A 144,179-nucleotide genomic window follows, 5' to 3' on the forward strand; every position below is an offset into this window, starting at 1 on the left:
TGGTTACATTAAGAATTCACCTTATTTGTATGGAAATATGTTAATATAAATGTTTCAGACATTACATGAAATTTCTAAAAATCTTATATGTTCTGGTACAATGTTATAAGTCATAATTCTAGTTATCACTTTAAAATGTATATCTCAGAAATAACTAAATTTCCTTGTCAATTGCATTATTATGAACTTTCATCAAATCTTTAACCGTGGTCATTTTTAAGTCTTTTGTCATTTACAGACAGTTCTGGGTGTACTCGGATGCTTTTACAAAACTGTTCCTATAAAAGGGTTTCATCTTCAAGGAATTCATGGAAAAGACTCTGACACGTACAGGTTTCTGGTAACTGACTACACTGCTGAACTGAATGAATCAGCATTTTCAGAACTCTAATGGAAGACTGATGAATTCATAAAAGATCAAGATAAAAAAAATTAATTACATGGGACTGAGTGAACCGATGAGGATGATTATAGTTTTTGTGACTTTCTGTTTGAATAAAAAAAAAAAAAATCCCACAGGGACTCAGAGGCAAAAATATACAAATCAATTTTCACTGCAAAGTAAAGGAGCCGTTACAGTGGAGGATTCCTGGACTGAATGTCAATATCATGACCTAGTATGAGTGTGTTCCGTGTTTGGTAATTGCAATCACTGTTGCTTTTGTTGTGGTCATGCATTTACAATCCTTGGTGTCAGTTGATTTATCTCTTGTAAAAATAAAATACAGTGTGTGTGTGTGGAAAAAAAAAAATTCACCTAATGAATTTTGCTGTGAGAACACTAAAGGAAGAAGAAAGTGGATACATTAAGGACTTAAAAATATTTTAAACAGGAGTTTAAGGAAAGAAGCAAGCAGGGAGGGAGAGAAAGAGGAAGAAATAGGGAAGGTGGGAGGGTCAGAGGAAGCAAGAAAGAAAACCAGAATCTAAAATGTAAAGAAGGATTGATTAAATCAAGCATGGTGCACGCACCCAGTGAAATCTATACACTATTTGAAATTCTGTCTCTGAAGACAGAGTGGTAGTACCCAGACGGGCATGGCGGAGCTTCGGCACCACCACATCTACAGCGTCTTCTCAAACCACCCCAGACAAACGCGCTCCATAAGTAATGACGGTGTGCTTGCTAGGAAGTGGCTCCCGAAGCAGCCAGCTTCCTCCTCCAGCCAGCTGCAGCCCCGACCCCTGCCTGCCAAGAAAGGATGACGCCACCTCTGTGAAGATCATGACAGCCCTTGTGATATACTATGAAATCAAAAATAATAAAGAGAATTCCTGGCGGTCCAGTGGTTAGGACTCAGCGCTTTCACTGCCATCGCCTGGGTTTGGTCCCTCGTCGGGGAACTAAGATCCTGCAAGCTGTGTGGCGCAGCCAAAACAAAAGGTTTTTGAAGTACAGAATTAAAAAAAAAGATTGAAGGAACAGTGTGATTATAGCTATGCATTAAGAAAATAATTTATTCCAAAAGACAGAAAAACTGGAAGAAAAGACATAGCATGAATAGCGTGATTGTGGTTTGTATTTTTCCTATTTTCAAATGTCTACAACTGCACTTTTTAAAAATATGTATTAGGGCTTCCCTGGTGGCGCAGTGGTTGAGAGTCCGCTTGCCGATGCAGGGGACGCGGGTTCGTGCCCCGGTCCGGGAAGGTTCCACGTGCCGCGGAGCGGCTGGGCCCGTGAGCCATGGCCGCTGAGCCTGCGCGTCCGGAGCCCGTGCTCTGCAACGGGAGAGGCCGCAGCAGTGAGAGGCCCGCGTACCGCAAAAAGAAAGTATTATAAAACATACAAAAATTGTATTTTAAATGTCAAATCAATTATATTTGAATCAAAATTATACCTGTATACAGGGGAGCACTCATCTGACGCACATCATCCGTTTCTCTCCCGCAGGATGTGCTGGGTGGCATCCTGATCACCGCCATCCTCATCGTCCTCACCTACCCCGCCTGGACCCTTATCGATCGCCTGGACTCGGCCAGCCCCCTCTTCCCTGTGTGTGTCCTGGTGGTGCCATTCTTCCTGTGTTACAATTACCCCGTGTCTGATTACTACAGCCCGACCAGAGCGGACACCACCACCATCATGGCTGCCGGGGCTGGGGTGACCATAGGATTCTGGATCAACCATTTTTTCCAGCTCGTGTCCAAGCCCACGGAATCCCTCCCTGTTATTCAGAACATCCCACCGCTCACCAGCGACCTGTTGCTTTTGGGTCTGACCAAATTTACTGTGGGAATTGTGCTGATTCTCCTGGTTCGTCAACTTGTACAAAATCTCTCGCTCCAAGTGTTGTACTCCTGGTTCAAGGTGGTCACCAGAAACAAGGAGGCCAGGCAGAGGCTGGAGATCGAAGTGCCTTACAAGTTTGTCACCTACACGTCAGTTGGCATCTGTGCTACCACCTTCGTGCCAATGCTACACAGGTTTCTGGGATTACTGTGAGCCTCAAGTGGTCGGAAATTAGCTCACTGGACATGAGAGCAAGACACCAAAAAGCTGTTGAGTGGGGAAGTTTTGACAACACATTTTTCTTTAAAAAAAAAAAAATTCCCTAAGTCACATGTTTGTTTTGCTGATACCTGAGATAAATGTTGCTGCTTTACGGAAGGAAAAATGGTCTCACGGTGACCACTAGCCTTTAAGCGTCATGTTGCAGATGAAGCCAGGCAAACCCACAGCTGAGTTCTTTAAGGCGCCCCACCCTGTCCATTACTTGGACTTTGAACCAGTCCTGGGCTGGCAGGAGTTGTGGTCTGGCTTAGGAATGGCCACAAGCCCCCCCTGGGTTCTGGAGAGCCTAAAGAGACGGGCATGATCCAGGAGGCTGGACGTCGGGCGTTCCTTTTCAGCTGTGACCTTGCCCGGCACTGAGTCTCATTTCCAAAACTGGAATGTTGGTCCAAGAGAAAGGGTGGCGCCACGTGAAACTGCGTTCCTTGGACAGGGCGACTTTCTGGTCATGAAGATCACATTAGACAGTGCCTGCTTGGGGGGAAAGAGCAATGTGAACCTCGCTGGGAAGCATGAAAGGCGGGGGCAAAGCTGGCGAGGTCACAGGCATCAGCCTGCTTTCCTTATGCATCCTGGTCTCTGTCAGGTGCATACTGGACAGGGATCCTCTCCTCCTCATTTATACACTTTGCAAGATTCCAGGCACCATTTCTATCCTCTTCTGACCCATGAACCCAACTGGCTGCTCCCTTCTCACCTCATCTGGGTTCCTCTGAGTGTCCTGCTCTGTCCTGCATCAGAGTGACTTGGGACAAGCCCTCTGCTTCAGCTTTTTTGCTTCCTTACAAACTGGGAAGACAGTGTTGTCTGTCCGTGAAAGTGGATCAATAGGAGAACAGATGAACATAATCCTTCCTGGGCCCTGACAGAGGGAATAGGCCTCCCTCCCTGACACTGTTCCTCCACTTAGTTTCCTAAATCTATTTGCTCATCTGAATAGAACCAGTGGCTCCCTTTCCATCTTCCCACCTCTTTCTTACCTCTTGGCAATTTTAAGGGGAATTAATGCAAGAACCACATCAGCCTCTCTTAGGAAAACAAGCCAACAAAATACAACACCCTTTAAATCTCGGGAGAGGCCTTAGACTTAGGAAGGTGGTCATTATGCAGACAACCCCCTGCAGGGGCTCCTCTTCAGTTCTTAAGAATGAGGAGGAACAGGTATCAACAATGTTCTTAAAAGTATCAACATGTAATTAACAACGTGTCTTTTGCGTGTAGTGCCTGAGCTGCTGAAGCCAACGATTTATAACCCTCTTGCATCCTCACCATGCACACACTTCGGGGGAAAATTAGCCTGCCCGGAGAGTCAGGCCCTTACCTCTGCATCCAGTGTGAAAGCTGAACACCCGTCTCTCCTGATTGTGAATACGCACCCTGGCCTTTTGGTTGTGATGATCCTTAGTATTTGACTTAATGCTCCAGTTTATTGAAAAGAATAGTTGTAAGACATCCTGTTTTTCCTTCAAATTCTTCTGACATTTTTCACAGTTAGAAGGCAGGGGTCAAAATGACCTGCCATTTGCCTGTTTTTAGATCATACTCTGACCAGTATTTGTGGCACCGTGATGGGGAGATGCCCCAGCTCACGGGCACCCCTGCCCTAGGCCGCCCCACAATGCAGTGCATGGGGCACTTCCCTGTACCTCCATCCCCACAGGCTGCCAAACCCGAGGTCACAGTGCTAGCTAATATTTACGCGAAATGATTTTAGTTGATTTCTCTGAAGCCAGCTAGCAAAAAGATCAGCCTTTTCCACTTGTATCTTTTGAGAAGGGCCATAATTACTGTCACAGCAGTGGGTGTGGGTGATTCATTTGTGTGTGTGTAAATTTTACTGATGTCCTTTCGTTTTAAGTCCCAACAATAGGATTGCGATCAGCTGTATTATATATTTAAGGCTGTATTTACACAATTTGGATTGAGGATGAATATGTTAGCCACAGCTCGTTAAAGAAAGACCCATGGATTTGTCATGGTTGGTCGCTTTTCAGAGTCTCTTGACATAGCATCTGAAGAATAAAATGTTCATGTTGGTGAGGCCAAGCTTAGTTTTTGAGCACTACAGCTGTGGCTTAGAAACTGATTCAAACTGCAGCTCGGCCAGCCCTCTTCATTCACTTCACACAGCGCTTCACTCTGTTAGACCCTCACACCCTCTCAGTCTCTCCTTCACGCACGCACGCACACGCGCGCGCGCACACACACACACGCACGCCCCTTCAAAGACAATGCCTTCTGTCTCTGACCTTTGGATTTTCTCTCTGGGGAAAGACTGCCCCCTGCTGGCTTGCGTCAGGCTTGGTCCAGAGCCTCTCTCTTGAACGGGAGTCCTGGAGATGAAGAGTTTCAGAATCCAGCTCACCGTGATGTATCCAATCTAAGCTTAGGACCTGCGGTCTGGCCACTCCTGAACTTGGAAATGGTGACAGCAGAGCCCTCGGGGTCGTTGGCCCCTCCAGGAAGAACACACGCCCTGTTCCTGGCGGTCCTCATCCCGCCCGCAGCCCACCACCTTTCTGGACCAGGACATCACCCTGTGACTGTCATTTTAAACAGCCATCATCTCAGGCCAGCTTTGCTCGGACTTGCACCATAACAGAATATGCAAAAGAAAACGTAGACGAGACCATGAACTAAAAACCCTAAACAGCTGAAATCGCCCCTCCACGTGCCTGCAGATCACAATGTAGCACAGGATTTTCTTGCCCAAATAGGCGACTCATGCTTCCCGAGTGTAACCAAAGCATGTGGTGTCTCGGGGCCATAGGCTCCGGGTTTCTATTTTGGAAACTTTCAGCTGTCTTGCTTATGTACCGTATGTAAATTTATTCTTTTTAAAATAAAATCATTTTTCTTTGATTAAGATTTTTTAAATGCTTTAAAAGCCCAGTGTTCTACCACCTTGGAATTTTTTTTTTCCTAGATCTTTTTCCCCCAGATCCTCAGGGTTCATGCGACCTGAGTTGAGAAGAGGCGACAAAAAATAAACAGGAGGCTGTACAATTCTCTATCGCTGTCACGATTCAGTCACGTGCAAATGTTGGTGAGCGTCATAGATAGCAGCCACAGGTGTGATGAACAGGAAGTAAGTGGTAAGATTGCATGCTTAATTACCCTCCTTCAACTCCTTGATACTAAAGAGCATCCTTTTAACCATACGTAGAGATAAATGTCTCTATGTATTGAAAGGTAAGTGTTAAAGGTGAGGCTGGTAAAGGTAAGTAAAACAGATGAGTGTTTTACAGATGAGTATGTTGTCTGCTGAACAAAATGGACATGACCGCATTTCACATTCACATCATTGCAACGATATGCTCTGCCTTTAAGCGTCCCTTGCTACTTGAAATGGTGCCAAAGGCTGATGACACTCTTCTTTGCAAGGCTGAGGCTAGGACCTATTTGTACCTTGAATGCTGTGTATTTCATTAATACCTAATATATTAGCTGCATGCTTGAGGCCGGATGAGACCTCATCTGCCCTGTGGAGTTCTCTCCAGAGAGAGGAGACTCAGGCTCAGAAAATTACAATCCGAGACCCAAAGTGTTAAGGCTGTAGGGAAAAGATAACTTTGTAGTGTGAATTGAGAAGAGGGAGAGAGGAATTCCAGCTTTGAGGTCTGTGACTCAAGGGAGGCTCGTGGGAAAAGTAGTGTGTGAGCCAGGCTTAAAGAACAGATGGGTTTGCACAGGGATGTGATGCACAGTAGGTATGAGATGGTACTCCATGGTGAGGGCACAGCTTGCCAGAGACACTTCTCCAAAAACCTCCAGCTCCAACAAAGAGAAGACAGGCCACACCCGTGCTGGTGAGTGTGTGTGGGAATAACAGTGGTGGCAGGGGTGGGATAAACGGTGAGCAAGGGGCTTTGGTGTTACAGAACCGAATCACAAGAACAGGAAGGAAGCAGAAGCAGCTCTTTAGTCCGTTTCCTTGCCTCCACGTGGGACCATCCAGAGGAGTTGACATCTACAGGCGATTAGTCTCCTTTCATTGTTCTTCATTCGTATATTTACCCGTGGGTGCCTTCCCTTTCTGCAGTCTCTGAACCTGTCATTCCCACGTCCTCTTGTTCGTCTCTCAGCAGACGGGACGGCAGCGAGGGACTCAGTCTGCGCCCTTGGCGCCCGTGCCTCTTCCCTCTTCTCTTTCTTTGCTCAGCTCCCTGAAGCAGTCCCATGAAACTTCATCTTAAAAACATTTTACCATGATCCTGGCTCTTTCCAGGGCCTGTAAATACTCCGCGTTGCTCTTTGATGATCAAGAACCAAGCCCTGTTTCTCTAGTAAGAGAGGTTAACCAGAAACAAGTGGGATGTGAGTATAGACGTATCTCGTTTTATGGGATAGATGTTTTCCTAAAAGCTGCCTGTGTTTTGATTGTTTAAATGTGAATTTTAAGTGCAGTGAGGGATTTGCTGTTTAAAAGTCATATGGCAGTTCTTCATTTCTGTAAACATAAGGCTCCTTAATGGATTATTTGGGACACACCACGCACGCATTTTTTTCTTCAAGTGGGGCACACCTGTAGTGCAGACTTGACTACTTACAGGATGCATACTAAGAAGAATGAGAGCTGAATGTTAAATTCTTAAAACTGTAGCCTCATGAGACAAGGGAAATCTATACGAAGCCAAAATCCTTCTTCCTCTTCCATGCCTGTCTGTATAGCAAGCAAAAGCCAGCAAGACAAGCAGGGATGTAGCTGGAGTTCCGGCTGGGACGCTTCTTCCCTGCACACACTCAACACACCTGCTGGCACCTGTAGCTGGCACTCTCTCGCTATGACATCAGGGTCCCCTTGGTTGGAGCACAAGCCAGATTCTTTCTCAATGGAGAGGTTCAAAGAATGTCAATGCCTCTTCAATACACACAAAGCCAGCCTTAGAGCACTGCGGGTGGGGCAGGGTGACAGTTGGTACTGCCATCATGCCATCTACCTGCATGCGTGAGCCTAAATAGGAGCCAGGATCTCCTGGGCTTCCGGTCTGCAGTGTCATGTGGGAACCAGGTGGATGACCCTGTGACAGGGGAAACTGTGCAGGGCACCCTAAACACAGACCATTTTAGCCATCTTAATTAGGTACTGATAAAAATATTTGGCTGGAAAACTAGTTTTGCTGTGGGGGAATAAAACCACAGCTTAACGTAAATCTTCATGAAGTGAGTCAATCAGTTCTGCTATTAAATAGGTAATAGTATTTTCATCAGGGTGTCCCTTTCTACTTTATCTCCAACATCATAGTTTTTTCATTGATAGAAATTCAAAATATCCACCTTCCACGTCTCGACTTGTTCAATCTTCGCTCTGGCTTCTTAAAGATGTGGGATAGAGTTATAATATCCTTGTCTATTAATTTGATCAGCTACGTAATTTTTCAGTCTGTTTTTTATTCATTTTTCCCCTTCCTATTGGTTGTATTTGCCACTTTCTTTGCCTGATACTTTTTTTTATTGGATGCCAGATACTGTGAAGTTTACAGTGTTGGGTGCTGGGTATTTTTTTTTATCACTATACATATTCTTTGTTCTAGGATGCAGTTCATTCCTTGGAAGTAGTTTGATTCTTCTGGACCTTACTTTTAAGCTTTATTGGTTGAACCAGAGTAACGCTTAGTCTCGAGTTGGTCTCCCCACAACGGAGGCAAAGCCCTTCTGGGTACTCTCCCCATGGTTTCTGCTGTTTGCTAGCTCCGGCCCACCTCGTGTGGGCTCCCAGGGCGGTTCCCTCACGTCTGTGGATGTTCCAGGCGGTCTCCTCTTACCGAGCAGTTCCCTCACATGCACGCACTGCCAGTGCTCAACTTACGACTCAAGGACGGGGCCTCTGCCTCTCTCTCCTCGGCTCTTTCCACTTCCCTGCCAACTCTAGCCGCTTCGGCCTCTGTGGACTCCCAGCTCCGTCTCCTCAACTCCTGGAGACCTCCGACCTCCACCTGGGTCCCCACCGCTGCACCAGAGCCTGGACTCTCTCCAGGCCGTAAGCTGGAGAATCACAGGGCTTTTCTCTTTTCTATCTCTTTTCTATTGTTTCTTTTCTATCTCTCGGGGAATCACTGGCCTTTGTTGCCTGGTGTCTAATGTGTTGATAAACCATTGCCTTAACGTATTTCATTTGGATTTGTTAGATGGGTAAGCAAAGGAGGAAAATGTTCCTTGGGAAGAAGGAAGTAAAGACTACATGTATGGATCAACTAGGATGCAAGATGCTGAACTAACTTGAAGACTGGAGAGGAGGTCAGTCAGGTCCAGCCGATCCATGCTTGTTTTCATTATGCTCCAGAACAAACCCTGTCCAGGGCTTCCCCGTGACAGTGGTGCTCTGTGTTTCCCACAGGTTGTCTCACCTACACGATCTCTCTCCTCCCTACAGCATGGTTTGCTATTGGGGCACCTTTCCGTCTGCCTTATTTTGCTTCATTTGCTGCAGGCTCACTGCCAGTGCTCTGGGTTTAAACGTTGTGCCCGAAAATCACAGCTAAGAGATCTCCAGTGAATCCCGTCCGTCTCTGAGTAGCCTTTCAGCACCAGTGTGGATGTCTACACGGGTTTGCCTCTGTTACAACTGGTTTCTTGCTGGCCCTAAGTAGGTATGCATTTTAGGGGTGGGTGGAATGTAGGAAATTTCTTTTTCTACCAGGTTTGGAACCAAGCAGGCACATTTCCTCAACATCCTCACTTTTCTGTCTTAAAGAAAGGGCAGATTTGCTTTGCATGTCTGACAAGTGCCTCCTAACAACTGGGAGGGGTGGGGGAGGGCTTTTTCAAAATGTGTTCTAATGCAGAACATGTCATGTTCCTGATTTCCTTAAACAGAGACAATCAAGCCCAAACCTATGGATGAGGAGTGAAGAACTTGAGTGTGGGCCTCAAGTATATTTTTACTGCACTGCATGGGTCACATGAGGGAGAAGAAACAGGGCTTTAGCCATACATAATTCAATTAAACCCTCTGCTGGAGGTGTTTGTTCAACCCACGGTCTACATGTTTACAGTCATCCTTTCTGTTTACTAGAAAGTTGAAGGTGGGCAGGAAACCTGAAAACAAAGCAGGCGGTAGTGGAAATGAAAATCACCCGGACTGTCGTCAAGTACTTGCCACGTGGCTCCTCTGCCTTTGTCCAAGGAGGCCGATTGCCCCACATGGACTGTGGTCAGGGGCCTTAGGGAGCTGCTCACAGATTGTCCCAGAGGTGAGCCCTGCCTTGAATCTGATTATGTATGCCATCCTCTACTTTTTTTTTTTTAAGTTTTTTGCTTGTTTTATCTATTTCTTTTTGGCTGCATGGGGTCTTTGTTGCTGTACGCGGGCTTTCTCTAGTTGCAGCGAGCGGGGGCTGCTCTTCGTTGTGGCGCGTGGGCTTCTCATCGTGGTAGCTTCTCTTGTTGCGGAGCACGGACTCTAGGTGCGTGGGCTTCAGTAGTTGTGGTGCACGGGCTTAGTTGCTCTGTTGCATGTGGGATCTTCCCAGACCAGGGCTCGAACCCATGTCTGCTGCATTAGCAGGCGGATTCTTTTTTTTTTTTTTGCTGTACACGGGCCTCTCACTGCTGCGGCCTCTCCCGCTGCGGAGCACAGGCTCCGGACGCGCAGGCTCAGGGGGCCGTGGATCACGGGCCCAGCCGCTCCGCGGCATGTGGGATCTTCCCGGACCGGGGCACGAACCTGCGTGCCCTGCATCGGCAGGCAGACTCTCAACCACTGCGCCACCAGGGAAGCCCTACAGGCGGATTCTTAACCACTGCACCACCAGGGAAGCCCAATCCTCTACTTTTTAAAAAAATTATATACATAAAATTATTCAAGCTCCTTACATAGTAAGTCACAACTCAGAAGATCAGATGTCAAATGCTTTTCTTATTTAGAGGAAATATTTTGCTGAAGGCAGTTGTATTGCTTTAAGGCCACCTGTTTGCTTTTGGATGAAACAGACAAAAGAGCCAAGTCAGTGCCAAGCACTGGGGTCAGTGACATTTACAGGAAACACCAAGCACAGAGGCTAACACCCAGACGAAAGATTGTGTGTGATGAGCCCATCACTACTGAGGGCAGAAGCAGTGGCTAGGCGAGCTAGTTCCTAGTTAGGCTACTCCTATGTAAAAGGTAATAGCAGAATTTCATGTGCCCTGCATTGAGAAATCGAACGTACTGAGATTATATACAGCTCAAGAACAGAAGTCACATCTAAGAAATTCCAGTGTGGTATTCAAATATCTAAGACAATACCAAATGTGGATAGTTATAGTCTTGCATCTTTAGGGATGGTTTTTCATGGTCCCTAAGCCAGTGCTATTTTAGGGGGAGGCATATGGAAGTCCACTGGAGCACTCTTTGTAATTGCAGAGTTGGCAACAACAGAAGGTTCACCAGCAGAGGAAGAGCTGAACAAATTATGGACATCCATGCCATAGGACTTTGTATCATTTAAAAGGTAGGTAGGTCTAAAGGTACTGGCCTGGAAAAATGGGACATATTAAGTGAAATGTCATGATATACACTATAGAAAACAGAAACCAGTAAGTAAAGCATGACCCCAAAACTGAGCATGTGTGTGGGTCTGACTGTCTAAGGAAAATGTCAGAAACAACGTGAACTGTTAACAATGGTTAGTTACTTTAGAGGATTGCGGGAGGAAGGGTAAATTAGGTTGGGATGGTCTTACTTTTTACAGTTTTTTAAAGTAGTGAAGTTTTAATTTTTTGTTTTTTAGTATTTTATATATAAAAAACAAAACTGGTAAAAAAAAGAAAACCTCAACATTTGGGTAAGTAGGTAAATGATGCCAAACATTGAGTGATCCATGGGCTCTATGTCACTCTTACTAGGTGTCACAAACCCACTTTTTAGCCATGTGACATCTGGGCACATTATTAATCTCTGTCAATTGTTCTCATCCTATAAGTCAGGGAGAATCCCTATTCTAACTCCCTCCTACAATTGTTAAACCAAGAAATTAAAATGTTGAGACAAAATCGCATGTGAAAATACTTTATAAACTGAAGAGTAATGCAAGAATGTCAGGCTGTAGAAGTTAATCTGTAAGCTAGAACAGGACTCAATTATATCTAATTCCTCTTTTAACACGAGGGCTCCCAGTTTTTACTACGTAGGTGTGTCTTCTCCAGTAAAAGCTTTCTGGCAGGCAGTGCCCACAGACTGCTCTGGCTCCAGTTCAAATGCCTCACCGGGGCGAGTGTAAGACGATCTGGCTGTGGAGCCTCCACTCATAAGCCGAAGATTCGTTTCTTCTTCTCATGTACCCGATATTGTTATTCTTCCTGCTGTCTCCTGCTTCAGAGGGCAGAAACCTCCACATGACGGATGGAGTTGATCTTACCCCCTTCATGCTGGGATATACAGTTAGGTATCACTGGGTTTTTCATTACAAGTTGTTTCTGACCATCCAAAAATTATGCAGGTGGCTGGCTGCTAACAGAACTAATGGCTCCACCCACTTCAACAATGGCTATCACATGACTCACAGACCCTGATTTCAATCATAGCGAACTTGAAACTGGGGGAGGATGTCTCACTAATGGTAGTGGACCAGTAAGCCATCATGCGCAGACATGCCGATTCTAAAATTCATGCTCTTTTACCCTTTGTGTGCATCTGCTGGTGTTCGTATTAAAATACAACATGTTGCATTAATTTTTCTCTCCCAGCTTTACTGAGGTATAACCTACATTTTAACTACCTCCTTAATTAAGGTATAGATACTTCCATCACCCCAAAGAGTTTCCTCTTAACTCCCTGCAGTCAATTTCCCTTCCACAGGCTCTAGCCAATCAATCAATCTGCCTTTGACTTTTCTAGAACTTCATATAAATGGAATCACTTGTAGTCTTGTGTCCGGCTTCTTTGACTTAGTGTAGTGTTTTTGAGATTCATTCATGTTGTTCTGAGTATCAGTCGTCTTTTTTTTTTTTGGCTAAGAAGCATTCCATAGTATAGATATACTATAATTTGTTTATCCATTCATCTGTTTGAATAACACTGCTGTGAACATTTGCATAAAAATCTTTGTATGGCCATATGAGTAGAGTAAACCTAGGAGCAGAATGGCTAGATGGCAGATGTATGTTTCATGACTTAACATATTGCAAAACTATTTTCCAAAGTGGCCGTTATCCCTTTACATTCCCACCAGCCACACATGAAAGTTCCAGTCTCGCCAACACTTGGCATAGTCGGTCTTTTTAATTTTAGCCATCTTAATTCGTATTTATTTTTTTCTTTGCATTTCCCTGATGACTAATGATGTTGAGCATCTTTTCATGTGCTTATTTCATTTATCTTCTTTTGGGAAATGTCTGTTCACATCTTTTGTCCGTTTTTTAAAAACTGGGTTGTCTTAAGTGATAAGGAATCTTTATGAATGCTGGACACAAACCTTTTGACGAGCATTATTTTTAATGGGCGTATCTCACTTCATTACTGAAATGTAAGGATCAGCTCACAATGGGATTAGGAAGGAGGAGATGGCTGTATGTTCACAAATCTTGCTAAGCTGGACATTGCTGCCCTGATTCAAGGTAGTAATATAGTATTAGGTGCAGCAAAAGCTCCATAAACAAAATTCTTGTCTATCCTTATTAGCTATTTCTACAGGGACTTACTCTGAAATTGTTTTACAGTTCATTGTGTTTCATATCGTCTCAACAGTAACTGAGAACTTTTCTCAAACATTACACCCAGCTTTTTTCAATACGTGGTACCTACTGGAGGATTCTAGATCAAAGTATTAAAGTAAATTAGGAGGTTAAGACAAGGCAGACTGGCAGAAGCTTAGCTTCAGAGAAGGAGAGACCTAATACCTCCGTATAAAATAAGACAGAAACTAGCAGCTCTATTAATTATTTAAAGCCATGATTTTATAACACTGACAACAATAAAATGTATGGCCTAAGTTCTTCATTGTTTCCTAACGTTCATGGTGCACTGGTACCAGTGTGTCCCTTTTAACTCTTCTAGCAAGTAGCCAATACCGATGCACCCTCAAATATTTTGAATATATGTGCATTTTTCTTTCACTTTAAGATGACTTCAAAGGCTGTAACTATTACACCATCACTAATTCTTAAAAGTTTTCTAAAAATGCCGTTATTGTTTCCCAGCGATGAGCATGCATCAAACACAGAAAATAAGAACTAAAAATTCGTAGTTAATCTCGTACGTGTGCTCTAATCAGCTATCTCATTTCATCAGGGAAAAGAACAGGATTCTGTCCTGCAGACGTGATGGTGAGAGGCTCTGATGTGTGGAGAGCTTCTCTGTTTCTCAGAACAGCTCCTGGGCTCTCATGTACAAGCTGGCCTGATGCGGGGATGGCAGTACCACCCACGGAGCCAGACACTGCTTTCTACTTTATTCAACATTAATGCACAAGCACAAGTGGACTGACTTACTGTGGGGACAACTGAAGGGCACCTAGGAGGAGAGAGGGACCCTCGGGGCGAGAACCACACAACAGAGACCCATCTTCACAAAAACGGCTCAATGTTGATTTCCACGCAGGAGCAGGGCATGGTCAGCTCGAATTTGGTGATAACATCAGGATGAAGGACCCCCAGCTTCCCGATGCTCTGACCCCGGGCAAAGATCTCAGCACATCGCCCGGGGAAGAATGCAGGGCCTGAAAAACAGGGAGAGAAAAATCAACGTTTCTCCTGGAAAAAACGTCAATAGACATTTAACATTGAAAGCTCACTAGTCTACTTTGAAAAATAACTATTCTTCTTTAAACCACTGGCCATGAAATAAGAGTGCTCCCTCACACTTTCTGGTCTTAAAAAAGAAGCATTTGAGACAGCTAGTGGGAAGCAGCCGCATAGCACAGGGAGATCAGCTCGGTGCTTGTGACCACCTAGAGGGGTGGGAGGGAGGGACACGCAAGAGGGAAGAGCTATGGGAACATATGTATATGTATAGCTGATTCACTTTGTTATAAAGCAAGAAACTAACACACCACTGTAAAGCAATTATACTCCAATAAAGATGTTAAAAAGAAGCAGCATTTTATAAGGAAAGAAAAGGTTAGGGGCAAATATGAAAATCAGGCCCTGTGTTTTTTTTATCACAGCAGTCCGGGAAGGATGAAGAAAAGGAGGCTGAAGGAGCAGAGGCGGGAGAAGACTTGGGAAGTATGCAGACGTGGGACTGCTCTACAGAGGACAAAGGGAAAAATGAAATGTAAAACCAACGACTTTGCCTGGGAAGAACCTGTTTTGAAACAGGTTTTTCCATAGTAATACTTGCTGGATTAAAAGCCTACACTGAATTCATGTACTATTCAAAACATCACTCTTTTCTACCTCATTCCATAGAGAAACGCGAGCTGCCCTGTCATCGGCAGGCGTAGGCCTTGTACCAGAAATGTGACCCACATTCCTGTGGGAAAGAGAACTTCCTAAGCAGTTCTGGCACATCTACTGTAAACCCGCAGCAGAGGCTAGCCCCAGAGCAAGGCTGGCTGGGTTGGCCTCTGATTTACTCAAGACAGGCAGAAGGTTCCCTTGCCATCTGGGTGCCAAGGCACGGATACGGCTTACCAACCCAGTAACAGTTCTTGAGGTTTAAACAGCTAAAAACAAGCGAGCAGACAAACGTACAGGCCCACTGCATAGTCACTAAGTTACCAGTGCCACAGGGATGCATCAACGCTCCATACTCTACTGAGGTTAAAACCAATGCTGACTCATTTCTCTCATCACCAACTTGTAAAGGGATTAGGTCCACAGCTCCTGACTGATTCAACCAAAATATCTACTGGCATGAACTATAAAATGCTGAGCCACAAGCCTCCAGCCCGCCATTTCAGAGCGAGTGCATTATTTATGAAAGAGTAAACTTCTGAGTCTCTACTAATGGTTCCAAGGTCAGCATAAGGGAGAAACACAGAACTGGTGGGGTGTGTGTGTGGGTGCTACCATTAAGTCAGCACCAGTCACACCACAGAGACACAGGACGACTATGCAGAAGGATGTTTTCCTGAAAAATATTTTTAACTGTCATTCTTAAATAACCCCAAAGCAACCTGGTTGAATTATAAGGTGGCCTTGTTTCTCACATGCCCCCAAACTAAATAATTCTGCTTCACTATTAAAGCAAAAATTTCAATGAACTGCATTTGAAGTTCATAATTGTTTGGCTACGTGCATTAATCCACACTTGGAAAGAGGGATCAAATAAAATAATACAGAAACCATACTGCATCGATAATGTACAGCCTAAGAGAGAGACAAATGTTGCTAAATCTGACAAAGATGGCATGTTTTAATTCTGTCAAAATAAAAAACCTAACTTAAAAGATAAAACCAGGCCAAAAATAAAACACATAAGTTGTACTCCCTGGCGGTCCAGTGGTTAAGACTCCATGGTCCCAATGCAGGGGGCATGGGTTCAATGCCTGGTCGGGGAACTAAGATCCTGCATGCCATACAGTGTGGGCCCCCCCCCCAAAAAAGACCACCCCCCCTCTCCCACCAAATAAATATTCACATGACAAGTCTGTAAAAGTGCTGGTGGTAAGTGGTATAACCAAGAATCAGAGCTGAAAGGCCTGCCCCAAAGTCATTTATTCTATCACCCCTGGCACCCCTTATACAGAATTACATCTGAATAAACTACACTATCTGAAAAAGATACCAGATTATTTTTTTCTTTTTCCAGATTATTTTTAAAGGCCATTCAGAGAGGAAGTTTTCGAGAACTTCCCTGATAACCTTGCTATGTTTAATCCTCACTGTACCCAAATCCTTCCTTTTAATCTATCTTCAAATTCCAGTGTGACTGGATTCATTTTAACTGAAGCATAAAACCAAACTATTTTAGAATCTAAGCCAGATGTGCTAGCTCTGACAGTGTTAGCAAAATAAAGCCTCAGAGATAAGAACTTAGAATTTTTACGTCATAAAGCAACTTTCTGAATCAGAGCTTTTTAAGCAAAATTCAGTCACGTTCTTCTTCAGCTGGCAAGCATGATAAGCCAGCTGGACCTCTCTCTCTCCAGAAGTTTGCACCAAACTGCTGAAGCTCACTAACCAGCTAAATACTTGGTCAAACAAAAGAACATTCATATCATTAAATAGAATTTTCCCCCTGTCCAAAGAAAAGCAAAAAGAACTGAAATTCATATTATGCATTATTTAAAACATATCCAGGTGTGGGAACATTCTAAATGGCACATATCAAAAGCTCTCAGCCCAGCACGGACCCGTCCCAGTCACCTCAGCATCCTAAACTGTCCCGGGTCAGAGGCCCTCCCCACAGAGGAGCTGCTTCGCAGTGAAGCAGGCACCAAAGGGGTCCTCTGCCCTCCCATCCAATGCTAATGCTCCCCTTCCTATCCACATGTGAAAATTAAGCCCAATGATGCGATTTCTGTATAAACTCCACTTTGCCGAAAACTGCACATTTTAACCTGTGATGACAATTTTAACTTTCTTGCCATTTTTCATTTCTACAAGGTCTTAAGATTTGCTGATTGATGCCTCTGTTGAGTTACAGCAAGGCTAAAGGTCTCTTCTTCAGACAAACTGAGAGGCACACAGAAGTGCCTTCAAGTTTGTAAGGGGTACAGAGAGAAACTGTACCACTTGACTGATGTATGTGAACTAGAAATACTGAGACAATTTTAAGTTACTAGAGCATAAGCATTTCTCAGTGCTTTTAAAAAATCTTTATGGTTCAAACCAATCTTTGCAGACAGAAGTGAATGGCTTCAAAGAAGGGCAGATGAAAAAGAGAATTGCTTCACTAACAAAAAAAAGGGAACACACCCCACTAAGGCAGCAATTAGGCCCGAGTTCAAAGATGAGAGCATCTCCTCCATCAGCAGGAGGGGAGCTCAGCGGATCGATGTGATCACAATGCTCTAGTTAGGACCAAGGCAACTTAAATCAGAGTCTTTCCAGAAGTAAAAGAAGTCACATCTGAATGGAACCTAAATATGGGTCTAGGCTTAGGAAAAATCAGACCTGGATGGTAGCCAGAGGCTACTTTGATCTCATTAGCAAACAAAAGTATTTCTGGAGAAGAGCAGCCTGCTGTGTCCAGAGTCAGAAAGCTGCCAATTCAAGGGAAATCATGTTGCCTTGTGAATGGGAATTCTGAAATTCAAATTCTACAAAGTACCTTCTTTTTCTTTTAATCACCCATTTAGGCCCAAACAGAGTTCTGGTTTACTGTTGTACCAAGGTACATAAATACTACAATTTTCAACCTGTGCCCAAAACACTCTCCAGCAAAAAGCCTCTCGGCCCACTTTTCTACCTAGTTCCTTATACCGTTTAAACCTTCAGCTTTGCTGGTATCCATCACAGCAAAATGGCTTCGAACGGAAAACAGACATGGGAAAAATAGTGTCCTCTGTTGAAGTACATGTGGAAACCCAGACAAAAGAAACATCAGTTAAGCACAAACAAGAATTTAATTTCCAGAACTTAGTGGGGTGTAAGTAAGTCCCTTAATGAAAGCTTTTGTAGCATCTCCTCAAGGTCTATAATTGTCTCTCTGTGCTCAAACGGCAGGACCACTTTGAGGACCTTGGGGGCAATTCTTGGGCCAGTAATCAGCACAGCACCCAGTCTTCAGCACATTTTCTGGCTAATTGACCTTCAAAGAGTTTGTGAGCTCCCTCTCTTGCTCGTTGCCAAACACCTTTCACAGTTTCTTTTTGCCCCCGTCTTTCTTTTGGAGTAATATTATAGGCCCAAAGTTTGGATAAGCTTTACACATAGAGTTATTCCTATAATTTTGTGAAGCATCGGAAGTAGAAGCTTAAGGCGGTAACTGAGCAGACCCTTAATCTGAAAGCTCCATGGTGTTATCAAGCATGAGGCTTAATTCCTTAATCTTTAAAACCCCTGCCATTGGCTGTTTTCAACTAATTCATCTGGTATTTTATATAATCCATCTCTAAAAATCATCCACTCATACAATTTTACTTTTCCCTTTCTTCACATTACTAATACATACTTTGGGGTTCGAATCCATATACTGTAACTGCCTTCAATCTGGTACTTTATCAAATTTTCCATAATAAAAAGAACAAAATTAAAAGGAGGGTGGGGAACACTGGTAAAGGAATGTCAGTGTATCCCATACACCACAGCCAATAATAGAAGCTATCATCACGAGCTTTAATAAAAGTAACCACACATAAGTCCCCAAATTCAGGGACGAAACACAAAATGCAGAATTATATAAATATAGTAAGCCACTGGGCCAACAGAATGTGTTTTAAATCTGTTCTAAATAACTGATGATGTATTATGGGGTGGGAGCAAGGAATAATCACTTAATAGGCTGACTCTAGGGCTGGCATCTACCCAAACCCTATCCTTTCCTCCCCCGAGGCCCTAATTCTAATACAATTAGATACATATAAAATTATCCATTCCACCGACCAGTAACCCATCCTAGGAAATCATACAAAGGGAAAAAAATAAAATAAAACCCAGTGTTCCATTCTGGAGTGAAACTGACAGAGTAGGTGGCCGGCCAAGAGTAGAATGGCGCTGCAATTATAATTTCCCACGCAGGACTTTCTTCTGGTCTCCTACCACTTTCTGAATATGTAGTAACCATAACTAACTATGCCACCAGCACATCAACCTCACTTTCCTTTTCTAAATAATGTTAATTTAAAGGAAAAAACAAAACAAAATATAAGGCTTAAAAAAACCCCCCAAAAACCCGACCACACACTTATAACATGTGAGCAGGGTATCATTCTTAAGGGTGGTTGTTCTCTAAGTTTTAGAACCAGGAGTTTTGGAGTGCCTCAGTGGAATGAGGGAGCACCCAGGGCGGAAAAGGCACAATGAAGATAAGACACGAACTTATAAAAAGAAAAGGTTTAGGAATATGAGGAGGAAAAATTGGCATAACTACCACGATATAAACACACACAGTTTTTTCAGATCTTAGTACACTCCAGGTTGGAAGAGAAGTTCTCTGCAAAGACCATTTAATTTGTAAATGGAGACTGAATAATTTCCAACTGGTAATATAAAACACCCATTTTCCCCCAGATATATACAAGTCTTCACCTTATATCTGAAGTGAAATATTTATGGTACCTAAAGTCTTTAAAGAGAGGGGACCTAATCCCTTGAGTTTAATGGCTATCTTTCATCCCTTTCTAAAGATCAAAAGAAAGAAAAACCCCTTACACAACTTTACAGTGCTAATCCCAACACACCTGCAGACTTCGTTAACCCTTAACGCGGAGGCAACTGGACGGGAGAGGAGCACTGGGCCCACCTACACCCACAACACGGACGCAGAGCGGGAGCCTGCGCTCACAGGAGGAAGCCCTTAGGATCTAGTTTAAAGTCTGATCTTAACTATCTGTCTCTCATACACACGTACTCATATTTCATAACTTGAAGAGGGTCAAGAATGTTAGGAGAGGGGCTTCCCTGGTGGTGCAGTGGCTAAGAATCCGCCTGCCAATGCAGGGGACACGGGTTCGAGCCCTGGTCCGGGAAGATCCCACATGCCGCGGAGCAACTAAGCCCATGCGCCACAACTACTGAGCCTGTGCTCTAGAGCCCGCGAGCCACAACTACTGAGCCCGCACTCCTAGAGTCGGTGCTCCGCAACAAGAGAAGCCACCGCAATGAGAAGCCTGCGCACCACAGTGAAGAGCAGCCCCCGCTCGCCGCCACTAGAGAAAGCCCACGCAGCAACAAAGACCCAACACGGCCAAAAATAAAAACAAATAAATAAATAAATAAATTTATTAAAAAGAAGCAATATAAGCCCTGAAAATTTATATTAAAAAAAAAGTTAGGAGAACTTAAACGTGATACATCTAGTTGCAATTTTAAATCCGTCTCAATTTTAATTTGTGTAAAACCAAAGGATTTTTAACTCTAGGTTAACAAGTGCCCTGTCTATTGGCTTGTTTTGTAAAGTCCTATTCCAAAATAATGCCATCATATCCTACATTTGTCTGGCATTTGAATCATTTCCTCCCAAATTTTCACATTTCTTAAATGTTCATAGGACAGATACAGAATAACAACTCAAAACTAAAAGGTATGGAGCATCATCCTGCCTTCCTGGGTCAATAAAATGGGTCTTTCCCAGTCTTTCATCTGATAAAAACCTTTAAAGGACAATTTCTCCAACCAAATATGAGCAATGTATTATCAATACTTTCTCCACAGTTATAGTAAAATAATAAAACAACAACAATAGAGAGACTGTTCTAGGGCTAATTAAAGGAAAGAATGGAAATGTGGAGTGTTTGAGACTGCATCTGTAATTTCACAATTAGTTAACCTACTCAATTGAGACCTTTGGCCAGCACAGAATAAACATAACCTCAAACATGTCATTATCATAGATGTGCTGCAGTTTCAGAATTAAACTTCAGCAGACAAGTAGGGAGTGTAGAAGAAAAAGAGAATAATGAGATTGTGAAAACAAAGTACGCTGCGTTCTACTCATCTCCTTCCATCCCCAGTAAAGGGAGTGACTTGGTCCCAGTGCAGCCCTGGCCAAGCCCCAAGGACAGGCAAGTTACAGATGGAAAAAGTGAAGCACAAGGAGATTAGGGGACTTGCCTGAGGCAAGCAATAGCATAGGCCAGAGAGTGAGCACCTCTGTGTGTGGCCCCAAGGCACAGAAGGCCTAGGGAATAGTGTTTTCAAACTTGCAGTCAAGCTGTCCATTTCATGTTTGCAAACCTCCTCTGGTTTAAAATTAAATAAACAAAACCTTTAAAAAAAAAAGACTGACAACCTCTAGCCTTAGGGCATAACCAAGTATGCTCTACAATATTGTTAACACACCATGATATAGACAAAACCTAGAGCTTTCCAGGGAAGACAGAACTACATTTTTAAAAATCCCATATAACACAGGCATCCTTAAAGAATAAGTTCCAGATTCCTGAAACAAGACTGGAATAATTTAAACAGATAAATAAGCACCACAGTGACACCATCTAAAACGGCGAAGAAAAAGAGCTGCTACATTAGACCCTGCAGCAGAGGCTGCTCCTGAACCATTTAAACTCCTGCAGAATCTTAAAACTAGAAATGACCCTGGCAGTGATGTTGTCCATGCCTTTATTTCTAATATGAGAAAATGGATACCAAAGAGGTTAAGAAAACCATACAGCCAGGTAACAGCAGAGCTGAGAACCCAGTTCCTGATTGAACCCCAGTCTGTGACTCTTTTATATAATGCTGATTTTCTGAAGGGCAGACCTAGTATGTACCCAGAGGGTACTCTGGAGAGTGATCACCCATTCCAAAATGCTGTCCCAACTTCTTATATCTGCCTCTCCCAACAACCCTGTGGTACAGACAGGACAGACATTATCATTCCCATTTTACAGATGAAGAAACTGGCATAAAGGGATTAAGTCCTAAATCACATGGGCTAACACAACAGAAGGACCTGACCCAACACACAAGAGTTACGGTTACCGTATCACAGTTGATCATGCCTCCTAGGGCTCAACAAAATGTATTCTTCCTTTTTTTTTTTTTTTTTTTTTTGCGTTATGCAGGCCTCTCACCGCTGTGGCCTCTCCTGCTGCGGAGCACAGGCTCCAGACGTGAAGGCTCAGTGGCCATGGCTCACGGGCCCAGCCACTCCGCGGCATGTGGGATCCTCCCGGACCAGGGCACGAACCCGCATCCCCTTCATCGGCAGGCGGACTCCCAACCACTACGCCACCAGGGAAGCCCCTCCCTATCATTTTAATCAACTTAGTTTATAATTCATGTTTATCATATGCCATTATATTTATATGTAGTAGTCTGCCAAATTGTTCTTGAAGTATTTTATGTTGGAGTTGTTTCCAATTATCCACTGTTACAAACAGGGCTCCTGTAACATATATGTTACTTGTTGCTCTTTTTTGGTTTCTTCCTTTTGCCAAAGGTAGACCACACAAGTAAAACAATGCCAATTATTGTATAGTTCAATGACATACCAAAATGTTAAACAGTGGACTTCTAGCAATGGTAGTACCAACAAACCACAAACTTAATATAAGATTATACTGATCTTATTTTGTACAGCACTGATTTTAAAAAAATTTTCCCTTGCATAGTACCCACTACTTACTACCTTTTTTTTCAGTTCCACTGGTGGGGGGAAAAAAAAAAAAAGCATCAAAGCAGCTCAGGAAAATAATTCCAAGAGGAGATCTTTGTTCAGAGAATGCAATTCACAAACAAGCTAGGGGCCTTTAGGGATTAAGAGAATAAGCAGAAACCCTTCCCTTCTGGAAGAAGAGTGTCAAAGTGTAGTGGCTGCGAAAACAACATTGATAAAATATTTTAACAGCTACTGATGAATACTGGACACATCAAAACAGGTCTCACAGAACAGACAACAGGAAGTTCTGGAGACATTTAGAGCAAGGCATTTAATCTGATATTTCTGCTCAACTGTTTACTCTTTAGGGCTGGCTTCAACATCATTCAAAAGAAATAAAATTATTGTAACTACAGTCACACGGTTTATTGTTTAAAGAAAGGCAGGTAATTAATGTCTGCCTATTTGCTAATATACTGGGCCATGCTGCTGTTTCCCACGTTTCTTCTTTCACCTCTTCCAAACATGCTCTTTTCACATAAGGAAGTGTGTGTGTGTGGCTGTCAGCTGGGTGTGGTTTCAGAAGATGGAGAGGTTTTTCTATTCCACTAAATTTGCCCCACCCTTTTTAAAGCTAATAACCTGACATTTTCATAAAGGGACCAAATTTTTCTCCTTTCACAATGAGAAAGAATGCCAAAAATTAAAGCATCTCTTAAGTTCACACTAATATGTATCAACTGAACTTCAAGTCAGATGCTTTCCTGAAAAGAAAATTTTTTTAAAAAGGGCAAAATGGGAACAATGAGAGTACAGGGTCATGAAGAGGGAGGAGTGGAGGAAGGAACAACTAAGACGCAAGGCTGCAAAGATGCAAGTGTGGAGGGCTGGTGTCTGAAGGCGAGCTGCCGGCCTTGTATGTGGCCTATTTGGCCTAGAAGAACCCTCGGCAGGAAGACAACGTTCCTGACCCACGACCCACCAGGACCAGCAGGTGCTCAGAGGTATTTCCAGGAGGGGGATGGGTTGCCCACGTCACCCAAGTGACTATTGGCATTTATTTCTCAAGCAGGTGGAGATTAGGCCAAGCTATTGAACACTAATGTAAAGCAAAATAATCCATCAAGATCAAAACCACAACTGGGACCTCAGTGAAGTCCGATGGTCTGCCTATCATTTATGTAAAAGTAGCAGGAATGCTTTAAATGAATGTCAATCTGTGGGATTCCCGCAATGTTGTAATATACTGAAGACTGTCTCTCTAAAGGCAGCATAACGGGGAGGGAAGAGATGTGCTGGCAGATGAAAGAAACTCCAGAGAAGACAGATACCTAACGGGTGTTCGGTTAAGGTTCTCCCTCCCCACTGACCCAAAGTCCACAGTAAAGTATGCATTTCTAATCTTTAAACAAAGCAGACTGTGAATTAATATAATATTTTTAAAAATCAGTGCAAGCCTTAGTTATTTAAGGCTTCTACAGTCTTGCCTGATAAAAAGAAATACTGGGAATATGTTGGTCAAAATGTACTTTATTTTGTAGAATATTTTCTAAGTACAAAAATAACTGAAGACAAAGCTTAAACTGTTTCTAACAATCATGTTATTAGCAATAATACTGATATTTTGAAACAAAGATGGATAAATAGGTAATAATGTAAATTAATTAGGAACCAAGATTGTCAATGTAAAGAAAAAGAGCTAACTATAAAGACAAACGTATTAAGTAAAAATCCTCTAATCCTGAATATAAATTGGAACTACCCATATGAACTCAAGGCTTTTTCTTTAAAAAAAAAAAAAAAAACTTTTTTTAAAAAGGTTTTCCTCTGCGTACTAAAAAGTCCTAGAAACAATGACTCACTCAGTAGCAACGAGCAACCTTAGCACCTAATTGTGATCTAAATTTGATTTCTCACTAAAAAGAACCAGGGCCACTTGGCAATATAGCTGATTCCAGGTCTGAGGCAGAAACTATATAAGATGAGCCCAGAAATATATTTCCTATATTATCACCCACATCCAAAAAAGCATCACCATATACAACTATTTTCTCCCTTTCATTTTATTAAGAACCTCCCTACCAATAAAAGCTTCTCAAGACTTAAAGCCTTCTCCTTCCCTTCCAGAATAATCCAGCCCTAAAGGGGCTGAGGAAGGAAGAAATCCTCTCACTCAAGTGTGGGCACTGGGTGTCAGAGCTAAAGGGGGCAGGGAGAGCATGCACAGGTGAGAGGGGAACAGCCCCGAGAGGGCAGTCAGAGGCTGAGAGTGAGTGATGGGCAGGGCAGACACACAGGGGACAAGATGGAGTTTAGCTACCAACAGGAGCAATGAGCAAGTAAGTGAATAAATTATGAACCATGGGAACCAGGTTTCTCACTGTTGGAGGAGGTACAAATACAGAAGGGGAGAAAACTGGAACGAACCCTAAGGTGTTGGACTGGAATGGAGGTATTGCTGTGGGCTTATGGTCTTTAAAATATGTATAGATATAGGAGTTAGTATATGTATGTGTCTGTGTGCAACTAGAACCCTACATCTGGACTTGTAGACACTATTCCCCACTAAAAGGAACCAGGATGGAGAAATGGGACAATGGAAAGATCAAGATAAGCCTTGAATATCTTCTTGTGCCCAAAGCAAGAGAGTGCTAATAATAATAAAGAATAATAGGAACATGTTAAAAAGGATACAGAAGCCAGCTTGAAGGGACTCCCACTGGCCAAAGTGAGGACAACGTGAGAATCAGAATAATGGATTAAGATACACTGAATAAAACAGGAAATAATGAATCCATACTAAGATATATAAACAAATAGGAAGACTGATTAGGAACAGAACATTTACATAATTTCAAAGTTCCTCTCCACAAAATGTTTATTGATGATAATGGAGAAAGGAGTAACTTGACAGTAAAGAAGCCTAGCAGACACTAGTCCGATCAGGTGATTAAGTGAACATTATTCAGCTATAAGTGGAAATCGGGTGCCACTGATAGGATGCATTGAGAAGAGAGCGTTACTTCTGCAACATTCCTCCAAAGTTGCCTAACTTGAATCTAGAAAACCCCAAATTGAGGAACACACTACAAAATAACTGGCCTATAATCTCCAAAAGTGTTAGGGTCATGAAAGTCAAGGAGAGACTATTCTAGAATTTTCCAGAAGGAGGCTAATGAGACATGACAGCTAAAGGCAATAAGTGATTCTTTGATATAAAGGATAATTGATAAAACTCACCCAGGGTAAAAGGATTAGATGGGGTCAACATTAACGTGAATAATATTTTCCTGGTTTTGACGATTATATTTTGGTTATGTAGGACAATGTCCTTGTTTGTAAGAAATACACACTAATGTATTAAGGGGTACAGGTTGGCAATTTATTCTCAAACAGTTCAGGCAAGTTTTTTGTCCTGCACCTGTTTTAATAAGCTTGTAACTGTTTCAAAATTTTAAAGTTAATAAAATGGGGTTTACATTATAGGAGTTTCTTCCATCAATTCTCAAAAAAAAGGGGAGGGGGTAAAAATTATTGCCCTCATCCTACACCTTTAAAGAAAAGGAAATATTAAATGTGAATACCTCAAGGGGAAAAGCACATTTTTCAGACAGAAGCACTTATTTATCAACCCTACCTAGAAATGTATTCAATATGTGTACCTCTTTTTCTCTCCACCCATCCATACTTTTAATCCTTCTGGATTAAAGCTGAATTGAATGTTTAGAGGGTTAATATCTGTACCAGAACACATCATTCTCTAGAAATTCAGAGGAGAGCGGTCGGTGCAGCGCACCAGTGTGCCAAAACCAGGGTGCTGCCAGCGTGTAAAGCTGCTCCTCCCTGAGGAAAACCAAACTTACATACCTAAGATCAGAACTGAGTAGTGCATTCAGACAATAACACAAAGCTACAGTAAATAAAACAGCGTGGTGCTGGCACAAAAACAGACATATGGATCAATGGAACAGCACAGAGACCCCAGAAATAAACTCACACACCTATGGTCAATTAATCTTTAATAAAGGAGGCAAGGGCTTCCCTGGTGGCACAGTGGTTGAAAGTCTGCCTGCTGATGCGGGGGATGCAGGTTCGTGCCCCGGTCCGGGAAGATCCCACATGCTGCGGAGCGGCTGGGCCCGTGAGCCATGGCCGCTGAGCCTGCGTGTCCGGAGCCTGTGCTCCGCAACGGGAGAGGCCACAGCAGTGAGAGGCCCGCATACCGCAAAAATAAATAAATAAATAAATAAACAAACATAAATAAAGGAGGCAAAAACATACAATGGAGAAAAGACAGTCTCTTCAATAAGTGACACTGAGAAAACTGGATAGCTACGTTAAAACAATTAAATTAGAACACTCTCTAACACCATATACAAAAATAAACTCAAAATGGATTAAAGACCTAAATGTAAGACTGGATACTATAAAACTCCTAGAGGAAAACATAGGCAGAACACTCTGACATAAATCCCAGCAGGATTTTTTGGATCCATCTCCTACAGTAATGGAAACAAAAGCAAAAATAAACAAATGGGACCTAATCGAACTTAGAAGCCTTTGCACAGCAAAGGAAACCATAGACAAAATGAAAAGACAACCTACGGACTGGGAGAAAATATTTGCAAACAATGCGACTGACAAGGGATTAATTTCCAATATATACAAAAAGCTCATGCAACTCAATAACAACAAAAACAAAAAAAATGAATAACCCAAACAAAAAATGGGCAGAAGACCTAAATAGACACTTCTCCAAGGAAGACACACAGATGGCCAACAGGAACATGAAAAGATGCTCAACACTGCTAATTAGCAGAGAAATGCAAATCAAAACTACAATGAGGTATCACCTCACACCGGTCAGAATGGCCATCATCAAAAGGTCTACAAATGGGGCTTCCCTGGTGGCGCAGTGGTTGAGAGTCTGCCTGCTGATGCAGGGGACACGGGTTCGTGCCCCGGTCCAGGAGGATCCCACATGCCACGGAGCAGCATGGCCGCTGGGCCTGCGCAACCAGAGCCTGTGCTCCGCAACGGGAGAGGCCACAACAGTGAGAGGCCCGCGTACCGCAGAGAAAAAAGAAGTCTACAAATAATGTTGGAGAGAGTGTGTAGAAAAGGGAACCCTCCTACACTGTTATACTGTGGGAATATAAATTGGTGCAGCCGCTATGGAAAACAGTATGGAGGTTTCTTAAAAAACTAAAAATAGAATTACCACATAATCCAGCAATCCCACTCTTAGGCATATATCCAGAAAAGATGAAAGCTCTAATTTGAAAAGATACATGCACCCCAATGTTCACAGCAGCACTATTTACAATAGCCAAGGCATGGAAGCAACCTACATGTCCATCAACAGATGAATGGATAAAGAAGATGTGACATATAAATTCAGTGGACTACTACTCAGCCATAAAAAGAATGAAATAATGCCATTTGCAGCAACACGGATGGACCTAAAGAACACTAAGGGCTTCCCTGGTGGCGCAGTGGTTGGGAGTCCGCCTGCCGATGCAGGGGATGCGGGTTTGTGCCCTGGTCCGGGAGGATCCCACATGCCGCGGAGTGGCTGGGCCCGTGAGCCATGGCCGCTGAGCCTGCGCGTCCAGAGCCCGTGCGCATCTGGAGCCTATGCTCCGCAACGGGAGAGGCCACAACAGTGAGAGGCCCGCATAACACAAAAAAAAAAATAAATAAATAAAGAGATGCATGCTACCATATATAAAATAGACAAACAACAAGGATTAACTGTATAGCACGGGGAACTATTTTCAGTATCTTGTAATAAACTATAATGGAAAAGAATCGGGGGGAAAAAACCTGAGCAGTACAAATCACCCTAAAAATCCTCTCAACTTTCAGGATTTGGGTCCTTGAAACTGGAAATGAACTTCTTTTGCATCTCTTTTTATTTGGGCCATAGCCTTTTCTGTAGAATAGTGGAAGCCAACGTCTAGTTTGGAAGCAGGAAAAAAAGGAGTACAAGGTGTTAAATAAAAATACCTTTCTCTCTCTCTCTCTTTTGCCCAGCACATACAGTTAAATTGAAACAACTCCTAAGTATGCATTAAGTCACAGCATACATTCTCAAAGCGGAATGAAAACTGGTTCTTGGCTGGGGAGAGGGGGTATGAAAAAAAATCTTATATTACAGTGGTTTGGAGCCCTCCAAAGATGAACCCTACTTAACAAAACTGTACTCCTCAGTGTTCAGTTCGTCTCACTGGGCTGTCTTGGGCTTCACAGAAGCAGCACTGAAATGGAAAACATAGCAAATGTATGCAAGATCAGTGCTCCACAACTGTGGCGACAGATAGCTCTGATCCGGTGACTGGAAGACTTTGTATCAAGCGCTCAATTGCAAGGTCACGTTAAGAGTGACCTGCATGTGCCAGGAATCACCACTGGCTGCCCTGTGGACTCTGTTTATGTGTGCTCTTGAGAGCTTCCCTGCATAGTTCAGGCTTTGAGAACTAAATAAAAAGTTTCTAATTTAAAAGGTTATTATTCAACACATCATTAACTACATCAAGTGCTGGAAAGAAAAATGATCAGCAATATCTGACAACCAGCTAATTAAAAGTTATCTTCTCTTATCAAGGAAAAGTTAAATTCACTAAAAATGATTTTAAGAAATTAATTTTTCAATTGTTTTACTTCTGCTGGAAAAGTGGCTTTTGAATGGTTTTAAAAAATTTTTGGTTACAGTTATATATTTAAATTGCCAATTGGCATATATAATGATGCACTACAATTTATATAAGTATGTAACATTAAAAGCTATGCAGTAGATACAAAGTTAAACGTTAGTAGTTTTTTGATTTAACTCTCTCTTTTTTTTTCTGTCTGCACCACTAGGCTTGTAGGATCTCAGTTCCTCGACTAGGGACTGAACTTGGGCCACAGCAGTGAAAGTCTGGAATCCTAACCACTAGGCCACCAGAACTCCCTAATTTAACTCTTAACTTAAAAATGTTTACTTATTCGTAACCCTGAATTGAATTTTAAAAATAAGGTTTATACTTTTTATGTATAAAGCAAAGCTATACATAATAAATATGTAGTATACCAGTGGTATTAACATTTTACGGAGGGGCAATTAGGAAAAAAGTCTAAAACCTTCTTTAAGGGAGAGATAATAAAAAGAAGCTGAGGGGTTTCCCTGGTGGCGCAGTGTTTGAGAGTCCGCCTGCCGATGCAGGGGACACAGGTTCATGCCCCGGTCTGGGAAGATCCCACATGCCGTGGAGCGGCTGGGCCCGTGAGCCATGGCCACTAAGCCTGCGCGTCCGGAGCCTGTGCTCCGCAACGGGAGAGGCCACAACAGTGAGAGGGCCGCGTACCGCAAAAAAAAAAAAAAAAAAAAGAAGAAGTTGAGAAATACTGTGTTACAAGACCTATCAGATGGGAAAGTGAGCTAAGTCATTCAAGTGGGACGTGCTGTGGAACACGCACTCCAACACTGAGTACTGAAACGTCAAGTGGGTACCAAGGCACATCAAAAGCACGAGGTGGTGAGCATGAGTGGAGAGAACTTTGTCTCATACATATAAGAGAGAGTGAGGCAAGGAAATAAAACACACTCGAGAACAACACAGGGCTACGCGAATCATGATAGCTGCTGAGGCTTTAATGGGCACTGTGGCCCCACGTCATCCCGCTGTTTTGACGTATGGTGATCACTGCAGATGTGTTTAACATTGCTCTTAATAAAGCCTTCAAAGAAGGTAACAAAAATTGTAGTATTTGAAAGCTTGCCTCAAACACCGAAAAAAACCAGAGAATCAGGGGATTAAGGACATTTTTTACACAGTATAGTAAGGTCAGAAGCTTATTAACTTCCAAACTTTTTTTCTTTTCAATGTGGTGCCTTAACAGAGTCATGTCTTTGCTGATGGTAACTAAAAATGTGGAGACACTATACAGATCCCCCTTTTTTCCAGCCTAGACTTTTTGTGTATATCAGACCATAAACGGCTCCTGTACTCCAGCAAGCTGTTCAATACTTATTCTTCTCATATATTTCCAAGCTCATGTTACACTAAACACCAGTGTGAAGGCTGGGGAGACATCACAATTTCACCCGTACTTTTTAGCATCTGAAATCTTTCACAGGTGTCCTGAAAGAGGAAAAAGGTCATGACCTACAGGTCAAGTCAATGATCATTAGGTGATGCTGTAACAGAAGGTATCTAAGTAACCTCTGTGGGTACATATGGTGCAGGATTAAATGTGCCTATTACTTACAAGGTTATTTTTCATTTCACAAAATGAATTTTGAGCAGCATGAAAATTAGAATTGTCAAAACTAAAAGTACTAAAACTTCTGTTTTTCCATCAGGAATCTTGTCTCAGGTTAAACTGACATTTTCCATAGATTTGTGAATAAACAAAACTGAAATAGTAACAAATTCAAGGGGAAAAAATACACACTCAAGTCAGTGCAGCCAATCGCACACAAAGCCTACTACCTTCCCTAAGAAATTATTTTCGCCACTGATTTGCCCAGGAACCACATAACTGTTCTAAACACAAAAATGTTGCAAATTTTCCTTGCCCAGAAGTGGTTTTGAAAAGGATAAATGCATTTTAACATACATAATTTAGTTTGCAACAAACCACAAAAACAAAGGGAAAGAAGTCTGAAAAAAAGCACATACATATGCTGTAATGATCCGATCAAATGCCACTAAAACATGATGAGTTGTTCCAAGTGTTCAAAACGCTCTACAGTCTGTTAAAAAGTTAAAGGTTCTTCTTTCTTTTTTCTACTCAACGACTGCCCTTATTCTATCAGCAGTTTGGCATTCTAGCTCACCTTGTGTTCTTAATTGCAAGGGCGCTCAGCAAATAAAAACTCTGTGAGACTAAGTGACCATGGCTTCTAATTGTGGCTGCAGTCACAGGACTTGGGAGTGCTTCTCAGAGATCCACAGGCTGCAGAGGGCTGCTGTCTGCATGAGAAGCCAGGTTACATGCCAATGTCAACAGAACTCCCTGAGATCAATGTGATGATCAATGAGATGAGTTTCCAGGTTTCTCTCACAGTGGACAGGGCCAAGTTTCTCAAAAGGGAATCAAGTTCTGTTCCACTCTCTACCACCAAACAAAGCGGCACAAAACGAAGTCAGTGGTGTTCATCAGAAAGGACAGAGAGAGATTAGGTATATCTGCCAATGAACTGACATTAGCAAGACTCTCTGGTGAACAGACTTAGCTCAATTATAATGGCAAAGCCACCACGGACTTTTAACTATTAAAAGGTAAACCATATGCCAGAGTAATAGAAGACAACTCAGTAATTAAGAATGACAGGAAATGGTAGCTCTTAATCTGTTTCTTCTTGACTTTTTTGATACTCTGAAGACCTTTTATTGAAGCAGAAAAAGCTTTATGCAAAATAATAAAATATGCAAAATAACAATAAATCTGAGGAAACGATGTAGCTAAACACGCCCTAGCAACCAAATTCCTGTGTAGGGATTTACTTAGGAGATATATATATATATATATATATATATATTTATATATATACATATTATATATCTATTAAATTTTAGATGAAGAACTTATACCAACTTTACTGCTGACTTATTTTGACAAGCCACTTCTTTAGGTCTTGGTTTCTTTAACCATTTAAAAAAAGGTAATCATATTTGTCATTATGTAATCAAAACAGATAATTAAAATATAACATTACAATATTCTATTATGAGAGCCAAAGTAAATTCAAAAGTAAACACAAGATGGCCCCTGTCCTCATACAAAATCAAACACCAGTAACAATTTGGCCTAAAAAACTGAACATGAAGACCTACAACCACATCGTAAGTGGTTACAGTTTATGAATGTATTTTCTAATTTGAAAACACACACACACACACACACACACACACACACACACGCACTCCAAGCCAAAATGATAGACATTTACATATTAGGGATATTAAGTACTAAGTATTATATTGTTTTGGTGCTAAAATATAAAATGATTAAAATTATAATATCATAGGTTTAGAATGATGAAAATAGAACTTAAAAAAAAGATCAACACATATGAGCTGTATCATAAAAGGTTCCGAGTGGCACAAACGGTTCCAAGTGGAACTTTTCCAAATGCTGAATGCTGTAGCTTCTACCTTCATAAAGTTTCTTAAATCAGTCTTCTCCTCGGTATAGCCTTGGCCAACATTCAAAGTCAAGCCCTTATTCTCACTATAACACCTTTCAACCATTCTCTTCCCCTCTACTCTCCATGCCGCCCAACCTACATAATGCTGCCAGATTAATTCCTTCAAAGTACAGATCTAATCACATCACTCACTTAAGAAAAAAAAAAAAGCAGCAGCAGCTTCAATATTTTCCAGCTAATTAGCTACAACTCCTTATTCTAGCACTCAGGACTCTAAATGTAGTCCCAAGCTTCTTCCTCACCCTGTAGTCAAACCGAACTGCACTAGGCTATGTTTCCCATCATTTTTTGCCTTTGCTCTGGTGGTCTGCCTTGCTTCCCACCTATTCCTTCGAAGGCCTATGTCACTTTTCAGAAACTCACTAACGCTTTCCCATATGCTCTTAAGAAACCGCACCATCTCCCTCTTTGGAAACTTCAAGGCACTCGCCAAGCTGGTATGCAGTGGTCATTCCCCCTGTAGGTTCCTTGACAGCAGGATCTGTGTCCTACTTATTCTGTCTTCTTGAAGCCTGTCTCATGACAGGGGAACTTAGAGGCTTCTGAGAAATATGTCTAAGGAACTTACTGAGGCAGGAGAGTCATTATATTAAGACACTGGTCTATGGCTTCTAGAAACATCATTAATATAAAAGTTACATATAAAAGTATCATATCCACAACAAATTATGCTCCAATTTACCATTTCAGCTCTCTGCAACCTTTCAAGTAAGAAAAAAAATTATATCTCATATATATGACATAATCTGTTTCAGGAAACAGAGTTTTATTCAGCTAATCTCTATATGAAGTAAAATTTCTGAGAAAAGACTCTGTATAGAAGGTTAAAAAAAATGTGTCACATCAGCTTTCAGGCTGCCATTAACTTGGATGACCAGATCTTAAAGCAGAAATTCTAGAATAGTCAACTGGTGAATGAGTAATGTAAAGCCACTATAAAGACAGGCAACTTGGTCTTGTGGAAAGAACAGTGGGAGGCAGGCGCCCTGGGGTCCCCATGTGTGACCCAGCCCAACTCACTTGGCTTGCCTATCCTTGGCTTCTTCACTTGTCAAATCAGGGAACTGGACTTGATGAACTCTAAGACCCAGTTCCAACACTCTAAAATTCTATAAGCATCACACATATCTTCACTGAATGATTACTAATGAGAGATGTGGTAGAAAATGATAACTCCCTGCAATATTTAATCTTTCAATTTTATAAAAAAAAGATAACTCCACAAATCTTCAACCTAAAAAGGCCATATATTTAGGGTTACTGCATTTTCAAAGAACTTTCCAAATTAAAAAAAAAAATTGAAACAATAATAAAAAACCATCTCTGAGGACCAAGAAAAATACAACTAGGGGAAAACAAAAATATGTCCCCCCAAACCTCACACCAGTATAAGTACTGCTAAATAACACTTTGAAAAAAGTGAACGTTCCAATAGAAATTTAAGATGCCAGATAAAGTTATAAAATTGTCAGGTAAACAGTGGAAATAAAGTGGTAAAATGTTTCTTTCAAGTTGTCTGTGGATCTCTTATCTAATACTGATTCAAGCCATAGGGATATGAAAAGCAAAAATTTCAGGATTCCTCAAACAAGAAACTAGCATTTTAGGAGTATATATACAATTTAGTTAGCCTAACTTCCAATGTCTCTCTTTTTTCCTCTTTTGCCTTAAAGGCTTCAGGCAGGAGGCTCTGAGCACAAGTCATGAGTTCTGGTTCTCTCAGCTTCCAGTTTGGATTGTGGGTTGACCATGACTTGATGGTGCCAGTAACTAGGGGTTACCAGCACTCAGCTGGAACAAAAGTATAATGTGTGGCACTACAAGAGCTCTGAAAAGCATCTTCTCAAAATACTGGAGGGAAAAAGGATATTTCTAGAAAATACTGACAATTAATTGATATGAAGCTCTATCTCCCACCTCCCCCCTAAATCAAAACCAAAAACACTTTATCACAAATAGGGCTTCGCCTCTTCATTATGGGATCATTGACTCTTGACTCAGCTGATCTGTCTCACCTTCTGATGCTCTGATCACATATCCTCCCTTCTTTTCGCCAGGAGGCACATCAAGTAGCTGCATGATTCTGTCCAGAAGCCCATGGATTATCTCAAACCCAGGATTCTTGTTGTAATAAACAGCACAGAGATGCCTGTAGTTTCTTGCACCTACATCTGAAAAAAAATAAAAGAATTGGTCACAAGGCTACACTGACCATCACTTAAGAAGCTGATTTACCCCAAAACATAAACTCAAGCAAAATCAACAAAAAGGGAAACCAATTAGGAAACATAGACCCAATCAAACTCAGAAAGACAAGATAAGATGGTTTTTCAACCATTAAATTCCCTGAGGTGTTTTTACTTGGGGGAGATGCAGAAAACCCTCAATGCTGGGCCAGGAACAGTAAGGCTTCATTGTGGTACGAACTGGTAAAAAATTTAGCAACATTTTTCAGAACCTTAAAATTTCATACTCTTTTATTTACAATACTATCCAAAAGAAATAATTCTAAATACAAGAATGGATTCATGTAGAAAGATATTACTTCTACACAAAGCGTTATTTCCAACAGTGAAAATCAGAAACAACCCAAATTGGGAAATGGCTACGTAAAGTACAGCACAATCACTCAGCCGAATACTAGGCAGCTAAAAGGCATCTTTATGAAGATTCATCATAATAGAGCTAGCTTACGACAGTAAACATAACAAAAAAGGAGGCCACAAAGTTCAAAAAGAGTCAAAACTAAACTATATCGTCTAAAGAATATCCACAGGTTGGACAACTATGAAGCAAAGAAGAGAATGACTATCACAAAGGTTAGCATAGTGATTGCTCTGTGTAAGGGAAGGTAGTTTTGATGGGGAAGGGGCTTAACGTGGATGGTTACACTAGTGTTTGCTTTATAATCTTTTTAAACTGTTTATGTCATATATACACATCACAATTAAAACAGGGAAAAAAAAGCAATTTATGAAGAATCACAGCTATGTAAATATAACCACAAGCCAAAAAACTCCATGCACAGGAAAAAGAATGTAAAGAAATATACCCGAATGTTAATAGAGGTTCTGTTTGGGCAGGAATATTTTTTTCCCCATTTTTCCTTGATTAGTATATTTTTTCTACTTTGAAAATCAGGACAAACTTACACAATGTAATATTTTTTTTTAAATAATTGCAATAATCCAAGTGAACTCTAATAGGTGACTAGATAAACTGGTTCACCCATACAATGGAATACTACTCAGCAATAAGGGAGACTTGATAACTTTGAGGAATCTCAAGGACATGAAGCTGGATGAAAGAAGCCAGTCTTAAAAGGCAATATAAGTGGACAATATAAGTCCATTTATATGACATTCTGGAAAAAACAAAAGTATACCAACAGAGAACAAGATAGCGGTCATCTGGGGTTAGATGTGGGGGAAAAAATGTGACAACGTGGGACATGTGGGTTTTGGGGGTAACAGAACTGTTCTGTATCCGCAGTGATGGTTACAAAAATTTAAAACTCATTTTAAAAAAAATATCCTTATTGGAGTATAATTGCTTTACAATGTTGTTAGTTTCTGCTGTATAACAAAGTGAATCAGCTATACATATACCTATATCCCCATATCCCCTCCCTCTTGTGTCTCCCTCCCACCACCCTCCCTACCCCACCCCTCTAGGTGGTCACAAAGCACTGAGCTGATCTCCCTGTGCTATGCCACTGCTTCCCACTAGCTATCTATTTTACATTTGGGAGTGCATATGTGTCCATGCCACTCTCTCACTTCGTCCCAGCTTACCCTTCCCCCTCCCCGGGTCCTCAAGTCCATTCTCTACATCTGCATCTTTATTCCTGTCCTGCCCGTAGGTTAGTCAGAACCATTTTTTTTTTTGAGATTCCATACATATGTGTCAGCATACAGTATTTGTTTTTCTCTTTCTGACTTACTTCACTCTGTATGACAGACTCTAGGTCCATCCACCTCACTACAAATAACTCAATTTCATTCCTTTTTATGGCTGAGTAATATTCCATTGTATATATGTACCACATCTTCTTTAACCATTCATCTGTCGATGGACACTTAGGTTTCTTCCATGTCCTGGCTATTGTAAACAGTGCTGCAATGAACATTGTGGTACATGACTCTTTTTTGAATTATGGTTTTCTCAGGGTATATGCCCAGTGGTGGGACTGCTGGGTCTTACGGCAGTTCTATTTTTAGCAAAACTCATTTTTAAAGAAAGATATGCATAGCGTATGAAGACAGACTCAAATTCAGTGGAGATCATTTAACTTTTTAACAGGTAGATACACTTGTGGCCCTTTAATAAATTCTGGAGGAGACCACTGCTCTACACAAACAATGAATGAATGTTGGCTTCGTTTTGCCTTTCAAATCAGGAGAAGAGAAAGAACAAACTAATGTCTATCTGGGAGAACAAACTGAAAATAAAAAGCTGCTTCATATTAGCATGTATTGAGCAAAAGTTCTTCCACAGACTTATTCCCATACTATAATTTGCACAAAATATAGAATGTCTTTTGCCTTCCAGATATCCAAATAAACAAATGAGTATTTTAAAACACTGTACTTTACTGCTAGTAATATAAAAGTTAGCCAATAAATGGGGTAAAAGGAAAGGGAAACTTAGTATCCAGAACTTAGTATCTTTCTATCAACCTATCTGTCACCTTAATTCTCAAGACACTCATGTAAGCTAGGTTTTATTGTATCTATAAAGTGGATAGGGAAAATAAGATGGGGAAAGAAAAGTTCAGAAAGGTTTTGCCCAAAGTCAAGCTAACTGCCTGGAGAGAACTGTAATTAATTACACAGCTAGTAAGTTACAAAACCAGGATTTGACCAGGACTGTCTAACTCTAAAATCCATGCCCTCTCTACTATACAGTAGTAATCTCTAACTCTCTAAAGGATTTAGATGAGATCTCTAAATCTCGAAGGGATTTAGATGAAAATAAACAATATAAGGGCAAGCTTATGTATGAATATATTCTTAGTATAGTCGAAGATGTGCATTCTTGAAATGTTTTTGATATGATACACAGATGTTTTCATTTTCAAAAGTTTTCATATTTAAGAATTGTAGTCAAGCAACTGAAATAAATTATTTTTAGAAGTCAGTTAACTAAAGTTTCTAGCCATCAACAGTACTGTAACTCATGGGAAGTACATTCTGAGTTAAACTTTGGACTGAACATACATAGAGAAATAACTGTTCTTGCCATGTAACATTTCTTAGCACCCACTATGTTCAAAGCACTCCACTAGAGGTCAAAGCCAGCATACAGCCTGCACAGACTAAACCCTCAACAATTATTTTCTGAATAAATGAATAAAGCCTGGAAAGGAAGCTAAGCATACACCAAAAAATCATTAAACAAGGCCAGGACAAGACAGTGGCCACATTCTAAGTCAGCACAAGAGCCAGCTGGTGTCAGAAAGTGAGTACTGTGCCACTGTCACTCTCCATCATTTCCATGTGCAAGAATAAAGTAATCTGGTAACTAAAAGCTATGATCGGAGGTGTCGGAATAAAGATTAATACTAAAACCAGGCAGGCATCAAACATCACTAAATCAACCACATGCATTAACTAAAATGAGGGGCCTGATTGCTCTGTAGGAACACACACACACACACACACACACACACATACACACACTCTCTCTCTCTCTCCTCCTCTCCCCCTCCCTCCCTGCTCAACCCCTCTCCCCAGCCCCCTTCCCTCGAAGGGAAAAAAATGAAATGAAACAAAACTAACTTATCCCTTTCACATTACGGACTTGCTCCTGGGCACCCCTGCCATGTGGTACCCATTTGTTAGTGCCACATGCTTCCACTTTAACACACAGACACGTACTGAAACCACTTTGTAGTCCCATTTTTGCTGTGAGAGAAGAGTCCAACAGAAATGCCATCATTCAGAGAGCTTAGCAACACAAACTGGAAGCTCTATTTTGGTAACCTTTGCCTTGGAATACTTCTGTCCTGATCTCCAAATTATGTAAAACCTGCCTTTCTGATTAAGAGGAGCAACATCTGGTTTAAAGACTTAGAATTAAAAAAAAAAAATTAAGTGATTTTGATGATCAGAATAATGAAGTTACAATAAAAAATACAAGACTTAAAAAAATTATACTCCATTCAAGAAAGGTTTCAGGATGTTGACAGCACACGCATATACAATAATGAGCTATATATTTTTAAACTCAATTTTGCAGTATTTTAAGGAAAGGCCACTGACTTTTAGGGCTTTATACTAAACCCACCATAAGAATTAGATTAAATACATTATTTAGGTGCCCCTCCCAGCTCCCACCACTGATTGGCTGGTTTTTCACATCTCTCCCAAGTGCTACCATTCCCTCTAGACTTGCTTCCTCACATCTTGCTAAGACATTCCCTCTGAATTAGCTGGATTGAATTAAAAGAGAAAATAACCATACACTCAGTTCCACCCAGAATTTCTCCTTGGAGAAACTGCTAGGCATAATAAAATTCCCACTTCCTAGTATTTTGCACTGAGAGACCATATTACATCACAGGAAGTTCACTGACTGCATGCCTCAAAATAAGAACTATTTAAATTTCATGTCAAAACTAGGGTTTGTTGGAAATGCCTCAGTTCTTTATAACTCAGTTAACAGACCTCTTGTGTCATGCCATCAAACAATTCTGCTTTTTAAATAGGCCTGCCAAGTATGTCAGCCTAAATTACCAGTGTCTTTCACAGACTTCAAAGTACTGCCTGGAGAGGCTGATGTAAACCACCCAGAGGAGGGGTGGCTGGCTACGATTCTGGAAGCTGAAAGAACATGCCAAGTGATTTTATAAAAGAAGAAAAAAGGGCTATGTGATGTCCCTTAGTAAATGACTATCACATACAACTCAAATTTTTCGAACAGCCTTCTGCTTAGTGTAGATTCTCTCTCACCAAAGTACCAATGATTAAAAGCAAATTAGGGGTGTTAGGCAATGTTATCGTTAAGTGGCACAGAATGCAAAAGGATAAGAGTCTTCAAGAGAAGCTTTCCATCTCTATTCTCACATTCACCAAGAAGCCCAAATGAAGATGCTAGGAGAGGGCTTCCCTGGTGGCACAGTGGTTAAGAATCCACCTGCCAGTGCAGGAGACACAGGTTCAAGCCCTGGTCCAGGAAGATCCCACATGCCGCGGAGCAACTAAGCCCGCGCACCACAACTACTGAGCTTGCGCTCTAGAGCTCGTAAGCCATGACTACTGAGCCTGCATGCTGCAACTACTGAAGCCCACGTGCCTAGAGCCTGTGCTCCACAACAAGAGAAGCCACTGCAATGAGAAGCCCACACACTGCAACAAAGAGTAGCCCCCGCGCACCGCAACTAGAGAAAAGCCTGCATGCGACAAAAAAGACCCAACGCGGCCAAAAGTAAAATAAAATAAATAAATTTTAAAAAAGAAAAAAAAAGATGCTAGGAGAAAGCCTACTGGGAAACCAACAGAGCTCCCAGGGCAATTGGTGGCTGTTACTGAGCTTGAGAATAATAGCCTGGCCAAGCTCAGAAAATGAAACAAATCACTTTGATTTTTAGTCTATTCCATCTAAAAAATTTCTTTAATATTGGTACCCATGAGACTAGTATAGCTTATATTACAAATTTTACTTATCTTCAGAAGAAATTCAGAGTAGGCCTAATGATTCACAAAAGCTGTAAGAATCCTGTCAAGACATAGACTTTAAAAAATTAGATCTAATATGGGAGAACAGGAACCTTTACACACTCTTGGTAGGACTGCAAATTTGTAAAATATCCTTTTTAGAAGAGAATTTGACAAGGTAGCAAACATATAATATGCATATCTATGGACTGACCAATTCAATTTCTAAAAACACATATTTGTATAAGGGTACGAGGATATTCATTACAACAGACATATTTTAGCAAAAACCTGGTAACAATCTAAACAGTCATCATAATAGTTTGAGTCAATAAATTACAGTATATCCATAAAATGAGATACTGTGCAGCCATTAAAAAGAATGAGGTGGACAGAATGTGTTCATCGGAAAAAAGTACAGAAGACAGAAAAAGCATAATCCTATTTGTGTAAACACCAGAAAGAATTTACCTGTATCTGTGGCTATACAGAGAAATGTAAAACATACGGTTGCATATGCATAGAATGTCTGGCAACTAATTCTAAGAGTAGGATTCGGGAGAAGTTGGATATGTGTATTTTTTTTTTTAATGTGAAAACAACAGAATTACTCTTAATACATATTTGTGAAAGTTCTTAAAGATATTACAAATACATTTTCAATTTTAAAAACAAACATAATAAAACCTAAGAACAATTTTCCTTAAAACACTTCTATATTATGGCACTGAGGTAAAGACTTTTCTTCTTTTAAATAATGCTGAAAGCCAAGAAACAAATGTGAGGAAAAATCTATGACCTTCTCAATGCATGAAGGAAAAGGTTACATCCTTGTGGGTTGGCTTTTATTTCGTTAACATGAACCTGGAATGGATTTTTATCTATTAAAAAAGTACAATATTCAATGCATGACAGAGCACATTATACTCATGTTAGCAGATCTTAACTATGTGAACCAAACGTACTAAAATAACTTTCTATATTAAAAATGATGGTATTCACACAGTTAAGATGCCATCACATATGCGAACGATGCTCCTTCAAATACTGTTAATGTCAATGTTCCTTACACCCATATTTTTTGGATTATTAATTGGAAATTCTACATGCCAAAAACATGCAGTGGTAAAATTAAACTAATCTAGACTGATGACATAAGCTCTCTTCAGAATGCCACATTCCACATGTGGATGTGAGATAATCTTCCATTATTCAGTGGCTGCAGAATTAATGGACAATTTCTCAGAGCTGAAGTATTTTACAAGCTCATAATGAAAATGCTTTCATTGAGCTTTTTATCAAGCAAAGAATTATACAAAAAACTACGAAGACTGGGCCCCTAGAGTTTAGCAGGTTACAAAATAAGACAGATACATGAAAGGTACAAACCGAGAGCAAACAGAAGGAACAAACCAAATCATAAAAGAACAGCGAATTAGCTCTGTTCTATGCAGCCATGGTGGTGCCAGGAGGAGAAAAGAACAAGTATCTTAAATATACTTAAGTTAAAAAAAAATAACTTTAAATGTAAAAGTTTAAAAAAAATTCTAGATTTCCCTATCCAAACTAGGCAAGGTAAGAAGTAGATCTTTCAGATTTAGAAAAGTTTCAGGGAGAATGAGAAATTTTAGCACCTATTTAAGCAGCAACTTGGGGGACAGAGGAAAGGTGGCTTGTTCCAGGGCTGCAGCAACGCTCTGGAGACGCAGGAACAACCTGAGCAATACAATAATTATTAAAACCCAGCAGTTTTAAAATTATTAAAATGCAGTAGTTAAAACTAAAGGGCAGTACGATTATCGGGGTTCTCCACCGATAAATGTCAAACTGACAACTGGATGACTGTATCATGCTAAATTTAAAACACCCTATATACTTGCTTTACAAAGCCAAAGTAAGTCTTCCTTCTTAGGCTATCATTCCTTTTAAACTTAGATTCAACCCCATGATGCATTTTCTCCTGCCATTTTTGTGAGCTTTTAGGCATCCTGGCAGCTTCAGTGACCACTGTGGAATAAACTGTGATGGCAGAATTCAATCTGCGTTTAATAAAAAGCCAGAATGCTGGACTTCGCAAAATATAGTTGCATTTCTGGGCATGAAGATTAGAAATTCACAACTGCTCCTCTGAAGTAATTTTTTACTATTTTGTTGATACTTTCTCCTCAACACTGAAAAGACAAACATAACAACTGAAACCAACCAGTTACTCACACAGCAGCCTGATCTGATAGCTTCTGTACAGCTTCTACTGGACTTCCTTGCTATAATAAAGCTGAAAATTTACCCCACAGCAGAGTCTGCATTCAACTTCTCGTTCCAAAGATACCGCCACTCTGCCCAACAAAAGGTATGAATCAGCTTTGTCCCTCGAGTCATGACTTTTTTAAATGTTGCAGCAACTTCAGATCTTACAATTCAATAAATGCAGTGACTGGCTCAGCCTCTTAGAACAGGACTGTGTCTGGCTCAGAGTGGAAATCCTCACACTTGAGGAGGGTGCCTGAGTCTCCCACCGGGCAGCCTGACAGCCTCATGACATGGATGGCCAGTCAGAAAGTCCACCTTAGCATAAGAAACTGTCCGATAAGGTCAAGAACAAAAACACGGACTAGGAGACTTCCATCTACTCTTACAGAAACGCAAGTCAGACAGAATTTGTGGAAGGCATATTGAAATCCAATACAGATTCCTCTTCCATTTCCATTTTGGAAGATACACTTGCCTACACAAAAACCATGAGGCTGAGAGTGTTGGGTTTTCCTTAATGTTACGAAACAAGTTAGTGGCAGCTGTCACTCCCTTCTCTGTGCTATCAGGGCACCTTGTAAACTCCCTTGGCAACTGTTTCTCTCATGTTCCAAGCAGCCCCTGGCAAAGAAAAGGAACTAAAAGATACTTCCTCCCAGTACAACAAATGAGACTGTCTTGCCATACATCTCCACCACTTTTAAACCAGCAGTTCGAGTACCGCCCTCACTAGTGAAAATTTGGGACATTTTCATAGTCCCTAGAAAACTGCTCTGTCATTTCACTTTTTTTTTTTTTTTTTTTTTTTTAATTGTGGTATGCGGGCCTCTCACTGCTGTGGCCTCCCCCGTTGCGGAGCACAGGCTCCGGACGCGCAGGCTCAGCGGCCATGGCTCACGGGCCCAGCCGCTCCGCGGCATGTGGGATCTTCCCGGACCGGGGCACGAACCCGCGTCCCCTGCATTGGCAGGCGGACTCCCAACCACTGCGCCACCAGGGAAGCCCCATTTCACTTTTGATGGTCTAGATTTTTTCTTTTTTCCTTCAAAATTGTTTCATTATTTAGGAGGAAATGGCTACTGTAAATCCAACAGAGAAATGGTTCCTGGTTCGAGAGACGGTAAAAACATATACGCTCAATTCACTGAAAAGAAGTGGGTGATGAATTGCTCAAAAAACATTCCTGGACTTCCCTGGTGGCGCAGTGGTTAAGAGTACGCCTGCCAATGCAGGGGACACGGGTTCGAGCCCTGGTCCGGGAAGATGCCACATGCCGCAGAGCAACTAAGCCCGTGCACCACAACTACTGAGCCCGCGTGCCACAACTACTGAAGCCCATGCGCCTAGAGCCCATGCTCCGCAACAAGAGAAGCTACCGCAATGAGAAGACCACGCACCACAACAAAGAGTAGCCCCCACTCGCCGCAACCAGAGAGAGCCCACGCACAGCAATGAAGACCCAACACAGCCAAAATTAAAAAAAACAAAAAAAACAAAAAAACCCCAACATTCCCACTTTCTTAATTCCCACATTAGTACATTTTGGTTTTCTTTTCCTAAAAAAAAAAAAAAAAAATAGTGCACAACAGAAGAAAAACCAATTAAGTTCAAAGTTAGGATAAAAATGAGCCCCAAGTGCCTTAGCAAGGTGATATTAACCCTTTAATGGCTAGCAAAGGTTTTTCAATTCATTCTCAAAGAAAATTTCCAGAGACCGAGAAGCTAGGTTTTGGGCCTTAGGGATTGCTAATATGCTGATAGTCAGAGCAAACACCAAACGGTGCTTATTACGTGGCTGGAACTTTTCAAAATACATTTAATTTTTACAAGTCTACTGAAATAAGCGCTATCATTATTCCCATTGTACAAATGAGGAAACTGAGGCACCAAGAAATTAAATTAATTGTCCAAAGTTAAGCAGCTGGTAAATGGCAGAACCATGACTCAAACGCAGGCGCTCTGACTGCAGTCTCTCATGGAACCGCGGTGCTGGGCTGCCTCTCCTGCAGAGTCCTCTCTGTACACCAGATGACAGGCAGGGAGACCACAGGTCCATATTTATAATAATCCATCAGAAAAGCTTCTGTTATGAAATAAAATCCAGGCCTACCTAAACAGGAAACACACTCCACATAAACTAAAGCAAACCTATGCTTTCAAGATGGTAGACTTACTGAGTACATCTACCACCTCTTATTCCTCAAATCTCATTGATATGACAGAAAATTTTAAAGAAAAACAATAAACCATGATGGTGTAAGACAACAGGCAAAAGTGCTATCAGTTAAAAATGGATTGATGCGGAAAACAGAGCAGAATAATCACAACTAAAATCAGGTATAAAAGAGGTTTGCTACAGAGATAACTACTCTTCCTGATGAAACAAAGTGTAGCAGAAAGACAAATCTTTGAATTAAAAAGTATATGGATGGGGTTTCTGGAACTATCACCAGGGTGATTTGTTAAATGATGGCCTAAAGCACTTGTATTTAAGAACAGCTCTCTTTCAACCTCCAAGCACAGGCCTTCCCAAGAAACACAGAGGAAAAGAAAACCAGCAAAGGCACTCTACCCAGGACTGCAATACAGTAAAGTGGTGTTCCATGCCTACAGCGAAACCTTCCCTGTGGCAACTGTGGGGACCGCAGCTCAGCCTCACCCTCACCATCCAGGCTCTGAGCTGCCTGCTTGTGAGCATGCCCAGCCCTGCAGGGAGCCTTTGCAATTAGGGAAGAGTCCTGTTGCTGAAACAGTATTACAGAACTTTTGAGGAAATCTCGAGTAATTAACCTAATCCTATATTTAGAAATACGAAAGGATCACCAGGGATCAAAACAACATAAAACTCAAAGAACTAGGATGAAAGGTAACAAGTCAAAGTTAATAGAAAAAACTGACATTGGAATTACAACAAATTCTCAGTTATCTATACCAATGGATGATTTGAGGTATAAGAACCCTCAAAACTATTTGCAGCTGGCACTGAAAATGTCTTCTGATTTCTATTACAGCAGATTTATCACACAAGGAAAATTCTACATAGAACTTTTATTCTCTAAGGATATAAGCACTGAGACCAAAATTCTGGCCCTACTCTAAGTCCCTTATTTTATGGAGCCTTGCGCAAATTACCACTTTTCTGTCTTAATTTTCCAGTATATTAAATGGGGACAATATTTTGTCCCATTTGCCTCAAAGAGATGTTTTAACAATCAAAAAAGAAAAAGTACCTTAAAAAATTTGGGGGGGGGCTTCCCTGGTGGTGCAGTGGTTGGGAGTCTGCCTGCCGATGCATGGGACACAGGTTCGTGCCCCGGTCCGGGAAGATCCCACATGCCGTGGAGCGGCTAGGCCCGTGAGCCGTGGCCGCTGAACCCGCGTGTCCGGAGCCTGTGCTCCGCAAAGCAAAAAGCACCATACAAATGCAAGGTGGCACTGTTAACTGAAGACAGGCTGCGTACTGGGAGCACATGGAATCCAGCCTAGGCTGAAAGGTTTGCAATGGACAGTCCACAGGATACCTTTATAGAATCTATTTCCTAAGACAGGCCGATTTACAGTCAATAGTTCTTGGCTACTTTCTAGTAGTTAGAATGACGCCATGTTGTCCTCTTCAGGAGAAACTGAGGAAAAGGCCCCCTCTTTTGTCAACTGATTCAAAAGAACACATTCTGAATTCTGCAGAGTCTGGGGTAAGATTGAATAAATACTGCTAGGACTTCAACTGTTAAATCCAGGGAATCAAAGAAATACTGCCAGTAATTTAGTCATTTGAGGGCACTGCTCACCAAGAGATACCACATATGCAGCTCGAACAGTCAGTCGGACTTATATAAGTTGAAGACATGGAGAAATTTGAACGAGACAGGCTTTCTTGGCAATCAGGTTTAAGGACTTACTAAATACATATTTATTAAATAACAGCTACATTCCAAATATTAGACAAAGCAACTTGCTGTACTAACAAGTCCAGACCATCCTCAAAAGAAAAACTGGTAAAACACATTTACAGTCACTGGTACAACAGTACTATGAACAATCACTGTTAAACTAGAATAGTAAGGGATCAAGTACGTCAAAATGATATGCATATAAATCACACGACATAAGAAAAACAGAAATACTCCAGAGTGCTTTGCAAGTTGAGGTTTTAATAGGGTTCTTCATAAACATTATTAAATTCTCTATTAAAATTTGCTTTCTATTAAAAGTAAGAGATATTTCAATCAAATATCTGGCCCTTGCTTGGATTGATTCACATAAATCAGTCATGAAAATTAAACTTATAATTGGGAAAATTCAAACACTAGCTGGATATTTGATAAGATATAATAATGGCATTGGATTATTAAAAACAATAGTGGTAGCCCTTACCTTTCATAAATACAAACTAAAGTGTTTGTTGATAAAATGATGTGATGTCTAAGATTTATACTAAACGAATACGAGGAAGAGGGTTGGAGTATAGATGAAAGAAGTCTGGCCATGTGTGAGTTGATAACTCTTGAAGGTGGGTACTGGAATCACAGGAGTAACTACAGTATTTCCTCTATTTTTATATACAGTTGAAGTTTTCATAATAAAAAATGCTTTAAGTATACAAATCAAAGGTGACTCATTCTTACCTCTGCTAGAATCTTTTATTACAATGTCAGAGATTTCAAACAGTTTCAGAGGAAGGGGCATCTTCCGATTCGCAGCTATGGTCTTTAGGAGGCCAGGAAGAAGGGTAGTGCGTGCCACCTACAGGAGAAGACATGAAATTGCACTGACCAAATGGGAACCAGACATACTTGGTTATTAATCCATGGTCTCACAGGAAGACACTTTTGGAAAATGCAATGCCTAAATATCCAAGTCATTCTTTATTTTTAATACCAGTACTTCATATCCTGCTTCATTTCACAAAGTAATTGAAGTAAATTACAAGAAATACAAATATTTAAACAGTTTTAACGTGAATTAACCAAATTTTAAAAAACCAGGACCAGGGAAAAAATGTAAATGCAATTAAAATACCAGGACAATGAGAAAAACAGAACACAAATATGTAGGCACTAAAAACCCACACAGCTGCTATGGGCAGGCTGTGACTACAGTTTTCAGCTTAGTAGCCAAAACAAATAGGAAAATGTATAGTTATTTCATTCTTAATATTCATAAGAAATACAAATACACATTCCAATTCTTAAAAAAAAAAGGGCAAAACTTCCCCTGCTTTTGTCTGTGAAATAAATTTCTCATTCTAAGCTGTATGAGATACGTTAGCTTCCAACACATCATGTTACCAGAAGGTTTTATGAGCGACGGTATTACATCTGCAGTCAGACTCCAACACCATTATCTTTTGCCCAGACTCTGCATGAGCTTTCTAGGATGATTTCTCTGCTTCTACTTTGCCACCTTATGATCTATTATTCTCCCCACAGAGTGACCCTTTAACACCTAAATCAGATCACAGAACTCTCCTGCTCAAAAACGTCCAATGGACTTCCATCAGATTTGGAATAAAACCATGCCCTGCATGGGGCTTTATGTGAATCTGGGCCTAGCCCCCTCTCCAACCCCGACGCCCGCTGCTCCCCCTGGTATACTGCACGTGCTCCAGCCACATGCTGCCATCAGGATCCCGTCCCAGGCCTCCACACGTGCTCTTTCCTCTGCCTCATACATTCTTCCTCTAGATTCGTATGTAGCTATCTTACTTCCCTCAGGTCTCTGCTCAAAGGTCTACATGGTCCTACATGGGCCTGCCCTGCCCACCCTGGCTAAAACAACAGCCCCTCTTAGATCCTGCACATGTAACATTAAGCCCTTAAAAGGACTTGCTAGATTGTGTTGAGGAAAAAAGAGAACACAGGGACCTCCCTGGTGGCACAGTGGATAAGACTCCATGCTCCCAATGCAGGGGGACCGGGTTCAATCCCTGGTCAGGGAACTAGATCCCACATGCATGCCACAACTAAGAGTTCGCATGCCACAACTAAGGAGCCCAGGAGCCACAACTAAGGAGCCCATATGCTACAACTAAGGAGCCCACCTGCCGCAACTAAGACCCAGAGCAACCAAATAAATAAATAAATATTAAGGAAAAAAAAAGAAGAGAACACCTTTCCTACTATATTCACTCTACCAGAAAGCTGCTATTAGCCTTCAACTCAGTGCTTTCTGAAATATGGGTCACTTTCCCAACCAGAGAGAAAGTGCCCAAACCATTCACAGAACAAAACTACAATGTTTAAGGAAAGCTTAACTTATTAGAATAAAAACAAGCCACTTTTGTAGATGACTTTTTTTAGGTTTTTTTTTTTCTTCACTTTGTTTTATAGATAAGATTTATTTATTTAAAAACTCACAGCAACACAAAAAACTAAACCTGAATCAGATCAAGCTCCTAGATCTAACTCCAATTTACTGAAAATACAGGGGACCACAGGAATATAGTCAGCAAAATCCTAAATGTGAGAACTCTACAGGATAAGTGACCCAGTTACTTCCACAAAGTGAAAGGGGGAGGGGGAGAGAGGGAGATAGGGAAAGAGATGAATGGTTGGAGGAGCAACCTGTGAATTAAAAGAGACTTAAGAAGCACATCAATCAACTTTAATGTATGAACCTCATTTGAACCCCAAATCAAATAAACTATTTTAAAAAAGACACCTGAGAAAATCTGAACAATAATTGGATATTTGAGGATATTAAGGAATACTATTGCTAATTTAGGGGGATATGGTAATTTTCTGTAATTGTGTTTACAGTAATTATAGTAAAATTTTACATACTTCAGTAAATAACATTTCTCTTATTTCATCCATTCTCTAGTATAACTACTACCAGAAAATAGCCCAAAGTTAAGAATTATGCAAAAGAAAGAATAAGCTTAGACAATAAATTGAGATACAAGACCATGAACAACTTACACTTATTTTAACCATAAATAAATATAAACCTGTTAGCCACACTGGTAATGGTAGGACGTATCTGTTCATATAGGAGGAGTAAAATAGAGAATCTGTCAAATCTAAAAGACAGACTCTCATCTCTTATGTATTTAATGCAGAAATACTGAGTCTTACATGTGCTGAGCCACAGCTATTTAGAGTGACATTTAATGTGTTACTGATTTGTTTTCCTTCCACTTATATAAAATAGATACGATGTAAACTCTAAAGAACATAACATCACCACATTGTAAGAAACCTATCAAGCTTGAGAAATAAAACTGGGAGAAAAAGAAACACTTGGAAAAAACTCAAATAAAAATCCATTAAGATTTACTGAAAAATTTCTCTATCCAAATGAATTTGAACATCTCTTATTAAAGAGAACACCTCAGACGTCTTAGAAAAGCTAGTGGGCATCAGAAATCCAAATATAAAAATTATCACAATCCTTCTAAACTAGCGTAAAGATTCTTCAAAGTTCTGACACTGAATATGGAGAAAGAATTTATGTATTTGATGCATATTATTAGCAATTAGTTCTTTAGTCTAGCTCTAATCTGCCACATTAGTACGTAGCTCTATACATTAAATCTAACTTTAAAAAATCTAAATCTTAACATTTTTAGAACTTTTAGAATTTTTAGAAGTAATCCAGACACTACTTTTACAAAAGTGAAAACCAAGATCTAAAGAAACTATCTCAAATCAGAGTTCATGTATTATTTTATAATTAACTTTCTGAAAAGCATTTCCTTCCAATTCTAAGATTCCCCTTGATTCTAGAAGACATGATCTTCTCTAAAGCCTGTCTAAAAAAACACTGAAATGCATATACAAGGAAAACAGAATGAGCTTACTAGTATGAAAGAGATAAGATGATTCAAAGTCATTAATAAGCAAAGATATTATAACTTTGAAATGCTCTCTTCTTATAGTTAAGGTCTGAATCTATCATGTAAATCACTGAACGTTTACTATCAAGGGAGTATCATTCTCATTTAAATATTCCTAACCTCCACATGAAACTGCCAATAAACTAGACAATGACAATGAAAGGCACAGTCAGCATAGTCCAGAACTGGCATAACGATTTATTTCAAAGTAAAAGACTTAATGGAGGTACTGGGAACAGGTGTAGTTTCACTTATTACAAATGGATAGAAAAGAGACGAAACCTGAAAATAGTATTAAAAAAAAAAATCAATTGTGAAATGGAAAGCTCAGACAAGAAATGCTGGGCTAGGTATAGGTAGCACGAAGCAAGTAAGAACCATCTATAAGGTAATCAAGAAAAGATTATAAAATATTTAAAGAATTTTTGTCAGCAATGTATGTAAGAACCAAATATAAATCTATCCAAGAAGAAATTCTAAAGAAGCTCTATGATTTTGCCATTTGAGATAAAATAACTGCAGAGACTTTTCACAACTCATGTACTGTCTCTCAGTTTTTACCCAAATTCTTAACTACTTAAAACTCTTACCTGAAATTCAGCTGTTTTAGGGTTACTTATGAGGACTGCCTTTGTTGCAGAGATATCCAAACCCAGTTTATCAGCAATATCTTCTTGGGAGCACTAAGAAATACATAAAAATAGATCAATATGGAAAAGCAATGACTAAATCCAATATAAAAAAGTATTTAATGCTGTAACAACTTTTGATGGCCTCATGGCAATGTAGATTATGTAAAGTAAGCTAAGAATAAGCTGAGAATAAACATATATCAATTAAATTCAGGTCCACAGCAGATGCAATTTAACATTAATAATTCTCTTACAATGAGTTCTAACCATGATGCAGAGCTAAAGTACATTTTTCACATGGAGCTGGTGGTATAACCTGTACTTGGGCCCCCCTAAGCTAGCCTCCCACTGACCTTACCAGTCGAGTCTGCTACAATCCCCTACTCATTCCCTGAACTGTATACTTTTCCTTACCTTTACCCGAAATGCCCTCCCTGCCCGACTTACTGCCACCCCACCCCCTGAAAGATTCTACTTAAAAGACATCTCTTCCACCACTTCCATAAAAATAACCCTAATGACTCCAGTCAGAAATTCTCTCTCCCTCCTTGGTGCTCATATGACTTTGTGTTTTGACTACTACTGTAACCTCTGCAAAATCTGTACTGACTTGTGATAGAATGGTGGGACTAAGAGCAGGATTCCCATGGCCTCAACTACGTCACTTAACTTCTAGGCAGATGTGCTTGATAAAGCTCTGGGTAATGAGCAAACTCCTAGGCACTCAGCCACCAAAAAGAGAAAGATGCCCGTCACCCTCAACACCAGGATGGTAGGCAGAGTTCTGAAAATAAAACTCAATGACTATGAGATAAAGCAAATACAATACCTGGCACAAACTAAGTGACCAAAAAATATTAATGATGATAACTAATGTCATTATTAAGAATAAACAATTATCACATATATTAATGTTAACGTTTGAAAGAGTTTAAAACTTAACATGAAAATTGATGTACCATCAGTTACTCTTTTCTATTTTCCAACATTAGGTTGGAAAATAGAAAACTGTCCTCAGGACTAGTGGTCTGTATTTCACTTAGAAAAAAAGAATGGGTTTGGATGCCAATGCCAGTTCTAATGACTTCTGCCTTGCTCTTTCAGGAAGGATTCTGAAGACACATCCAGGCACAGCAGAAAAGAGCTCCCTGCACCGCCATAGCTGCAGCAGTGGAGAATGGCAGCAGGCATGCTGGGATAACCATTTTTTCCTCCATAACATGGAGGAGTTTTAATAACAAGATTTAGACATAATGTGACCAATTAGGAAATGCAATTTACATGATGCGAACTATTCTCAAACAGAACTAGTACTGCCTGTATCAAAGAAAAAGGGCCCACAGACACATGGCTACACAGCTAGGTATCTGAGTGACCTTGCACTTTATCATGATGATGGACCATAAGGGACAGAGGTAAGAAGCAATTTAAATCAGGTATCCTGAAGCAGCAGTAGCTAGTATACAGGATGGAATGTTTATAAGTGTTAATATTTATGTGTTTACTTTAAATAAACACATTTACTTGTTAGAAAAAGTAGAATAAGTAAACGAAGCCCATAATTTTTACAAACATTCTTCTTAAATAAGGCTGAAGTAGGTTTTTAGTTTTAAAAGTGAGCTAATTTAAATGAAAATATTACAACTGGTATGCAGATATAGCAAAAATCATGATGATGATATGTGAATTACTTACACCTGGGAAGTCAAGGGCTGGGTTTTAGGAAGAGAAGGGCCGCTACTCTTGTGGAAAACTAGATATAAGGCCCAGTGATGTTTAGGTTTGCTTAGAAACTATGTAACTTTATAAATACCTTTCATGTGGAAATTCCTATAGCAAAACTGTTACTACAAATCTGAAACTCTCTAGCACCTAATTCTGACCCCCGCCCTGTCCCGCCCCACTGTGATAAAGTGTTGAAGTGACCTTGGACAACTGAACAGACTGTTTCTGGCACTCGTGGTGGGACAGTTCGGTCACAGGCCTGGGGTACACACAGACCTGTGCTGGAATCCCTGGTCCACAGCCAACTGGCTGTGCGAAGTGGGACAAGTTACCTCAATTCACTGCTGTGTAAGACAGAAACACCTACTTCACAGGGCTGCACTGAGAGATGGAATCATGTACATAAAGCCCTTTGTGGAAGACAAACTCTCTCTGCAGAGTAGCTACTTGTCAGGAGGCAGAGAATGTGCTCCCCCTTAGATGCATGGGGCTACACAGTTACAAAATCAATTCCTTTGCCACTTAATTATAAAAAATAGAATACATTTCTAAAACAACAGAATACATTTCCTTGTGCTATTTTTTGTACATCAGTTCACGTGGAATCACTGCTGCTCCTGACTGCATATGCATATGTGGCCATATATGAATGACATGGTCCTCAACCCTAGCATTCAGTCTGACATAACAGAAAAGCACTCCTCAAGGAGTCAAAAGGCCAGATTCTGGTCATGGTTCTCCTGCTGTCTGTGTAAACTTTGCTGGGTACTTATCCTCTCTCGGCCTGCGGCTTCCTCACTGGTACAGTGCCTGGCATATAACAGATGTTCCATAAATGTTGTTGAATAAAAGATTTCTAAACCAGAAAAAGGAAGGTGTCAGGACTTCCCTGGTGATGCAGTGGTTAAGAATCCACCTGCCAATGCAGGAGACACGGGTTTGAGCCCTGGTCCAGGAAGATCCCACATGCTATGGAGCAACTAAGCCCGTGCACCACAACTACCGAGCCTGCGCTCTAGAGCCTGAGAGCCACACTACTGAGCCCATGTACCACAACTACTGAAGCCTGCACGCCTAGAGCCCGTGCTCCACAACAAGAGAAGCCCGCGCACGGCAACAAGAGTAGCCCCCGTTCGCCACAACTAGAGAGCCCACTCGCAGAAAAGAAGACCCAATGCAGCCAAAAATAAATAAAATAAATTAATTAAAAAAAAAGATTAGGGCTTCCCTGGTGGCGCAGTGGTTGAGAGTCTGCCTGCCGATGCAGGGGACACGGGTTCGTTGCCCCGGTCCGGGAAGATCCCACATGCCGCGGAGCGGCTGGGCCCGTGAGCCATGGCTGCTGAGCCTGCACGTCCGGCTCAGAAAAAAAAAAAAAAAAAGATTAAAGAAAAAAAAGCAAAAGGAAGGTGTTGAACTAGATCTGGAAGGTCCCTTCCGGTAAGAACATCCTATGAATTACAAAGGCTCAATAAAGTGACGTGAGAGAGGCTACATCTCCTCACCAGCCCTCTGTGTACTGGTCGTGATTCCCAGCACTGCCTTCTGTAAACACCTTAAAAGACTGAGACTTTTAGAGCTGGAATTGCGTTGGGAGGAGCTTTCCTGGTTGTTTTGGTTTTTGCCTTATATCGTTAAGGTGAAACGGACTTGAATAGTCAAGAAGTACACTGTGGGCACCATAGCACAGCTCAGCAAGAGAGAGAAAGAAACTACAAATTGCAGACACATTTCAATATCTTCAAATGCTCGATCTGCTGGGGGAGGGAGATTTCTGTCTGATTTTGTAATAAAACTCATTTCCTGACTTAGGCCTTTCATGTCAGCTTTTCAACTCAAAGCAAATGTCTGTGAACATGTTCAAAGACAAAGAAACAGGCTTAACGTGGAGCAGTCCACAAGCCCTTAACCAGGGCGGCATCTAGTGGGTACAGCCACAACCAAATTAAGACTAAAAATTCTAACTTAATAAATTTGGTTACGAACTTCATTGTGAACCCTCAACAATTACATGAAACTCTAAAATTTAGTCCTTCGTGCTTTTCTGTGACTAAAAAAAAGAAATCTTCATTTCTTTACCAGAAATTACACAATCTCAGGTAACAAAGTGTTCTTTATATCTTTTTATAAATTCATATAAGGAATCACAGAACAAGTAATTTGGAGATTCAAAGAAAGCAATGAGCAGGGCACCAAAAGCATGTACAACATACCAGAGCAAAGGTAAGTGCCTCAGTGAATCCAGCAGCTGCCATGTCATGTCTCAGGAGTTCTGTGAGTTTATTTAGGGGAAACTGGGGGGAAGAAATTATTTCACCTCAATAACATTTCCCACTTTTTTTAATTAAAAAAAAGAGAGATTTATAGAAAACTTGTCACTTAAAGGAAACCACCCTTCCATCCTAATATGCTGCTCGTCCCACCATTTCCCCACCACACCGACCCCTCCCCATCACCACTACCCCAACACTCCTACCCAGACGTACAAACCCCCCGCTTCTACCCCTCCCACACGCCACTTCTGCCTTCAGGCCCAGGATCCGAAAATGAATCTCCGACTTAGAGATGCAAGAAGGGCTCCAAACTTGAAACCTGTCTTTCTTCAAAGAACTAGTCATCACAGGTTTTCAACGTACTCTAATCAATCGGGCATCTGTTTTGCATCCTCTCCACAGCAAATGCCTCTCAGAGCAGAGCATGGCCAGTACTGCTTAATTCCTATGTTCTGTTTTTCTCGAAGCCTTCCTGGCATTCAATAATCAGTTTCTAACAATAAGGAGTGTTTATTTAAGGGTGCAATCTTACTTGATTAGCTATGGTGTATGTTTTCGGGAGAGTCATCTGAATGTTGTTATATCCGTAAGCAATAGCTGCATCTTCTATGATATCACAGGCGTGGATAATGTCAGCTCTCGTTGGAGGGATTTCAATTTCAATCTGATTCCCATCGCCTATGACTTCTGACTTTAAACACATCCTGGTCAGAAGCTTGGCAAGATTTTCTGGAGTTTCTCTGAAATAGGAACGTACAAACCATAAACTTCACTGGATTATTTAAAACATGTTTATATTTTGTTTTAAAATATGCTACTACCTGAAACCTGTCTTTCTGAATTCCAATGGACACCAGACATCCTAACTGATGTTCTGTTGTCACTTATTACTCTGAAAGGATATCAAAATTCTCTCCAAGCATTTTTTCAGGGAAAATTAAGCAGTCATATGTGTACTTCATTCTTGAATTCTCTTCAACAGTAAATAAATAAATGAAGTTTTCAGAGCATACCTGATCCCAACTTTTTTGTTAATTAGATCAGCTCTCACCATCTCCTTTCGATAAGCCAGTTCCTTAGAGAGAGAAAGAGTTTGAGAAGCTGAAATCAGTCGTGCCAGATACAGCATTAGCCTCTTTCTAATTCAATTCATTATTGTTGTGGTTTCATTACCCTCCCAAGAAGTTGTCATTAGAGCCAGATATCAAACTCAGTGCGCTTCAGGACATTATCTGCTACATTATATTCATACGTGAACATTCTACTTGCTAGACAACTGGAACTGCTTGGAAATATTATAAAATGCCAAACATTTTTCTCTTTTACTTGATCAATCACCATTCTCTTCAGCAAAACACTAGTGCATTGCATCATTTCTAAAATGCTTACAAATCCTGCTGAAGATTTTCAATTTCACCTCATGCAAGTAGGTGTTTATGACCAAGAAAGAATAATTCATGTGCCGCATTGTACTATCCATCATACTAAATCTAAGAGTGTTATGAAGTCATTCCTTTCCTATCATTTTTTTCAGGTGGGGAAAAGCAACTATGACCCAGTCCTAGCTATCAATCTGCTCCAGGACAGCCAGGCTGGGAGCATCTCATGAATTAGTACTCACTCTCCTTCAAACAGTACGTAACTCTACCATGTGAGATAGGAACAAACACACATAAAATCCAGGCTTTTCAGCAACGTTGGAAACATACCTATGAGTATTTCTTATCACAAAATTACTCTCAAAACTGTAACCACCACTAGCAAAAAGGCCATAAATTTAAAAACCTGTTTGGACTCAGGTAAGGACAACGGGCTTGCTATTCAAAATGCAATTCTCAGAGCAGAAGCATCATTATCGCCTGAGCGCAGCCACCACCATGTAAAGAAGCCCAAGCTAGCCTGCTGGATGAGAGGCACTTGACCTGTTCACCTCATTGCCAAGACGCAGACACGTCAGTGAGGCCATCCCAGCTCATCCAGCTGCTAGCCTACCAACCAGCTGGAGCCTAGCAGAGATTAGCCCAGCCAGTCCTGAGCAGAACTACCCAGCTGACCCCCAGAATCATGATATAAACAAATGATCGTTGTTTGAAGTTAGTAAACCTTGGGGTGGTTTGTTACATAACAAAAGCTAACTGATAACAGCAACTACAATCAATTAAAAAAAAAACTGCTATTGGGACTTCCCTGGTGGTACAGTGGTTTGGAGGGCTGACTAACCTTAAAAGGGGTGAGACTATAAATTACCTAGGTACCTAGTTAATAAGGGAATAAACCACAGGCATTATGGCCATATAATGCTGTGGTATAATGTAGTGGGTTGCGAGTGAAATGTGGTATAATACAGTGTGTTGGGACTGCCTGGGCTTAAATCCTAGCTCCACCACTGAATAGTAATAGGCAAGCTATTTAACATCTCAAGGTCAAGGGCCTAATGATAGCACCCAGCCTCATAGGGTTAATGTGAGGATTAAATCCATGGAACACACACAGTATAGTGCCTGGCATGTAGGTGGGTGGATGCACAGATAGACAGAAAGACCAAAAGCACTCTATAGCTATTATTATTAATGTTATTGCTGTTGTCAAAGTCATCATCATCATCAAGTCACTTCTTCTATACTCACTGGAAAGGTATGTAATTTTCCATTAGGAAAAACTACCTCAGCTGCTTCAACCCTGAAAACAAAAATAAAGCCAGAAATAAAATTAAATATAAATAAAAATAAAACTTAAGGGGAAAAAAGGGCCATAAATTCTAAAAATGTGGGTGGTTAACAAAACTTTCACTCGGTCTACAACTGCAGCCTCAACACATTCAATCTATTCACATTCCAACACTGCTGTCTGGATTAATCCCCTCCCATACACAACATTACTATTCCATTTCCTGTGGCTCCCATGTCTCTTCAGGCAGCACCCACTTGATAAGTTTATCTCCCAGTCCTACAAAGCATGCATCCTTGATGAACACCTTGCCAATACTGACACACACATTCCAGGCTTTACCAGGGTCACGCTGTTACACAATGAAAGCTGACTGACACAACCACTAAAATGCAAATCAATTAAAAAAAATAACCAACACTGCCCATACAATTTCAGTCATGCTTTCTACAGTTATACATTTATTTTGAATTACAATACTCTAGAATAAACTATGATGCTAGTACACAGTAAGGGCCATATAGGTTTGATAAGCAGTTTTTTAAATAAAAAATTAGCTTTGGAACAAATACAGTAGTCTTATTAGTATACACAGGATACATGCTTCGCTCTTATATATGATTCTCTATCTTTGTTTAGCTGTTCCTTCTGCTGTTTCTCCATGTTCAGTCTCAAATCCTTAAATACAGCTTAAATTTCATTGCCTCCATGAAGTCTACCCAGATTGCCCCAGCTAGCAGTAACCTGCCCTTACAAACGGCCAGAACATCACTGAAACTTTTTAAGGTACTTATCACTTTTTACTTTATACATTATTTGTTCATGTCTTAGCTCCCCAAAGAGATTATATATTCTAGTTACAGGAACCACATATTTCATCTTTATATTTAGCACAAGGCCTTAGTGCTCTGACTTCAGAACAACAGGCCATCAACGATAAAGATGCCGAACGAACTTACGTAAATTGATTCTCACAATATTCACTGAACGTGGTAACAATGATATCAAGAACTATTTTTGCCTGCAAAGGAAAAAAACAAATATTATGGTAATCCATAAATATACTTTCTTCCATCAGCTGGAAATGAATTAATATAATTTAGTCTCCAAACATCTAAAACTGTATCTGTATATATAAATTTTAAAGAAAGAAGTGGAGTAAAAACTCTTGAGCTTGAGAGAGAGGCCCTGACCTTATCTTCAGGTGTTCTGCATTTATGCGGTTCTCTGACAGTTACAATCCATGACTGAGACAAATCATCTATTTCCCCACCCCCTCCCTTGGGCTGAGCAAATTTCAAGAAAGACAGATGGCTAACTATGGCAGTAAACCTTATCAGTCTCATAAGTTTCTGCAGCCAGATGCCAGACTCCTGGCCCAAGCACTTACTAGCAGTCTGATTTTGCACATGTCACTTAATTAGTGTCTTTGTACCTTTGTTTGTTTGTTAAGTAGAGATAATAAAAGTTCCTACCTCATTTGGTTAATACAAGGATTAAGAGTATGAGAGTGTGTGTGTATAAAACACATAGAGCAATACCTGGTACACAGTGAAGGCCATATAGATTTGTTAACTTTTTTTTTTTAATTTAAAGAAAAAAAATACAGTAACCTTATTGGGATATATGCTTTGCTTTTACATATACTTCACTCATATAGAAGCTTCAGAAAAGATATCCAAGGTCTGCTAATGTGCAAATTTAAAAAAAGTTTTTAACAGGAAAAGCTATATTACCCTGACAATATTTCTGAAGGCACATATGGTATATAAAAGTTATAAATGAAATATCTTACAAGGATCTCCAATCCTGTAAGATGTATGTGAATGCCATTTATCTGCCCTACTTCTATACTTCAGCCTTCTGCCATTCAAGTTTACCTTTCTTAATTTGCTTAATTGCCACCTCACTCTATGGCTTACTTAACCTTTGTAAAGAAAAAATATGCCATAAAATAAAGCTTTCATAACAATCCAATCTAATATATAGTGACGAAAAGTGACTGAAAGATTAGTATTCTACATATTCTAGACATCTTTGTGTGTATAAACCCTTTATTAATTTGCTAAATAAAACTTGATAGCCAGTTGGTTTTAACTTTTTTTATCAAGTACACGAAGGTATGAAATTAGTTAGCATTCAAACTAAGCCAACTAAGATGAACACTTTATACAGATGGCATTACAATGTATACCCCGTTCTCTGTTTTACAGTAATGTATTTGGCTAATTCTCTCACAAGATGACAAGTTCCTTGAAGTCAAGAACATGTAACTCATTATTAAACTCATGGCATTGGAAAGAGAGTAGGTGCTCACTAAACATTTGTCAACTGAATGAAAGCACCTTAACCAAAGTACAGAATAGCTACATCTTTCCAATTTTCTAAATGGCTAAAGTATGTCCTCACCTACAAAATAAACATATTTTAAAGTTTAGCCACATGGTCTTGGCCCAGAAGTAAAAATCTACCCTGACAGTACAAAAATAGAAAAAAAGTTTTATTTACCTTAGTAAAGTCAGTCCCTGTGCATTCAATAAATATATTTCTAGTATTTACTGTTATTTTCGAATGATGTCCTGCAACAAACACAAAACAATAATGACAAAACAATTAGTTTCAGAAATAAAAGTGCATGAAAAAGCTCTACAAAACAGAAACTACATTTTAGTTTAGAACATAATATAAGTTGACACCTCAGAGGTAAGGAGATATACAACTTTCATTCTAAGCTCCCATTATAAGCTGGAGAATAAAGATAAAATAAAAACAAGGCTTTACTCAGTGCATTCCATATGTAAGGTGCTTAACAGAAGTTGTCTCATCTCATTTTCACCACGATCTATGACAGGGCTGCAGGCAGGACAACTAAGATTCAGAGATTAAGCTCACTGAACATGATCACAGCTATTAAGCCGCAAGGCTAAGATTTGGGTTTGGATCTGGCTCACCCCGAAGCCCACTATAAGTACTAGAGTCCAAGATCTTGAGGAAGAAAAGATTCTCCTTCCCATCATGAATCAACTGAACCCCCTTCTCACCTCCAGAAGGGCAAACATCTATGGCTCTGACATCACTAAATTTTGTAAATATGTTCAATTTGCTTCTTCAACAAAAGCTTCAGAAAGGAGTTAAGAGGGTGAAATTCAGTTTTAAAATTTTAATTTAACTATAAAACAGCAGGCCAGACAGAATTTGACTTTAAGTTTAACTAAATGAATTACCTGCTAAAACCACAATATCAATACTCTTTGGAGGAATATAACAGAACCCAGAGACTAGCACCAGAAAATATTTATAAACTTATAAATATGTATACATTTATAAATTACATAAAAATCACCAGTAAAATATTGAAAAATGAATGAAAAGAACTATTACAATAAAATCCACAAAAGACCTGAGATTCTCAGATTGAGTCATCTGACTGATTCAGTCAAGTCTACTGAGAATTCCACAGAAATGATAAAGAATAAGAGGGAAACAGCAAAAAACCTATGGTGCTTAAGAAATAACTCACCATTGATGACTGGAGGCATTGAAAGGACGACACCATTGCTATCATAGATAACCGGATACAGAGGTTTATTTTCAATTATATGTAAATAATGTTTAAGGTGGTTGTCAGTCTGAAAAAAAATTAAGTCAAACAAAATTAGCTTTTTATTTCTGTCACTGTAATTAGTTTACATACCTACCTAGCATAAAAAGAGGGGGGAAAATCAGAAAAACAATAAAACAGCCCCCGAAGTTTTAAATGTATAATATTTTCTAATGTAAATTAATATCTCAGAATCCTTATACAGCCTCATTTCCTACTGGGGAAAGATAAGACCGCAATCGTTTTTCAAGACTGAAAACAGACTTGCAGAGTAAGCCTGAATCACCTTAAGCAAAACACAAACCATACAAAACTATTTAGATAAATAGGAAGAAATCACTTGCAAATCAGGTCAATGATAATAGCTGCTTTTTCCAAATGATACCCACCTCTTTTACTATTTGTTAAATGCAATTTAAAGTGACTACTGAGTTCATTTTCACTGCTGGATTCTAAAGTGCTAATCACAGGAGGCAGATGCTTTTTAATAGTGCATGCTACAAAAAAACTAGCTAAATCTCATTGTTCCTTATACTTGAATGAGTTTTTTTTTTTTTTTTTTTGCGGTATGCGGGCCTCTCACTGTTGTGGCCTCTCCCGTTGAGGAGCACAGGCTCCGGACGCGCAGGCTCAGCGGCCATGGCTCACGGGCCCAGCCGCTCCGCGGCATGTGGGATCTTCCCGGACCGGGGCACGAACCCGTGTCCCCTGCATCGGCAGGCAGACTGTCAACCACTGCGCCACCAGGGAAGCCCTTGAATGAGTTTTAGTTATACCTAAATGTGAATATTACAATGCGGTATGACCTACTTCAGTGGTTCTCAATCCTGGCTGTACGTCAAAAACATCTGAGAGGATAAAAAAGTAATAACAGGGCTTCCCTGGTGGCATGGTGGTTGAGTCCACCTGTCAATGCAGGGGACATGGGCTCGATCCCTGGCCCGGGAAGATCCCACATGCCGTGGAGCAACTAAGCCTGTGTGCCACAACTACTGAGCCTGTGCTCTAGAGCCCACGAGCCACAACTACTGAGCCTACGTGCCACAACTACTGAAGCCCACATGCCTAGAGCCCATGGTCCACAACAAGAGAAGCCACGACAATGAGAAGCCCAAGCACTGCAACAAAGAGTAGCCCCCGCTCATCGCAACTAGAAAAGCCTGCACACAGCAACGAAGATCCAACACAGCCATACATACATACATACATACCTAAGTAAAAGTAATAATAAATAAAACTATGTCCAGACCTCACTCTAGATCAAAGGAATCAGTATCTCTGGGTTGGAGCCCAGACACTGCTATTTTTTCAAGCACTTTTTATTGTCCTAATTAAGACTTGATTTGGAAGGAATTTCATGCTTTATCCAGAGCTATTACATTAACATAAAAGAACATTTACCTTGTATATGTTCATCAGTTCACAGGCTGTATACTCCTTGGTCTTATTTAGAGGCTTGAATTTGATATCGGAAGGTTTCTTCGCAGTATAAGTAAATGGGCCTGACAAAGTGTCCAAGTCATGGGTACCAATAGCAACCAAGGCTCTTTTCCTAAATGTGGAGAGACAGAGAGAAAGAGAAACAGAAAACGATTTGAATATCTCAAAGCAGAAATTCTAAAGATAACAGAGTGCAGGGGTTTTATTTTTAGACACTTCCTTAAAATAGCCTGTTACTACTATATAGCACCTTCACAATCATTAAAAATTATGAGAAATATAAATATAAAGCTACTTAAAACACATTATTTCAGCAGCTGAAGTAAATCCCGTCCACTACGTTTTCCCTAGTACTATGTTATTAGGACGTTTTCAAAGTCAACATACCCTTTTACCTTCTTTTAATCTATTTCCTCTAGTGTCCTCAAGTAAACATAAATCTTATTAAATTAGAATAAACTACCAAAAAGCTCCTGTGTTTTTTGGCTTTTCCATATTTTCCTAAATTTCCTGTCACATAGCTATATTGCTTTATTAATGGAAATTACTTAGCTTTAAAAATTGTGAATTATATTTAAAATTTAATATGTAAGGAAATTTCAAGAGCTATTAATTTCATTTGTTCTACAGTTTATCTGTAAAGGATTTAAGGTAATTTTAGGAACTTAAAGCAAGATACAAAGTAGGAGAGAAAGAAACAGAAGTAGGGATATAAAATGAAGCCAGAAACAATGTTGATTAGTACTAAATTAGAATTTCAAAGCTTACAGTCTTATCACAGAGGGTCACAAATTTGGCTCTAAGCTTTCCAAAAGACAATTCAAAAGAAACCTGGTCAGAATTTATGATGTTCTAAAGAATTCTTAAAGTCTTAAAGACTATGTGTACATATATTAGAATATGTATGCATAACCACAATTAAATATCAAATGGAGGGCTTCCCTGGTGGCGCAGTGGTTGAGAGTCCACCTGCCGATGCAGGGGACACGGGTTCGTGCCCTGGTTCGGGAAGATCCCACATGCCGCGGAGCGGCTGGGCCCGTAAGCCATGGCTGCTGAGCCTGCGCGTCCAGAGCCTGTGCTCCGCAACGGGAGAGGCCACAACAGCGAGAGGCCCGCATACCGCCAAAAAAAAAAAAAAAATCAAATGGATAAAATCATTAGTAATCAAGGAATGTGTTAAAGTCCATATTACATGAACCATGACATAGTTTTTAAAATCTGTAAGAAACAAATTTTGGTCAACCTCAAATTAACACAACATTGTAAACCAACTATACTGAATAAAATTAATTAAAAAAAATTTTTTTTTCGTCAAACTCCAAGACAGGTGACTAGAACTTTATAATAAATATGGGTAAACTGAAGAGTTGTTGACAAGCCTAAAGGAAGTGTTACTTTACTCAATGAGTTACATGTTTATATACTAGCATAGGTAGATATATATAGATGGTTAAGTTTAGATAAATTAATAATTAACAAATTCATAGGTAAGAAAGTCCATGTTTTCTTGGACATTAATATTGGTTTCTTAATCCTGAAACAGCACCTCAAAATGTCACTAAATTTCAACTTCAAACCAATCACAAAAAAACAAATTCCAGATCAAAGAGCTATGCATTTTGAAAAACAAAAGGCAAACACACACACACACGGAACCATAAAAATTATTCAAAGAAAATATAGGAGAACAATGCTTAAAACTGTGGAGTAGAATATCCCTTCTTAAGACACAAAACATAAAAGTCATATAGGAAGACTGACAAACTTGACTATATCCAAACTGTAAACTTTATACAACCAAAAGCCCCAAAAGTCAAAAGACACACTGAGAGAAAAGGTCTACAACGTAGGTACAGAAAAAGGATTAATATCCCAAATGTAAAAAGATATGAAAACAAAAAGTAGTCAAAAATCAAGATTTTACCTCTTCTACTGGCAGAAATTTTATTAAAGTCTTGCTGTGAAAAAGTAGCAGCTCAAAGAACTGGGCAGAAAATTCTGCTGCTGCCAACTGCAGAGGTCTCATCTAGCCAAATGTTTCGAGTGTGAGTCAGGCTAAGTATGCAAGACTCTTTGCCTGCAACAGAAACCACTTCTCAGAGAAAAAGAGCAAAATAAGAGCCTCTTACATAACAAAATATTCTGCATGCAATCAAAAAGCAGTGCATATGAAAACAGAGAAACATGACATACTCCACACGAACCAACCCATAAAAACCAATGCTAAGATGACCCAGATTTTCAAGTCACCACACAGATTTTTAAAACGTTACTACTACTACTACAAAAAAAAAAAGCCACTACAAAAAGCATTCAAGAATTATGTGGAAAATATACACACAATGAACATACGGGGAAATAACAGACAAAAAAAAGAGAAACTTTTTAAAAAGGAACCAAACAGATTCTATAGAGATGAACACTAAAGTAACTGAAGTAAAAAGTTCACTGGACCCTTCCAGCCAAGATGGAGTAACGAAGACTAGATTTACTCTCTTGCCTGATACAATCACAAAAAAGGCAAAACATGTAAGACAACAGTTTTCATGGCTGGCACTGGAGGTCAGGCTATGAAGGGCAGATGACAAACAGGAAACAGATAAGGTGAGCCCTACGACAGCCCAGCTGACTGCCTGGAAGGGTTTCAAGCCACAGGGCAGGAAACGGGGTCTGGCTAGAGCCCAGTGGACTCCCTAAGTTGAGGAGACACAGCTGAGGGTCTAGGGAGATCACAACGGCCAGAGTTCACTGCACAGAGTACTGGGGAGGACAGAGCTACTCAGACAGAGAACTCTGATATCTGCAGAGGGGCCCCCTCAAGAATTCAGCTGAGTATTAATCAGTGTGTGCATGTGAGGAAACCAGCCAAGGCCAGGGAAAGAACCATCCAAGGCAACAGTGCTCACACAGACTGAAAACCTCACTCTTCATATGGCAATGGATATATAGGAACAAAGTCTTGCCTCAGTAGTAAGGACTAACTAGCCCTAGAGAGAACACTGCATGATCAATGAAAACAGAAAAATGAGGGAAAAAGCAGAGAAAAGTAAATGAAAGCAAAAGCTGGTTCTCTAAAAACTGATACACAATGATACTCACTGAAGTAATTGATGTATACACTGATCTCTAGCTACACTGATCAAGGGGAAAAAAGAGAGAAGACAGGAATGAAAGAGGTGATACTGATACAGATACTACAGATATTAAAGGATAATAAGGGAAGATCATAAACAACTTTTATGCCAGTAAATTTTATAATTTAAATGAAATAAATATATCTCTTGAAAAACGCAAATTAGGATTTACTGACTCTGGCATACCAGAGTATTAGGATGTGATTTATTCTCCCTTTAGAAAAAGCTCATTATTTCCAGAGATACTGTATAAAACAGAGCTTAAAGTCGAATTAAGGAAATGCTTTCCAATATAGATAAAAATTAGATTCTTCAAATGACCAGAACAGATAACTGGGCTCAAGCACGTCCTAGCTATATCAGTGCTTGTCAGAAATCCTCTATCTTGTTCTATATTTTGAAACTATATTTAAATTCTTATTGTTTTGCTCAAGAATAACATATCTGTAAGATGACAAATAGATTATTTTTATAAAAGAACTTGGAATAAATGTTACTCAGAATCTGAGAAAAAGTTTCTTCTACGATGTATGCAAAAATGTTTCAAGAAAAAGAAACCTCGTGAGCTTAACCACAGGTATTTTATTTTTTTAAATATTTTTCACACCAGAAGAAAACGCCCAAGGTCCCCCCAACCCTGTCTCTAGACCACCCTTACACAAAAGCCTCTTCTAGTTTCCAGTTTACCAAATTGCAACTACTGCAATTATTAAAATATAAAAATTATTTTTTTCCATTTTTACTCAAGACATATATAACTGTTAATCATATCTTTGACTAGCATGAGATAACTTACGTTTATATATTTTAGTACCAACACAAAAAAAACTTGGTATGTTAGCTAAAGGCTGACATTTCTTATCATCAGTAAATATATATTTTCTATTAGGATTTTGAAATATTGAAATTAGCTCAAGGACTCCCATTGTTACCTTCCTCGACCTCTAGGAGTTCAGCAATTATATAGGTTTGAAGATCGCCACACTAAAGGGAGCTGTATGGGAAATGATGTGTAGCAATGCCAACGACAGAATAAGAAAATTCAGTTATGTAAAAGTCTCAAGTTTCACCTGTCAATTTATAATTATATTCACTCAAAAAATGAGATCACAGCTTCCCTAGTGGTGCAGTGGTTGAGAGTCCGCCTGCCGATGCAGGGGACACGGGTTCGTGCCCTGATCTGGGAAGATCCCACATGCCGCGGAGCGGCTGGGCCCGTGAGCCATGGCCGCTGAGCCTGCGCGTCCGGAGCCTGTGCTCCGCAACGGGAGAGGCCACAGCAGTGAGAGGCCCGCGTGTAGCAAAAAAAAAAAAAAAATGAGATCAAGCCAAAAACTTTTGTCTATTTTTAAAATAAGTCATACTTCAAATTACCATGGTTTAATATTTAGTAGTATAATCCACTGTTAATGATTTGAACCAAAAAACAAAAACCAAGAAAATGTCTAGGACTAGATATTTCTTCTCTATATAGTACTCAAAATCTCTCTCTTATTTCTCCATGGATACACTATCTATAAGCAGTAACAAAGAGCTGTTTGGTGAAATTTAAACTTATTTAAATTTAAATTTAGTTAACTTTGAACTCTTGTTACTCCCACACATGATTAATTTAGAAATGCTGTGAAAAAAGTCTACAGTGGAGGAAGAAAGAAAAGAGCGGGGGAAAGAGGAAGAGAAAAGGGAAGGGGAGGAAAGGAGGAGGGAGAGGAAGGAGGAAGGAGAGCAGGAGGCAAGGAAGAAAGAAGATGCGACCACAAACCTGCAAATGTTCTGATGTAACTTCTCCTGAAGTTCAATGAAGCTTTCATATCGATCTTTAGTAAACTTTATGTTTCGGAGAACTGCTACAACAGCATACGGGCGTATTTTAGCTGTCTGAAATTCGTTATATCATTAGAGATGGTAAATATTAAGGCTTTTCTTTGTAATATCATCTTGTAATAGAAAGTTAGCTGTCACAAATTTTCATTCAAACAAGTATACATTCATTCATTCAGTCAACAGTAAGATATAGTGGTGATAAGAGACAAAGTCACTGTCCTCATACAATTTACATTTCAGCAAGACCTCTGAAAATTTACTGAATTACTGAGAAAAAAATTAACCCTTAAGTAGTTTGCTCGTAGTTAATATTTCTATTAGTCTTTCCCCAAAAGATTTTTTCTAAATTTTATTAATATCCACAATTTAAACAATTATATCTCAAATGTATTTTAAGCAAACATTTGGATGTTATTTTCCAAAATTATTCATGGAAAACAAATGCTGTGTTCCCTTTCACTTCTTGGTAAAAAACTAAATGACAATTTTTAAGAGCTAGAGGCTAAATATATATCCATTTTAGCAAGTGATCAAAGAAAACTACATTTGGCAGAAGGGTCACCTTTGTCCCACCTTATAGAGATATACACAAAAGAGATGTTTTTAAAAGAAAAATAAGAATGGATCCTTATTACCTCTTCTGTGATGATCAATTTCTGGATTTCTCCATTAGGTATTACCCGTTTATACATTGGGGCCTTTATCCTAAAATATTAAAACAAACTTGCTCATTATTAAGCAAAACATTCGATAAACTAATTTATTCTGTGAACAGATGAACAGAACTAGGACAATGGGTTAAAGTTACAGCAAATCAAATTTGGGCTGAGTATTAAAAAAAAAAACCTAATAAACTTTCTAACATTTCCAGATGTCTAAAAATGGGCTAGGGGTTTCCCTGGTGGCGCAGTGGTTAAGAATCTGCCTGCCAGTGTAGGGCACATGGGTTCGAGCCCCGGTCCGGGAGGATCCCAAGTGCTGCGGAGCACCTAAGCCCGTGTGCCACAACTACTGAGCCTGCGCTCTAGAGCCCGTGAGCCACAACTACTGAGCCCGCGTGCCTAGAGCCCGTGCTCCGCAACAAGAGAAACCACCGCGATGAGAAGCCCACGCACCACAACGAAGAGCAGCCCCCGCTCACGGCAAGTAGAGAAAGCCCACGCGCAGCACGGGTGATAAATAAATAACGTAAATCTGTTAAAAAAAAATAAAACAAAAATGGGCTAGGATGCCTCGTGGTAATGCGTGTCCTATCACTGGAGTCTTGGCAGAGGCTAGAAAACCTTTAACTAAGCAACTGTATAGGGGGCATTTAAACATCAGCTGAGGGGCTGGATTAAATCACCTTGAAGTTTCATTCCAACCGTGAGAATTTGAGCTTCTAAGAAAAACAGGGCTTATAACAAATACAGATGGCCTGGTCCCATCTGGACCTAACGAATCAGGATATTCAAGGGAAAGGCCTGATAAACAGTACATTCTGAAGGCAGAGTCCAGGTGACTGTTATCATCAGACGAGGGTGGGAACAACTGTTTTAAGTCAGTGCCTTTCAAACCTCAACGTGCCTACAATCAACTGGGGAATTTGTTAAACCACATATTCTGATTCAATAGGTCTTGGGTAGAGGCTGAAATTCTGCAGTTCTAACAAGCTCCCAGGTGTTACAGATGATGCTGGCCCATGGACCACACTTTGAGTAGCAAAGGTTTTAAGTCACTTTCCTAATTCAGTCTCATCATAAAAATCATACGAGGTGCCTATTAAAAACAGAAATGCGTATGGGACAGGTTTGGGAAACACACTGTAAGGGCTTATCCCTGACCCTAAAATATAAACATCTGACTGTCACGCAGAGAAGCACCTGGGTCAACCCCCAAATTTTAACCACATTAACGAAATGCCTAATTATCACCCTTTCACCATCGCCCATCACTCATCCGAAGGCCTCACAGTTGCAGAGTCTAGCCCATCAGCCTGAGGCGCTTACTCTTTTGCGACTGACTAGATAATGAATAAGTAATCAAAACCAAAAATAATTATTTTTGATAGCTTTACTGTTTCACCTCTTTTTCACTTCATATGTTCATCATTTTCATGTATTACATGAAGAGCTGGAAGAGGACTTAAAAATATTCTTCATTATAAATTAGGAGACTGAAACTAGAAAAGTCAATTAACTTGTCCACAGCCATCATAAGATCTTCAGTTTTCCAGTTAGGAGGCCCCATTCCCAGCCTCCTCAGAATTCTTAAGAAAACAGCATATAGTTGTGCCCCCTCTACTTTTCTCCCAGCCTTTAACAAACCCAACAAACTATCTACTCCAGTTGGATTACTAAAGAACTCACGTGAACCCATTAAAAAGTTTTTCAAGATGCCATAAAATCATTAACCACTCCAGCTTTAAAATACGCTCCCAAAATGAAAGGCTATGACTCAATATTCAGGCAAATTTTCAAACGGCTACAATCTAAAGGCTCCAATCATCCCCTCTATGCAGACCTAAAGCTGTGTACCTGTCCAACGAGTTTTTTTCTAGAAACTTAAACAGGGTTGCTGATAATGAGAGGCAAAGAAAAAAGAAACCCAACTTAGCCAGGTATTTAATGAACATATTCCCTTACCTTTCTTTGAAGACCCGAAGTCCTCGAACCAATCCTTCCAGACACAGGAGATCATATCTATTGGCAGGGACATCAATTTTGTAGAGAACAACATCAGAGGCCCCCTGTGCCTTTTCATTACCTTGTTCCTTACTTATAATTTCCTTCTCAGATGTCTAAAACAAACCCAAAAGTTAAAATAAAACTAAATAAATCCAAATTCTTTTGAAAAAGTAGCCCTATAAAGTAGTAACTGCATTATTCATGTTCTTTCCAGAGCAGCAGAAATCTATCTAAAGCAAGGAGTGGGCCAAATCATGCCTGCCGCCTATTTTTGTAAATAAAGTGTTACTGAAACATAGCCAAGCCTATTCATTTACATTTTACCTACTGTTATTTACAAACTGCAACAGCTGAATTGTGACAGAGACTATAGAGCCTTCAAAAGCTTGCTATCTGGCAGGAAAAGTTTGCCCATCCTTGATCTAAAAAGAAAATGAAAACACCAAAAAGAACACAGGGCAATAACAACAAAAGTGTCAATGAGACAAAGTAAAGAGAATTCACCAAATAAAAGCTATGTTGGGAATTGCCTGGAGGTCCAGTGGTTAGAACTCTGTGTTTTCACTGCCGAGGGCCTGGGTTCGATCCCTGGTCGGGAAACTAAGATCCCACAAGCCACAGCTTGCGGCCAAACAAAAAAAAGAAAAAAAAAGATGAAAAGATATGCAACTTTTTATAAGATAATGACTCTAAAAAGCTAAATCCTATGGGCACCCAAGCCTACAAGCAACAGGAGAATGAGAGTAATACTATAAAAACAAGCAAAAACATTTGAAGAGGGGACCTCCCTGGTGGTCCAGTGGCTAAGACTCCATGCTCCCAATTCAGGGGGCCAAGCTTCGATCCCTGCGCAGGGAACTAGATCGCTCATGTCACAACTAAAGATTCCACGTGCCGCAACAAAGACCATCAGCGCAGCCAAATAAATAAATGAATATTAAAAAAAAAGCATTTGAAGAGATCATCAGAAGCTTGGTGTAAATTAGAAGGGATTATAGGTATGATGGGAAGCAATCTAATGACAGTAAAAGGTACAGAGCAGCAAGAATGAAAGCAAACAAGAGGAAAAAGAGAGAAAAATACCACTAGAATAATTTTTAATGCAGTGGCAAAAAGCTTAGACTATCTCAATAACCACACTACAGATTTTCTTAAAAACAACCATTGCCAAGAAGTTAAATTCTGTTCTCTATGTTTACTCCAGCAGGGAACTGTATGTATACTGAAGAAATTTTCAACCAAAATGCTTAAAAGCCATATTCCAACTGTTAATGTTACCCACTAATTATCTGGAATCCCCACTTAACTGGAACTCCTGCTATTTTTACCACCAATAACCTGCTAAAATAACTGATGAATTCCTATCAAAATAAGTGATGATTTTTGTTTTACATGATGCTCTCCCTCTCCCACTGCCAAAATATAAGCAGTTCAAGTTACTGCCCAAAGAATTATAGTCCACACTTGCACAGCATGCAGAAGAATTCACTTCCTGTCAATAAGCGCTGCGTGCCCGAGCCACACCTGAGGAATCAGAGTCCATATGATGCTGGGACTGCGCGGGGCTCACGGCGCTCATTGACTATGGGCTCCAAGGAGCACCTCCACTGGCCATCTCAAACTCAGGAGGCAAATTTTTTAAATTAGGGAAAATTTAAAAATAAAAAAAGAAGAGGACGAAGAGGAGGAAGAGGAGGGAGCAGGAAAGGAGAAAAGAAATGGGGGGATGGGGGAGGATATGAGAAGAGGCAGGAGGAGAAATCAGAAGTTAAACAGAGTTCAATTAAAGGGGTCAATAAAACTGCTAACATTTTAGTGAAGAAAGATAAGTCACCTCATGCGGGTGCTGGATTTCAGGGGGGACCCATATAAAGAAGGGAAGAAAATGTGGTAACTTGAGAAAAGAGGGCATCCAAACAAAAAAATGGCCTAATTCCTTTACAAAAAAGACACAGCTGCCTAAGCCTTCTTCCATTTTCAGTATCTCAGTTCATACAAAGATCATATGTGGGGCTTCCCTGGTGGCGCAGTGGTTGAGGGTCCGCCTGCCGATGCAGGGGACACGGGTTCGTGCCCCGGTCCGGGAAGATCCCACGTGCCACGGAGCGCCTGGGCCCATGAGCCATGGCCGCTGAGCCTGCGCATCCGGAGCCTGTGCTCCACGACGGGAGAGGCCACGACAGTAAGAGGCCCGCGTACAGCAAAAAAAAAAAAAAAAAAAGATCATATGTGAAGACTGGGTTTGTCAATGCTAACAAAAATGTTATGGCAATCAATGACCACAGAAATTTCAGAGCCAGAGGGATCTATAGGGATCATACAATGCAAACCTCTTATTTCACAGATGAAAAGGAGGCCCAGAGAGGCAATGTAATTGTCCATGGTTCCACAGCTAGTAAGTGTGGGAGTTCGAACTATTACTCCATTCTTCTGATATCCAGTACAATGCTCTTAGATATCACAAAGCCTCAAGCATAATTTTGAGTTCTAATAAAATTAATAACAATTTAATATAAACTACAGAGTTCTCAGCTGACTTCTTAAGCATATGGATGCTCATTAATATAAAAAAACTTTCTGCAACATTAGTTAAGAAGCAACAGGAAAAACAAGGCAGAACAATACAGGTTTTTGTCAGTCTGAGGTTTTTTAAACCTTATTGTGTTATAAAACACTGAACAGATCAAGAAGGCTTGGGGTAAAAAATAATACTAATTACCAGAGACATATTAAATTATCTTTTTAGTTACAAGTACAGTGTCTCTAGTACATTATCATTATTAATAATATATTTGGTAAATAAAGCTATTTTTTCAACATTTTAATCATTATATAATCAAAAGACCAGGAAAATGTTTCAAAATCATTTTTACAAGCAATTCTTCAAAAAGTAGGAGATCATTTTACAAGATCAATGTATAGAGTAATAAATGAAGAATGAATTAACGCTGGTTAAACAGGCACGGAGGAAGGTGGCGTGGGACACAGAGGAAGTGAAGGAGGGGGAGCCAGAGGCCAAGGAGACAGCAACTCCAGCTGAAGCAAAGTTTCCACTGCTCGTGGACCCCTTCCATCCGGTTATCTGCAAATGGCACCTCACTGCCCGGGAGACTGCTTCTATTCTGGGGTTACCTGAGAGGGTCTATCCACCTCCACAGCACTAGCCTGATGACTTGAGGGTACTGTATCAGAATAAGGCATGAACCCCTTTTGAGATTTTACACAAAGTAACACTCTTAGAACCAGAGCTTAGCCCCTTAACACAGAAAGCACCACGGCCCACAAATGTTCCATTTGGTCTAACCGTAAGGTAACAAAGATAAAATATAATGAACTTATACACAGAATATTAGAGAAATAAATATCCAATACATACAATTTCATCAAGTTCCAGACCAAATTCAAAACATAGTTCATCAAATTCTTCATCAGCTAGGAAAAAAAGAGATTGCTAATTTTAATCTGTTCAGTACAAATGAAAATAGCATAGAAACTGCATTTTTTTAATCATCTTATACCAAGCATACTAAATATCAGGCATCAGATATCTCCATTTAAAAACGAAAAGAGCTTGACCAAAAAACATTTTTTAAGAAAACCAAAACTATTTTAAAAAGGGCTAATTCATCTAATATCAGCTACAGAATTAGGTTACCTGCACTAGGGAGTTTACACTTACTTGGAAGAAAAAAACTTGCTAAGCAGGGATCCAATGTAAAGTAGGCTCCAAATCACAGATCCAACATAAAGGAATAACGTCATATAAATCCTATCATTTAAAATTCTCTGAGGTGGCCTGACAGTTGGCTTTGGAGCCAGATCCATCCAAGTTCGAATTCTGACTGTTCCACTTACCAGTTGAGAGCTTGGCACTTCATGTAAACTTTCTGATTCCTATGCCTCATCCATAAAGTAGCATTTTACAGCCACTTAATTGTAGCATGCAACTGTTGGAAAGATTTAAATGAGTTCATGCAGATAATGGGCCTGGCATAGTGCCCTGAAACATAGTAGGTCTGCAACAATTAATAGTTCTCTTCCTTACTTTTAAGTTATATCCTACTTTGCTTTGCCACCTGACACAGCATTGTCAGGGTTTCCTTGTTACCAAAAACTGAACACAAACCATCATTACTAGTATATTCTAGTAAGAAGCTGATCTTAAGATTCCTGTTCCTGACATTGAACTTCAATTTAACAAACATTTATTGAGCACCTACTATGTGTCGGCACTGTACTAGGTGCCAGGGCTACAGAGATAAATAAAATACAATTCTTGCCCTAACTATGCCCTACTCTAGTAAACCAGATGTGTAAATACAGTTATGGTAAGTGCAAGGTACCCAGTTGGCACAAAGGAAGCAATCAACTCCACTGACAGTCAGTGAAGGCTTCACAGAAAGGATGAACTTATTAGGCAGGGACTGTGGGGAATGAGACAACCGCATGGCAAATTTGGGACGTTTCATATGAATGAAGCGTGAGGTTCATGTCAGGAAGAGATATGATGAAAAAAGGAGAAAGAAGTCAGCTCAAGATGCCAAGGGGTTTGCCCTCTGTCCTGCCTGAGGCAACGGGGAGTTACACTAAAGGATTTCCAGCTGGATGACAGCATGATTAGACCTGCATTTTAAAGAATGGTGGTGGACAAACTGGAGCAGAGAATCTACTGCCACAGACAAGTGAGACAGTGACGACTTGGTTAAAGCAGCCAGCAGTGAGTCTGAGGGAGAAGGAAGAATGTGCGAAACGTCAGGGGCAGAATCTGTAAGGCTCGAGGACTGACTGGGAGGTGGGGACAGTGAGTGAGCAGGAGACGTGTGCAATGGCTCCCAGGTCCCCGGTGCAGGTGAATGGGTATCGTTAGGGCAGGAAATAACAGAGGCCCCCATGACCCCTGCCTCCTGGTACTCACACCGTTCACGTCTCAAACAACCACAAGAGTGAGCTGGGAAGCTAACTCCAGCCCAACCAAGCCTTGAGATGACTGCAGGCCCAGCTGGCACGACAGCTTGACTGCAACCTGGAGGAAGACCCAGAGCCAGATCACCCAGCTATGCCACTCCTCCCTCAATTCCTCTCTCAGAAACTGTGTGAAATGATAAAGGCTTGTTGTTTTACCCTTCTAAGTACTGGAGTAATTTGGTATGTAGCAAAAGATAACTAACACAGACTTCAGTCCCTGGACATAAAGTGCTGCCATAACAAAACACGGGAAAACATGGGGAAGGCTTTGGAATCAGGAGGTGGGCTTTGAGAGTGTAAATGAAAACCTAAAGCGCCTTGACAAAGCTGTTAACAGAAGCCTCAGTCTCTGATAAGGATGCAGGTGAGGATATGAAGGAAAGTGAGGAAGTGTTATTGGAAACTGACAGAAGGAGTATCCTTTTTATGTAGAGGCAAAGTTTAGCAACACTGTTGCCTACAGTTATGGGGCCTGGGGAAAAGGTACCTACTCAACCAGGTGACTTAACTAACCTTTCCAACCAGTGCGGAAAGTGTCGCCTGGTTTAGACTCTGAGAGAAGAGATAAACTAAAGGGAAGACTATTAAACAAAAAGGAGCCAGGACCTAATGGTTTTAAGAATCCTCAGCCTCCCCAGATGTAAAAAAAAAAAAAAAAAAATGCTAAGAAATGGTTCTGAAGAACCTAGGGGGAGGACAGCAATAAAGAGGCAGATATAGGTAATGGACTTGAGGGTATGGTGGGGGGGAAGGGTAAGCTGGGACAAAGTGAGAGAGTAGCATGGACATATATACACTACCAAATGTAAAACAGATAGCTAGTGGGAAGGAGCCACATAGCACAGGGAGATCAGCTCGGTGCTTTGTGACCACCTAGAGGGGTGGGATAGGGAGGGTGGAGGGAGATGCAAGAGGGAGGAGATATGGGGATACATGTATACGTATAGCTGATTCACTGTGTTATAAAGCAGAAACCAACACACCATTGTAAAGCAATTATACTCCAATAAAGATGTTAAAAAAAATGACTTCTGATCAAAGAGCAAATCCAGAGCATTTCCAGGGAAACGTGGTCGAAAGATGAATCAAGGACATGATTGTAAAATCTTAAGACGCAGTAAAATCAAAGGCACTGTTCATTCAGACAAGAGGCGCTACATATAAAGAAAATAAGGGCGTGCCTCACAAATTTCTTCGGTCACACAGCTGAGCTTAAATAAGAGCCCTGTATCAGCAGAAGCCAAGGTACAAAACAGCTTATTTCAGAGATCTGTGGGCGGTGTGTCTTTTGACTAAGGAAGTGGAAACCAGCAAAACTGACCAAAGAGCCAGAAAGTTTAACAACAACAAAAAAAAACATATGCAGAAACATGGCAAGCTGGAGCTGAAAGGGACAGAGACGGGACAAAATGAAGGCTTTGAGCCCCCAAAATTCTATCGGTGGGAAGTAGACCAAGAAAACTAATGAGCTGTAAAGTACGTGCCTTCTTTCACCAAAAAATAAAATAATGAGGATCACCCAGAGAGTGGAACCAAGAGCCTAGAAATTAGGGCAGAACCATGGACAGTGATCCCAGGCCTGGAGATCTGACCAAGAACATGCAACACTTTCCAGCTCAGCTTCAGAACTGCCATAGACTAGTAACTCCTTCGTGTCTCCCATGTTCCCCATTCGAAGGAGAATGTCCTATGCCTGTGCCACCACTGTATGTTAGGTGCACGTGGGGCAGATAACCTGTCTCTTTAGTCTCTCAGGCCAAGAGTAATTCTACTCAATCAGCTCTACTTAAGGAACTACACCCGAAGAGCCCCATCCACAACTGGACCCGATTTAGCTGATGAGACTCTGGTTTCTGAGCTGCTTCTGTAATGGGATGACACTTCCGGGGGCCTTGGGAGGGCGTGTATGTGGCATGCGGGAGGAACATGAATCACTGGGGGCCAGGGGGCCGACTGCTGTAGTCAGTCCCCAAGATGGCCTCCAAGAACACCTGCCTCCTGGGGTTCACACCTTTGTAGTCTCCACCCACACGGTGCCAGAGTTGGTCTGTGTGACCTAGAGAATATGGCAAGGGATGGTGTATCCCTTACGAGATTTAGTAAAAACTGTGGCTTCTATCTGGAGCACTCTCAACTACCTGCTCTCTTGGACCTCTCACTCTGGGACAAACAAGCCGCCATGTTGCAAGCAGTCCTATGGAGAGGTCCAGGTGGGAGGCACTGAAATCGCTGACCAAAAATCAGCAAGGAACTCAAGCCTGCCAACAAGCACTTGAGTGAACCCGGAATTGGACTCTCCAGCCCCAGTTAGGCCTTGAGATGACTAGAGTCCTGACACTTTTACTACAACCAGGTGAGAGGCAGAACCACCCAGCTAAGCCACTTCCCAATCCTTGAGCCTCAGAAACATGTAACAAATGACTATTGTTTTAAGCTGCTAAATTTGGGGGTAATTAATTATGCAGTAGTAGATAACTAAATGGTTACTTAACAAATCATGCAGAATCATTAAAATACACTGAACCCTCTACTGAGTCCTAATTATCATACAATTTGTTTTATTCCTTTCAGCTGTATTTCATGCACTTAATCAACAATGAAATCGTGATCAATGATTCCCTCTAACAAAATGACACACCTAAGTAACTACATCTTCAAGGTTCATGATATACACAGGTGGCTCTGGCCGCATTGCCAGCAATTACACCAAGGCAGAACAGGGCCAGAATTGAAGAACAGTGAAAACAAACCAGTTAACAAAAAAACGAGTGGCAAGAGGAAACATCTGAGCAGAAAGGCGATAAAAAAGGTAGACTAAGGAGACAAAACTGCCCCAGAGGAGCAAAATGAACAGAATCAAAGCAGCCTGAAAAATATCCTTTGCTTATCTTTGATAAGCAAGTAAGTGGTGAAAGGCAATGACTGATGACACAATGGAATTTAGGACAGACAAAAAGAAAGCCCTAGAGGGACTGAAAACAAAAGAGGGAATGGGGATAGAAAAGAGTGAATGAGACATTACCTGAAAACAAGGAAAAAAGAGGAAGACAGAAAAGGGGAGAGGGGGTAAGAAACAAGGTGGATCCACACTGCTTGCAAATGAGATGCTTTGCCAAACATGTTTTTCCAACTTTGACCTCAACCTAATTTACATTTAAAAGATTTCAAGAAAGAACATGTGAAATATAAACTAATGATGAGTATTATTTCTGACCCATCTGAAGTACACCTCAACATCAATCTTCCTGACTGGAATTTTAATGAGTCAGTAGTCCACAGATAATTATAGATAATCAAGCTTACCTGATCTCTCTCAATATGGAAAAGAAGGGGAAGAGGCATCTAGAGAATATATTAAAACATCAGATGACAGTAAACAGGTTATAAATCATCATTTTTTAAAACCTGACTTATTTCTTACTTTCCCAGATATGGATACACAGGTGGGAGCTGATCACAGATGTACTGAACAAATTTTTGCTACACACCATCTTGTGTAATTCAGGTATATCATACACAATTAGTGAGAAGATGGTTTAGAAGGATGGGTAATATAAAAAAGCATAGTATGAAATAAAAAGTATAGGGAATCAGAGCCCTGTTTAGAGGACAAGAGTATTACCTCTATTTTCAGGGACTTAGGGCAGAACCCTAGGGAGAATAACACTTTAAGAATACAACTGACCCTTGAACAAGGCAGGGATCAGGGGTTCCCAGCCCTCCACCAAGTCCATAATCTCTGTAACTTACAGTTGGCCCTCCTGGGTTCCGCACGGGAGGATTCAACAACCATGGATTATGCAGTAGCTTAGTATTAACTGTTGAAAATAATTCCTTCTATAAATGGACCCACCCAGTTCAAACCTGGATTGTTCAAGGGTCAACTGCACATAGTATCTAAAAGTGCACCTTAAGAAACGTTTTAAAAAGCTAATTTTATTTTCACAGTAATATCTTACTGTAGGAAGCAGTATCCGTTAAACCGACTAGGCCTTTGTTATATTGAGCCCTAAAACCAAAAACAGCTCTCACAGACCAATTATCACTGCTGTCACACAAGCTGATGATATGGGACATGGCAGATGTCACTTCAACTGCTACATGTATAGGGTAACGGATAATCGTACTTAATATTTCTCCCTTTTTCTTTTAATGGTAGTGTTTTTAAAACTGAAGAGATGACGCGTAGCCTGAAGACTAAGCCCACCAAGTAAAGACTCCGTCACTCTGGGCTCAGCCCACGTTACCACCCTATCTAATGCTGTTCTTAGCACAATATCTTTTCTGTTTCCCTGCTAGCACTTAACATTATCCGAAATCATCTTATTAATATGCTGGTTTTATTATCTGCCTGCTTCATCAGAATGTGAACGTGGACCTTATGTACCCTGTGCACCGCTGTGTTCCCAAAGTACTTAGAACAGTGCCTGGCACATAACAGGCGCTCAGTAAACGTAAATAAAAGTAAAACTAGGAAAGAAGCCCCCCCCCCCCCCCACACACACACCCTGTTGCTCACAAATGGAGTTCCCACAGCGCTCTTCTTATTGCACTTAATGAACTACACTCGGGAGGGAACCCGGAGCTTCATTCCTATTCTATCCCCTGGCATCAGACACGCAGCAAGCGCTCGACATCGCTGAATGAAATGACACAGTGAGCCCAGCACGTGCCGGTGATGCAACGGCACCCGCGGAGACACGGGTTCCCAGAGGCTACATCGGCCCAGCAGGGCCGCCGGGGACTCTATGCCCTCTCTATCCACAACTCGAACGCCCAAGGCCAAAACCTGCGGGGCAGTATGAACATTGCCACGATGCCTTTTTGCAGGGGGTCCCAGCCTCTGAGGAGAGGCGCAGAGCCCAGGCTGTCGGACGCGTACTCACTGTAAGTCCGGCCCAGAGCTCGGAAGAGCAAATCGCGCTTCAGGCTGACAGTCGGCATGGCGAGTCCGGACCACTGCGCCTGCGCGGCGAGCTGGCCGGGGCTTGGCGACCGAGGTGTGTAGGACCCGGCCCCTTTCGTCGGGCTGTCTTGAATAGCGCCAGTCTTCTTCCAAAAGCTCCGCCTCTCTTTTCTCATCTGAAAGCAGGTAAATTGCCACCACTAACCTCAGTAAATCTAGTTTCGTTGGGTGAATAAATTATAGGCTGAAAAGGGAGACAGGATCGGATAAAATGGGCTAGGATTTGATGGGCAATAAAATGAACAGCCCGCGAAAGCCCTCACGCCTCCACACTACGGACGGAGGACGCCAAGCTGGGGGGCGGGGCGAAGGGAGAGTGTGTATGGGGACGGGACCTCGTGGTGGAGAATCAATCCACCTGGGAGGGGGTGAGCTTGTGAGTAGGCGGGGTCTGAGGCGGCCTGGAGAGAAGGATGTGTAAAAACAAGTAGTGGGAGCGAGAGAAACTGTTAGTAGATCTGCTTTTATCTCATTCCTCGATCTCCTGCACCCTGCTACGTGTTACAACTGTGCTTTTTTGAACCTTACATCAGCACTATTAGGGAGGCTTCCTTAGAAACGTCTTTTTAAAAGAGGAAACAGACTGACATTTACTCGTTCTGTATAGGCAGATGCTGGGCTCAATCCTCTGCCAGTTTAGCAGATCTCCTTCTAACAACCCTCAGTGTAATAGGCAAAATAACAACCCACAAATATATCAAGCCCTAATCCCCAGAACCTGTAAGTGTTACCTTAAATGGAAACAGTCTTTTCAGATTAAGTTAAAGATTTCCAGATGGAGCGACTCTTCTGGATTATCAAAATGGGCCACTAATATGTATAAAATGGATAACTAATAAGAACCTGCTGTATAAAATAAATAAAATTCAAAAAAATAAAAAATAAATAAAATTAAAAAAAATAAAATAAAACTACCAATTCAAAAAAAAGGGGGAGGCCTAAATGCAATCGCATGTATCTTTATAAGAGGAAGTTAGAGGGAGATTTGAGAAAAACAGAAGAGGGAAGGCAGTGTAACCACTGGAGCAGAGATTGGAGTGATGCAGCCACAAACCAAGGAATGCCATCAACCACCAGAAACTGCAGAGGCAAGGAAGGATTCTCTCCTAGCCTTCTAGAGCAGTCCTGTCGTGTCTCTGGATACACTGACTTGAGCTCAGTGAAACTGATTTTGGACTTCTGACCCCAGGAGCTGTGAGAGAATAAATTTCTTTGTTTTAAGCCACCAAGTTCGTGGAAATGTTACAGCAGCCATGGGGGACTAATACACCAGGATAGGTGCTACCATTATTCTCATTTTACAAATGGTAAAACTGAGGCCCACTCTGAGTCACCCAACTCAGAAGGCAGAGCTGACACAGTTCCATAAGGGAGCGTTGACCTTATCCTCTCTATACTGTACAGTAAGGGCCCCAAGGCCATTCAGGTGAGGGGACATAAGCTGGGAGGGATTTAGGTCTCTCTGACTGCCATTCAAGCAGTTTTTTACTATATTAACTTCCCTCTATAGTTGCAGGCAATCCCTCCCCGGTATGCAAAATAATAGACTGGCAGAGGCCACGTCAATGGCAAATATCTCCAATGCCAAATAAAATTCTCTGCTCTCAAACTGGTACTCAGGGAAAAAAATGAATCAATGAATAAAGGACTTCCTGAATTATTGCATGCTGACTTTCTCTCCTTTGGGCACCCCAAGATGTTCTGTGGCCTTTAACCTCAGTTTCCTTACCTGTAAAGTAGAGATGATAATAATGTACATCTTAGAGAATTATTGTAAGGATTAGAAATAATACTCATAAATGACAATCATAGTTCTTGTGTCTTAAGTCCTGGAAATTGGGCATTGTCATTATTGTTATCTTCCTAGTCAGTTTCTTGCTATTCTCAGACTACCCAGAGGCATTCTGTTCCCATCTCCCAAATGCCACAACTCACCCATCCTGCTTTTTATCCTTGCTCACGCACAGGTGCCCTGTGCCTTCTCTATGACTAGCTAAACTGTTAGGATAATCTAATGGAAAAGGGAAAACTAGGCCACAAGTACTCACCACAAATGGCATTGGCTGGCAGATAAGGAAGATATTTGGAAAATGTTGAAATAGTATATCACAAAATGTAGATATGTGCTTCTCTTGTCTAATTTTAGAGCCAGCCTGAAAGCAGGAATGAGATGGCAGCATTTCCTAGAACTGAAAGACGGGCTGGCCAATAAACATGAAGAAAGCTCTCCATACATTAGAAATTAGGAAGATGCAAATTAAAATTATAATGAAATACATTTTTTACCCACCAGATTGGTAAAAATGTGAAAGTCTGACAAAACCAGATGTTGGCAAGAACTTGGCAGTATAAATTGATACAACCAATTTGGAAAATTATGGCCTTACCTACCTAGAAAGGCAGAGCATGTGTGTACCCTACTACCCAGCAATTAGGAACCCAGGAATACTCCCCAGAGAAACTCTTACCCATGTGCACTGGAAGACCAAATAAGAATATTCTGTTACAATGTTCATTATAACAAAAAAGTGGAAACATCCCAATGTCTATCAATACTAAAACATGTAAACAATTATAAATTCATACAATGAAGCACCATACAGCTATGAGAATGAATGAACTACAGCTGCATGTATAAACTTGGACAAAAAAATAAATAAACCACAAAAGTATATATACAGTATGGTGCGACTTATATAAAAATGAAAAATAGGATAACCTAAAGAGTATATTATTTAGGCATACATAAATAGATGGTGAAACTGAAGGAAAAGGAATGAGAAACACAAAATCTGAGACTAGTCAGTTCTAAGTGGGATAGAAGGGACGAAGCCTAGGGAGTTGAGATACCCAAAGGGTTTCAAAAATATTGGTAGTGTTCTGCTTTATCTAGTATACCTTTAAGGAAGTTAAGATGAAGATTGAGGAACAAGAGATAAATGTGGCCCTCTTTTTGCGGGGTGAAGGAGACAAACGCTTGGTGGCCTATACCTGAGTAGAAACACAATCGGAATACTTCATATTCGATTTTGTTTTAAGTTTTTTTTTTTTAAGAAGGGGCATTTTTAAGAGTTTTATTTAAATTAGAATCTAATTTACGATTATTTTTCTTTATAGTTTCTGGGTTTTATGTTATGTTTTAATAGGTCTTTCACCACGCCAATTATTATTTTTTTAAATCACATATACTTCTTAGAGGACTTGAATGGATTCTTTTTTTTCTCTCCATTTAAATCTCAGATCATTCTGAAATTTGTTTTGGTTTTGAGAGATGGTGAATTAACCAGCTTTATTTTGTTTTCAAACAGCTCTCTAGTGAGCCCAACAAAATTTATACAATAAACTTCTTTTTCCCCAGAGATTTGAAATACCTTCTTTAGCACATATTAAATTTCCATATATATTTGGGTATATTGCTGAACTATCTATTCCATTGATAGTACAAAGCTATTTTAATTATTATAGCTTTATAATACATTTTAATATTTGAAAGTGTTCAATGCTTTTTTTCAAAAATTTCCTGACTATTCTCTCATGTTACTTTTTCTACATGACCTTTGAATTCTGTCAAGTTCTGCAAAACATTCTTTTGATGTTTTACTAGGAATCAAATGTAATTTATGGGTTAATTTAGGAATTTTTCTATCCAAGATCCGCGGCTTCCATGCAAGTTTTTGAACATGTCAGGCAGTGGTCCACCTTAGATCCAGCAGTTTCCTCTGTTACAGTGTTTTTGCCCCCAGACTCCTGCAGGGCCAGCTCCAACAAGTCTTCTCAGAAAGAAGTATCCCTGACTATACTATTCATTATGGTTATTAGATATAAATGTCTTTCCCTGATAAAACATAAATTTCATAGAGCAGAGACTTTTGTGTACTAATATATGCCAAGAGCCTTAAAGAGTGACTGGCACAGAGCAGACCCTAGATAAATATTTGAAGTTTTCTTTTAATGATAGGAATATCATATATTTATATAATTAATAATATATCATTATATATTATATCTACTGTATTATCTTTTCTTTTTTTTTTTTTTTAAACATCTTTATTGGGGTATAATTGCTTTACAATGGTGTGTTAGTTTCTGCTTTATAACAAAGTGAATCAGCTATACATATACATATGTTCCCATATGTCTTCCCTCTTGCGTCTCCCTCCCTCCCACTCTCCCCATCCCACCCTTCCAGGCTGTCACAAAGCACCGAGCTAATATCCCTGTGCCTTGCGGCTGCTTCCCCCCAGCTATCTACCTTACTACGTTTGTTAGTGTGTATATGTCCATGACTCTCTCTCGCCCTGTCAAAACTCACCCTTCCCCCTCCCCATATCCTCAAGTCCGTTCTCCAGTAGGTCTGCGTCTTTATTCCTGTCTTACCCCTAGGTTCTTCATGACATTTTTTTCCCTTAAATTCCATATATATGTGTTAGCATACGGTATTTGTCTTTTTCTTTCTGACTTACTTCACTCTGTATGACAGACTCTAGGTCTATCCATCTCATTACAAATAGCTCAATTTCATTTCTTTTTAAGGCTGAGTAATATTCCATTGTGTATATGTGCCACATCTTCTTTATCCATTCATCCGATGATGGGCGCTTAGGTTGTTTCCATCTCTGGGCTATTGTAAATAGAGCTGCAATGAACATTTTGGTACATGACTCTTTTTGAATTTTGGTTTTCTCAGGGTATATGCCCAGTAGTGGGATTGCTGGGTTATATGGTAATTCTATTTGTAGTTTTTTAAGGAACCTCCGTACTGTTCTCCATAGTGGCTGAACCAATTCACATTCCCACCAGCAGTGCAAGAGTGTCCCCTTTTCTCCACATCCTCTCCAGCATTTATTGTTTATAGATTTTTTGATGATGGCCATTCTGACTGGTGTGAGATGATATCTCATTGTAGTTTTGATTTGCATTTCTCTAATGATTAATGATGTTGAGCATTCTTTCATGTGTTTGTTGGCATTCTGTATATCTTCTTTGGAGAAATGTCTGTTTAGGTCTTCTGCCCATTTCTGGATGGGGTTGTTTGTTTTTTTGTTATTGAGCTGCATGAGCTGCTTGTAAATTTTGGAGATTAATCCTTTGTCAGTTGCTTCATTTGCAAATGTTTTCTCCCATTCTGAGGGTTGTCTTTTGGTCTTGGTTATGGTTTCCTTTGCTGTGCAAAAGCTTTGAAGTTTCATTAGGTCCCATTTGTTTATTTTTGTTTTTATTTCCATTACTCTAGGAGGTGGGTCAGAAAGGATCTTGCTGTGATTTATGTCATAGAGTGTTCTTCCTATGTTTTCTTCTAAGAGTTTGATAGTTTCTGGCCTTACATTTAGGTCTTTAATCCATTTTGAGCTTATTTTTGTGTATGGTGTTAGGGAGTGATCTAATCTCATACTTTTACATGTGCCTGTCCAGTTTTCCCAGCACCATTTATTGAAGAGGCTGTCCTTTCTCCACTGTACATTCCTGCCTCCTTTATCAAAGATAAGGTGTCCATATGTGCGTGGGTTTATCTCTGGGCTTTCTATCCTGTTCCACTGATCTATCTTTCTGTTTTTGTGCCAGTACCATACTGTCTTGATTACTGTTGCTTTGTAATATAGTCTGAAGTCAGGGAGCCTGATTCCTCCAGCTCCTTTTTTCGTTCTCAAGGAGAACGGGGTCTTTTGTGTTTCCATACAAATTGCGAAATATTTTGTTCTAGTTCTGTGAAAAATGCCAGTGGTAGTTTGATAGGGATTGCATTGAATCTGTAGATTGCTTTGGGTAGTAGAGTCATTTTCACAATGTTGATTCTTCCCATCCAAGAACATGGTATATCTCTCCATCTATTTGTATCATCTTTAATTTCTTTCATCAGTGTCTTATAATTTTCTGCATACAGGTCTTTCGTCTCCTTAGGTAGGTTTATTCCTAGATATATAAATATTCATGTATTTATATAATTAATAATATATCATTATATATTATATCTACTGTATTATCTTTTCTTTTTTAAAATAGATACTTCAATAGAAAAAAATGGGCAAAGAATAGTAACAAACAATTCAACCAATAGAAACAAAAAACAAAAGGTGAGGAGGGGAGGAGAAATGCAAATTAAAACAACAGTGAAAGCAGGGATATTTTCTCCAAGGAGACTGGCAAAGATTAAAGAAATAAATGATCCGCCCTCGTGCTGGCAAAGATTTGGAAAGCTGCCACTCATAGGCACACCTGTCAGGAATATAAACAGTAGCTTGACAATAAGAATCAAACTTTTAGATATGTATCCTCTTTGATCCTGAAATTCCACTCTTGGGATTATTCTAAGGAAGTAATCAAGGAAGTATTCTGTTTGTAATACAGAAAATTTGGAAACAACCTAAATGTACAACAATGTGGGACTTGATTAAATAAATTCTGATACCTCCATACAATAGAATACCATGCAAAATTAAAAATGATACTAAAATTTTTAACATGAAGACACGTCTACAACATATTACATGAAAATCAGTTACTAAACAATATACTTAAAATGATTTTTTAAATGCATGTATGTATGTGAGTGTGAAAAAAACTAAAATGGCTAGTATGGTACACACCAAAGTGCTAAGTGGTTATCTTTGGGTGGTGAGATAATTTTTGTCATTGTACCTTTTGTATTTTACAGAATTGTGATTAACAGGATTATTTCTATTGTGAGGAAAAACCAATCGTGTTTGGTTCTTCTCCTTGCCTAATCAAACGTTGGTAGACAACCTCACTCTTTCATCACCACATAGGTTGTGTAGACCTGTGGGATCATGTTTGCTTTTGTCTGTAAAACATGTAACGTAACACAGAGAAAGTTTCTGAAATGATTGGGCCACTTTCCTGTAATGCTTGTGGGTTAGGCAACAGTTGAGAAAGAGATGTTGTCAGATCTGAAATTCTTCCTACATAGATCCGGAAAATACAATGCTGTGTTTGATGACATCTCACACTAGAGCAACAGATAGTGGCAGCCTGGTCCATCAACAGATGAATGGATAAAGAAGCTGTGAGATTGAGATACACACACACACACACACACACACACACACACACACACAATGGAATACTACCCAGCCATTAACGCAATGAAATTTTGCCATTTGCAACAACACAGATGAACTTGGAAGGTATTATGCTGTCAGACAAAGACTGTATATCACTTATATGTGGAATCTAAAAATTAAAACAAGTGGGTAGACCTTCAAAATGGCGGGAGTAAGACACGTAGATCACATTCCTACCCACAAATACATCAGAAATACATCTACATGTGGCACAACTCCTACAGAACACGTACTGAACGCTGGCAGAAGACCTCAGGCCTCCCAAAAGTCTAGAAACTCCCCACGTACCTGGGTAGGGCAAAAGAAAAAAGAAAAAAACAGAGACAAAAGAGTAGGGACGGGACTTGCACCAGTGGGAGGGAGCCGTGAAGGAGGAAAGGTTTCCACACACTAGGAACCCCTTTGCGGGTGGAGACTGCGGGTGGCGGAGAGGGGAAAGCTTCGGAGCCACGGAGGAGAGCACAGCAACAGGGGTGCGGAGGGCAAGGCGGAGAGATTCCCGCACAGAGGATCGCTGCCAACCGGCACTCACCAACCCGAAAGGATTGTCTGCTCACCCAGGGCTGGGGGCTGAGGCTCGGGCTTCAGTCAGAGCACAGGGAGAGAACTGGGGTTGGCGGTGTGAACACAGCCTGCAGGGGGTTAGTGCGCCACGGCTAGCCGGGAGGGAGTCGGGGGGAAAAGTCTGGACCTGCCGAAGAGGCAAGAGACTTTGTCTTCCCTCTTTGTTTCCTGGTGCGCGAGGAGAGGGGATTAAGAGCGCTGCTTAAAGGAGCTCCAGAGACGGGCACGAGCCGCGGCTAAAAGCGCGGACCCCAGAGACGGGCATGAGACGCTAAGGCTGCTGCTGCCGCCACCAAGAAGCCTGTGTGCGAGCACAGGTCACTCTCCACACCCCCCTTCTGGGGAGCCTGTGCAGCCCGCCACTGCCAGGGTCCCGGGATCCAGGGACAACTCCCCCGGGAGAACACACGGCACGCCTCAGGCTAGTGCAACGTCACGCCGGCCTCTGCCGCCGCAGGCCCGCCCCGCACTCCGCGCCCCTCCCTCCCCCCCAGCCTCAGTGAGCCAGAGCCTCCGAATCAGCGGCTCCTTTAACCCCGTCCTGTCTGAGCGAAGAACAGACACCCTCCGGTGACCTACACGCAGAGGCGGGGCCAAATCCAAAGCTGAGCCCCTGGGAGCTGTGCGAACAAAGAAGAGAAAGGGAAATCTCCCCCAGCAGCCTCAGGAGCAGCGGATTAAATCTCCACAATCAACTTGAGGTACCCAGCATCTCTGGAATACCTGAATAGACAACAAAGCATCCCAGAACTGAGGAGGTGGACTTTGGGAGCAAAGATATATTAATTTTTTCCTTTTTCTCTTTTTGTGAGTGTGTATGTGTATGCTTCTTTGTGAGATTTTGTCTGTATAGCTTTGCTTTTTACCACTTGTCCCAGGGTCCTGTCTGTTTTTTTTGTTTTTGGTGGTTTTGTTTTTTTGTATAGTTTGTAGCGCTTGTTATCATAGGCGGATTTGTTTGTTTTTTGATTTGTTTGCTCTCTTCTTTCTTTTTAAATTACTTTTCAATTTTTAAAAATTTATTACGTATTTTTTATTTTAATAACTTTATATTATTTTATTTTATTTATTTATTTTTTCTCCCTTTTCTTATGAGCCGTGTGCTGACAGGGTCTTGGTGGTCCAGTCGGGTGTCAGGCCTGTGCCTCTGAGGTGGAAGAACCCAGTTCAGGACATTGGCCCACCAGAGACCACCCAGCCCCACGTAATATCAAACAGCGAAAGCTTTCCCAGAGATTGCCATCTTAACACTAAGACCCAGCTCCACCCAATGACCAGCAAGCTACAGTGCTGGACACCCCATGGCAAACAACTAGCAAGACAGGAAGGAACACAGCCCCACCCGTTAGCAGAGAGGCTGCCTAAAATCATAATAAGGTTATAGACACCCCAAAACACACCACCAGACGCAGTCCTACCCACCGGAAACACAAGATCCAGCCTCATCCGCCAGAACACAGGCACTAGTCCTCTCCACCAGGAAGCCTACACAACCCACTGAACCAACCTTAGCCACTAGGGGCAGACACCAAAAACAACGGGAACTGTGAACCTGCAGCCTGCGAAAAGGAGACCCCCAAACACAGTAAGTTAAGCAAAATGAGAAGACACAGAAACAAACAGCAGATGAAGGAGCAAGGTAAAAATGCACCAGACCAAACAAATGAAGAGGAAATAGGCAGTCTACCTGAAAAAGAATTCAGAGTAATGATAGTAAAGATGATCTGAAATCTTGGAAATTGAATGCAGAAAATACAAGAATTGTTTAACAAGGACCTAGAAGAACTAAAGAGCAAACAAACAATGATGAACAACACAATAAATGAAATTAAAAATTCTCTAGAAGGAATCAATAGCAGAATAACTGAGACAGAAGAACGGATAAGTGACGTGGAAGATAAAAGAGTGGAAATAACTACCGCAGAGCAGAATAAAGAAAAAAGAATGAAAAGAATTGAGGACAGTCTCAAAGACCTCTGAGACAACATTAAAATTATAATTATAATTTGAATTATAGGGGTCCCAGAAGAAGAAGAGAAAAAAAAGGACTGAGAAAATATTTGAAGAGATTATAGCTGAAAACTTCCCTTATATGGGAAAGGAAAGAGTCAATCAAGTCCAGGAAGCACAGAGAGTCCCATACAGGATAAATCCAAGCAGAAACACGCCAAGACACATATTAACCAAACTATCAAAAGTTAAATACAAAGAAAAAATATTAAAAGCAGCAAGGGAAAAGCAACAACTAACATACAAGGGAATCTCCATAAGGTTAACAGCTGATCATTCAGCAGAAGCTCAGCAAGCCAGAAGGGAGTGTCAGGACATATTTAGAGTAATGAAAGGGAAAAACCTACAACCACGATTACTCTACCCAGCAAGGATCTCATTCAGATTCGATGGAGAAATTAAAACTCTTACAGACAAGCAAAAGCTAACAGAATTCAGCAGGACCAAACCAGCTTTACAACAAATGCTAAAGGAACTTCTCTAGGCAGGAAACACAAGAGAAGGAAAAGACCTACAATAACAAACCCAAAACAATTAAGAAAATGGTAAGAGGAACATTCATATCAATATTTACCTTAAATGTAAATGGATTAAATGCTCCAGCCAAAAGACATAGACTGACTGAATGGATACAAAAACAAGACCCATATATATGCTGTCTACAAGAGACCCCCTTCAGACCTAGGGACACGTACAGACTGAAAGTGAGGGGATGGAAAAAGATATTCCATGCAAATGGGAATCAAAAGAAAGCTGGAGTAGCAATACTCATATCAGATAAAATAGACTTTAAAATAAAGACTATTACAAGAGACAAAGAGGACACTACATAATGATCAAGGGATCAATCCAAGAAGAAGATATAACAATGGTAAATAATTATGCACCCAACATGGGAGCACCTAAATACATAAGGCAAATACTAACAGCCATAAAAGGGGAAATCGACAGTAACACAATCATAGTACGGGACTTTAACACCCCACTTTCACCAATGGACAGATCATCCAAAATAAAAATAAATAAGGAAACGCAAGCTTTAAATGATACATTAAGCAAGATGGACTTAATTGATATTTATAGGACATTCCATCCAAAAACAACAAAATATACTTTCTTCTCAAGTGCTTATGGAACATCCTCCAGGATAGATCATATCTTGGGTCACAAATCAACCCTTAGTAAATTTAAGAAAATTGAAATCATATCAAGTATCTTTTCCAACCACAACACTATAAGACTAGATATAAGTTACAGGAAAATGTGTGAAAAATTCAAACACATGGAAGCTAAACAATACAATACTTAACCAAGAGATCACTGAAGAAATCAAAGAGGAAATCAAATAATACCTATAAACAAATGATAATGAAAACACGATGAACCAAAACCTATGGGATGCAGCAAAATACATTCTAAGAGGGAAGTTTATAGCTACAAACCTACCTCAAGAAATAAGAAACATCTCAAATAAACAACCTCACCTTACACCTAAAACAATTAGAGAAAGAAGAACAAAAAAACCCCAAAGTTAGCAGAAGGAAAGAAATCATAAAGATCAGATCAGAAACAAATGAGAAAGAAATGAAGGAAACAATAGCAAAGATCAATAAAACTAAAAGCTGGTTCTTTGAGAAGATAAACAAAATTGACAAACCATTAGCCAGACTCATCAAGAGAAAAAGGGAGAAGACTCAAATCAATAGAATTAGAAATGGAAAAGGAGAAGTAACAATGGACACTGCAGAAATATAAAGGATCATGAGAGATTACTGCCAATAAAATGGACAACCTGGAAGAAATGGACAAATTCTTAGAAAAGCACAACCTTCTGAGAATGAACCAGGAAAAAATAGAAGATATAAACAGACGAATCACAAGCACTGAAAAGGAAGGATTAAAAACCTTCCAACAAACAAAAGCCCAGGGCCAGATGGCTTCACAAGAGAATTCTATCAAACATTTAGAGAAGAGCTAACACCTATCCTTCTCAAACTCTTCCAAAATATAGCAGAGGGAGGAACACTCCCAAACTCGTTCCGCGACACCACCATCACCCTGATACCAAAACCAGGCAAAGATGTCACAAAGAAAGAAAACTACAGGCCAATATCACTGATGAACATAGATGCAAAAATCCTCAACAAAATAGTAGCAAACAGAATCCACCAGCACATTAAAAGGATCATACACCATGATCAAGTGGGATTTATCCCAGGAATGCAAGGATTCTTCAATATACACAAATCAATCAATGTGATACACGATATTAATAAACAGAAGAAGAAAAACCATATGATCATCTCAAAAGATGCAGAAAAAGTTTTCGACAAATTCAGCACCCATTTATGATAAAAACCCTCCAGAAAGTAAGCATAGAGGGAACATACCTCAACATAATAAAGGCCATGTGTGACAAACCCACAGCCAACATTGTTCTCAATGGTGAAAAACTGAAACCATTTCCACTAAGATCAGGAACAAGACAAGGTTGCCCACTCTCAACACTAGTATTCAACATAGTTTTGGAAGTTTTAGCCACAGCAATCAGAGAAGAGAAAGAAATAAAAGGAATCCAAATCAGAAAAGAAGAAGTAAAACTGTCACTGTTTGCAGATGACATGATACTATACATAGAGAATCCTAAAGATGCTACCAGAAAACTACTAGAGCTAATCAATGAGTTTGGTAAAGTAGTGGGATACAAACTTAATGCACAGAAATCTCTTGCATTCCTACACAGTAATCATGAAAAATCTGAAAGAGTAATTAAGGAAACACTCCCATTTACCACTGCAACAAAAAGAATAAAATACCTAGGAATAAACCTACCTAAGGAGACAAAAGACCTGTATGCAGAAAACTATAGGACACTGATGAAAGAAATTAAAGATGATACAAACAGATGGATAGATATACCATGTTCTTGGATTGGAAGAATCAACATTGTGAAAATGTCTATACTACCCAAAGCAATCTACAGATTCAATGCAATCCCTATCCAACTACCAATGGCATTTTTCACAGAACTAGAACAAAAAATTTCACAATTTGTATGGAAACACAAAAGACCCCGAATAGGCAAAGCAATCTTGAGAAAGAAAAACGCAGCTGGAAGAATCAGGCTCCCAGACTTCAGACTATACTACAAAGCTACAGTAATCAAGACAATAATGTACAGGCACAAAAACAGAAATACAGATCAATGGAACAGGATAGAAAGCCCAGAGATAAACCCACTCACATATGGTCACCTTATTTATTTTGTTGTTGTTGTCGTTTGTTTTTTTGCGGTACACGGGCCTCTCACTGTTGTGGCCTCTCCCGTTGCGGAGCACAGGCTCCGGATGCGCAGGCTCAGCGGCCATGGCTCACGGGCCCAGCCGCTCCACGGCATGTGGGATCCTCCTGGACCGGGACACGAACCCGTGTCCCCTGCATCGGCAGGCGGACTCTCAACCACTGTGCCACCAGGGAAGCCCTGGTCACCTTATTTTGGATAAAGGAAGCAAGAATATACAATGGAGAAAAGACAGCCTCTTCAATAAGTGGTGCTGTGAAAACTGGACAGCTACATGTAAAAGAATGAAATTAGAACACTCCCTAACACCGTACACAAAAATAAACTGGCTTACAGACCTAAATGTAAGGCAAGATACTTTAAAACTCTTAGAGGAAAACATAGGCAGAACAGTCTAGACATAAATCACAGCAAGATCCTTCTTGACCCACATCCTAGAGAAATGGAAATAAAAACAAAAGTAAACAAATGGGACCTAATGAAACTTAAAAGCTTTTGCACAACAAAGGAAACCATAAACAAGATGAAAAGACAACCCTCAGAATGGGAGAAAATATTTGCCAATGAAGCAACTGACAAAGGATTAATCTCCAAAATTTATAAGCAGCTCATGCAGCTCAATAACAAAAAAACAAACAACCCAATCCAAAAATGGTCAGAAGACCTAAATAGATTTCTCCAAAGAAGATATACTGATTGCCAACAAACACATGAAAGAATGCTCCACATCACTAATCATTAGAGAAATGCACATCAAAACTACAATGAGGTATCACCTCACACCAGTCAGAATGGCCATCATCAAAATATCTACAAACAATAGGTGCTGGTCTAGAGGGTGTGTAGAAAAGGGAACTCTCTTGCACTGTTGGTGGGAATGTAAATTGATACAGTCACTATGGAGAATAGTATGGAGGTTCCTTAAAAAACTAAAAATAGAACTACCATATGACACAGCAATCCCACTACTGGGCATATACCCTGAGAAAACCATAATTCAAAAAGAGTCATGTACCGCAATGTTCATTGCAGCACTATTTACAATAGCCAGGACATGGAAGCAACCTAAGTGTCCATCGACTGAAGAATGGATAAAGAAGATGTAGCATGTATATACAATGGAATATTACTCAGTCATAAAATAAACGAAACTGAGTTATTTGTAGTGAGGTGGTTGGACCCAGAGACTGTCATACAGAGTGAAGTAAGTCAGAAAGAGCAAAACAGATACCATATGCTAACACATATATATGGAATCTAAAAAAAAAAAAAAGTTATAAAGAATCTAGGGGCAGGACAGGAATAAAGACGTAGACATAGAGAATGGGCTTGAGGACATGGGGAGGGGGAAGGGTAAGCTGGTACGAAGTGAGAGAGTGGCATGGACTTATGTATACTAAGAAATGTAGAATAGGTACCTAGTGGGAAGCAGCCACATAGCACAGGGAGATCAGCTCGGTGCTTTGTAACCACCTAGAGGGGTGAGATAGGGAGGGTGGGAGGGAGGTGCAAGAGGGAGGAGATATGGGAACATATGTATATGTATAACTGATTCACTTTGTTATAAAGCAGAAACTAACACACCATTGTAAAACAATTATACTCCAATAAAGCTGTTAAATAAATAAATAAAATAAAATGAGTGACTATAACAAAAAAGAGACAAACTCACAGACATAGAAAACAAATTAGCGGTTACCAGTGGGGAAGAGGGAACGGGGGGGCAACATACGGGTAGGGAGTTAAGAGGTACAAACTATTATGTATAAAATAAATAAGCTACAGAGATATATTGTACAGCACAAGGAATATAGCCAATATTTTATAATAACTATAAATGGAGTATAACCTTTAAAAATTGTGAATCACTATGTTGTACATTGGAAACTTATATAACATTGTACATCAACTATACCTCGATAAAAATAGAAACATATGGGCTTCCCTGGTGGCGCAGTGGTTGAGAGTCCACCTGCCGACTCAGGTTCGTGCCCCGGTCCGGGAAGATCCCACATGCCGCGGAGCGGCTGGGCCTGTGAGCCATGGCCGCTGAGCCTACGCGTCTGGAGCCTGTGCTCCGCAAAGGGAGAGGCCACAACAGTGAGAGGCCCGCATACTGCAAAAAAAAAAAAAAAAAAAAAGAAACATATGCAAAAATTCTGATTAGGGAAAAAATAATAAAGTGGTAAGCTTTTATGTCTGTAATTTCTTCTCCTAAAACAAACATTGTCCACTTCCTCATCCATAAAGTGAGGGTAGGACCTCTCCGGATGGTTTGGGGATAAAGTATGTGGAAACAATTTGAAACACGCTAAGTACTTTTGAATATTAGACATTTATATTCCAGGTAACAATCCAAGTGATCGGAGACATTAATTTGCTCTGGTATTACGCTTAGTAAAAGTGGGGTTGCTGTTGCAAACTGAGGTGATAGATGATACAATTTACAATAACTGACTTTGTTGTAATTGCTATGTATCCAAAACAAGTTCTGTTCTGGCTGAAATCTTTTATGCGTTTCCTGTGAGTCTCCTGGGGCGTTCTAATCCCTTTGTAGATTACCCTGAAATTTTTAGGACTACATTAGAGTTTGGACTTTATCTTAAAGATTTTAAGCAGAGAAATGACATGATTGACTTGGTATTTTGGAAAGGTCACTTTGGGTACATTGTGGAGAAGGGATTAGGGGTGGTAGTTCAAGGGGCAAAACTCAAGGCACAGAAATCACTTAGGTGGTTGCAATAATCCAGAGGAGAAATGATAGCAGCCAGGCTGGGGAAATGGCATGTGTTGGGGAAAAAAGTAATAATAATAGATCCGAGGAATCAACAGGTCATATACCAAGTAACCATAAACAACCAGAAAGATACAAACATGAGTGAAAGCCCATCCATTGGATTGGACCTTCTTGGAAACTGGAAGTAAATGATGGAGCCTGCTTTGCCACACCTCCAAGGACACTGCTGTTTGAGTTGCTGAGTGCTTCATTCAAGAGCCTGTCCTGGACCCAGGTTGGTTGCAGTAGGCATTCCCAGTCACTTTCTCCTAGTTTTTCCCTTGTTTGGGTGGCTGGGGCCCCAGGTAGGTTCCCAGGCTGGGTGCAAACAAAAGGGGAGAGAGGTTCATGGGAAGAGAAAGGACATTTCATAAATATTAGTGATTACCGTAATAATTTCTCAGAGTAATTGTTCATAGTATTATAATTGTTTAAAAGAGCAGCTATGGAAGCACCTATTTTGTAGAGCAAATAACAAATATTAACATTAACTAATGGAAAGGTAAAAATTGAACCTATGTCAATGGAGCATTCAAAGGAGAATGTGAAAAGAAAGCATGTATATAGAGTCTGAGAACTTGTATGTGCCTATAGCAACAAGAAAGCACAGAGGAAAGGTAAACTTCGGACCATTATCATGGTGGCTACAAAGTCTCACTCTCTTGGGAAAGATGCCTGAAACTTTGCCCAGAACAAACATACTCCAGCCCTGTCAGATTGATAACATAGTTCATTGAGAAGAAAGTAAGAAAACAGAGGGGCCTGGGCAAATTTCTTGAACTTTGTTCAGAAGAGCCTTGAGAATAGAATTTCGTGAAGGACATTCCATCAGAATTACCATAGTGATGGTCCTCTATTTGACTTTAACCCGAGCCAGTCACTCTCAATGAATTATGGTAACTGTGATGGTTGGGTTCACAGTTTATGTGGTGTGTGTGTGAATGAGAGAGAAATATTATCTTTATGACTAATGCATCTTATGAAAACCAGAACAGTGACCTTTGTCCTAAACTGTCCCCTTTAAGGCCTCTCAATCTAGAGAGAATGCTGTTTCCTTTTAAACTTAACGATAGGAACATTTTAACTTAAACTACAGTAAAATAGAAAAACGTCATCTTCTTGTTAGTAGAAGTTAGCTATGGTAAAATGCACAGGAAACAAAATAAAAAGAGGAAGTGATTTTTAGTTATTCATTTCCAAGGATAGGCTTTTGTAATCTATAAGGCAATCTAAACTATCACCTTCTCATTCCTTAATTAGAGCTGAGAAGTGGAAAGAGGAACCACACTCGATCGCCGGAATCTCAGATCTTCAAGCCGGACAGTGTTGATTTCCTATCACCATGGCCACTTCAGGATTTAACCACGGCAGAGGTGATTTATAAATTTATGTTGAATTATTGAAAAGTTATGCATGTTTTATTCACTCATATGTACCCAAAGCCAAGCACATAGTATATGACTGGTAAATATCAATATTTGTTGACTGAATGAATAACTAACCCCAACGCAAACCATGACAAAGTTGGTCCTCTGCATTCTTCTACCAGAGGTTCAGTGACCGGTTCCTCTGTTTCAACATCCCCTTCCTCCCTCGTGGTATCATTTGAGGAAGAGTTTAGTACAGCAGTTACTTGCTCAGGGTCTAGAAACAGACAAGCCCATTTTTAAAAAACAGAAACTTAGTTTTACTACCTACTAGGTGAACAATTAACTTGACCTCTAGCCTCACTATCTTTACTGGTAAAGGAATAAGAGTACCTACCCTGGAGAGTTGCTGTGAGGCTTAAATCAAACACAGCACAGAAAGCATGTAGCCCAGTACCTGGTAGATGGTAAGCACTGAGTAAGCGTATATATCACATATAGTTTTTTAACTGCAACCCTGTTTAAACTTTGTATTTCTCCAAATATTAGCCTACCCACCACCACCAAAAAAAAAGTGGTTTCCAACCTGGGTTTTGCTGATCCCTCAGAGGTTCTGTAACTGTTTGATATCAGTTTCACTTTGCTAAAGATACAGCTTGGGAAGGAGGAAGATACTGAGAAGGTGGGAGTCAGGATCCCCATTCATTTCCAACAAGAGCAGTTTCACTTTGATTTCTTTTATAAATTGGAGTTATTTGAAGATTTAAAAAAAATCCCCCTGCTAAAGTCAAAGTTTGAAACCATGATCCTACACGACATTGCTTCTGCTTATCTGTTTTAGTAGCGTTGTAAAGAGATCTAGGTCTACTCCTTGCCGGTAACTGGCTGGGGTACCTTGGACAAATCCCTCATCTTCTCTGCTGTAAGCTCCCTATTCCACAAAATGTGTAGTTTGGAAAGAAAACGTGTAAGGTTCATGTTTTCCTATTAGTTTTATTTCTAGAGATCAACAAAACTCCTACAGAAAAGTTGTTTTGAATAGCTTGTTGAATTAAAATTTTCTCACCATTTAACTCCGATAACCTGGTACACAAATAAACATATGTTGACTGTTAAACAAATGAGTGAATGATTTAGTTGTTCATTAAAATGGTGATGGAACCTCATGGGTCCCTGCTTTGCTTAAAGGAGCTATGATGGGGTATGACAGGTCTTTTCTACCTGCTGAGGGCCCGGGGAAGATGACAAGAGCATGAACCAGACGAGTTTGCTCCAAGTGACTGGGAGAAGGAGCTCCGGGTATGCTGCTCTTCTTATCTCCTAATAGATTGTGAACCCAATTAATCAATCAGTCCTGCCATTCACATCTCCCAGGCTTATGTCAAATCCATCTCTATTCTCCTTTGCTAACACAGTAGACGAAGCCACCATCCTCTACTCTCACCCTACAACAGCCTCCTTAGGGTCTCCCCACTTCCACTCTTGTTACCTCCAATCTCTTCTAATTAGGTGCTCATTCTCTATCACTGGAACTTGCATGTTTCTTTCGGGGCACTAGCACACATTTGGTTTATTTTCTGTTTCCCTCACTAGACCGTGAACCACATGAGGACAGAGACCTTTCTTACTCATCCCATCTTATTCAGCCCATCTCCACTCCTCACCTAGTGCTTAGCACATACCAGCCTTTCCATAAATAATCAATGAATGAATGCGTGGGAATTCTCAAAGGCTGAGAGACCCTGTCTTAATTCACCTTTGTGCTATCGGCACGCAGGGCAATGCCCGGTGCAAAGCAGGCATTCCCTACATACTTGTTCCACGTGTGGGTCAACTGATGAAGGGATGACTCCTTTCCAGGTTTTAGACGACAAAACCGTATTTGAATCTTCACTCTGCCAGCTGTGTGACTTTGAGCCTGGCCTTCATTAACTGCCGAATGAGCTAACAGTTATTTCGCGGGGTTGCTCCAGGATAAGCTCAGGCTGCTGAAGGGCTCTGCACAATGTCTGACACGCTGTGTACTCAACGCATCCCCACTACCAGTGGGGTAAGGTGCAGGGAAAAAATCTAGAAGAATCTAGAAGAGAAGAGGGGGGGCGGGGCGAGAAGCTCCTTGCCGATACTGCGTTCTACGGCCGCGCGCTAGCTGGCCCTCCCGGCCTGCCGTCCGCCCCTCCCCCTCCCGCCGCCGTCACCCGGGAAACGGGACGCTACCGCCCGCCCGCCGACCTAAGCGAGTTTCATGGCAGCCACGAAGAAAGCAGTTTTGGGGCAGTTGGTGGGAGCAGTGGACCAGGGCACAAGCTCGACGCGCTTTTTGGTTTTCAATCCCAAAACAGCCGAACTAGTTAGTCATCATCAAGTGGAAATAAAACAAGAGTTTCCAAAAGAAGGATGGGTAGAACAAGACCCTAAGGAAATCCTGCAGTCCGTCTGTGAGTGTATAGAGAAAACGTGTGAGAAACTTGGACAGCTCAATATTTGCAACATAAAAGCTATTGGTATCAGTAACCAGAGGGAGACCACTGTGGTCTGGGACAAGTTAACTGGAGAACCTCTTTACAATGCTGTGGTGTGGCTTGATCTAAGAACCCAATCTACCGTTGAGAGTCTTCGTAAAAGCATTCCAGTAAATAATAACTTTGTCAAGACCAAGACAGGCCTTCCACTTAGCACTTACTTCAGTGCAGTGAAACTTCGTTGGCTCCTTGCCAACGTGAGAAAAGTTCAAAAGGCAGTTGAAGAAGATAGAGCCCTTTTTGGGACCATTGATTCATGGCTTATTTGGAGCTTGACAGGAGGAGCCAGTGGAGGCGTCCATTGTACGGATGTAACAAATGCAAGCAGGACGATGCTTTTCAACATTCATTCTTTGGAATGGGATAAAGAGCTCTGTGAATTTTTTCAAGTTCCAATGAAAATTCTTCCAAATGTCCGGAGTTCTTCTGAGATCTATGGCCTAATGAAAGCTGGGGCCTTGGAAGGTGTGCCAATATCTGGGTGTTTGGGGGACCAATCTGCTGCATTGGTGGGACAACAGTGCTTCCAGGATGGACAAGCCAAAAACACGTATGGATCAGGCTGTTTCTTACTATGTAATACAGGCCATAAGTGTGTATTTTCTGAACATGGCCTTCTGACCACAGTGGCTTACAAACTCGGAAGAGACAAACCAGTACATTATGCATTAGAAGGTTCGGTAGCTATAGCCGGTGCTGCTGTTCGCTGGCTCAGAGACAATCTTGGAATTATAAAGACCTCAGAGGAAATTGAAAAACTTGCTAAAGAAGTAGGTTCCTCTTATGGCTGCTATTTTGTCCCAGCCTTTTCAGGGCTATATGCACCTTATTGGGAGCCCAGTGCCAGAGGGATCATCTGTGGGCTCACCCAATTCACCAATAAATGCCATATTGCTTTTGCTTCATTAGAAGCTGTTTGTTTCCAAACCCGAGAGATTTTGGATGCCATGAACCGGGACTGTGGAATTGCACTCAGCCATTTGCAGGTAGACGGAGGAATGACCAACAACAAAATTCTTATGCAGCTACAAGCAGACATTCTGTATATCCCAGTAGTGAAGCCCTTGATACATGAGACAACTGCCCTGGGAGCTGCCATGGCAGCCGGGGCTGCAGAAGGGGTTGGCGTTTGGAGTCTCGAGCCTGAGGATTTGTCAGCTGTCACGATGGAGCGGTTTGAACCTCAGATCAACGCCAAGGAAAGTGAAATTCGTTATTCTACATGGAAGAAAGCTGTGATGAAGTCCATGGGTTGGGTTAGCACTCAGTCTTTGGAAAATGGTGACCCTAGCATCTTCAGTAGTTTACCCTTGGGCTTTTTTATAGTGAGTAGCATGGTAATGTTAATCGGAGCAAGGTACCTCTCAGGTGTGCCATAAATAATACCGAGTCATGGATTCCAAAGATGTGAGCTCTTTACCTAACAAGAAAATTCAGTGATTCTGTCTTTTAATGTGCTGACACTATTCACAGACTGATTTTATTTATAAGCCTCTTGCTGCATGACCCTCCAAGTAGACCTGTGGCTTGAAATAAAGAAAATGTGGCACACACAAAAAAGTGATTTCTCAATTAGGAACCAAAAAAAAAAAAACAACCGCAAGTTTTGCATACAAAAAGTCACAAACAACTCCCCTGAACTACCCAGTGGTTGTTATTTTTATCTAACTTTCTATTAAAACGTTGAAGGAGAAAGGGGCATGGTGGGGGGATGGGTAGTCAACTCCCATCTAGCAATGACTTGACAGCTACCTGCCACTTGGTGTTGGTCAACTATACAGGAAGATTTACAAAGAAAATGTAGTGGGCGCTCACAGCATGAGGCACAATTTAGAATCCATCCATTTATCTAACACATAATTGAAACCCTTCACTGGCAAATCTTAGGGTAAAAACTTGAACCCTAAACACAGCCTGCAAGGATCTGGTCCTTGGCTACCATTTTTGACTCATTTCACTCCATTCTCCTCCTTGTTCCCTGAGCTCCCACTATTTTGGTCTTCTTTGACTTTCAGCCACAGGACCTTTGCACATGTGCTTCCCTTTGCTTGAATTAGATTCACCGTTATAATTAAAGTCAAGGTCACTTCTTCCGAGACTGACCTTCCAGTCTAAGTCCTAGAACCTTCTCATTCACTCATAGTAGCATTTCACTTTGCAATTACCCAACTGTGTGGTTATTTTCCTTATGTTCCCCCCCCATAATTTGTACCCTCTGGGAATTGATGAATGACTTGGTTACTGAGTGTATCCCCCAGCGCCCAGAATGGTTCCCGGCACGTGGGAGGTATTCAATAAATGTCCTTTGAATGAATAAGCGAAAGTTTTCCAGGATTCGTATAGGAATCTGAGACACAAAGATGAGGAGGCCCCAGAGTTTGGGGGTGGTGTGGGGAACACAGACCAACAAACAGATGGGTACCAAGCTCCAGAGAACCTAACTCCTGCGCCTTCCTCCAGCTGGTGGGAGATCCTAACCCTTTCCCAGCTGCAGACACCCTCGGAGCAAGAGGTGGGTTTAAAGGCGGATGCTGAAGCCTAGCGCACAGTAATCCACCAGTTGAATCAACCAGCCCGGTGGAGATCCCAGGTCTTGGGCGAAGTTGCAGGAGCCCGCGTCGCCGAGCTCTGGCAGGCTGCCAGGTGACCCCTCTCGTCCACCCTTGTGCCCAATGCGGCGCGCCAGCCAATGCGCCCCGGGCGCCGCAGCTGCTCCCGAGCCCGGGCGCGTGATTGGCAGCCTCCAGCCTCAGCCCCGGCGCGCCCTCCCACCCAAGACTAAGTCCAGTCCGCGCCCACTCCGGGGCGGTCGCCGCCTCCTCTGCGCCGGGGTGCCGGGCGCTGGGCCGGCACGCAGCGCACACCCGGCAGGCGCCCCGGAGCAGCGAGGTCCCAGGCGGCAGCGCTCGGCGCAGTCCTCGCTCCGGCCGGGCCATGAAGGTCGAGTTTGCGCCGCTCAACATCCCGCTGGCGCGGCGGCTGCAGACGGCGGCGGTGCTGCAGTGGGTCCTGTCCTTCCTTCTGCTCGGTAAGGACTCCGGCCGCGCAAGATCCGGGCGAAACACCGCGGTGCCTGGGGCTCCGTCTCCCCCCCTCCCGGACATCACTACTTCCCTTGTGAGCCAGAGCAGGCAGGTCACAGAGGGCATTTGTAGCTAATTTAGGACTCCCCTCTTTGATTCATCTTTCCACGTGAACCTTGTAGCAAGCCACTGATTGGCAACTTTATTTTCCCCTGTGCTGTTTTTAAAACTCGAGGTGTACTTTACCCGCAGTAAAAAGCACAGATTTTAACTCGGTGAGTTTTGACAAATGTATACAGCCAAGTGTAACCACGACCCAATCGAGCTATCGGACATTGCACTTAAGCCCCTCAAAAGTAGATAAACTCGTTTCTTGAATTATCGATTCATAAATGGAAAAACAATGCCCAGGGATTTGAAACCTGATTTCTTCTGTATTCCCCCCCCCCCACCCCATAACAAATATCTGCGTTAGCTTTCCCTTGTTTAAGGTTTTCCGGATGCAGAAAGCTACCTTGCTGCAAAGAAGACTGCACCACACGTTAGGTTGGGTTGGATGGCCTCTCTCTCTAAATAATTCGACCCAGGAGAGTGTGTTCTAGCCAGTTCCCAAATTAAGCCCAGGTAGAAATGCGCTGGAACCAGTCACTGGATGGGGCGGGGGGCTTATCTGGGAGCTTTTTCTCTGGATGTTTGTTCTGCTCTTGAGGGGGGTGGGGGCATGGGGAGGGTCAGGGAAAAGGAGGGGGTGTAAGAGGACAGGAATTACTGGGAACTTAAACTCTTCAGAAGGCTCAAGTCATTTGTGTGCTATAAGATCATGGGTTGTACACTGTCCAGGCCACAGTAATAATAAATTCATTACACTGTAGAGGTTTACAATTTTGAAACCATTTTACATTTTGAATGCCTGGATCAGTGGTTCTCAACCCTGGCTGCACATTAAGATCACTGGAGGAATTTCTAAAAAATAAGATGCCCAGGCTCTATCCCTAGAATTTTGAATTCATTTGTTTCAGAAAGGAACCTGCACATCAGGAATTTTTTTTTTTTTTTAATAAACTCTCCAAGTACAGCTAGAGTTTACTAAAAAAGGAAATTCAAATAATTAACTCATTAAGTCCTCCTAGGCCAAACTGTTGAGACAGCATTATTACACTTTGTTTTGCTCTAGGCCAAAGTACCATTGAGGTAACAGCTACACTTAGAGCGGGCCTTGTGTGTTCTGCCAGCTACAGCTTGGCACTTGCCATCTACCTCTACAGTTCTAAGCACCATACACTATTAACCATGTAATCTTCACAACAGCCCTGTGAGGTAAGGACTGTGTCTTCCTGTGCTCTTTGTACGGCTGAGGGAACTAAGAGGTGAAGTGAACTGTTCAAGGTCACACAGTTAGTAGGAGGTGGAGGGGCTGGGTGCAAACCCAAATATTCTACCCAGAGTTCCTGCTTTAACCACTGTGCTGTCCAAGTTAATGCCTTGAAACTGGAGACTGACTTTCTTCCTCATCAGCCAGCACATCTCTGATAGCCCACTGTCTTTTCCTTCCATGGCCCTTATCATTGCTTGTATTTGTGTATGTCTGTGGTTACTTGAGGAAGGTCTCTATGGCCATCTGTAGGGGAGCAGAATTTGCCAGCCCCAAGTATGTTTCTTTGGTATATTAATTATTTTAAGCTGCTTATTTTCTAAGAAGCAGCAGACATGGGAAAAACTCTGAAAACCTAGTGGAAGTTACCCTTTTGTAAGAAACATTTACATTTATAAGGGAAATCTCCATTTGTAAGGGTGTCTCCCTTGCTGTACCAGGAAGAGCATGATGACCAAATCTCTAGAAACCTACCAATGAAGAAGGCAGGGACTTAAATTTGCATAAAACCTTACCCTTCCTTACTGTGCTTTTTCTCATAACCTCCCATAACTGACTCAACCCACCTTCAATATCCTTTTTTGTCTTTAGCTGAGGATGGTTTTTTTTTTTTTTTTTTTTGCGGTTCGCGGGCCTCTCCCATTGCGGAGCACGGGCTCCAGACGCGCAGGCTCAGCGGCCATGGGTCACAGGCCCAGCCGCTCCGCGGCATGTGGGATCTTCCCAGACCGGGGCATGAACCGGCGTGCCCCGCATCGGCAGGCAGACTCCCAACCACTGCGCCACCAGGGAAGCCCTGAGGATGGTATTTAAGGGGAAGGTTTTGGCCATTTTGGCAAGTTACTCAGTTTTCCTGGGTCTCCCCCAGGCATACATATTATTAAAATTTTGTTTGATTTTCTCCCATTAATCTCTCACGTCAATTTAATTCTTAGATCAGCCAGAGGAACGTAGGAGGGTAGAGGAAAATTTCTTCCTCCCTGATACATCCTAGTTCACAGGCTCAGTGAGGGAGTACCCAGCCCGTGCCTGGCCCATGGGAGGCACACAATAAGTACTGGTTGAATGTCTTCACTCTGTCACCCAAAAGGGAAGTGGTCCACCCCACATGTCGCTATTTGTATCAACTCATGTATGTAAATCCCCACAGTGACCCTAGAGGTAGGGGCTAACCCCTGTACTCATTTTCCAAAGATAGAGCTTGGAGGTGCAGTAACTGCTCAAGGTCACAAGGTGGGTGGTAGAGCCTTATGTGTCACATGTGAATGTACTAATAACTTAGACATGGCCCACCAGTCCTAATTTGAATCAAACTACAGTGGCTTGACAGACAATTCATTTAAATGCTCTTATTGCATACATTTGACATTCGTGTTACTAGGAGCATATTATTTTGTATTATCATATATTTTGGAAATTTTATTATGAAAAATTCCAAACATACAGAAAAGTAGAGAAGGGTATAAACTCCCATATACCCATTACTTGGATTTATAATTATTTTTACAATTTGCTATATTAGTTTTACCTATTTTGCAAAAATATTTTAAAGCAAATCACATTGTATTTTAATCCCAAGTACTTTAGTATGCCTATTATAAAATTGTTTTACAAAATTATAGTAACATTGTCCCATGTAGCATAATTAACATTAATCGCTTAAAATCATCTAAACCAAGTCAATATTCATATTTCCTAAAATTGAGCCCCAAATACACTTTTATGTGTGACTTACTTGAATCAGGATCCAAAAAAGCCCCCTGGGTTGCATTTAGTTTTTAATTTAGAACAGTTTTTCCCCCCATTTGTTTTCTTGTCAATGAAGCATTGAAGAAGCCGGGTTATCTGTCCTGCAAGATGTGTCTTCAGAAGTTCTCTGATTGCTATTTTGTAGGGTTAACATGTTCCTCAATTCCCTGTATTTCTTCTAAAATGGAAGTTGGAGCTAAAGGTTTGATTAGATTTAGGTGAAACCTTTTTGCAAGTCCTTGCCGAGGTGCTGCTGTGTGCTCATGTTGCCTTATGTCAGAATGCACAGTGCCTAGCTGTCCCTTATGAGAGTGGTCAGTGGGTACAGGTAGGAAGTAATGTGAGGGGTGGTAATTGACATGCTGCAAATAAAAGTTCCCTATTGACCGTTGACCTTTCACCTAGTCTCCATTAATGATCCTTGACCAAATTAACTGTTTTATTTGGGACTACAAAATGGTAATTTTCATATTCGATCATTCATTCTTCACATATTAACTAGAATTTATGCCAGGAATAATTTTTCCTCATCATCTAGGGCCATTGATTACCCTGCAATTCAATTCTTACGGTAAAGGCAGTATAAACGCTTACCTATTTCTTTCCATTTTAATTATTTTAAAGTAAGGAGTTCATGTAGTATCTCCTTCCAATGGTGATAAGAGAAGTTTTATTAACTATGTATTTTAAAGTCTCTAAATCAAAATCTTGGAATGCATTTTTCTTTCCACCATCAGGAAATGAGTTTAAGCTATTAGCACTTGGGATATATATTTTTTTTTAAAAAAAGCAAAATGTTTCATTTAGTCATGAAATCAAATACTGTTTCCTTGAGATAAATGTTAAGTGCCTGTCTTCCAGTCTTATAACATTGTATTATTTTTAGGTGTGCAACATAATAATTTGATATATGTCTATTGCAAAATGAGTTCCACAGTAAGTTTAGTTAAAATCCATTGCCACACATTTTTTTTCTCTTATGTTGAGATCTTTAAGATTTACTCTCAGCAACTTTCAAATATGCAATACAGTATTGTTAACTGTAGTCACCATGCTGTACATTACATGCCCAGGACTTATTTATCTTATAAGTGAAAGTTTTTACGTTTTGATCAATTTTACTCATTTTACCTCCCCCGGCCCCCCGCATACCTCCACCTTCCTTTGGCAACCACCAATCTATTCTCGGTATCTATGAGCTTATTCTTTTGTTTTGTTTGTTTGTCCACACATGTAAGATTATGTATTTGTCCTTCTCTGCCTCACTGATTCCACTTAGCATAAAGGTCTATCCATGTTGTCACTAATGGCAGGATTTCCTTTCCATGGCTGAATAATATTCTATTTCATATATGTAGTATATATCACATTTTCTGTATCCATTCGTCTGTTGATGGACACTAGTTGTTTCCACGTCTTGACTGTTGTAAATAATGCTGCCGTGAACATGACGGGGTGCAGATATCTTTTCCAGATAGTGATTTCATTTCCTTCAGTAAATGCTAGGAAGTGGAATTGCTGGATCACCTACCTTCCAATCTTAATATTCAAGAAACTGAAACATTACTTACTAGCTTGTGTGCTACCAACCTGCTAACTGAAAAGTGGAAAACTGAAAAAGAGAGAGCCAACATTTATTGACCATCTTCTATCCTTGTGGCAGGGATTATTAGATTTATTTTTTTTAAGTGAGAAAACTGAAGCTCAAGAGGTATGTATCTTACCTAAGACCATGTGGTGAGACTGTGATCTTTTACTGAATGGGTCTATTTATTTACTTATTTATTTAAGCAGCCTTATTGTGACACTGTCAAACAGTTAACTGCACGTATTTATTTTATTTTATTTTTTGACTGTGCCGTGCAGCTTGTGGGATCTTAGACCCCCAACCAGGGATTGAACAAGGGCCTTTGGCAGTGAAAGCTCAGAGTCCTAACCACTGGGCTGTCAGGCAATTCCCACTGCACATATTTAATGTGTACAGTTTAAGTTGTCACATATGCACACCTGAAAAAAATATTGCCACAATTAAGATAGTAAATATAGCCATCATCCCCAAAGGTTTCTCATATCCATTTTGTAACCCCTCCTTCTCCCATCTACAAGCATCCACTTAATATGGTTGCTGTCATTCATAATACTAGTTTGCATTTTCTAGTGTTTTATATAAATGGAGACACAGCATATGTACTCTTCTTTTTTTTTTGGTCTGGCTTCTTTCACTGAATATAATTATTTTGAGATTCATTCTGTTTGTATGTTATTAAGTAGTTCATAGCTTTTTTGTTTCAGAGCGGTGTTCTAGTGAGTGAATATGTTGCAATTTGTTTGTTCATTCATGTATTCATGAATATTTGGCTCGTAGCTATTATCAGTAATACTGCCGTGAACTTCTACCTACAAGTCTTTTTTTTTTTTTTTTGCGGTACGCGGACCTCTCGCTGTTGTGGCCTCTCCCTTGGCGGAGCACAGGCTCCGGACGCGCAGGCTCAGCGGCCATGGCTCACGGGCCCAGCCACTCCGCGGCATGTGGGATCTTCCCGGACCGGGGCACGAACCCGTGTCCCCTGCATTGGCAGGCGGACGCTCAACCACTGCGCCACCAGGGAAGCCCTACCTACAAGTCTTAACGAATGTATACTTTCTTTATTCTTGGGTAAACCTAGGAATGGAATGGTTGATCATGTTATGGTAGGAGCAGGTTTAACTTTTTAAGAAATCGCCAAACTTCCTTCCCGAGTTGTTGTACCAGTTTACATTCCCACCAGCACCGTATGAGAGTTCCAGTTGCTCCATATCCTTGCCATCATTTGATATAGGCAGTCCTTTTAATCTTTGCAACTTTAACAGGTGTGTAGTGGTGTCTCTCATTGTAGCTTTCGTTCACATTTCCCTGATGTCTAATGATGTTGAACATCTTTTCATGTGCTTGTTTGCCATTTGTATGTTTTCTTTTTTTAAATAATCTTTTAATTTAGTCTTATTTCATTTTTTAAATATAAATTTATTTATTTATTTATTTTTGGCTGTGTTGGGTCTTCGTTGCTGCGCACGGCATTTCTCTAGTTGTGGTGAACGGGGGCTACTCTTTGTTGTGGTGTGCAGGCTTCTCATTGCGGTGGCTTCTCTTGTTGCGGAGCATGGCCTCTAGGCAGGCAGGCTTCAGTAGTTGTGGCACACGGGCTCAGGAGTTGTGGCTCACGGGCTTAGTTGCTCTGCGGCATGTAGGATCTTGCCAGACCAGGGCTCGAACCCGTGTCCCCTGCATTGGCAGGCAGATTCCTAACCACTGTGCCACCAAGGAAGCCCCTGTATGTTTTCTTGGTTGAAGTGCCTGTTTAAATCTTTTGCGCATTTTTGATTGGGTTGCTTGCTTTCCTATTATTGAGTTTTGAGAGTTTGTGTTCTTCGGGATACACGTCCTTTATCAGGCATACACTTTGCATAGATTTTTTTTCTTCCAGTCTATGGGTTATCTTTTGTGTATCTGAAGAGCAGAAATTTTAAATTTTGGTGAAGTCTAACGTATCCATATTTTCTCTATGGATTGTGTTTTTGGTGTTATATCTAAGAAATCTTTGCTTAACCCCAGTTCACAAAGATTTTCTACGTTTTCTTCAAGTTTTATAGTTTTAGGTTTTACATATAGAACTATGATCCATTTTGGGTTCATTTTTGTATATAGTACAAGGTCCAAGTTCATTTTTCTGGCATATGTTTAATTGTTGCAGCTCTGTTGTTCAAAAGAAAAAAATAAGCTGTTTTTTCTTTACTGCATTGGGCTTGTGCTTTTGTCAAAACTCAGTTGTCCATATATGTGTGGATTTATTTCTGGATTATTCTGTACTATTAATCTGTTTATCTATCTTGATGCCATTACCATGTTGTTTTGATTACTGTGACTTTATAATAATTCATGAAATCAGGTAGTGTTAGCCCTCAAGCTTTGTTCTTTTCTTCAGAGTTGTTTTGACTATTATAGGTTCTTTACATTTTCATATGCATTTTAGAATTGGTTTGTCAGTTTATACTAAAAAGCCTGCTGGGGTTTTCATTGGAATTGCTTTTTGATTGAGATTAGTTTATAGTTTAATTTGGAGAAAATTGATGTCAAAAAATGTTGTCTTCCACTGTTGATTTTATTTATATCAGAAGTTTTCAACTTCAGAGTATATCTAAGAATCACCTGGGGACTTGTTAAAATGCAAATTCCCCAGAGATTTTGGTTCTGTAGGTGTCAGGGAGGGCCCTTAAAATTGTTTTCACTTTTTATTTTGAAGTAACTTCAAAAATAATAACTGTAAGTTTTTTGGTAATTTTCTATATTTCTTCATCAAATTCCCCAAATGTTAACATTTTACCATGTTTCCTTTGTCTTTCTCTCTCACACATGTATATCATCACCATCATCATCTGAACTCTTTAAGAGTAAGTTGCAGACATGGTCTGCCTTTATCCTTAAGCACTTCCGCACATATTTCCTAATATATATCTCTTACATAACCACAGTACAATTATCCAAATCAGAAAAATAACAGTGTTGCTGAACTATGACCTAATCCAGAGGCCCTATTCATATTTCAGCGATTGTCCCGCTGATGTCCTTTATAGCAAAGGAATCCACACGTTGTATGTAGTTACATCTTTTTAGTCTCCCTTAATCTGGAAAATTTTGAGGGAGCACATTGTAACATTCACTCTGGTGATTCATACTAGATTCCTGGACTTGCATAAACACTACTGTACCTCTTTTATCATGGATTATTTATGTGGTTTTCAGTTTGTAGGTCTACAAAGTATTTGTGCTTCTTTCGTCCTTCAGCTTGTAAAGCTTTCTGAAATAGTATGAAAATGGGACTGGTTTCAACTGGATCCTTGTTATAATTTATTTGACTTCATTAGGCAAAGAAATAGGTCCAATAATGAATTCACTTTTAAACAAGAAAAATGCAGATCCTTGTATGGCAATAATTTTTAAAGGCGATATGGAGCAGACCCACATATGAGGGAATCTAGGCTGAAAAATTCTGTGAAGTGTTCTGAGATTTGTCTTTTAGCCCCATCCTCATCCTAAGAAACTCTGGAAGGCAAGTTTTCTTAAAGCAGGAATTTTAAAACTTAGAGGAATGTTATACTTACATTCTTATACTCAGCAGAGGACACCGATTGATGTTTTGAAATACAATGCCTCAGGAATAAAAAGGAAAAGAATGTGACGTGCTAAAGGATTTTGCTTGCCTCTCAGTTGTTTTCTTTCTCCATACTATGTTAAATGGCTAAAATAAGTATAGAAACAGTTTTCCTCGGGGGAAAAATGAAAACTTCTTGGATACAAGTGGAAAGGATACACATACAAGTTAAATATTTTAAATTATTTCTTAATTGGTCACTGGTCGCTACTTAACGCAAGTAAGTAAACTTCCACTAGTTTTCACAATGTTTTTCTGATGGAGTTTGCTCATCAGATTTAATAGAATCATGTTAAAGATGAGAATATTCTTACATAAGTAGATTTGTTCTGCAGTGTTTAGTTTCTTTTTTTTCTCTTTAGTGGAACCATTTTATTTATCTTTTTAAAATAAAATTTGATTATAAGGTAGTTCATGCTAGTTATTAGAAAAGTTGGAAACTGTAGAAGAGCTTTTAGCAGAGACTAGAAAAAAGTCCATATTCCCATCCAGAGATAACTATTGTAAATGTTTTGGCATATTCCTTTCCTCTTGTTTACCTATTTAAAAAAATTATTAAAATAATACATGCGCTAGAAAATAATACATTGGGTTGAGCCATATGAAACTGGTGTTTTGAAAGGTCTCAAGCAGTCAGTGGTGGCTGATAGCTAACATTTATTGAGAGTTTCCTGTATGCTATTGTTACCAAACCGAGGTTCAGCTGCTCGCTGCTCATAAGCCAATAATTCAAGAGGCGAGTGTCAGTAGAAAGGAAAGGTGTTTTTATCAGAAAAGCCGGCAATCTGGGGAGAAGGTGGACTCATGTCCAGAGACCAGCTCTGAAGATTCTGCTGAGCCATTATAGTCTTTAAAAGGAAAAATGCGGGAGGGAGGAGGAATCTCAGTGAATCATCAAGGCAGGAGGTTGGGTTCTGCATCATTCTCCATCGAGTGCAGATGGGCTGACTCTCTTCAGATGTTATCTTGCCTGTGTGATCTGTCTGCAGGATTGCTTAGGGGGGCTGTTGGGGGTAGAGAGCTAGTCATTTTTTAACTGCTTAATTCTTCATTTTTACTTCTTTTTATCTAGGAAAACAATCAGCAGGTTGGGCAAAGCATGGTATGCATTCAGGAGAGCAAACGTCAGGAGTTAGTTTCAATTGCTTAGTGATCTCATTCCTATAATTAGGTTCTTGTAAGGTTAGAGGGGAACAGAAATGGGCAAACAGGAAAGGAGCAGAAGAGCTGCTTTCACCATCATAGCATCATTGTTTTTGTTTTTAAGTGTTCTCCTTTTATTTATTTGGCCACACTGCGTGGCTGGCGGGATCGAACTTGAGCCCTCGGCAGTGAAAGTGTGGAGTCCCAACCACTGGACTGCCAGGGAATTCCTGCACCATCATTGTTCTAATGGCTTTCTGTGTGTTATTTTATTTAAGTTTCACTAACCAATTATTTTTCCATATTATAAATAATACTTTATTAAATTAAAAAAAACTGATAAAGAAGGGAAACTAAAACCTAGAACTTAAAAGAAAATTTCAACTTATATACATCAGGTCTTTGATTGAAGAAATGCCAAAGGCAAAGTGTGTTGTTAGGATTCATTTACTTTTCAAATTCTGCTATCATCTATGGAGCATTTGCCATGGGTCAAACACTACAATACATTTTCATTTGTATTCTCTTGTATTTTAAGTATCCAGGTTGAATCCCTTGAAGCCAGATGGATGGAGGCAGCAGAGGTAGGAAAAGTCCATGTAAGCACTGAAGGACTTTCCACCACCCAAAAGCTGTCGACCTGGCCACCACTCCTTGCCAAAAGTCTTTAGTTCATGAAAAAAGGAAATGTATATCCCTGATTTTGCTGGAACACTTCTTTCTATAAAGCTAGGGATACCTGAAGGCAGCTTTGAAGCTAAAAGTGGGTCATTGGATCGATCGTTCCCTCTGTATGTATGAGATTGGAGATGAAGACTTTGCTGCAGATGTACGGCTCTCTGTGAGGTCCCAACTTGTTCCCAAATAGCAGTGCTTCACTTATTATGCATTATTATCAATTACATGTATAATTCATACATTTACCCATCCTTTTTTTTCTTTATTTTATTTTTTAAGATGTATTTAATTTATTTTTTGGCTGCATTGGGTCTTCGTTCCTGCGCATGGGCTTTCTCTAGTTGCAGCGAGCGGGGGCTACTCTTCGTTACAGTGCATGGGCTTCTCATTGCGGTGGCTTCTCTTGTTGTGGAGCATGGGCTCTAGGCGCGTGGGTTTCAGTAGTTGTGGCACGTGGGCTTAGTAGTTGCGGTGCACGGGCTTAGCTGCTCCACGGCATGTGGGATCTTCCTGGACCAGGGATCGTACCCATGTCCCCTTCATTGGCAGGGGGATTCTTAACCACTGGGCCACCAGGGAAGCCCCCTCCCCCGTCTTTTAATTTTGGAAATTTAGAAGTATTTAAAGAATAGCTCAGTATACATTCTTTTTACCTCGATTCACCAACTCTTAGGATTTTTCAGTGTTTGTTTTCTCTGTTTCTGTAGACACACACACAGTTTGTTGTTACTGTTGCTTTTTTTTTTTTTTTTTTCTTGCGGTACGCGGGCCTCTCACTGTTGTGGCCTCTCCCGTTGCGGAGCACAGGCTCCGGACGCGCAGGCTCAGTGGCCATAGCTCACGGGCCCGGCCGCTCCGTGGCACGTGGGATCTTCCCGGACCGGGGCACGAACCCGTGTCCCCTGCATCAGCAGGCGGACTCTCAACCACTGCACCACCAGGGAAGCCCTGTTACTGTTGCTTTTGAACCATTTGAAAGTAAGAATTTAAGTTGTAAAAATCATTGCACTTCATTCCTCAATACTGTAGAATGTGTTTCCTGAAAACAAGGATTTTGTGCATAATTGCAATTCCATGATCACACCCAGGAAATGTATCATTGAAACAATAATCTTATTTAACACATGGCTCATATTCAAATTTCCCTAATTGTCTTCAAATTTTCCTTTAAAACTAGACCTGTTCCTATACTTTTTATTTGTTTTTTCATCTTTTATGGCACTGATATTTTTAAAACAGCCCCAGCTAATTATCTTGTAGGATGTCCCCTGGTCTGGACTTGCCTAAATATGTTCTCATGATTAGAGTCAGGATAGACATTTTTGGCAACAAGGTCACAAAGGTGATGGGGTGTATTTCCCATTTGATCATAAGAAGAGGCAAATGTCACTTTGTCCCTTTACTGATGATGGTAAACTTAGTGACGGTGCATAAACTTTAGCTGAGCCTTTCTGGCTTTCAGTACTGTTAAAGCAGTGGGGCATTGCTGCGCTCTTCACAGTAGCCAAAAGGTGGAGACAACCCACATGTGCATCAACAGATAAACAAATGGATAAACAAGTTGTGATCTATCCATACATGGGAATATTGTTCAGCCATAAAAAGCCATGAAGTACTGATACATGTTACAGCATGGCTGGATCTCAGAAACTTGATGGTAAGTGAAAGCCTACAAGAGGTTACATATTGAATCATTGCATTTATATGAAATATCTAGAATAGGTAAATCCGTCAAAAAAGAATGCAGATTGGTGCTTGCCAGGGACAGGGGAAAGGGAAATAGGGAGTAACTGTTTAATGCGTTCAGAGTTTTATTTCAGAATGATCCAAGTGTTTAGGACCTAGATAAAAGTGGGAGTTGCATAACAATGTCAATGTACTGAATGCAGCTGGATTGTTTTCTTTAAAATGGCTAATTTATGTTATGTGAATTTCACCTCAAAAAAAAAAAAAATAGCGGGAGGCAGCTTCCTCAGTGATGTAGAGGAAGTAGAATCTATGGCAGTTAAGTAAAAATAGAGTATAAGTGATTGGGGGCTGACTTACGGTTTCTTATCCAGAATGTACCCAAGTCAAGGAAGCTGAAATTTAGGGGAATTCCCTGGCGGTCCAGTGGCGAGGACTCTGCGCTTCCACTGCAGGGGGCACGGTTCCATCCCCAGTCGGGGAACTAAGATTCCCACATGCTGTGATGCAGCCAAAGAAAGAAAAAAAAAGGAGAGCTGTTCCTGGGTGGTGCGTGGGGCCGGCGGCCGACAGCTGCCCCTGACGCCACCAACATGGAGAGTTTGTACCGCGTCCCGTTCTTAGTGCTCGAATGTCCCAACCTGAAGCTGAAGAAGCCGCCCTGGGTGCACATGCCGTCGGCCATGACGATGTACGCTCTGGTGGCGGTGTCTTACTTCCTCATCGCCGGAGGAATCATTTATGATGTTACTGTCGAACCTCCAAGTGTGGGCTCCTTGATTGATGAACGTGGGCATCAGAGACCAGTAGCTTTCTTGGCCTACAGAGTAAATGGACAAGATATTACGGGAGGACTCCCATCCAGCTTCTTGTTTACAATGGGAGGTTTAGGTTTCATAATCCTGGACCGATCCAACGCATCAGACATTCCCAGACTCAGTAGATTTCTCCTTCTATTCATTGGATTCGTCTGTGTCCTATTGAGTTTTTTCATGGCTAGAGTATTCGTGAGAATGGAACTGCCGGGCTATCTGATGGGTTAGAGTGCCTTTTGAGAAGAAATCGGTGGATACTGAATTTGCTCCTGTTAATGAAGTTTTCAAGGCTGTACCAGTCCTCTGATATGAAATATGGAAAAGGATGAAAAGCAGCAGAAAAGAAACATCTAGTGAAAACATAGGAAGCATATTATAGCTTGGACTAGAATGCGTTCTTGGTATCAAAGAGACAAGCTTATCAGCACTTTTTCCTGCTGGCCTGTACTGACACACCAACGATGTTAAGTGGCATTTTCTTCTTTTTTTAATTTCTTAAAGAAAATGTACTTCATTTCTACAACTATAATATTGAATAAAATGGTTATTTTTTACAAACCCCTTGACATTTTTTGGAGATGACATTTCTGACCTTCAGAAATTAATGTAAAATCAGGAAGTGAGATCCCATAAACTGAGAACTCTGGTCAGCTGATCAGCTTTACCTGTGGTGCTTTGCCTTTAAACAGAGTGTGTGACAGTACATCATTTCAGATATGTATGTAAGACTGTTTCCTGAACAATAAGATGTATGAAAGGAGAAGAAAGAAATAATTTTTCTAATAAAAGAAAAAAGGCAGCTGAAATTTCGACCTTCAGTGCAACTTGGTTTGTGAATCTAAACAATTTTTTTTAAAGTATCAACATTAGTTTTGAGAGCTGTACAATGTTTTGGAGTAAATCTTTTTAACTTTCTCTTCTGTTTGACCTCCAGTTTAGGAGAATCGTGTTACCTTGGATTGCTTAGTGGGATAAAAATAGAAAGTAGAGGTGATCTAGTCACCTAGTTTTTATAGTGTTTTCTGCTTTCAATCCAATTTAGGATTAAGGGATTAAAAAACTATTTTGGTGCTGTTTATGATATGAAATAGAATCTTTATGCAAGATTATGTTATTAGAGAAAAGTTGTTAGAAGCCCAAATATTCAAAAACAAAAGAATTTGAATTAGTACTGACAACCAATGGAATGTTGTGCAGTCATTAAAAATAACACTTATGGAGAGGTTTTAATGCCAAATTTATAATACCAAGCAGCTAAGATGAGATAATCGTAAGTGATCAAATACAGAATAAAAAATATGTGTGATCAACTGTGTTAAACAAACATAACCTGTTTGACGGAGAAAAAAAAAGACGGGAAAATTTAACAGTAGTTTTTGTTGGGTGACAGGAATATGAGTTATCTTGTCTGCTTCTACTTCTTGCATTCTCCAAATGTATCCTTGTAAACACAGTTATTCTAAAAATGGCTTCCATTTGTCAAGCGCTTGCTCTGTGCCAGGCAGTGTAACATCTCTCTGTTTATTCCCCCAACAGTCCTTGGAGAGTGGTGCTGTTATTAGCCCAATTTCACAGGTTAAGGAATCGAGGCTTAAGAAGTAAAAGACCTCACCCCAGGTCAGGAAGCTGGTTGGTGGCACATTCCAACATAAGGAGTCCAATTTCCCATCCATGTCTTAACCACTGTACGTGCAAAACACATAATGAATGTTAGAGATATACAGTGTGTATTCACCTAGAGGAATGTGGTTGGGTGAGTGGACCATTGAATTAGTAGCCGGGGGACTTTGTTTCTGGACCTACTCTTGACTCACTCTGTGATTGAAATTAAGTCAATTTGCTTTTGCTCTTAGTTTCTCCACCTTTATAGTAAAGAAAATAAAACCTTTCATGTGCCTGATTCTTTATGCTTATGAACCTGCTTATGTACTTGTAATAAACACATGTTTATGGTGTTATGACCATTAGCTGGGGATAGTTTGGTTTTCTTAAAAAAAATAAAAATAAAAAGTGCCTGGGTTTAAGGATTATGCAGATCCAGGTTCAAGTCCTTTGGACACTCAAACTCCCTGAGCCTCAGTTTCCACAACTGCAAAATGGGGACAGAACTCTGTACCTTGAGGGTTGCAAGGAGGTGTAAATAAGGTTGCCCATGCGAGACAGTTACTACTCAGTACCTATGCCCTCCCTCCCTTGCTCCATCATAGCTCACCTGATCCAGCTTGGGGTAGAGAATAATGAGACCTATTTATGTTTCTTGTAAATGTTTTGCACATTTTAATACAATAAAATTAATTAACAGGGGTACATTGTCAGCACACAGACCTGGGTAGAGGGAAGCAGGTAAACCAAAATAGAGTGATCTTGGTAGGAATGAGGGCAGAGGACACTCTTTTGGTCTCACTTCTAGACTCGTGGAAACTTCCAGAATGCAAGAAAACACCCCACTGAACGGTGGAGGGCACATGGTTCCTTAACCTTTCACACACTTTTAACCTTTAACCCACCCTGGAGACAGCAAGTCAGTCCTCTGATGGGTTCAATTCAGTATTTGGGTTAAATCTGTACTGGGAAATTTATTGATTTATATATTTCTAGAAATATAAACATGTGTTCTGTTTTTGCCCAAAAAACCCCAAATCTATACCTACATCTATAACTATAAAACAATAATAGATCAAAGGTGCTCGTGTCAGATACCATGATGGATTGTTTGGGGACAAAGCTCTTTTTAGTAAAGTTGAGAATGGATAGGAGCTTGGGGGACCAAAGTTAGTTCTAGATTAGAGACTGTAGCACATAATAAAGAAGAAAGAGGTAGTGGCACTCCTTAAACCAACAGCAATAGCTGGCATTTGTTGAACACTTACTCTGTGCCAGGCTTTAAGTCTTTTTTTTTTTTTTTGCGGTACGCGGGCCTCTCACTGTTGCGGTCTCTCCCGTTGTGGAGCACAGGCTCCGGACGCGCAGGCTCAGTGGCCATGGCTCACGGGCCCAGCCGCTCCGCGGCATGTGGGATATTCCCGGACCGGGGCACGAACCCGTGTCCCCTGCATCGACAGGCGGACTCTCAACCACTGCGCCACCGGGGAAGCCGCAGGCTTTCAGTCTCTGTGCTCCTCCCCATTGATATATTTTTCTTTTCATAAATATTTTTTAGTATAACCGTAGCACAGACATACAAAGAAAATGTCTAGCTTAGCTTAATGTATTACTTTAAGGCAAATATTCTTGTCCCTACTGCCCAGGTCAAGTTTTATCAATTCCTGCTTCATCTATTTGAAGCTACAGCATTAGGTGCACAAACAATTAGGATTGCTCTGTCGTTATGAAATGTCAAGAGAAGTGGTAGGTGAGCTAAGGCGTAGAGTCCCTCCTGTGCCATATCTATCTCTGGCAATAGACTTCCGGGAAATGAAGTTTGTCGTTGGAATGTGCCCTCTTCATGGGCACATGCGTAATGGCTGCTCAATCAAGGTGGACACTTGTAGTAGGAATTCCTCTGCATTCCTCCTGTCAGCATCAGTTCCTCCATGTATCACGTCGGGGAGATGGTGTAGGGCCATGGGCTTTGAGAATGGACCTTGAATTTAGACAGGTCAGCCACTTACATCTCCGTGTAGTTGGGGCAATTCACTTAACCTCCCTAAGCTGCTATCTTCCCTCTTACAAAAAGAATGTTAGGAGTGCTAGGGCTGCATCATTAATGCTGTGGCTATACGAGAATTAAATTTAAAAATATTTCGGTGGAATCCACAATACGGTACTTGGTATATACTAAACATCCAAGAAATGTTAGGTCATACTGTACCATTGCTGTCTCGTTAACATCACCTCACTTGAACCAAGGTTCAGTTGAACACACTTTGTGTATATTAGATCCCCCCTACCTTGGGCCAATGATTGTACAGTACAGTGAGTAGATGCTAACTGACCCTGATTCCTGAGGTCTTCCCCTTTCTTACAGCACAGGTGTGCCTTGGAGTCATTGTGTTCCTGATCATATACAACTACTGGTTCCTCTACATCCCTTATTTGACATGGCTTTACTTTGACTGGCAAACCCCAGAGCAAGGAGGCAGGAGATCCGACTGGGTCAGAAGCTGGACCATTTGGAGGTACTTTAAGGACTATTTTCCAATTCATGTGAGTAGAATTGTTTTATATAGTATGGTTTTAAGCTGGGAAAAAAATTCAAATGTGTTTTTATCACATATTTTTCAAGCTTTTCCCTTTTTAGAGGGAGAGAGCCTGCAATTCAGCCCAAGTTACTAAACGGAGTCTAACCTAAATTGACAAAAGTTAGAAGGCTGTGTATGGGGGGCTCTGGGTTCAGGAAACAGTTTAAAAATTTGGAAACAGCTCTACCCCAGGAAACGAAAATGACTCGTGTTCTTCATTTCCTCTTGAACATAGAACTAATTCTGAGTCCTTCTGTTTCTTATTGGAAACTAATCATGGAACATTTTATTTATGTCAATATAAATGCACTGTAGCTCATCAAAACTTGGGATTTGAATCCAAGTCACAACTACATATTTGGGTTTCACCCCCATGGAGTGCTTGTTGCTGGAGCCTTTGGAAACTTTTGTACAAATTATTCAAACTTCAAGGAGCTGTTTCCTGGCCTTACTGCGTATCTTCACGTGCTTCCATTTTGGTTCCGGTGTCCGCTCTTCCGAGAATATCTGATGAGTAGTGGTAAGTGAAGGCAGATCACTGTTTCTCTAGGGTTCTGGGTGGGCAGGACCACATAGAATGTCCCCTCCCAAACCAGCTGGGTTTACAATTTCTTAGAGTAAAACTCTAAGGAGATGGATTTGGGAGAACTCAGCACACATAAGTGGGGTTTGAATCCATGCGCCACGTGTAGAGATAAGGTTAAAGACAACAGGGACGAAAAAGGAGCCTGTCTTAGTTCAGCTGCTATAAGAGAATACCATAGACTGGGTAGCTTGAACAATAGAAATTTATTTCTCACAGTCTGAAGGCTGGGAAGATCTGGTGTCTGGTGATGGCCCACTTGCTGGCTTGCAGATGGCCATCTTCTCATTGTATCTTCACATGGTGGAAAGAGAGAGCATGCTAGCTCTGTCCCTTTTCCTATAAGAACATTCACCCCGTTCCTGGGGGCTCCACTCTCATGACCTAATTACCTCCCAAAGGCCCCACCTCCTAATACCATCCTATTGGGGGTTAGGTTTCAACATATGAATTTTGGAGGAACATAAACATTTAGTCCCTAACAGCCCTGAGAAATAGCAGCATTTAAGCATGGCCTGAAGAAGGGAAGGCTCAGGAGGAAACTGAGAAGTGTCCAGAGGCAAGTGAGGACTGCCAGGTGTCTGGAAATCCATGAGGCCCTCTTTCCAGTGGAAGCAATGCCTCCAGCTCTGACTCAGGGCACGCAGAGCAGAATGGCCGTGGCTTTGAACTCAGTGAAAGCTCACACCTATTTGGGCTCAGGTTCTCTACCCTCTAACCTACCCCCCTCTGCCTCTTCTCTTTAGAGAGTCGCCGATCATTCAGAATCCTGTCCTAATTTTATTCTCCCCCAGTAACAGGAATCCACAGTAAAATGAGCATGTAATTTCCTTCAAGAGACGAAGGGCCGTGTCCTGATAAAACTAACACATTCTTTTTTTTTTTTTTTTTTTGACATACAGGATAGCCCATTCTCAAGGCTCTGACCTTTATTTATTTATTTAATAAAATATTTATTTATTTTTGGCTGCATTGGGTCTTTGTTGCTGTGCACGGGCTTCCTATAGCTGCGGCGAGCGGGGGCTACTCTTCATTGCGGTGCGCGGGCTTCTCATTGCAGTGGCTTCTCTTGTACGGAGCATGGGCTCTAGGTGCACGGGCTTCAGTAGTTGTGGCACGCAGGCTCAGTAGTTGTGGTGCTTGGGCTCTAAAGCACAGGCTCAGTAGTTGTGGCGTACAGGCTTAGTTGCTCCATGGCATGTGGGATCTTCCTGGACCAGGGCTCGAACCCGTGTTCCCTGCATTGGCAGGCGGATTCTTAACTACTGTGCCACCAGGGAAGCCCCATTCTTTTATGACTAAAAAAAAGGAAACGGATAAAATCAAGAATGGAAGGAAACCATAAGACATTAAAAAGTGGTTGTCTCTGAAATATGGGTCACAAGTTGTTTGTGTTTTCATTGTTATTGTTTTCCTCCAAGAGTTCATAGTGTTTTCCTCCAAGAGTACATAGTCCATTTAAAATCTGAAAAGGAGTCTTTAAAGTTATGTTTACATGGGAAAGGCTGATATAAAGGCTGAACAATTATGTTAACTTTCGTCTTAAATAAACAGTTTACCAAAGTCAAACTAGACAGTTGGGAATCACGCACAGATTTAGCAATTGATGTAGGTTATTTGTCAGATGTCTGAATTTTTGAAACCATTTACATTATAAATCCATGTCTGAGAAGTAAGAATCCATAAAGAATACCTGAAAACAGACCATTGTGTGTTCAAAAGATCCAGGGCAACCTCTTGGAGATTTGCCGTTTGGTTCTGAGCAAGGGTCTGCCAGGATAACGATCAAGATGACCACATACAGCTGTGCAGGTTTGTGCACTGAACAACTCCAGGGGGCACCTTTTACTTATAAGGCAATATGAATGGAATCTGTAGAAATGAGCAGTACACTACCTACCTGAACAAGTGATAGACCTAGTAATAAGCAAGTGACATTTTAAAGACCTAACCCTGTCCCCTGCCAGAATGTTAGATCTTATTAATGGAATCTGTTGCCAAAGAGTCAGCTATGAAAAAATTATAAACCTGCAAACCGCTCCAAATGTAAGCAGTCTAGGAAATTCTGTGAAGTATTTGCGGGTGCCATAGACTATTATGATAAGAGTGTAAAAGGGCAATTAGTTAACACCTTTTGTTTTATTCACTAAGGGCCAGTCTCAGTTTCCAGGAGAAGTGTGTCTCACGTGCTAAGTAAGGAAGGAGGTGGAAACATCTCAGTCATTGTGCTTGGGGGTGCAGAGGAATCACTGGATGCCCATCCTGGAAAGTTCACTCTGTTCATCCGCCAGCGGAAGGGATTTGTGAAAATGGCTCTGACCCATGGGTAAGTGGCTTTTCATTTCAGGCAACTGGGTCAGGGAAGTTAACACATTATTAAATGAACACAAAGAAGTAAAGTAATTTTTCTGGCCCTTAAAGACGGAGCTCCTAATCGGCTTCCCAATGAAAGCAGATGTGGATGTTTATGGGGAATGAAATACAACCTTCCCACTAAGGTAACTCAATGTCATGGCATCCAGCAATTCAACTTGTCTATAAGAGGAAAACCAAAAAACACAAAATTTTATATGCACAGTATAAATTCCCAGCCAAATGAACCAATGAACCATGGCCCAAACCACAGATGACAAAGAAGCTTCCTGGAACCTTGATTTTCTATAGAATAAAATTCCACAAACCACTAAGACTGCTGAGGTACCTCCCCAAAGGACCTCAAGTATAAGTCAGTTTCAATGTATGGAACATGAACTTAGCGCTATAGGGAGGCTTGGCAACGTTAAAGAATTGTTAGGACTCTGTTGTAAAAGTCAGCTGGGCTAAATGAAATATTTAAATCCTTTTCATTAAATCCTTTTCATTTCATTCCTCCTTGTTATTTGCAGTGCTTATTTGGTGCCAGTGTTTTCTTTTGGTGAAAATGAACTATTTAAACAAGTTAGCAACCCTGAAGGCTCGTGGCTTCGAGCTGTGCAGGAGAAACTACAGAAGATCATGGGATTTGCTTTGCCGCTGTTCCACGCCAGAGGAATTTTTCAATACAATTTTGGCCTGATGCCCTATAGGAAGCCCATCCACACTGTTGGTATGTACATCAAAGACTCGAGGCTTGTTAAACTGAGTAAAAAGGATTACTTTACTTTGAGCTATGTTTATTGTTACTGAAATAGCTTTGAATAAGAACTTCCTAAGATAATAATCCTATAGGTGTTATTTGAGCTTCATTTACAGTCTGCCTTTTATTTACGAAATGACTATGTTTTCCATTTGAATGGGAATCAATTATTTTAAAAATATTGCTATTGAACTACAAATAGAATTCAACTTTAGAAATAGAATTTCTAACACTCTAGGATGAATCTATTTCTCTGTACTAGCAGATTACAACATAGCAGCTCTTTGAACATGTTACATCAGAGTCCATTAATATGTGGACATTTCTGTGTAATAGATGTCTTCATCATGTTCAGTTCACACAGGCATCAGTTCATACGGCAAAAGCATTTTTTCCCCAACTAGATACATGTATCCTAATATAGACTGATTTTATCTTTAAAAATGGCACACGTGGGAGGATTAAAATGGGGGAGGATGACGACGACGACATTAACCCCAAACACCTCATTTATCCCTCCCCCCGTCCTTTACCCTTTGGTAACCATAAGTCTGTGGGTCTATTTCTGTTTTGTAAAGAAGTTCATTTGTATCTTTTTTTTTTTTAGATTCCACATATAAGCAATATCGTATGGTATTTGTCTGTCTCTGTCTGGCTCACCTCACTTAGTATGATCATCTCTAGGTCCTTCCATGTTTATAGCTCTGGTTTTTACTTAATGCCTGTCAAGCATGCATCTCTCTCTCTCTCTTTTTTTTTTTTTTTTGTGGTACACAGGCCTCTCACTGTTGTGGCCTCTCCCGTTGCGGAGCACAGGCTCCGGACGTGCAGGCTCAGTGGCCACGGCTCACGGGCCCAGCCGCTCCGCGGCATGTGGGATCCTTCCGGACCGGGGCACGAACCCGCGTCCCCTGCATCGGCAGGCAGACTCTCAACCACTGCGCCACCAGGGAAGCCCAAGCATGCATCTCTTAAAGACTCAGAACAAAAGAAAATTGCTTCAGTGCATCCTTCCTCTTACCCCGCAAACGATTACATCAGAAACACCAATTCTAGTCTCTAGCATCCTCAGAATCCTGCTATTATGTGAAGCCTTTTAAAAACCAAGCTAAGGATATGCATGTTTCATAAAGACTCAGCTGCATGCTCTTATGGTGGTCAGGTGGGAGCCAGATGGCTGAGAGCAGCTTGGTTTGTGTGAACCAGACCCTCAGACGATGTGTATTTAAAGACTTTTATTTACTTGGAGAAACACAAGTTAGGGCTAAGTTATTTACAGTTCCATAAACAAAAGCAAAAGCTATGTATCATTCACTTGCGCCAGAGAATAAAACACAATATGGTATTGAAACCATGATCTAAGTTGCTATGCTCATTTCTGTTTTAAATCAGTGCACTTCAAACCCAGAGCTGTTTCTCTGCTGACTCCCTGACACACCCCAAGCAGAATTCAGGCAGCGTCCAGAGTGGCAAGTTATTTTGGGGTCCTTCTGCTCCCCCTTCTACTTAATTAAGAGTTTGTTAACTCTACCTTGCATCACAAGAACTCATTAAATATTAGTTGAATTCACCCTAAATCATTACTGCATCTATAATCCTCTCACTCCCAGGTGTCCAGAGATGCTCTGATTCTCCATCCTGTAAATAGTTTTCCCCCATGTCTCTCAGACCACACTTCATCAGCAACTTCAACCAGAGCATTCATTTTTTAAAAATAGATTTATTTATTTTATTTATTTATTTGTGGCTGCGTTGGGTCTTTGTTGCTGTGCCCGGGCTTTCTCTAGTTTAGGCGAGTGGGGGCCCCTCTTCATTGCAGTGTGCGGGCTTCTCACTGCGGTGGCTTCTCTTGTTGCAGAGCGTGGGCTCTAGAGCGCGGGCTTCAGTAGTTGTGGTGTACGGGCTTAGCTGCTCTGCGGCATGTGGGATTTTCCTGGACCAGGGCTCGAACCCGTGTCCCCTGCATTGGCAGGCGGATTCTTAACCGCTGCGCCACCAGGGAAGTCCCCAGAGCATTCATTGTAGTGTGAGCAAGATTCACTAAGATTCACTAGGACTGTAATGGTTTTGTCTGTTAATGTCCTGTTAGTTAAAATCCCTTTAAAAATGTGCTCTGGCTAATTCTAAGGTGCCATCATCAGTCTCTGCGTATTTCTTACACCAATCTTTGCTAAACCATCAGGTTTCTCTGCATCCTCCATCAAGACCTTCTTTCCTCTTTCCTGAGGGTCATTCTCAATGGACATAATTTATAAAGAAGCTACCATATATTTTCTTTATTGTCACAGATAGTATGTCATTTATATATTTTCTCCGGGTTATTATCAGTTTATCCAAGTACAATAAAATGTTCACATAGATTATATTTTATTACATAATAATGGAGAGAAACTGATTTCAGTGTCACATCCATCATGACAACTGGGAGAGAAAAAGGAAATGAGTTTAGACTTTAAGAACAGTGTGTACAGGGTCCAGTTCCTTGCAAGAATGTTGCAAGGAACTGACTAAAGACTAATTTGTTGATTCACAAATGTGTCTTGAGCTCCTACCCTGTGGGCACTGAGAATATAGCAGAGAACAAATAAAGCAAAATCCCTGCCCTCCTGGAGGTCTGTGATGCAGAAACAAACAAAAAAAAGCAACATTCTTGCAAGGAATTGTGACTCTTTACACACTGTTCTTAAAGTCTAGTTTTTAGTTAGGCCTGTCTGATTATAATTCTTAAGTTTTCAGAAATAGAACAAGTACATATTAAAATTTTTTAAGATGAATTTACTATTAAGTTCAAGTCGTAGAGCCAGTACAGGTGGTATGACAGAAAGTTGTTTGGGTAAGAAAGTAAAATACAAGGGAAACTTGTTATTTAAAGGAGGAAATTTCATGTGTCCTAGTATGTGTTGGATTTAAGTTTTAAAATGTCATGTTGAAAAATTTCAAATGTTCAGAAAAGTCTCATGAGTAGTAAAACGAACTCCTGTGTGCCTTTCTCCTAGACTCACCGGTTAACGTTTTTGGTACGGTTTTTCTCTCTAATGGTATCATAAATACACCTTTTACTATTGTTATTGCTGAACTGTTTAAGTGCAAACAACATGACCGTTTGTTCCTAATTACTTTTATGTCTATTTCTTAAGAACAAGATTATTCTCTTTTATAATGTCAGTACAATTCAGGAAATTGAACATCCGATTAAATGCTATTAACTAGTGTACATGACATACTCAAATTTCATCAGCTGCCACAATAACATTCTTTTTAGCTATGTGTTTTGGTGGGGGGCAGTTTTTTTTCCCATAGCAGGATCATACATTGCATTTAATTTTCACTTTCTTTAGCCTACTTTAAGCTGGAATAGGTTTTCAACTTTTCTTTGTCTTTATAGCATGAGCAGTTTTAAGGCGGATAGCATGATCGAATCAATGATGTCTACAACTTACTCTCAAATGGTTCTACAAAAATAAAAATAATAATACGTGTGTATATACATATCGTGTGCGTGTGCACAAAATGTTTAAAGCTGGTGAGTCTAGAGGAAGGGCATGCAAGTGCTCTTTGTATTAGTTTTTTCTATAGGTTTGAATTTTTTTTTTTTTTTGATAAGAAAGTTAGGGAAGGGAATGTACCTTATTTAAATAAAACTGGTTTGGAACCACTTGAGGACAAAAGTAGTCCATTTTGTTTCAAGTCATTATTCTATCCTAATGGGAAAAAAAGCAGGCTAATGGATTTTCTGAAATAGAAAGGAAGGAAGGGGAACCTAATTTAAATTTTAATTGTAAAGTAGGAATTAAAGGAGGTAATAATAAAGGAATTAGTATGGTGCCCAGTACAATGTATTAAGTGCTCAGTAAATGTTCATGAGTGTGTGTGTGCATATGTATACACACTTATATACACACATACTTACATTGGGCGTCTTCAGAGGTTTACTTGAACCCAGGTTTTGACTCTTCCCAAATCCCACTCTGCCCGGCTCTCTGCCTGGTCTCTCTCTTGTGTATGGCTATGTAGCATCTAAAGAAAGAGCAATTCCTATGTGAGACCATTAGAGAGAGAGAAAACTGCAAAATGTTCACAATTACAGAGAAATAGAAAAAAGACTCCTTATTGTGAAATACCTACTCTTTGCCTCAATGAGAAGAGAATAACTCCCATCTCCAAGCTCTTCTCCAGCTGCAAATACAACAGCTCGTGAAGCTGCTTATTCTTCATCTAGGTAAATGCAGCACAGCATCACAGGAGTTAGAGCAAGCCTGCTGTGTAAGGCAATAAAGACATAACTAATCCTGAATTGTTGGATGGAATTGAAAAGGGAACAAAGGAGCATGCCAGCTATAAAAAGCACCGAAACATAAACAAGAGCTAAGATTCCTGACTCTGCCACAAGTAGATGTTAGCTGATTTTTCCGGGGCAAGGAGTTCTACCCCCAGAGCAACCTGATGAAGCTGGTTTTTCCTTTGTGTTATAAAAAGGGAGTCAGGCAGCAGTCTGCAACTAACCCAGTCTTATGTGGAAAACAGCTTTCTTCTCCTTGATAGTAAAAAAAAATCTCCTTTTTGTGGAGAGAGGGAACTCTGGTCTTCTAGGGCTCTGAGGACCCTTCTCAGATTTGCAAGTTTTTATATTGTTACCTCTGTCTGTATCCCTAAAAAGTAATTGAGAAAGGTTCTTACTCTCTAATCCAATTTTGGGTTAGTTTAGTAACGAGGGGCAGAAGTGCTGGGTTTAAATCTTCATTTCCTTTGGTTTTTGTTTGTTTTTGTGTATGTATATATATAGTTTAGAAACTTTCAGCATCTCAGTTTCTTTGTGGGTAAATAAGAGAAAGACAAGTATGACTGTGTTTGTCTCACACTTTAAAGGGAAAAATCTAATGATGCTAAATCCAATTTATATGAGTGTGTTTGAGCTCCCTGGAAGAATTGTCTGAAATACAATAAAACCATTAATAGGAAAAGAACAGGATTGGAATTAACTGTAGGATATCTCAGGAAATAAGACTCAGTAATTCAGAATTCACAAGCCCTAATTGAAGTAAGCTGGGAGCAACACTCTTCATCTTCTTAGACCACTGTATCTCTTTATAAATCCCCCTTCCCACCCAGAATAGTTGCACTTAACCTGTCTCCTTGGGAGAATTTCACTAAGAAAACAGAAGCTATTTCTGTAACACCACAAATTTGCTAGTAGATTTGCAGGTAGAGTTCTCAATGAGCACGTAAATTTCTCAGTTTCTTTCCTCAGACAACAACAAAGATCAGAGCTGGATGGAAGCTTCAAGGTTGCCTACTCTTTTATTCCATACATGTGAAAATTAAGGCCAGAGAAGAAGTTACTTACTAGCTCCGTGTACCTGCTGGTGAGCTGGCACTGGATCTGGTTCAGCCTGGTGCTTCTTGTGCAACACCAGCCCCCAATTCCACCCCATCATTTCAGCCTCTCCTAGTCTGTATTTCAACCACAAATGACCTGAGAGTTCCCTGGCCATTCCGTGGTTAGAACTCAGTGCTTTCACTGCCTTGGGCCTGGGTTCAATCCCCGGTTGGGGAACTGAGATCCTGCAAGCTGTGTGGCAAAAAAAAAAAAAAAAAGTCAACCACACTGACAGCGAGATAGTTATGTTAAATTACAAAGGACTGATGTCTACTATGTATGTTTGACATCCAAGCTTTCAAGGAAAACTGTATAGGAGCTTCTTGAGGCTATATATGGTTAAAAACTTAGCAATTTGAGAATACTAATGTTGTGATAAGGAGATTATATATCTATACATAGGATATATAGATTATGTGTAACATTGTATATAAATATAGATATATATCTTCTTAATATATAATATATTATAATATATGTGTGTGTGTTTGTGTGTATACATTCCCTTCTCTGTGCTCCCTTACCTCCCATACTATTGTCACACTTCCTTCTACTGCGACTTCCTTCTTTATCTGGTACCTTCTTAACTAATCACCTTTTGTTACTAACATGGATCGAACCTTGGATGTAGCATGGGGAGACTCCGGGTGGGCAAAGGAGGCCCTGCGAGTGCCATTCCGTTACCTACAGCCCCATTTGACCTCATGCCCAAGCTAATCAAATGTAGTAAGCAGTTTGCCGTTCATTGAACATCCTGTACATTTTCAACTCTTGGCATCGGTAGCAGCATCAGGCCAGCAGAGGTCGCAATGAGTAGCAGAGAGGACTGAGGGCAGCAGGAGGTGGAGCCACATATATCTAGTCTCTCAAAATCTGACACCAGTGAGATAAAAGTTATTTATTATATAAATGCCTTTAAAATACATGTAGAAATTGCTAGGTTTTAAAAAATTAATTAGTTCATTTTTAATTATACAGATAACACCAGTGTCTTCTCATTGTAGAAAATTCATACAATACAGATAAAATATAAATTCCCCCAGCTCTACCTCCCTCCCTCCAGGTAAGGGCTATCAGTGTACCTTGTAGATTTGCTTAGTGCACTAAAGGCTTATAATGCACCTAGATAGAGAAATTTTTAATAAATAGGATCATACTATGTTATTTTACAACTTTTCCCCACCTACAGCATTTTAGACATCTCTGTGTGTGTACACACATGTTTCATTTTTAAAATTGAGATATAATTGCAAATAACAGTTAGCTTCAAGTGTTGATTTGATCAGCACAATGAGTCAGCATACACAGTTACAAAAATATTATTTAGTTTTTAAAAAAATTTTTGCCTAGGATTCCACTGAATGAATGATCTGTGGTTTATTTAATGTTTTTTTCTATTAAGACTTTTGGTTGGTTTTGTTTTCCGCCATTACAGACAGTGGAATCCTTGTGATTCTGTATGTTTTCTGGTACAGATACTTAGCAGTGAAGATATATATTCTTTTCATTTTTTTAGGATGACATTAAACAGAGCCAGAATAGAGGGCTGTTGCCTCATGAGTTAAGATTTCCCAGGCAGTGATAATAGAGCACTGTGGTCTGGCTGTCAGCTGTACCAGAGGAGCGAGCTGCTGACGTGCACACACAGCAATGTCCTCTTATCTCCCAGCTGCAGCCCGCACAGTAGTTCATTTGACTCAAAGTCAAAACCACAAGCGTCCTGACAATCCAGCGTCTGCTGAGAAGGAAAGCTCTTTATTTGCTACCAAAAGAGATGGTGTGACTACGGCAGGCAGCCAGTAAAATGAAAAAGGGATGGGACCAGGCAGGCCTGACAGATTCTGATTGGGAGGTCTTTCTAGGGCTGTCCATTAGAGGTGGTAGTTTGTGGTGGAGTGGTTTTGATTTCTTGTGTATGATGTATTCTCTGTTTTTGCAGTTGGCCGCCCAATCCCTGTTCGTCAGACCCTGCACCCAACCCCAGAGCAGATTGAGGAGTTGCATCAGACCTATATGGACGAGCTAAGGAAATTATTTGAGGAGCACAAAGGGAAGTATGGTATTCCAGAAAATGAAACTCTCATTTTTAGATAGCTCTCCTCCTTGAAGGCATGCAAGAGGGCGAGAGAATATCCCATGGAAAGAACAAATATTTTAAATAAATTAAATTTTTTCTTTGATGAAGGAATCAGATTTGCAACTGAGAAGTATTATGTATGGTGACAGATGTTGATGTTTATCTATGGTAACTAAAAATCCAGTGGGTGACTATAGGGTAAGGTTGGAGGTGATTATCAGCCTTTTCATCGTCTTCCTCATTTAGGAAGGTAAAAATTATTTTACAGGTTAAGAAAAGGTTTAGAATTATTCACGTGCGGGACTTCCCTGGTGGCGCAGTGGTTAGGGATCCACCTGCCAATGCAGGGGACTCGAGTTCCAGCCCTGGCCTGGGAAGATCCCAGATGCCACAGAGCAACTAAACCTGTGCGCCACAACTACTGAGCCTGTGCTCTAGAGCCCACGAGCCACAACTACTGAGCCCGTGAGCCACAACTACTAAAGCTTGCGTGCCTAGGTCCCATGCTCCGCAACAAGAGAAGCCACTGCAATGAGAAGCCCACGCACCACAGCAAAGAGTAGCCCCTGCTCGCCACAACTAGAGAAGGCCTGTGCGCAGCAATGAAGACCCAACGCAGCCCAAAAAAACCCCAAAATTATTCATGTGCTTAAAAAAAATGACAGCTTCAAAAAAAATAATTAGACCCCTTTACTAAATATTACAATAACTTAATGTGGCGTTTTCACTGAATATGACAGCTGTTGTTTAGCACAGCTGGAACATTTACGAGACAGTGTATAAAATACCTTGCCATGTAGAACTGGAGGACATCATTTTTTTTTCTGCTTGAACAGACCATTTATTAGTGAATAATGTTACTTTTAAGACTTAGATAATTTGATCCTTTAGGTCATATCAACCAACGCATTTTTATACAATATTGCAGAATTTTAATGCCATTTTGGAAACAGGATGAATCTACCATATGGAAACGCATGTGGATGAGAGCATGTCTTCTCTTTTCTAATTATGCTTAGAAATATTCATTGTTGCCATTTGCTTAGAAATATGTTCATTTGCTACAGGTAAGGAGGTCTTTTGGAAGACATGCTTTGGATGGGTTTTAAGACATTGAAATTCCAAAAGGTTTTCACAGTAAAAGGAGGGGTTTTAATTGTCTTCCAATATGGCCTCTTCGAGTAAGATGAGCTCTGAGAGACAGCGCCCTCTGGAGAGATGTGACCAGTTCACCGTTGACTCGGGTTATATGATTCTCCCTAAACCAGAATGTCAGGTCCGGGAGGGAGGGATCCTTGTCCTTCCTGTTCATGGATGTCTCCTTAGCGCCTGGGTCAGCTCATGGTACATAGTAGGCATGAAATAAGTACTTGTTGAATGGGCGTATTTCTAGGTGAACACACAAACCTTGCCATAGGTAAAGAATTTTTTTAAGCTGTACCATAGTATGAAACCTATTCTAAGAAAAGACGTACTTTCCGAAGCAGGTAATTTATATGTGATTGTCCCATGCCAGTAATTGACAGTATCGCAGGCTTGGTTTGTAAAGTATCGCAGGCTTGGTTTGTAAAGAGCAAGTTGAGGAGGGTTTCTGAGAATTAGTCACTAAGCATTAAGTAATTATCCAATAAGTAAGAAGAATATCTAGTTTCCAAGTGATCTCCACTGCCACATGTCTTTCTATACCTCCTCCACTCTCAGTATTTGGGGGCAACTTTATTGAGTGGTTCTAACTTACTGTTAATACGTGTTAAAACCCCTAATTTTTAAAACATCAGCCCCTGGGCTAGAGCCTGGATTGGGTGTAGCAACAGCAAAACACAGTCATGCTGGGTAATGCCATGAGTAGAAAAGCATTTCACACACGAAAAAGGGAACCTTCTCAATTGTTCTATAGAAGACTTTTAGGCCAGCATCCCTTTGGCTTCATATGGTTGAGCGGTCCAGGAGGCCACTGACCCAAGGCCTTAAAATTAGATCAGTTCTTTTGTCAAAGCAGGGAATAGGGCACATCCTATTTTATTCTCTCTCTCTCTCTTTTTCTTTTTTTCTGGCCTTTCCTTGTGGCTTGCGGGATCTTAGCTCCCCGACCAGGGGTTGAACCTGGCCTCTGGCAGTGAAAATGCCAAGTCCTAACCGCTGGACCTCCAGGGAATTCCCAGGACACATCCTATTTTAATAGCTGCGGATAATTTGACGATAAATCCTTTTTGGTATTATTCAATACCAAACAAATGTAAAAGGAGCACCATTTACATAAAACTATGCCCTAGCTGGTCAGGGGTAAGTCTTTCTGACAGAGCTGTGAGGCCCAAGTAACCACAACAACTAAAGGCCTTTAAGTATTATAAAATCCATGAACTTCATTCCTTTGGAGAAGTTTATGAAAAATCTCATGACACAGTCTTTTGCGATCTCACAAGGTATGAATTTTAATCTCACACTCAGTAGTGAGGGGGCCAAGATGACCACCAACCTCCACTGGTTTGTCTAGGAAGCAGTTAAAGTCCATGTGTGGAAAGCAGAGGCCCTGAAAACTGGGAAAAGTTCTGCTCTGATGAATTTATTTAGAATTATGCCATTTAAAAAATCTAGACATCAGCAACTTTAATTTTGGCATACATAAAATCTTATTTTCAGGTACGTATTAGGGAGTTGATCTCCAGAGGTCTTAATCCAGCAAAGCCAGAAGTCCTTTCATAAACTTAAAGCATAGTTGTAAGTTCCATACAGTCCTACAGACTGCAAATGAATATATATGTATTTTTAAAATAAATTTATTTATTTTTGGCTGTGTTGGGTCCTTGTTGCTGCGTGGGCTTTCTCTAGTTGCGGTGAGCGGGGGCTACTCTTCATTGCGGTGTGCGGGATTCTCATTGCGGTGACTTCTCTTGTTGCGGAGCACGGGCTCTAGGCGCATGGGCTCAGTAGTTGTGGCTCCCGGGCTTAGTTGCTCCGCGACATGTGGGATCTTCTCGGGCCAGGGCTCGAACCCGTGTCCCCTGCATTGGCAGGCGGATTCTTAACCACTGCGCCACCAGGGAAGCCCGCAGATGAATATTTTTATAGGAATTTTTGCTACAACACAAACGTGAGCCATATATTGTATTCACTAGTATGGTTAGATGGAGATCTCCTCAACTGTCAAGCTTCTCATCTAATATATAATTGCATGTAAAATTTAAACAGCAAAACAAAATAACAAGAACAACAGCAACAACAGAAATAACCCCAGAACACCGGAAGAGAAACTGGGCAGATTGCCTTAAGAAAATGTGCATTTATGCTATTTGATTTGGACATCTCTTTCTCCTGTTTCCTTTGCACACCAGGTGCAGGCTGAGTCATTTCCTTTGTCTTGCAGCTAGAAGTATTGAAATTGTCCCTACCCAGCTAGGTCTGTGACGTTCACAATGAGGTTTGCAGCTTTGGTGCTTATGAAAGCCAACCAGTTTTGCTCTGTCTCAAGGGGAACCAGAGCAAGGGATGCTGTGTGATTTATGCAAACCCTTCACCATGACTGTGAAAACAGTCAAAGTCTGTATAAATCAGGGGTGATGAGTGAGCCTTTATTATTTGTGTAGGGTTAAAAGTAAAATCCCTACTTCCAGTAGAAGGTACATTTCTGTCAAAGGAAGCACAGGAGGTGGAATCTAGATTCAGTGCCCTTACTTCTGTAACTTTGCGTCTCTTCCAAACTACCTCACTGGTGCAGACTGCCAAATTGGTGATAAATCTGAAAACATGCTTGTGGTGTATTATCTTTGTCTTCTTTTCCTCTGAAACAGGAGAAAATCTTGATGGGATCTGTCGGTTGCTTTTTTCCAATAGCCCAAGTTTGCTAGTTCTCATATATTTTTTCTAAGCTAGGTGATAAAATGTCTATTTGTGGGGCTGGGAGAGTTCCTTCTAGTAGAATTTTTATATCTTTTTACAGGAGAAAAACAAGGCAGTGTCGAAATAACCAAGTAGTTGCTCCTGTTTCTCTAGGATGGTAAACACAAAAGCAGTTCTTTATATTTAAAACAGAGGGATTTCTCTAATGCCTTGTATTGGGTTGACCAAAAAGTTTGTTCCAGATTTCAATGTTACGAAAACCCGAACGAACTTTTTGGCCAGCCCAATATTTTAGTTATTTTAATTACTCCTTCCCAAACACCATCAGCTTAGTGCCTTAATAATCTTCTATGAGAAGAAGAAATTTTATCTCAATCCATAGATAACCCATGGGGTGATGAGTTCCTCGGTGGCAGAAACTGTGCCTTGCGTGTGTTTCGATCCTGGCCCAAAGAGAGCAGACTTCTGCCATCTCTCCATGAATGCTTGAGGCATTGACCAGGAAGTTTGATGGATGGTGCCGTGGAAGCCCAGATTTAGAGCTAGAAGGGACTTCATAGTCTGTCAGATATTCCTTCTGCAGATGAAGCCGTTGAACCCCAGTGAGGTTTAATACGCATTGGAACTGACCCCATGTTCCAGATTGAACAGGAGGTACTGCTGTTCTGTGACTGTCGATTAATAAACCCAGGAATCCTCCTATAAAGCAAAAGTGTCAAAGAAGTAGAGTACTATGAAAAATACACTTAAGGCAAGGAACTTAACAACTCTGCAGCAAGCTCTGTCTTATTGGTATTAAGAACGTTTTCCTTTCTTGAGATCAGCACACCACATTGTTGACTTTTCCTTTTTGCAAGAGCTATTTTGGTGATGTGTCCTGGGCAAAGCCCAAGTTTCCAACAACAGGCTTAGCCACTGGAGCCTTATATAGTGGAGCAGCAGGATGGGGCAAGCTGCCTCAGGCCCGGGGCGGGTGACAGAACCTCAGACAGGGGAGCAAGCAGAGCTTCTACCACCTCACAGTCTGCTCCAAGCCCCAGTCCATTTTGGTGTCAGCCTCCTCCAGCTGGCTTGTCACAGCTGCTTTTTTTTTTTTTTTTTAATAGCTCTTAGATTCTGGTTACGAATTATCTTAGGCTCTCTTGAGAATAAAGATAAATCCAACCTTCCTTGTATTCCCAAAGGCATTGGGAATTGGCGTGATTCTCTCCTATTCCATTTCCAAACCAACTTGGAGCTTAAGGTCTTGCTGGTTGGATTTCAATCCCTCTTTTATGGGGATGCAGTCATGTTGAGACAACCAGAGAAAGTAACTATCCCATTCTTTTCTGCTCTCCAGGCTTCTATGTTCAAATCGTCCTTTAGCCTCTGGCCTTCCACTAATTGGCTGTGTGACGTGGGCTCAGTGGCTTCCTATGTAAATAGAGTTAGGAGTGAATGATCTCCGAGGTTCCTTCTGGCTCTATCTCTGTGGTCTCTCCCTGGCCTTTTTTCTGTCATTGTGATGACATATAGTTGGAGATGCAGATTTACGTGATGACTTTTCCTTTTCCTGTACCATCCTCATTTGATTGTGTTCCTCCAAGACATGTAGTGAGTTCAAACGATTGTCTCACTTTCTTGTTATTTATGACACACAGATTGCTACTGAAATTTCTTCACAGTGACCTTTCATCATGGTGTTTTTAAGAAATAATTTAAATCTCTAAGTAAAAATCAGAGAAATTTATCTATGAGGCTTCCTCCTTTATATCATTCAAAACTAGGGCATAACAGTTTATTACTTGTTAAACTCTTTATAGGAGATGGTGAATTTTTATATTTTCATTATTGGGTGTGTGGCTGTGTGCTTTTTAAAAGCTCTCGGTTTGTAAAGTTTTGACCAATAAATGGGTTTTCTGCCCAAGTTATAATTGTGTGTGTGTGGTGTTTCACTTGGATGGAATGCTTTTCCTTTTCTCACACCTTGACAAGGCTGAATTAACTTGGACTTGGGGATGAATACAAGCAAGGGAAATGCAGTGAAAAGGTGAGCATTGCAAATTCTCCTTCTGAAGGGTCAGTCCTTTAAATTCACGTGATGGGATAAAAGTCAAGACAGAAAGCAGGGGCAGGGCTAACGAAAAAGTGCAGGTGTGCAGGGTGAAGCATAAGCAGAGGGCAGTGAGAGGAAACAAGTCAGGAAATTGCTGTGGTCTCATGTGGTTGGAATAAGTGTGAAACCTCTCAGATCCAGAAATATTAAAAAGCCGGTCCAAAAATTTACAGGTTCCCAATCAAGTGAATCACTTCCAGTGGGCACTGGGTTTCTTTTCGGGTGATGAAAGTGTTCTAAAATTAGCTTGTGGTGACGGTTGCACAACTCTGTGAATATTCTAAAAACCCCTAAACTCTGCATTTTAAACGGGTGAATTTTATAGTATGTGAATTATGTCTCAATAAGGACGCTTTATAAACTCAAGTCAATCAGACACTGGCCGAAATAAAGGAAGAAGTTGAAAAATTCTTTTGTTTAATGTGTCAAAAATGAAATGGCCTCCCTTTGATGCCAGCGCTTTGAATGATAAAGTTTATACCTTGATTTTTGAGACCTGTTGGTGTTTCTGCTGTTCCTTTTCAAAATAGGTGTTTTCAGTACTCTTTTAAAGTATTTTATTGGATAAAGAACACGCCGTTTTATTGTGGTGTAAAATACTGTTTGACTTTCATTTTTCCCAGTATTTTATTAGTACTGTAGCTGAAGACTAAGTAAATATTATCATGTAAAGATAACCATCAACATTTATGGACCACCTACAATGTGCCAGATTCAGGGCTAAGTACTTTGAGTTATGGCATTTAGCTCTTAAAATAGCCCTATGGATTGGTACTGTTTTTATCCCATAGGAAACCGGGGCTCAGAGCAGCTAAGAGCTCTAGTGGAAGCAACCCTGATGGCGGGTGGTGGAACTCAGACATGATGCCAGGTCCTCTGGCCAGGGCCAATGCTTTGGGTGTAGGGCTCAGGAGCCCTGGGGTGTGTGCCATCTCTTTCAGTAACTGGCTGTGTGACTCTGGGTAAGTGACCTTGTATTGTTTACCTATCAAATGAGAAGGTGGGACGTGATTGTGAAGATTCCTTATAGGTCCACCTAGACGTGATTCTATTCTAAAACTGTCTACATTTCCAGGCCACTCCCCAAACCCAGTGGGCATGGCAGCCATTCTCAGCTCTGAGAACAACTCTGGGGACCCGTTGTGAGGTGGAAAAATGTTGTGTTTGCCATTAGAAGGACAGAGTGAGGAAGTTTCATCAGTGGACTAATATTTGTTGTCAAAGTTTAAAATGTTATATGAAGAATACTTGTTTAATTAAAAGTCTTGATTTTGGGGGGAAACTGTTACTACATAGAGCATTAGTGGGGGAAAGATCATTTTTTCAAACTGTATTTTATTTTATTATTTTTTTAAATTGAAATATAGTTGATTTATAGTATGTTAGTTTCAGGTGTACAGCAAAGTGATTCAGTCATATATATATTCTTTTTCAGATTCTTTCTTTCTTTATTTTTTTGCGGTACGCGGGCCTCTCACTGTTGTGGCCTCTCCCGTTGCGGAGCGCAGGCTCCGGACGCGCAGGCTCAGCGGCCATGGCTCACGGGCCCAGCCGCTCCGCGGCATGTGGGATCTTCCCGGACCGGGGCACGAACCCGTGTCCCCCGCATTGGCAGGCGGACTCTCAACCACTGCGCCACCAAGGAAGCCCCAGATTCTTTTCCCTTATAGGTTCTTACAAACTACTGAGTATAGTTCCCTGTGCTATACAGTAGGTCCTTGTTGGTTATCTATTTTATACGTAATAGTATGTGTATGTTAAGCCCAAACTCCTAATTTAGCCCTTCCCCCCTTCCAAACTGTATTTTAAAATTCATTTTCTTTATCACATGTGTGTATGTATACGTGTGTTCCTAAGTGCCTTTTAAAATTTTTCTCCATACAATTGCTGCATGTTCCACATTTAAGAAGAAATGCCTCCTGTTTGACGTCTCCTTCCCTGTCTTCAACAGCTCACCACAACATCTTTAAAAATTCAAGATGGAGGGCTTCCCTGGTGGTGCAGTGGTTGAGAGTCCGCCTGCCGATGCAGGGGACGCGGGTTCGTGCCCCGGTCCGGGAAGATCCCACATGCCGCGGAGCGGCTGGGCCCGTGAACCATGGCCGCTGAGCCTGCACGTCCGGAGCCTGTGCTCTGCAAAGGGAGAGGCCACAAGAGTGAGAGGCCCGTGTACCGCAAAAAAAAAAAAAAAAAAAAAAATTCAAGATGGAGAGGAAGTTTCATCTTTACTTTGACCTGATACTGGCATTTTACATGTGATGCTGAAATAAAGGAATGCTGTGATCTATCTTAGATTGGTTGACTCTATAAAAGCAGGATCACATAATTTGTTATTTCAAATTCGCTTAAGTTTAAAATAACATTGAATCCATGCATATGGAATGTAAGTCATATCAAATAATTTTAGTGAGATTTGCAGAAGGGCTTATATATTCTATAGCTATAGATACAGGCATTGATGTATAGCTATATATATATATTCATTTCTGTTACTGAAATAATATCCAGACAAAGGAAATTTTAAATCACTCAGAAGAAAAGTAAATGTGATTCATTTGGGAACTAGCTCTACTTTTAAAGGTGGATTTGATTTATGGTATTTTGAATAATATATAGTTGATTGAACTTAGTGCGGTTATTATTACCAGTAAACATAGGAGATATGGCATAGTGACACTACAGTGTTTCCAGAAGTTGCAACATAGTGTACTGTTTCAAACCAGGACACGAGCATATTTGCACCTGAAAAGCACTGCAGCTCCAGAGGGAGGGGTGACCTTCCCAACCAGGGAAGACCTTGATCAGACATCCCACCCACACTCCTCCCCTTTTCTATCTTCTTCTGTTATTCAGGTTTTTTTCAAAACATTGGCTTCTACTTTGTCTATAATCCAGGAAAAAGAAAAATGAGAGGAAGTGAAGGGGCAAGTTAAATTGCAAGAAGCAGGGCTTCCCTGGTAGCCCAGTGGTTGAGAGTCCGCCTGCCAATGCAGGGGATGTGAGTTCGTGCCCCAGTCCGGGAAGATCCCACATGCCGCGGAGCGGCTGGGCCCATGAGCCACGGCCGCTGAGCCTGCGCGTCCGGAAAAACAAACAAACAAAAAAATTGCAAGAAGCAACCAAGAAACTTACTTTTTGCCAGTGGTCAGGTCAAGGACCATGAAAGTAAGGAAGAGTTAATAAGAAAGCAATGGGGCTGCACGAGGAGGAGGCCGTCTCACGACTCTACGTTTTACGTTAAAGGACTGTTCACATACCATTCCATGGTGTGTCCTTGTCCTGGAGGACTTTCGTTTCAGTAACAGGTGACAGGAACACATCTGGTGCTGCCTGAGTGAAATGGCATCTCAGAAATGGTGCCCCAGTGAAGGAAGGTCCATCTTTTTCTTGGCCCTTTCCTGGTAACGTGAAGGAGTGATTCCTATGTTAGTAGTTCACATTTTCTTAGCTCTACCAGACCACTACGATAAGGATCTTTGCTATTTACCTGATGACTGTTAGGAATCCACTATCTCTTACCTAGACGTCTGGACAGTTGAAAATCTTAGCTGAAAGTATTTTTTCCCCCAATACTGTGCCATGTTGACAGATGATATTAGCAACGAGCCCAAAGATCAAATAGTCAAGTGAAAACAGAATAGTAAAATGGTGTTTAAATCTGCCTAGGCAATGTGACCATTAGAGCTATGTATTTGCATGGTTACTGTTAAGAGTTCGGTGAAACAAACCATAAGGGTAATTTGCTGAGTTTAGATGTTTAGATGACAGAGCTATGCAAAGCAGTGTGCCTGAGTGGTCATTTGTGGCCAGAGAAACCCCTTTTCATAAGGAACTATTGGTACTGAACTTTTGAATTGCTCTGAAGCTGTTACCACATCATTTTGGCCTGACTTTATTGCAGGTATTATTTTCCTTTCCACATCTTGATAGGCTTAGAAACTGCCCCAGGGCCATTATTTCAAAGGAGAAATTTCTCTTCCATCCTGTCTGTGATGTCTCTTTGCTCAGGGCTCTAGTTTTTGTGAAACAGAGGCATGCAGTAACTTCAGTCTGATCCTCTCTCTGAGGTATATAATGTGTTTTCTGCTAATTCACTGAGTTCCATCAGGGTTGTTTCCTGCCAGAATTATTTGGCAAGAATCCGCTGAAGAATTATTTTCAGATTTGTTTGTAGTTACTAGATTCAATCGGAATTTCCTGCATCTCCTGGCAAATCAAAGATTTTCTTGGAGGGGCCAAGGCCCGAGCTGCAAGGTGTATTTCTACGAGTAAGTGCAAGAAGTCTGGGCACAGCATGGAGGAAGATGGTTGGGGTCCAGTTCTGAACATCTTCCCAGTCAATTTGACAATTTAGATCCAGCACTGACTCAGTGAAAAGAACCAAGGCACAACACATGTGTTCTGCCCTCTACGGGGCCATAATTAGAAAGTGTGTTACAGGAGAGAGAGGGAAGCAGCTGTCACAGGGTCAGCACCAGCCCAGAGCTTTGGCGATGTAGAGAGATGAGTTATGGCTGGGGGATCCGGGAGGAGTCATGGAGGGAATGGAATCGACTTGGGCTTGCAAAGCTGAGGAAGACCTAGGTGAGCACAAAGGAGAATCTCAGCAGAGGAGTCAGGATAGGGTGGCCAACTTGTCACAGTTTTCCTAGCACTTTCCCAGTTTTAGCAGTGAAAGCTCCCATCCTAGGAACCCCTCAATCCCAAGAAAAGTGGGATGGTCAGCCACCCTAGGCAGGAAGGCAGAGCGAGTGGCTACCTCAACCTGTAGGAGGGATGGCAGGGAGGCTTTTTTTTTTTTTTTTAATGTATTAACAGCTTTTAAACCAATCTTTGGAAAATGAATAATTCCAGCTTAGCTATATAGCCTATAATACTCTGAAATTTCCCATCTACTGGGAATTCAGTGTGAATGATGGGCTTAAGGCTCTGGAAGGTCACCATACATTTGAGTGAGATTTTGTCATGAGTTCCCCTTAATGCCCTCTTTTGTCCAAGTGGCCTCAAAATTAATGACAGTGAGTATTCCCCAAGAGTCTGGGTCCTGTGGAGAGAGTTCTTCTGTGACTGTGACCATCTTTTCTGAGCTTCATTTTCTCTCTCTACAAGGAGAAATTATTTTCTCCTATAATGGATTTCTAAAATATTTTAAATTAATGGGTGCCTAGACCCTGGGACTTTTGAAACTCCAGGTATACTTAGAGGTCTGAAATATTAGAAAATGCCCTAATCTTTATATAGCATTTACTCCAAGTTTTTATTCTGTTTTGTTCTGCCTTGTACATGTTAAATATATAAATCTATTATTTATAAATTTATATTTATTTTAACAGTATATTTCATTTAAAATAAATATATATATATATCATTTAAATAAATCTTTTTTTAAAGATTTTGATGTGGACCACTTTTTTTTTTTTTTTTTTGTGGTACGCGGGCCTCTCACCCTTGTGGCCTCTCCCGTTGTGGAGCACAGGCTCCGGACGTGCAGGCTCAGCGGCCATGGCTCACGGGCCCAGCCGCTCCGCGGCATGTGGGATCTTCCCGGACTGGGGCACGAACCCGTGTCCCCTGCATCGGCAAGCGGACTCTCAACCACTGCGCCACCAGGGAAGCCCATGATGTGGACCACTTTTAAAGACTTTATTGAATTTGTTACAATATTGCTTCTGTTTTATGTTTTGTTTTTTCGGCCGTGAGGCATGTGGGGATCTCAGCTCCTTGACCAGGGATCGAACCTGCACCTCCTGCATTGGAAGGCGAAGTCTTAACCACTGGACTGCCAGGGAAGTCCCTCAAATAAATGTTATTTATTTACACCTTGCTCCCAGAAGGACTATAGATGGAATAGCTCTGCTAGAGATTTCATGATCTAAACGGTCACTTATGAAACAATAAAAAGGAGAATTGAATATAAGAATACCAAATTGCAGCTATTTACTTAACAATAATAAAATTATCTCTCTTTTATAGAAGATTCACTGAGTAGTAGGAACTAGCAGTGATTGACGCTTTTACATCTTTGCCACAGTTAAATGAGCACATTTAATTTTGGAACGCAGCTTCTTAAACGTTTTATATCCTTCCCACCCCAAGTACCTTGGCAGATTTAACTCGGGCTAAAGTTGAACTCCCCTTAGTTGGAGCCTGGGGTTACGTGACCACAATCAAATTCCTAAAGAAATGAAAAGTTTCCCATGGGAAGCATCTGTCTAAGTTATTCTTTCCCCAGTGACCATTGTTTAGACTAGGTTTAGAAAAACTACAGACTGCTTCAAATCAATTCCAACGCCAGAGACTGAAGAAAGCATTAGATCTTTGAACAAAAAAGTAATATATCAGATAAAAACGCAGTCGACCTTGTGCTTGTTTCATCGTGGTCACAAAAATGTCACCACAGCTCCAGACATCACATCTGTGTTTAAGGCAGGAAGAAGGAGAGAGGAGTCTACTCTCTTATTTTACTTTATTAGGATCTACACTATCTTTTCTGCCATCCCTCTTGCAAACTTTCTTTGACATTTTATTGGTCAGAACTGGGTCACATGGTTTTCCCCTCCCCTTACAAATATCTCTGGGAAAGTGAGTATTGACTTTCCATTCTCTGTAGCAGGGGTCAGCAAACTTGAAGACTGAGACGGGAAATATGTTAGGCTTTGCAGGCCATAGGGGAGTTAGGCTTTACTCCCTTCTGCCGTGTGATGCAAAAGCAGCCATAGATAATGTGTACGTGAATTAATGTGACTGTGTTCCAATACAGCTTTAGTTGTGAGCAATGAATTTTGAATTTCATGTAATATTCATGAAGTAGTATTCTTCTTTTGATCTTTCTTCCACCATTTAGAAGTGTGGAAATCATCCTTGGCTCCTGGGCTATACAGACACAGAACCCCAGTCCTCTGTGTGAGAGAAGGGTGTGAATGGCTTTGGAAGGCCCACCACGTGCTGCAGCAAATAGGCCCTATACCTTGAATACAGATTATTGAAAAGTGCTGACGTGTTCAGTCTATCAAGCAGACATTAATTTTCCTGAGATCAACAAAAAGCACCTGCTTCCCAGTCATGTTCCTTGTCATGAACACAGGGATGTTTACCAGATTCATTTAACTCAGGAAATCTGTACTGCTGATTTCCTGGGTCAGGAAGCCTTATATATTTTACATATTTTGTTTTAAGTTGCCCTGTAGTGACTGCAAAACTGGATCAGACTCTACATGA

General features: G+C 40.8%; 3 protein-coding genes and 2 pseudogenes across 3 annotated transcripts in view; 4 read left to right on the plus strand and 1 right to left on the minus strand.

The window, feature by feature from the left end:
- SGPP2 (sphingosine-1-phosphate phosphatase 2) overlaps positions 1-2,446 on the plus strand; it is a 121,535-nt gene extending 119,089 nt beyond the window's left edge. The window contains exon 5 of the mRNA XM_065880180.1: positions 1,895-2,446. Coding sequence (XP_065736252.1) covers positions 1,895-2,446 — 552 coding nt within the window. The remainder of the gene's footprint in view (positions 1-1,894) is intronic.
- An 11,421-nt stretch (positions 2,447-13,867) lies between these two features.
- On the minus strand, positions 13,868-80,423 carry FARSB (phenylalanyl-tRNA synthetase subunit beta). The gene is made up of 17 exons (XM_065880033.1): positions 80,343-80,423; positions 73,868-73,923; positions 70,450-70,604; positions 68,461-68,530; positions 67,764-67,879; positions 62,826-62,976; positions 61,344-61,452; positions 60,332-60,402; positions 58,783-58,844; positions 57,784-57,835; positions 56,170-56,231; positions 55,689-55,896; positions 55,097-55,177; positions 51,117-51,209; positions 47,315-47,432; positions 34,797-34,952; positions 13,868-14,151 (listed from the first exon to the last, which is right to left on the minus strand). Exons 1-17 carry the CDS (start codon positions 80,398-80,400, stop codon positions 14,000-14,002), a joined length of 1,770 nt encoding a protein of 589 aa, XP_065736105.1. The 5' UTR covers positions 80,401-80,423; the 3' UTR covers positions 13,868-13,999.
- A 19,341-nt stretch (positions 80,424-99,764) lies between these two features.
- Positions 99,765-101,420, plus strand: LOC136125779 (glycerol kinase pseudogene; annotated as a pseudogene).
- Positions 101,421-102,975: 1,555 nt separating this feature from the next.
- Positions 102,976-131,155, plus strand: MOGAT1 (monoacylglycerol O-acyltransferase 1). Its single transcript, XM_065880537.1, has 6 exons — positions 102,976-103,069; positions 119,664-119,842; positions 120,193-120,397; positions 122,612-122,786; positions 123,346-123,545; positions 130,892-131,155. Exons 1-6 carry the CDS (start codon positions 102,976-102,978, stop codon positions 131,044-131,046), a joined length of 1,008 nt encoding a protein of 335 aa, XP_065736609.1. The 3' UTR covers positions 131,047-131,155.
- On the plus strand, positions 115,472-115,924 carry LOC136125647 (oligosaccharyltransferase complex subunit OSTC pseudogene; annotated as a pseudogene).
- Positions 131,156-144,179: the final 13,024 nt, after the last annotated feature.

This window comes from Phocoena phocoena, chromosome 7 (genome assembly GCF_963924675.1).
Source record: "Phocoena phocoena chromosome 7, mPhoPho1.1, whole genome shotgun sequence".
Classification (NCBI taxonomy): domain Eukaryota; kingdom Metazoa; phylum Chordata; class Mammalia; order Artiodactyla; family Phocoenidae; genus Phocoena; species Phocoena phocoena.

Bases quoted from the DNA above. Each gene is read 5' to 3' on its own strand.
- FARSB (XM_065880033.1), bottom strand. From the start codon at position 80,400: ATGCCGACTGTCAGCCTGAAGCGCGATTTGCTCTTCCGAGCTCTGGGC. The intron at 70,605-73,867 runs GTATGTATTGGA...GGTTTGTTTTAG, and splicing joins GTCTGGAACTTGATGAAATT to ACATCTGAGAAGGAAATTAT. The intron at 61,453-62,825 runs GTAAATGTTCTT...ATTTTTTTTCAG, and splicing joins AACTGATGAACATATACAAG to ACTGACAACCACCTTAAACA.
- MOGAT1 (XM_065880537.1), top strand. From the start codon at position 102,976: ATGAAGGTCGAGTTTGCGCCGCTCAACATCCCGCTGGCGCGGCGGCTG. The intron at 103,070-119,663 runs GTAAGGACTCCG...CCTTTCTTACAG, and splicing joins CCTGTCCTTCCTTCTGCTCG to CACAGGTGTGCCTTGGAGTC. The intron at 123,546-130,891 runs GTATGTACATCA...CTGTTTTTGCAG, and splicing joins GAAGCCCATCCACACTGTTG to TTGGCCGCCCAATCCCTGTT.